This window comes from Hyla sarda, chromosome 9, assembly GCF_029499605.1.
Source record: "Hyla sarda isolate aHylSar1 chromosome 9, aHylSar1.hap1, whole genome shotgun sequence".
Lineage (NCBI taxonomy): Eukaryota > Metazoa > Chordata > Amphibia > Anura > Hylidae > Hyla > Hyla sarda.
The window spans coordinates 166,770,202-166,879,468 of record NC_079197.1 but is presented as its reverse complement, the minus strand read 5'-3'; the positions used below and the strand labels follow the sequence as shown (position 1 = coordinate 166,879,468).

Below are 109,267 nucleotides of genomic sequence, written 5' to 3'. Positions count from 1 at the left end.
GGTGCTAGCGATTGGCGACTGGAATGCCGAGAGAGTCACCTATTTAGCAACTACTAAAACACCTTTTAGCATTTTTATACATTTATATGTACATGTGTACAAGAGTTATTTACGTTTTTATTTTTGGTGTACACGTGCATCTAGTGGACATTTTCTGTGTACAACCTTTACTTATTTTTAATGTACACAGACACAAATCTATTTTTTCTGTGTACAGGAACCATATACATTTTTATTATACAAGCTTACACAAGCTTACTCCAACAAGGTTCAGGCACATACACCTGATAAGTGCACATTTTAGCAAGAGAGTCCTATAAATATAGGGTTATGTACATAAAACGGACGTGTAAGAATCTACAGTCCACCTACACTAGGAGTCTATATTTCACGGTTGCCCCAAATCAACCAGGCATAAAACTTACGAATCTCCTACTGGCTAGGAGTCTCTTGACCTGATGGTCAGGCACAAAGCTTGATGGTTACGTTGCTGAACTTGAAACTGGAAAAATCTTAGCACAGTCCTGCTAGGCACATGTCTTGAACTTTGTTACTGAAAAACAAAAGGGGTTAGCATAGGAAAGCAATAAACATTACTTTATAGTCCTTCAAAAGACATTTCTCCAGAATCTTTTTGTGCCTCTTGTAGATCCTCTATACCTCCCAATATCTGGAGCAGGTAAGGAGTTAATGTAACTTTCCCACACCACATTGGTGAGAGTCGAATGGGCAACAGCAGGATTCAAAGTGACCAGAGGCTTACTGGCCGGGATCAAAGTTGGTGCATAAGGTTTTAGCACCATCTCCATATCAGGAGTGGGGCAAAGCACTTTTTCGTTGGTACCTTTTAAACAGGCAAACTCTCCACGTCGGAAGAGGGCCTTGGTACATACGTTGGTACCAGTGCAAGGGGCAAACTCTCATTGCTCCGAGAGGGCCTAGGTACGGTCTCTGGTGCCCGCAATTTAGGATTACTTTGTTGATCTTGAGCAGGACTTGACACTTTACTGTACACAGAAGATGATTGATGCTGTATAGGCTCCTCCTCCTTGAGTACGTTGGTATCGGCCTCAGGTTGAAGGGATCCGATTCCCAATTTGTAGACGGAAAGTATTTGAAAGGAAGCTGTGTTGGGGCTGTTGGCCTGGTGACTGCTGCAGCCCATTCTCCATGCAGGCTCTGGACAGGGGTGTACTCCACAATTTCCCCCACCTCCAGGGAGTAGAACTTTTTGTGAAGATATGGCCTCTGTACTGCTCGCCGGTTTACGAGGATAGTTTGCCCTGTATGGTAATCTAGGAGTGTCCCATAACCTCTGACCTTGTCAAACTTGGCCACAGTTGCTCTTCGTCGTTCTAGAGGCTCTTCCCCTTCTCAGGAATGGTCCCATTTGCGGATAAATAATGCTTCCAGTTCTTTAGTATTCTCCTGGTAGCGAAATCTTTCCTCAGGAGGCAAATGCACATGCTTAGGGGCGTACAGTTCTCTGTGTCATGCCTTTAGTTTATCCATCAGCTCAGCCAGCTGGCTTCTTGACGGGCCCTTTCCCTTTGTGCGGCTGGAATTGGTGGGAGTGGCTTCCCAGGCATGGGTTGTAGAACCGCGTGAGGGGACTCGATGAGTCCCGGCTCGTCCCCAAAGATCCACTGGGGCGAATCTGGTGAGCACGGTCGTGCACTTGGCAAAGTAGATAGGGGTATTTTAGCTTCAGGGCTGGAGGAGGAAGAAAAGGCCGCCTCTGGCGGGGCACTCACTGCAGACTCCTCCGATGGGATTTCGTCCCACGAGCCCCAAGTTCTGTGGTGAGGGGACAATCTCACCTGTGATGCACCTCCAGGTGTCCCTGCGCTCTTCACTGGAGGTGTCTCTGGCCAATCGTCATCATCATCAGGCAGTGGGGGAAGATTGCAGGCCCCCTCTTCATCTAATGACAACTGCTGCAGACGGTCAGCAAGTTCTTGGAAAAGTCAGGCTGTGACTGCCACAACTTACCGCTGTTCCAGCGCCATTTTGTTATCTTCACCACGTGGAACGCTGTTCTCCGCCATGTCTGTACTCTCCGGCTCCCTGTGCAGACTGAAGAGGTCGCTGTGCGTGGTGTCTTTTATAGTGGGCTTCCCCAAAATGGCGACCAGCAGGAAGGACGTCATCGGTGCAGCCCTGACTTCCGGTCCTCCCAGAAACAACTCCTGTGTCTCCAAGTTCCCTTTCGGTTGCGACACGGCAACTTGGCAGTCACGCCCAGGGGCGGGACGTGGCGGAGCGCGGGCCTTTCTCGCGCGCTTTTCTGGTAGCAGGTTAACTCTTCCTGTGCCGACCAGACCAGAGGATCGTAGCATGAATTCGTTTCGCAGTTTACACATTCTTGCTGCGCATTAATTTTCGCCTCCCCCCTTACTTTTCGTGTGGCCCCCTTGCAACTTGCACCACACGCACCGCTCTTGTACACTGTAATGCGGTCTGCGACATATGAATAAAGTCTGTTACTTTCTGGGGGGAGTACACTTTCACTAGTGGCAACAGCAGTAGGCACACACCCGAATCCTGTTCGTGTAACGCCAAAAATGCTTGTGGTGGCGTGCCTTGTGGGGTGTAGGGTAGTTAGGTTGTTGCTGTTTGGGATGATAAAGGGGGCTGTTAACCCTTGTCACTCGTGACGCCAGGGTGAGGGTTAAATACTGTAATCTTGATTGGCCTATTGCCACCCTTCCCAAGAGCAATAGGTGATGCAGAAATAAAGGATTGTCCACAACCACTGTTAACTGAAAACTTTCAGGAACTTTTACTGAAGAATTTCTGTACATGCAGCAATAGTAACAGTCCAGATAACAGAGTCTCTATAGATATAGCTTGAGCAGCGATTAACAGTTGGTTGGGATCAGATAAGCTCAATTTAGCTTCTTAGGGATTGTATAGCAGAGATCATCTGGATTTAAGGGTGTGTTTAGGTCCAGTGGTCTTGCAGTGAATAGCGGGGAATTGATTAGTCTATTCGCTATGTTAGAGGCCGAGTAAGCAACCCAAGAGAGGGATCAAGATGGCGCAGGTCCCTTATATGGGCAGGGGCTGGACGTTTTGGATTGATCCATAACAACTGTCACTCGCCGTTACAGTGCATTGTGGGTGAACACGTCATGGGAACCTCCAAAGGTCCTGTTGCAAAACCTAATCACGTGACCCGCAGGTCCTGCTACGCTTGAATAGGTAGGATATTAAATATATACATATATCTATACTTATATTTATATGAACTTCTATACAGTTATGGACTAACTGAGGGGTGACAAGGGGATAACTATAGGAGAAGGACCCCAACGTTCCTAGGGACTCTGACTATGGGGACCTCTACAAAGGTAACGTATAAAATACGGTACCGGGACACCACATAGGTAACATCAAGAACCGATCAATGAGCATCGTGTGTAGCGTCTGACATCACTAATAAGGTGGACTTGTTATTAGGATTCTGTACTACAATAGGGTAATAAGAGCGGTATGGATGGATCCCATTGGCTGGAGGGGGAGAGACTGATCATTGGCCAGGGGGATAATGATCTAATTGGGACACAGGATATAAAAAGGACCTAGTTCCCATTGACACTCAATGCTGTCAGTAATCTCCTTTATAAAGCCACGTGAGTGGCGAAACATGTTGGGGTTTGACAGCCTGACATTTTAAACTGCTTTTCCTACACATCTGAGATGACTCTCACTATCATGCATCACTAAATAAATATCAGTGGGCGGAATAAGCCTAATAAGCACTAGACCTGCGGTGCACAGCAGGGATGGTGAAACACGTATAAATATTGTGATGCATAGATACAAAATAGGCAGCCCCTATACATTCTGTTATCTGAACAGTGATATTGGCCCGACTGGTCCACAGTTCACCCTACTTTGGTGCTGTCAGCCATAGTAGAGCACTGGATACTGAACTGCATCTCACCCATTAACCCCTTAAGGACGCAGGACGTACTCAAACGGCCCCTTTTCCGAGTCCTTAAGGACTCAGGACGTTTGAGTACGTCCTGTCAAATCCCGGCCCCCCGCCGCTAGCTTGAGGGGAGCCGGTGCCCGATGCCTGCTGAAATCGTTCAGCAGGAATCGGGGCATATCGCCCAGGGGGGTCATGATGACCCCCCATGTCGGCGATGGCCGCAGATCGCTGGACAATTCAGTCCAGCGATCTGCGGCAGATTCTGCGGCGATCTGACGACCCCGAACAGCCACAGCCAGCAGGGGTGAATTGGCACTGGTGCCACCTCACGATCACCCTGATTCATCGGCCGGTTTCCCGGCCGACCAATCAGGGCGCCTGCTGCGGGTGTCACTCCCGCAACCCACTCCGCCCCTCTTCCGGAGGACGTGAGCGGGTGCGGGACGTGCACCCCGGGAGCTGGGGACCCCGATCCCTGGCGTCAATGTTGGGATCGAGGCCCCAGGAGCGGCGGCCGCGGCGGCGACGACGAGGGACTGATGTGATGCGACGTGGATCATTGGAGGTGAGTGACAGCCTCCTGCTGTTGCTTAGCAACAGCTCCCAGCATGCAAAAAAGGCATGCTGTGAGCTGTAGTTATGCAACAGCAGGAGGCAGACCACCCTTATGGGCATGCTGGGACTTATAGTTTTGCAACAGCTGGGGGCACATTTTTTCTATGGAAAAGTGTACCTTCAGCTGTACCCCCAGCATCCCCAGCCAAAGTAGTATGCCTCCAGCTGTTGCATAACTACAAGACCCAGCATGCCCTTCCGCTGTCCGTACATGCTGGGGGTTGTAGCTTTTGCAACAGCTGAAGGCACACTAGTTGCAAAACACTGAGTTTGTTACCAAACTCGGTGTTTCACAACCAGTGTGCCTCCAGCTGTTGCAAAACTACAACTCACAGCATGCACTGATAGACCGTACATGCTGGGAGTTGTATTTTTGCAACAGCTGGATGTTCCCCCCCACCACCAATGTGAATGTACAGGGTACACTCACATGGGCGGAGGTTTACAGTAAGTATCCGGCTGCAAGTTTGAGCTGCGGCAAATTTTCTGCCGCAGCTCAAACTGCCAGCGAGAAACTACTGTGAACCCCCGCCCGAGCGACTGTACCCTAAAAACACTACACTAACAAAAAATAAAATAAAAAGTAAAAAACACTACATATACACATACCCCTACACAGCCCACCTCCCCTCCCCAATAAAAATGAAAAACATCTGGTACGCCACGGTTTCCAAGACGGAGCCTCCAGCTGTTGCAAAACAACAACTCCCAGTATTGCCAGATAGCCACTGACTGTCTAGGCATGCTGGGAGTTTTACAACAGCTGGAGGCCCCCTGTTTGGGAATCACTGGCGTAGAATACGCCCATGTCCACCCCCATGCAAGTCCCTAATTTAGGCCTCAAATGTGCATGGCGTATTTCAAGGCAACAGTTTAGGGTCACATATGGGGTATCGCCGTACTCGGGAGAAATTGTGTTACAAATTTTGGGGGGGTATTTTCTGCTTTTACCCTTTTTAAAAATGTAAAATTTTTGGGAAAAGAAGCATTTTAGGTAAAAAAAAAAATATTTTTTTTTTACATATGCAAAAGTCGTGAAACACCTGTGGGGTATTAAGGTTCACTTAACCCCTTGTTACGTTGCCCGAGGGGTCTAGTTTCCAAAATAGTATGCCATGTGTTTTTGTTTTGCTGTTCTGGCACCATAGGGGCTTCCTAAATGCGGCATGCCCCCAGAGCAAAATTTGCTTTCAAAAAGCCAAATGTGACTTCTTCTCTTCTGAGACCTGTAGTGCGCCAGCAGAGCACTTTTCACCCCCATATGGGGTGTTTTATGAATCGGGAGAAATTGGGCTTCAAATTTTGGGGGGTATTTTCTGCTATCACCCTTTTTAAAAATGTAAAACTTTTGGGAAACCAAGCATTTTAGGGGAAAATATTTTTTATTTTTTTTTACATATGCAAAAGTCGTGAATCATCTGTGGGGTATTAAGGTTCACTTTACCCCTTGTTATGTTCCCCGAGGGGTCTAGTTTCCAAAATGGTATGCCATGTGTTTTTTTTTGCTGTTCTGTTACCATAGGGGCTTCCTAAAGGTGACATGCCCCCCAAAAACCATTTGTCGCTCCTTCCCTTCTGAGATCTCTACTTCGCCCGCCGAACAATTAACATAGACATATGAGTTATGTGCTTACTCGAGAGAAATTGGGTTTCAAATACAAGTAAAAAATTTCTCCTTTTTAACCCTTGCAAAAATTCAAAAATTGGGTCTACAAAAACATGCGAGCGTAAAAAATGAAGATTGTGAATGTTCTTCTTCACTTTGCTGCTATTCCTGTGAAACACCTAAAGGGTTAAAACGCTGACTGAATGTCATTTTGAATACTTTGGGGGGTGCAGTTTTTATAATGCGGTCTTTTATGGGGTATTTCTAATATGAAGACCCTTCAAATCCACTTCAAACCTGAACTGGTCCCTGAAAAAAAGCGAGTTTCAAAATTTTGTGAAAAATTTGAAAATTGCTGCTGAACTTTGAAGCCCTCTGGTGTCTTCCAAAAGTAAAAACACCTCAATTTTATGATGCAAACATAAAGTAGACATATTGTATATGTGAATTAAAAAAAAATTATTTGGAATATCCATTTTCCTTACAAGCAGAGAGCTTCAAAGTTAGAAAAATGCAAAATTTTCAAATTTTTCATCAAATTTGGGGATTTTTCACCAAGAAAGGAAGCAAGTTACCAAATTTTTTTTACCACTATGTTAAAGTAGAATATGTCACGAAAAAACAATCTCGGAATCAGAATGATAACTAAAAGCATTCCAGAGTTATTAATGTTTAAAGTGACAGTGGTCAATTGCAAAAAATGGCCGAGTCCTTAAGGTGAAAAAAGGCTCAGTCCTTAAGGGGTTAAGAGTTACTGGTATATGCATTGTGACCTATAAAATAGGAATAAATCCTTTTGCTCCATATGATTATATGTGGACAGCATCTATTGATGTTCAATTAGACTCGTTATAACAACAGTCTATAGGGATCTGCAAGTATAGATTCACACATTCCATATAAACCTGATGTGATTGAGTTAGTGATTTTAAGTGTGTGTTTTTTTTTTACTCATCTCTTACCCTAAATTTAATAAAGGTAATTTATTTAAAACACATATTTATATAGAGGCTTTAGTTGACTCCTATATGGGGTCAAATTGTTGATACATGATTCATACCTCTGTATGTGTTTAGTGGCCCTTTTTTGATACTTATAGGATAGGTGCAGGTGTAGAAGATAATTATGGACGCACTGGCCCTTTAAATATTAGAGCTCCGGCGCACGCACCCTATGAGGCGGGGCACGCGCGCCGGTGCTGCGAGAGTACTGGAGGGACAACAGAGAGCGAAGGTGAGTGACGGGCTGGGATTCGCATGCGGGTGCGTCCCGCAATGCGAATCCCAGGCCGGCAGAGAAGGACAGAGGAGGGGAGCGCTCACGGCCTGCGAGCCTGGCTGGAGCCCTAAGTGTAACAGTACCCCCCCCCCCTAGGTTTCCCTCTCTGCTTGGGGTTCAAAAAGTTCCGGACTAATGCACAGTCCAGGATATACTCCTCCGGCTCCCAAGATCTCTCCTCTGGACCAAATCCCTTCCAGTCGACCAAAAAGAATCGCCTCCCTCTTATGGTTTTTGTGGCTAAAATCTCCTTGTCTTCGTAGACATCCGAAGAACCAGAGACAGGCATGGGAACAAAATTCTTTTGAGAGAAGCGGTTGATCACAAGTGGTTTGAGGAGAGACGCATGGAAGGAATTAGGGATAAGTAAAGAGGAAGGTAGACAAAGTTTATAGGAGACCGGATTCATTCTTCGCAACACATCAAACGGACCCAAGAAACGAGGTCCCAACTTGTAGCAGGGAATCTTGCAATGGATGTATCTGGAGGACAACCAACCTTATCACTGCGAGAGAAGGACGGAGGAGGTCTTCTTTTCTTATCTGCCTGGGCTTTCATATGTGAGGAGGCTTGAGACAGAGAATGATGAATCTGTTGCCAAATGAAGAAGTCTGAAACAAGCTCATCAACAGCTGGCACCCCAGAGGAGACTGGAATAGGAAGAAGGGAACGAGGATGATGACCAAAAACAACAAAGAATGGAGAAGTCCTCGTAGACTCTGAATCCTTAAGATTGTAGGAAAATTCTGCCCAAGATAGAGGGTGGACCCAATCGTCCTGTCGGGCTGAGACAAAATGACGGATATAACTCTCCAGGATTTGATTTAGCCTTTGGTAGACAGAGGAAATGTCCAGATTGATGTCAAGATGGTAACAGAGAGCACGCCAGAACTTGGAAACAAACTGCACTCCTCTATCTGAGACCATATGATTCATAAGGCCATGAAGAAGAAAAACATGTTGAAGAAAGAGCTTCGCCAGCTGGGGAGCAGATGGAAGACCTGGAAGTGGACTGAAATTAGCCATTTTGTAAAATCGATCTACCACCACCCAGATGACCGTGTTATTACAGGAAGGTGGCAGATCGGTAATAAAAATACATAGCAATGTGAGGCCAAGGAGTTTCCGGAATGGGCAAAGTGTGAAAGAGTCCCGCAGGTCTCTGCCTAGGAGTTTAGTCACGGGCACAGGTAACACAGGAACGGACAAAATCGGTGACATTGCGTTAAAGGTGCGGCCCCCAGTGATGCCGGGAGATTAGTTTAATAATCTTTCATATTCCAGGGTGACCAGCCAGCAAAGAAAAATGTCCCCAATTCAAGACTTTTTGTCTTAGTTCAACAGACACAAAGGTTTTCCCTGGGGGAACTTGCTGACGATCAGCAGGAGCTGCAGAGATCGCTCTGGAGCAATAATATGCCTAGGCGTGGAGTCCAATCCTACATCATCAGAGGACCTGGAAAGAGCATCGGCTCTGATGTTTTTGTTAGCAGGATGGAAATTAAAGAAGAAATTAAATCTGGAAAAGAAAAGAGATCATCTAGCCTGGCGAGGGTTCAGTCGCTGAGATATATAAGATTCTTGTGATCTGAATAGATACTGACTGAAAGAGAAGAACCTTCTAATAAATGTCACCACTCTTCCAAGGCTAGCTTAATAGCAAGGATTAGTTCCTCTCTGCAGGCGAGAAAGTCTTAGAAAAGAAACCACAGGTTACAGTCTTGCCCTTGGAGTTTTTCTGGAAAAGAACGGCACCAGCTTTTACAGATGAAGCATCTACCTCCAAAGCAAAGGGTTTCTCAGGTTCACGTCTTGAAAGCACGGGAGCAGAGGCAAATGCCTTCTTTAAGCAAGTGAAGGGCTCTTCGGCCTCCGGGAGGCCAAACCTTGGGATTAGAGTTCTTCTTAGTGAGAGCCACAATCGGAGCAACCAAGGAAGAAAAATGTGGGATGAACTGACAATAATAATTGGCAAATCCCAGAAAGCGTTGAATAGCCCAAAGACCCATAGGATGAGGCCAATCCAATACCACAGCCAGTATGTCAGGATCCATCTGAAGGCCTTGATGAGAAACAATGTAACCGAGAAACGGAAGACAAGACCTCTCGAATATGTATTTCTCAGACGGACATGTGAGCGATGCTCCTCCAAGTTGGGTGAGAAGATCAAGATGTCATCAAGATATATGACAACACAGGTGTAAAGAAGATCTCGGAATATATCATTGACAAATTCTTGAAAGACAGCTGGGGCATTACAGAGACCGAAAGGCATCACAAGATCAAAATATCCATCTTGGATATTAAAGGCCATCTTCCATTCATCTCCCTCGCGGATACGATTATATGCTCCCCGCAAATCCAACTTTGAGAAGACCTTGGCACCTCATAGAGGATCAAAAAGTTCAGAGATTAGAGGAAGAGGATAGCACTTTGTCTCTTAATCTTGTTAAGACCCCTGTAGTCAATACATGGACGGAGAGAACCATCCTTCTTCCCCACAAAAAAAGAACCCTGCTCCGGCAGGAGAGGAGGACTTTCAGATAAATCCCTTTTGGAGGTTCTCTTGAATGTATTTTGCCATGGCTTGTGTCTCAGGAACAGATAATGGATAGATTCTTCCTCGAGGAGGCGTGGTACCAGGCAGTAAGTCAATGGGACAATTGTAGGGACAATGTGGTGGAAGAGTCTCGGCCTGTCTTTCGCAGAATACGTCTGAATAGTCTTGATTAAGAAGAGGCAGACTAGGCATAGGAGGAGGTGAAGAGACAGTTTTAGATTGGACTGGCACAAGACAGTGATTTAGGCAAAACTGTCTCCAGCGTGAGATTTCACCAGATTTCCAGTCGAGTTGCAGAGAATGAAGTTGAAGCCAAGGAAGACCAAGAAGAAGCTCCGAAGTACAATGTGGAAGCACATAGAACTACATTTTTTCCTTAAGCAAGCACCTTATACAAGCACCTTACAGTCCATATTTTGTCCATTAACAGAGGAAATATACAAGGGCTTAGCAAGCCGAGTCACAGGAAGATGATGTGGACGAAGGAGGCATCAATGAAGTTGCCAGCAGAACCAGAGTTCAAAAATGCAGAATTGATGAAAGAAGTCTTGGCAAGAGTAAAGACTTGTACAGGAATGGTCAAACGAGGAGAGGTAATATTCACACCTAAGGATGCCTCTCCCACATGTCCTAGGTGCAAGCATTTCCCGTATGCATTGGGCGTATAGAACAGTTGAGGAAGTGCTCCGGACTGGCCCAATATAGGCACAAATTCTCACTGCGTCGTCGGGATCTTTCCAGCTGCGTTACGTGAGAACGGTCCACTTGAATAGCCTCTTTGACAGGAGGCAAAGAAGACTGTAGAGGTGGACGTTGGAACACGGGTGCCAAGCGAGGATATCGCCGTTTGGGCAGGTTCTCTTTCCAAACGAAGTTCTTCCTGCCTCTCGGCAAAACGCATATCAATACGAGTGGCTAAAAGAAGTTCACTCAAGGTAGACGGAGGATCTCATGCTACCTTTTTTAAAAGTAGCACACAAGGCCTCGTCGTTCCAAGCCAGTTCAGAGGCAAGAGTGCGGAACTGTTGCCAATGGAGGAGTTCCCTTGGCAGAGGTTCAGTAGAGCCATCTCAGCAGAGGAAGCTCATGCGGGTTCTTCAAATACACTGCGGAATACAGCTAAGAAGGCTGACAGATTGGAGGAGAGCGGGTCATTACGATCCCAGAAAGGAGTTGCCCAGGCCAAGGCTTTTCCAGACAATAAACTATCCACAACGCCACTTTAGCTCGCTCCGTTGGGAGCTGATCCACTATGAGCTCCAAATGCATAGAACACTGTGTCACGAAGCCTCTACACAACTTGGGATCACATTCATACTTTGTGGGTAGGGATAAACGAAGCTTGGATGCAGAAGGAGCTACAGGAGCAGGTTGCGGCTGCTGCTACTGTTGTCGCTGCTGTATGGCAAGAAGCTGTTGCATCAAGGAAGACAACTGATTCAGTTATTGAGCCGGACGGGCTAACTACTGCGACTGTTGAGCCACGACGGAGGAAAGATCCAAAACTTCTGGCAGAGGTACCTCAGCGGGATCCATGGCCGGCAGACTTGCGGCAGTAGGCTGTAGCACTCAGGGTAGTAGTGGATCTGCTGGACCTGTGTGGTAGATGACGTGGGCCGTGCAAAGGAGCAGAGTCTAAGGTGCCACTGGTTTTAACCAGAGCCTGCCTCAAAGCGGGGTGGCCTTGCTGCGGCAGGCGGCACCCAGGTCACTACCCCTGGCACGACTTGACCACACAGGCTACTGTAGAGGTACGAGGCACAGGAAGAATATGGTAAGTCATGGTCTGAAAAGCAGTAAGCAAGGTAAGGGCTGGCAGCACAGCTGCGTGGACTGGAACATGACAGGAGATCTAAGGCAGGTGGCACAGGAGCAAAGTCAGGTCACGGAATAAAGGGGTCTGGAACACGGCAAGGCAAGACACAGATACTTTTTCTCTCTGACACTAAGGCAAACAAAGATCCGGCAGGGGTTAGTGGGAGGTGCTGATACTAATAGGATAGGTGCAAGTGTAGAAGATAATTATGGGTGCACTAGCCCTTTAAATCTTAGAGCTCCGGCGGAGGAACAACAGAGAGCGGAGGTGAGTGACGGGCTGGGATTCGCATGCGGGCACGTCTTGCAATGCGAATCCCAGCCCCGCCGGCAGAGGAGTACAGAGGAGGGGAGCGCTCATGGCCAGCGAGTCTGGCCGGAGCACTAGGTGTAACACATAGCTTGTAAAAAGTCATTGCTTTTTCACTTTCCAAACATAAAACCTGTTGCTACTCTCAAAAGGGGATAGTTTTTGGACAATTTGGAAAAAGCTCTTACTTCTTCTGATACCTTAGTGTGTGGATGTAAACTCCAGCAGGCATCTGCCTCCAAAATGGGATCTTTTTTTTTCCACATTTATTTTAAAACGCATAAAAAAAAATTGGCTAGTGCAGTGTGTTTTTATTCATCCTGATAAATGCGATTGCAGGGTCCCAATAGTTGTTATGGCAACTGATGGCCTCCTGTCTGCTGAAGATGGAAGCCTGTGAGGTCCAGCCATAGGCTGCATATAAGCAGCATACATTTCAACCAGCTATTTCTATGCCCAAAACACCAGTATAACACCATTATACTGTCTCCAAGTGTAGTATTGTCTGAAGATGATTCCTTCTGGGACATGACTTGAGCACAGTATCGTACACGAGGCTGTTGTCGTCCACCCAATGTCAACAGCTTTTAACCCCCTCCCCCCTGTGTAAATATCTGTATTTAAAGTACATCATGAACAAACCTTCTGTTTAACCAGACTATGTTGAAATATTTACAGTGATAAAGTCTGCTACAACCATATAAGGGTGCTTTCACACTACGTTTGGTACTTACGGTTCCCGAATACGGTTGGGAGGAGGGGGGGCGGGGATTAACCGCGGTGCCCGCACTCAGCCGTATAGGGGAACCGTATTTAATGCATGTCTATGAGCCAAACGGAGTGAACCGCAGCCTCCGGTCGGCTGCGATCGTAGGCAAAAACGCGGTTGACCACGTTTTTGTCTGCGGTGGGGAAACCGCATACGGCCGAAGAAACGCAGCTGACCGGAGGCTGCGGTTCACTCCGGTCGGCTCATAGACATGCATTAAATACGGTTCCCGAATATGGCTGAGTGCGGGCGCCGTGATTAAGCCCCGCCCCTCCCCTCCTCCCAGCCGTATTTGGGAACCGTAAGTACAAAACGTGGTGTGAAAGCCAGAGGATATAGGATGACCTTAACACTACAGTATAGCTTAGTATGTCAAAAGTTTTGATCAGTTGGGGTCCCAGTGCTGAGACCCCCACCGATCACAAAAACAAGAGCTTAGCATGTTCCCTCCTGTTCTCTCCACGTGACCTGGATGAGCGTGTAAGTCTATAAGGCCATCCAGATATGAAAGACACAGGCCAATAGCACAGACAGGGACAAAGTCCAGGAAGTATTTGTGGGACTAGCACTCCTCTGTGCTCACTCCTGTCCTATCAGACTCCTGTCTGAAAACAGAAAGGAGGGGGTTACAGAGCAGCTTGCAGTGATTGGATGAAGAGACCCAGTACAGTATAGAAGACTCAGGGAGGAAGTGAATGCATAGTGAGTGAGGGCGGGCTCAGTGCTTGCCTCGGACATGCCCCTTCCTGAGCAGTGGATGTCAGAATAAGTGAGCAGCAGAACAGAGGGATTTGTAAGCCTAATATAGAAGTTGGACACTTAAAAAAGACAGGTAAAGTATCTCCATGACCTGGTGAGTAGTAAATAGAAGCATTATTGTTTTTTTCTGTGTTATGACAGGTACGCTTTAAGAAACCTTGAAACATGACATGATATAGGATATATCCTTCAAACCAGAGTCTCCTGCAAAAAGTAGAGAACCAATCTGTAGACAGCTTTCAGATAGGTCAAAGGGGATAATTAGAGATGAGGGAATAGAAGCTGACGAATCCCAATTCGTTACGAATTTTATGAAAAATTTGATTCGCAACTTATGCGAATATCGCCGCGATTCTAGCGCTTCATTAAACTCCATTTAGTGCGGTCCAGGCTCCAGGGCATCTAAAATGGTGGATCCACATATCAGGACATGGGGCAAGGAACTCTGGGAAGGTGGGAACAAGGGTAGGCGGGATGACCCCTGCCATAGACTTGCATTAAGGGGGCGGGCCGTGATGTTATGAGGGGCGGAGCCATGATATCACGCTGCTCCGTCCCCTGTATCACCCGTCATTACGGACAGAGCGAACTCGCTCTGTGCAGTAATGATTGCGCTGTGCCGCAGCGGAGATCCCGGGGATCCCCAGCAGCGGGACCCCGGCGATCTGACATCTTATCCCCTATCCTTTGCACCTGATGAATTTAGGCCTCTGCCACTTCTCTGTGCACGTCCTGGCACTTCTCTGCCTGACATAATTAGTGCGTACATGAGGGTAGGACAATACGCTTTACTACGCTACAGTAACAATAACTAGGCCCTTAAAACTTTATCAGGAATAAAATGGTACAACACTTAGATGTGCATATGTGGTATGCACTTATGAGGGCAGTAGAATGCGCTGCACTACGCTTAACAGTATTTGTCTAGAACAGCAGCAGGTGTGTACTTTTGGCTGTCCTTTCACAGTATGTAGGTCCTTGACAGATTAACATGTACAAAATAGTACACTACTTAGATGTAGGTATGTGGTATGCACTTATGAGGGCAGAAAAATGCACTACAGTACTGTGGTAGCTTGGGGGGTGTAGGGTTGAACAGGGGTGTTGCAATGTAGTGTTGCTGGGTATAGGTTTAACTCTTGATTGTCGTGATGCCAGGGTGAGGGCTTCCTCTAGCTATATTTGTCCTACCGCCACCTGTCCCAAGAGCGATAGGGAGGAATAAAGGATAACTTTACTGCAGATTTTATGCAGGATGCAATTAACAACAGTCTTTACAAGAGGACCAGGATTTAGGCTCCTCACAGGTTGACTGGGACTTTGTAGGAAATAAGCTTTCATTCCTTTTGTACGCAGTTCCACTGAATTTAGGGGTATGTTTAGGTTCAGTAGTCACGTAGGATTTTGTGGGATGGAGTTGGATTAACTCACGGTTTAGAATGCGGCTGAAGTGGAAGGCTTCAGGCCCAGATTGTCTTGTCACTGCGATGACAGATCTGCTCAGTCTTGTAGTCCAGAACTAAGAGAGCGATTATTGGATACAGCGCCCTTATATCCTGAAGGGGCAGGATCAAAGCTTATTGGTTCCCCAAACCTGTCAGTCCTAGTACAAAGCATTATGGTACATCACATGACCTATCACATGACCCAAAGGTCCTTAACCTTAGCATAACAGAATTAAGTATCACATGACCTAAGGTCCTGTACATTAATTACACTATAATAAAATATATGAAATATATAAATTTTTTATGACATTAGGAGGCGACTAGTGGTTAATCCACTAAGAGAGCCCTATCAGCACGGAGGAACTCTGACTATGGGAACCCACGAATAAGGTACGGGACCAGGTCCAGTACTGGGACACCACAGTACGCTTAAAAAAGTATTTGAGTAAAACACCAGCCGGTGATTACTTTTGCCTGGACTTTCACAGTATCTAGGCCATTGAGAGTTTACCAGGTACAAAATAGTGATCGCGGATGTCCGCCATTACCGGCGGGTCCCTGGCTGCTGATAGCGGGCGGCATACAGAAGCCGTATACAGTCCTCTATTGCTGAATAAATAATGTAAATTTTGTTTTTTAAAAGTAATTCAGCATAAACAGAGAGCCAATACAGATGACAACTGAAGGCATTAGAACAGGCGCACATGTGCCATATAATGAGCCCAAAAGAAAAAAGGATAAAACATATGGCAACAACTGACATTATCAACATGTGATGAAGGCAACATGCATATCATAGGACATACTTAGAACGAAATCAGTCAGCGACCTGTCATTTTTATTCCAGTGGCTCCAAACAGAAAAAGAAAAAGAAAAAAAAAAAAAAACATGGGGGAGAAGAAGAGACAGCAGAGAGAAAGAGAGGGAGATAGGGGAAGAGAGGGTCAAGAAGGTGGGGGGGGGGGGTAGTTGGGGGTAGGGAGGAAATATGTGTCATCAGGTATAGTGGGATAGGTACAGGTTTGTTACGGATTAGTCTCTCAGCGTGGCGCACAGGCAAGATCCCCCTCACGTGGCAGGCCAACATCGACCAACAATTAACACGTCCGAGTTGCTCATATAGTTTGTGAGTCAGAGGGCTGCAGGTGTAGGGTCCTATAGGCATCAGTGGATAGAAAGTCAGTCCATGGGCCCCAAATGAGGGGATGCTTATCTACCAGCCAACAACTCCTCCATCCTGTGGAGGTGGGAGAGTTCTTGGAACCAGGAAGAGAGCGTAGGTGGAGAGGAGGACTTCCATTTTCTGGGGATGACTGGACCATGAATCCGGCAAGACGGGCTTTCCACTTAGGTAGGAGGGGCGGGAACATGAAGAGTAATAGGGGACCAGGCAGTTTGGGTAGGAGGATGGATGTGAGTTTGTGGATAGTGTCAAGGACATGGGACCAGAAGGGATTTAGACTCGCACAGGTCAGCCAAATGTGTGCCATAGTGCCTCCAGGCTCACCACACCTCCAGCATGTATCGGGCATTCCTGGATAGAATTTGGCCAAAAGGGAGGGGACCCTATACCACCTTGTTAGTATTTTGTAATATGTTTCCTGGGCTTTACAGGAGATGGATGTTTTGTCGTAGTGCTTTCCCCCATTCGCCATCACAAAAGCATGTGTCTAATTCTCTCTCCCAGCCACGCCTATAAGGTAGTGGTTCGGTTCGAAGAGAGTTAAGAAGAAGTGCATATAAGGAGCTTATCGGGCGGAATGTCCGAGAAGGAGCAACACATAGCTTCTCGAACGGGACGAGGGGGCGATGTAAGTTCAGTTCGATTTTGGATGCTCTGTAAAAGTGGCTCAGCTGGGAATACTGAAATGCTTTTGTGAAGGCACTTCATGTTTTTATTCATATTTCCTTTCCTCTTATCACTTACGACTGTTCCAACCCCTCCCCCTGCTCCACCCCCGGTTTCATTACCCATCCTCAGTTCTTTATCTACACTGCCTTCACCCTCTATGTTGTAGATTCTCTCCCCCCTTTAGTTTAAACACTCCTGCACCTTTTTGGCCATCTTCTCCCTCAGCACAGCTGCATCCTCCCCATTGAGGTGCAGCTCGTCCCCACCATAGAGCCTGTATTTGACAGAGATGTAGGCCCAGTTCTTCATTAACCCAAACCCCTTCTTCTTACACCAGTTTCTAAGCCACTTGTTTAGCTCCCTAATCTCCCGCTGCCTCTCTGGTGTACCACGTGGTACAGGTAATATTTCAGAAAATATTACCGTGGAGGTTCTTGCCTTAAGCTTGCTGCCTAAGTCCCTGAAATAATTTCTAATGGCACTCCACTTACCCCTAACTTTGTCATTGGTGCCAAGGTTCACCATGACCGCTGGATCCACTCCAGCCCCTCCCAGTAATCCGTCAACCTAATCTGCGATATGCTAAAGAGAAAAAATTTACAAATCCGTATAACTTTCTGTCACCAGCTGATTTTTTTTCCACAGAGTACCCCTTTAAGGGTGAAATTCATCACACAAGCCACATTTGTGCAAAAGTTTGGATCTGTGCAGTGAGTTTGTGTCACATTCAATACTTTATGCTAAAATGGTCATGGTTCAACATGAGAAGACATGGTTTTCCATGGCCTGGCAAATTTACTGTACGTGCATCATGTGCTGGTGAAGGTTAACATACTCAAGATCCATGGTCTTAACCCCTTTTAAGTTTTCGTTTATTCCTCCTCGCCTTCAAAAAATCATAACTCTTTTATATTTTCATCCACAGACTAGTATGAGGGCTTGTTTTTTGCGTGACCAGTTGTCCGTTGTAATCCCAACACTCATTTTACCATAAAATGTATGGCGCAACCAAAAAAATACTGTTTGTGTGGGGAAATTAAAAAGAAAACCGCAATTTAGCAAATTTTGGAAGGTTTTGTTTTCACGCCGTACAATTTACGGTAAAAATGACGTGTTCTTTATTCTTTAGGTCAATACGATTAAAATGATACCCATGATAACACACTTTTCTATTACTGTTGCACTTAAAATAAATCGCAAACTTTGTAACTAAATTAGTACGTTTAAAATCCCCCTATTTTGAAGACCTATAACTTTTTCATTTTTCAGTATTAGTGGCGGTATGAGAGCTCACTTTTTGCAATGTGATCTGTACTTTTTAATGATACCATATATGCTTATATAAAACTTTGAATACATTTTTTAATAAAAAAAATTGAAATAAAATTTGGCCTCGCTTTTTGCTGTATTACCTGCTGACACTATTAACCCCTGTAAAACCTCGTACATTTGGTGCCTTCCTCACTCCTTCATCTACACCCGATTACTAATACTGTTCAGTGCTATGCATAGGACATAGTACTGATCAGTATTATCGGTCATCTTCTGCTCTGGTCTGCTTGATCGCAGAACAGAGCAGAAGACCCGAGGAAGGCAGCGGAGGCAGGTGAGGGGACCTCCATCTCCCGTTCTGGATGATCGGATCGCCGCGGCAGCGCTGCGGGCGATCTGATCATCCATTTTAGTGACCGTAATGCTGCGTGATCTGTATTGATCATGGCATCTGAGGGGTTAATGGCGGACATCCGCGCAATCGCGGATGTTCACCATTTCCAGCGGGTCCCTGGCTGCTATCAGCAGCCGGGACCTGCCGCGCATGACCGAGCATCGCTCCGATGCTCGTGGTTATGTACTGTATATATATTTCTCTAAATACTGTATATGTATCTCCCTATATCTCTTGCTGTCTCGCTCTCTTACTCTCACTTTGCAGGAATTATCTACTTTGACCAGCATTTATCTAAAACTTGTCACTGCTGACATCTTGTGGCCTTTCTTAGATCTTCAAGTTAAAGATCTTTTCCAACTCGGAATACAGTTCTCCTAGTATCATGTCTATACTCCAATGTCTCCTCTGTGGATATGTCCCATTCTGAGAGGCCATGTAATCCCACATCTCGTCAAGCCCCAACACTTAGTTTACTTTAGAGTCTTTGGGCTTAATCCACCCTCAGGTAACGTGTACCTGTCATTAGCAAAATATTTTTATATCATGTATATATTAACATTATATGTATATTTGTAATATGTATTGGTTAAAATATTTGTATATTTTTGGGTGACAAAATGCTGTTCCTGCAGATATTGCCCATGACTCTGAGGAGACCAAATACAGGTAGTGCGGGTGAACAAGCAGGGCTCTGTGCAGACTCCTGGCTTGTCAATCATCCTGCTGTGTGAGCCTGGAGCATGTCACAGAGCCTCATTGCACAGGGCCCTGATTGTCCTCAGTGTGAAGAGCCCTGCTTGTCCTCAGTGTACAGAGCCCTCCTTGTCCTCAGTGTACAGAGCCCTGCTTGTCCTCAGTGTAGAGAGCCCTGTTTGTCCTCAGTGTACAGAGCCCTCCTTGTCCTCAGTGTACAGAGCCCTGCTTGTCCTCAGTGTAGAGAGCCCTGTTTGTCCTCAGTGTACAGAGCCCTGCTTGTCCTCAGTGTACAGAGCGCTGCATGTCCTCAGTGTAGAGAGCCCTGTTTGTCCTCAGTGTACAGAGCCCTGCTTGTCGTCAGTGTACAGAGCGCTGCATGTCCTCAGTGTACAGAGCCCTGCTTGTCCTCAGTGTACAGATCCCTGCTTGTCATTAGTGTACAGAGCCCTGCTTGTCCTCTGTGTACAGAGCCCTACTTGTACTTAGTGTAGAGAGCCCTGCTTGTTCTCAGTGTACAGAGCCCTGCTTGTCCTCAGTGTACAGAGCCCTACTTGTAGTCAGTACACAGAGCCCTGCCTGTCTTCAGTGTACAGAGCCCTACTTGTCCTCAGGATACAGAGCCCTGCTTGTCCTCATTGCACAGGGCCCTGCTTGTCCTCAGTGTAAAAAGCCCGGCTTGTCATCAGTACACAGAGCCCTGCTTGTCCTCAGTGTACAGAGCCCTGCATGTCCTCAGTGTAGAGAGCCCTGCTTGTCCTCAGTGTAGAGAGCCCTGCTTGTCCTCAGTGTACAGAGCCCTACTTGTCCTCAGTGTACAGAGCCCTGTTTGTCGTCAGTGTACAGAGCCCTACTTGTCCTCAGTGTAGAGAGCCCTGCTGGTCCTCAGTGTACAGAGCCCTGCTTGTAGTCAGTACACAGAGCCCTGCTTGTCCTCAGTGTAGAGAGCCCTGCTTGTCCTCAGTACACAAAGCCCTGCCTGTCTTCAGTGTACAGAGCCTTACTTGTCCTCAGTATACAGAGCCCTGCTTGTCCTCATTGCACAGGGCCCTGCTTGTCCTCAGTATAAAGAGCCCTGCTTGTCATCAGTACACAGAACCCTGCTTGTTCTCAGTGTACATAGCCCTGCTTGTCCTCAGTGTACAGAGCCCCTGCTTGTCCTCAGTGTACAGAGCCCTGCTTGTCCTCAGTGTACAGAGCCCTGCTTGTCCTCGATGCACAGAGCCCTGCTTGTCCTCGGTGCACAGAGCCCTGCTTGTCCTCAGTGTACAGAGCCCTGCTTGTCCTCAGTGCACACAGCCCTGTTTGTCCTCAGTGTACAGAGCCCTGCTTATCCTCAGTGTACAGAGCCCTGCTTATCCTCAGTGTACAGAGCCCTGCTTGTCCTCAGTGTACAGAGCCCTACTTGTCCTCAGTGTACAGAGCCCTGTTTGTCGTCAGTGTACAGAGCCCTACTTGTCCTCAGTGTAGAGAGCCCTGCTGGTCCTCAGTGTACAGAGCCCTGCTTGTAGTCAGTACACAGAGCCCTGCTTGTCCTCAGTGTAGAGAGCCCTGCTTGTCCTCAGTACACAAAGCCCTGCCTGTCTTCAGTGTACAGAGCCTTACTTGTCCTCAGTATACAGAGCCCTGCTTGTCCTCATTGCACAGGGCCCTGCTTGTCCTCAGTATAAAGAGCCCTGCTTGTCATCAGTACACAGAACCCTGCTTGTTCTCAGTGTACATAGCCCTGCTTGTCCTCAGTGTACAGAGCCCCTGCTTGTCCTCAGTGTACAGAGCTCTGCTTGTCCTCAGTGTACAGAGCCCTGCTTGTCCTCGGTGCACAGAGCCCTGCTTGTCCTCAGTGTACAGAGCCCTGCTTGTCCTCAGTGCACACAGCCCTGTTTGTCCTCAGTGTACAGAGCCCTGCTTATCCTCAGTGTACAGAGCCCTGCTTATCCTCAGTGTACAGAGCCCTGCTTGTCCTCGGTGCACAGAGCCCTGCTTGTCCTCGGTGCACAGAGCCCTGCTTGTCCTCGGTGCACAGAGCCCTGTTTGTCCTCAGTGTATAGAGCCCTGATTATCCTCGGTGTACAGAGCCCTGCTTGTCCTCAGTGCACAGAGCCCTGCTTGTCCTCGGTGCACAGAGCCCTGCTTGTCCTCGGTGCACAGAGCCCTGCTTGTCCTCAGTGTACAGAGCCCTGTTTGTCGTCAGTGTACAGAGCCCTACTTGTCCTCAGTGTAGAGAGCCCTGCTGGTCCTCAGTGTACAGAGCCCTGCTTGTAGTCAGTACACAGAGCCCTGCTTGTCCTCAGTGTAGAGAGCCCTGCTTGTCCTCAGTACACAAAGCCCTGCCTGTCTTCAGTGTACAGAGCCCTACTTGTCCTCAGTATACAGAGCCCTGCTTGTCCTCATTGCACAGGGCCCTGCTTGTCCTCAGTATAAAGAGCCCTGCTTGTCATCAGTACACAGAACCCTGCTTGTTCTCAGTGTACATAGCCCTGCTTGTCCTCAGTGTACAGAGCCCCTGCTTGTCCTCAGTGTACAGAGCCCTGCTTGTCCTCAGTGTACAGAGCCCTGCTTGTCCTCGATGCACAGAGCCCTGCTTGTCCTCGGTGCACAGAGCCCTGCTTGTCCTCAGTGTACAGAGCCCTGCTTGTCCTCAGTGCACACAGCCCTGTTTGTCCTCAGTGTACAGAGCCCTGCTTATCCTCAGTGTACAGAGCCCTGCTTATCCTCAGTGTACAGAGCCCTGCTTGTCCTCGGTGCACAGAGCCCTGCTTGTCCTCGGTGCACAGAGCCCTGCTTGTCCTCGGTGCACAGAGCCCTGTTTGTCCTCAGTGTATAGAGCCCTGATTATCCTCGGTGTACAGAGCCCTGCTTGTCCTCAGTGCACAGAGCCCTGCTTGTCCTCGGTGCACAGAGCCCTGCTTGTCCTCAGTGCACACAGCCCTGTTTGTCCTCAGTGTACAGAGCCCTGCTTTTCCTCAGTGTACAGAGCCCTGCTTGTCCTCGGTGCACAGAGCCCTGCTTGTCCTCGGTGCACAGAGCCCTGCTTGTCCTCACTGCACAGAGCCCTGCTTTTCCACAGTGTACAGAGCACTGCTTGTCCTCAGTGTAGAGAGCCCTGCTTGTCCTCAGTGTACAGAGCCTTATTTGTCCTCAGTGTAGAGAGCCCTACTTGTCATCAGTACACAGAGCCCTGCTTGTCCTCAGTGTAGGGAGCCCTGCTTGTCGTCAGTACACAGAGCCCTGCTTGTCCTCACTGCACAGAGCCCTGCCTGTCCTCAGTGTACAGAGCCCTGCTTGTCCTCAATGAACAGAGCCCTGCTTGTCCTCAGTGTACAGAGCCCTGCTTGTCCTCAGTGCACAGAGCCCTGCTTGTCCTCAGTGTACAGAGCCCTGCTTGTCCTCAGTGTACAGAGCCCTGCTTGTCCAGGTGTACAGAGCCCTGCTTGTCCTCAGTGTAGAGCCCTGCTTGTCCTCAGTGTACAGAGCCCTGCTTGTCCTCAGTGTACAGAGCCTTGCTTGTCCTCAGTGTACAGAGCCCTGTTTGTCTTCAGTGTATAGAGCCCTGCTTATCCTCGGTGTACAGAGCCCTGCTTTTCCTCAGTGCACAGAGCCCTGCTTGTCCTCGGTGCACAGAGCCCTGCTTGTCCTCGGTGCACAGAGCCCTGCTTGTCCTCAGTGTACAGAGCCCTGCTTGTCCTCAGTGCACACAGCCCTGTTTGTCCTCAGTGTACAGAGCCCTGCTTATCCTCAGTGTACAGAGCCCTGCTTATCGTCAGTGTACAGAGCCCTGCTTGTCCTCGGTGCACAGAGCCCTGCTTGTCCTCGGTGCACAGAGCCCTGCTTGTCCTCACTGCACAGAGCCCTGCTTGTCCTCAGTGTACAGAGCACTGCTTGTCCTCACTGCACAGAACCCTGCTTGTCCTCAGTGTACAGAGCCCTGCTTTTCCAGGTGTAGAGAGCCCTGCTTGTACCCAGAGTACAGAGCCCTGCTTGTTTCCAAGGTACAGAGCCCTGCTTGTCCTCAGTGTAGAGCCCTGCTTTTCTTCAGTGTACAGAGCCCTGCTTGTCCTCAGTGTACAGAGCCCTGCTTGTCCTCAGTGTACACAGCCCTGTTTGTCCTCAGTGTACAGAGCCCTGCTTATCCTCAGTGTACAGAGCCCTGCTTGTCCTCGGTGCACAGAGCCCTGCTTGTCCTCAGTGCACAGAGCCCTGCTTGTCCTCGGTGCACAGAGCCCTGCTTGTCCTCAGTGTACAGAGCCCTCCTTGTCCTCAGTGTACAGAGCCCTGCTTGTCCTCAGTGTACAGAGCCCTGCATGTCCTCAGTGTACAGAGCCCTGCTTGTCCTCAGTGTACAGAGCCCTGCTTGTCCTCAGTGTACAGAGCCCTGCATGTCCTCAGTGTAAAGAGCCCTGCTTGTCCTCAGTGTAGAGAGACCTGCTTGTCCTCAGCGTACAGAGCCCTGCTTGTCGTCAGTGTACAGAGCCCTGCTTGTCGTCAGTGTACAGAGCCCTACTTGTCCTCAGTGTAGAGAGCCCTGCTTGTTCTCAGTGTACAGAGCCCTGCTGGTCCTCAGTGTACAGAGCCCTGCTTGTAGTCAGTACACAGAGCCCTGCTTGTCCTCAGTGTACAGAGCCCTGCTTGTAGTCAGTACACAGAGCCCTGCTTGTCCTCAGTGTACAGAGCCTTACTTGTCCTCAGTATACAGAGCCCTGCTTGTCCTCATTGCACAGGGCCCTGCTTGTCCTCAGTTTAAAGAGCCCTGCTTGTCATCAGTACACAGAGCCCTGCTTGTTCTCGGTGTACATAGCCCTGCTTGTCCTCAGTGTACAGAGCCCCTGCTTGTCCTCAGTGTAGAGAGCCATGCTTGTCCTCAGTGTACAGAGCCCTATTTGTCCTCAGTGTAGAGAGCCCTACTTGTCATCAGTACACAGAGCCCTGCTTTTCCTCGGTGCACAGAGCCCTGCCTGTCCTCAGTGTACAGAGCCCTGCTTGTCCTCAATGCATAGAGCCCTGCTTGTCCTCAGTGTACAGAGCCCTGCTTGTCCTCAGTGCACAGAGCCCTGCTTGTCCTCAGTGTACAGAGCCCTGCTTTTCCTCAGTGTACAGAGCCCTGCTTGTCCAGGTGTACAGAGCCCTGCTTGTCCCCAGAGTACAGAGCACTGCTTGTTTCCAAGGTACAGAGCCCTGCTTGTCCTCAGTGTAGAGCCCTGCTTGTCCTCAGTGTACAGAGCCCTGCTTGTCCTCAGTGTACAGAGCCCTGCTTGTCCTCAGTGTACACAGCCCTGTTTGTCCTCAGTGTATAGAGCCCTGCTTATCCTCAGTGTACAGAGCCCTGCTTGTCCTCGGTGCACAGAGCCCTGCTTGTCCTCGGTGCACAGAGCCCTGCTTGTCCTCGGTGCACAGAGCCCTGCTTGTCCTCAGTGTACAGAGCCCTGCTTGTCCTCAGTGTAAAGAGCCCTGCTTGTCCTCAGTGTACAGAGCCCTGCTTGTCCTCGGTGCACAGAGCCCTGTAGGCACCAGTGTAAACTAAGAGACCATAAAGCAGCTGTATCTTCCAGGATGCATTGCGGGCTGGCTCTTGTTACCATAACTCAGTTACCCCTGACTGACATAGAAAGTAATCCATCATACTTATGCTATGGGATTTTATTTATTATTTGTATTTCATATACGCTCCTATATGCTCTTCTATAAGCCAATACATGTAAACAGATTTATGGAAATTAATTAAGGAGATATATAATGTACAAATTACTACACAAGTTTCAATGCGCTGTGGGAAAGCCAGCAATGGAACTTGTGTGTACACAACTGGAAGCTACAGTTGGTGGACACAGAAGTCAGCAGAACAAGAAACAGCAGGGGGCAATGTAACATATATCATTACAGAAAAAGCTATTGTATTCATTTGTTGTAGGTAAAATTAGTACTTTTATACATACTGTGGATGATATATAGTAATAGCTTTATGTTCTCTAATGTATGGAATTATTTTTATTAATTTGTTCATGCTCCGCTACATAGGTAGTCTAGTGTGGATGCACAGAAATTGTCTTTATTTTACTATAATCACTAAGATCCTTGGAATCAATGCCGGAAGCCAGAAAACCTCTTCCAGCTTGAAGATGTTTTATCTAAAACCAAAAAGCAAGAAGGCACAAGTAAATCTTTTCTCACAGTTATTTCAGAATCTTCGGTGGTCTCGGGTAGTTAATAGTTGTATTTTGGTTGATCTTGTCTTCAGAAAGCCCCTAGAAAATGAAGACCTCTGAGAAACTAAAAAACATTCCACCATCCCATAATTTCTTTACCCCAAAAATTTAAGTTTTACAAAAATTTAAGATTATAGAACAAAGGGGTACAAATAAATCATAGGTATACTAGTTCCATCATTGTATGGTTTTCTACAGTCCTCTACAGCTTAAAGGGGTTATTAAAAGATAACTAGCTGATCATGGAGGTCTGACTACTGGGACCTTAACTGATCATGAGAATAGAGGTCACCTGTTCCCTGGTCAACTTAGGGAATGGAGTGTCAGCACATATGCTCGACCGCTGCTCACTTAATTCTCTATGGGACTTTTTAGCACAGCCAAGTTCAGTGCTCGGCAATATTTAGAAGTCCTATAGACAGTGAATGGAGCCGTGGCCAAGTTTCTGTGCTGCTACTTTATTCACACAGGGAAGAGGACCCTCCATTCTCATGATCAGTGGGGGTGCCAGATCCTCATTGATTAGCTTGTTATCCCATATCCTTTGGATGGGGAATAACTTTTAATATTAGGATAATCCATTTAAGGGGCACCAATTCCCACCCGGTCCTTACCTCTAATCCCTCAGAAATACCACATGGGTTGACAAACAGGCTGCAAAGTGTTTAAACCTTATGATCTCTACTGGTCTGGCATGGCCGGCATTAGCTGTAATAGATGTGACAGAAAAAAAAATCAATACAATACATTAAGTAAAGTGCTCAGGGTGGAGGTATAAAGGGTGCAGAGGTTCTAATTCTGGGCCTAGTGGATGAAGTAGATTAAAGAGAGTCTCTGAAGGTCCCGGGGTGTTATGATCTTCAGGATGATGCCCCAACAGTACCACCCATGTGACCCAATAATGTGTGAATAACATTCTGGTGCCATCTTTATGACCCTGTATCAGCTCTAGTATAACTAATAGCCCCCTAAAATTGGCAACCATGCTCTACTACACATTGAGTTTTACTTATTAATGGCCTTCTTCATTTTACCATTAAATATATGATAAAACAAAAAAAATAAACATTTGTAGAGAATGTAAAAAACTTTATGGGGGTTCTCTTTCTAGTAGCCCATTATTTGACCAGACATCATCCTTCCATATATTGTTTTATTATAGTGATGCCAAAACTCAGACACTTACAGAAGAGGACCAAGAATTTATTTTCTTCGTTTGCAAACCAGATCAGCAGGTGGTCTTCCAGAGGTTCGTAAAATCTCATCTCCATTACATGACCATCATCTGAGAAATACCCAATAATCCATGAGATGGAACAGTATATCCACTGTGCTCAGGTTACTATCTGTGATTTACTTCTTACCTGCGTCATATTGAAGGCGATTTTTTCCTATCCTCTTGGCTGCACCCGTCCTGCAGTGATATCACAATAAATGTTATTTATTACATTAAATTATCATTTAAATTTTCTTAGGTGGTGAGTGCATCTTAGACAAGTCCAGTATGTATTGGAATTATAAATCTTTCCAATATATACTAGATCTTCGATTTGGACAAGGTTTTGGTGGACTTGGGGCACATTTGGTTCTGTGAGAGATGTCCTTTAGTGGATTGTTTCAAAGACAGGACCAAAATGATATGAAAATAAAAATGTGTTCATCTACCTGGAACCGTCATGGGATCTGGCACCACCAGTAGGAACCATTTTGTCATTATCCTCTGAAGAATCTGAGGACACAACTTCTACAAGAAAATCTGAGGGCAAGGGCACAGTCAAATTAAAGTCTATTCGTTGACTACAGTCAATGGAGAATATAAAGGAGGGAAATACTTCTGAAAAGGCCAAGTTCACAGGAACACCTCGCTCAATAAGGAAACCTACTTTTGTAACCAAGTATGTGGAATCTGATGAAGAACCAAAACCTGAAGAAATTATAATTGCTGATGTGTCCAATGAACATTTGGATCCTGAAGTTTATCCTTGATAAAAGATAAGACCAGGGACTATTCATAGTATTAAGGATATTGGACAGACAAGATGGCCAAACGGTTCTTATCTGCCAACAGGGTTTAGGCCTTAATCTATCAAAATACCTAAACTAAGTTGAGACCTAAAGTTTGTGAAAGGCAGGATAAGCCTTGGGTCCACTACAGGTCCCAATTATTTGCTCACTTCTACAGCAGGTACATTATTGGTGTAAACTAAGGACATGTCTCTTACCAGGTACCATCTGTGATTGTCACCTCCCCATCCTTCACAATAAAATTGAATACACTTGGAAACTTCACATCACCGTCTTTAAGATTGGAGGAAACAGCAGCGAGCTTCCATCTACCGGCAATCTGATGGGAAATGAAATTCACCATGATGTAAATAATAGCACCAGGCATGAGTAAGTTCTATAATACTTATTTTATATATATATATATATATATATATATATATATATTTATTTTATTTTTATTTTTTTTACACCTGATCTATAGTGATAAGCAACCCCACGGAATCATTCAGATGTTCATTGGTAAAATTCAGAGGGGCCTGTACTTGTACTGCAGGATTTCAGTCCTTCATGGTGTTATGTGTTACCAATTGTTTTCTTGGGGACTATGGTCCCAGCTGCCCCGAGATCATTGACAAGATCCTCCCGTGTACTTCTGGGCTGATTCCATTCTCATGATGATTGAAACTCCATGAGGTGAGATCTTACATGGAGCCCCTGACTGAGGGAGATTGACAGATATTTTGTGTTTCTTCTATTTGCGAATATTTTCACCGACTGTTGTAAACTTCTCCCCAAGCTGCTTGGTGATGGTCTTGTAGCCCATTCCAGCCTTGTGTAGATCTACAATCTTGTCCCTGACATCCTTGGACAGCTCTTTAGTCTTGGCCATGGTGGAGAGTTTGGAATCTGATTGATTGATTCTGTGGACAGGTGTCTCATATACAGGAAACAAGCTGAAATTAGGAGTGTTTTCTTTAAGAGAATGATCCTAATCCCAACTCGTTACCTGTATAAAAGACAGAAATCAGAAATCTTGTTGCTTGATAGGGGATGATTAAAAAGCAAACCAATTGATAACTTATTTGATATGCATTTTTCTGGATTTTTTTTTGTCGTTATTCCGTCTCTCACAGTTCAAATAAACCGACCATTAAAATTACAGACCAATCATTTCTCTGTCACTGGACAAACGTACAAAATCAGCAGGGGTCAAATAATTATTATCTTCACTGTACTTCCCCACTCACAGATGACATCACTGTTTAAACTTGTCAGATATAAAAAAAAAATTCTAATAGGTGAGGGTGGAGGCTGTGACCTGTCTTACACATCCCCGATGTTGATCTTAAAGGGCGGTGAAGATGTCAGAAGTGGTGGGGGCTCTGGTGGCAGAAACATAATTTCATGGAAGCTAATGGCGGACAATAGGTGATGCCAGGCAGCTACTTCCTGTCCTAAAAATGAGGCTAAAAGTCTGGAACTGAATGACTATATGGAATGAAAATTCAGCCATGCCTTGGACAATGTTTCATTGTAATGACATTACCTTCTCCACATCTAGGGTAGGAACCTCAGTGGGCACCTCTGAGCACGACGATGCTGAAAAATAAAACAAGATCATGAGGTGTGATAATTCTTTATGTTTCAGCCAAAACTGGTGTTATGTACATAGATACATGTGATGGCGCAAATGATTTACATATTAGGCCTCATGTACTATGTTTCTCCAACTTTTATCCTTTTTATTGTAAATTTTTATTCATTTTTCCATTATATGCATAAATGAGGCTCCTCGGAGAGGTCAGAAACGTTGATAATTCTCCCCTAAATGGCTAAATTCTGGAGTCTGATACTCACATAAAGGCTGGTGGATCAAAATCTTGTTCAAGTTTTGGCAAGTCACGTACTTTACAAACTGAATAATATCACTGACAGGAGGAACATGGTTTTTGCGACCTGTGATGGAAACATATATAAAATATCTTAGTCCAATACAAAGAAAAGGTGTGGTGCGAGCACTAACTACCTGTAGCTATTCACATGCATAAGCTGGCCGGTGGTGCGATCCTGCATGCCGAAGTCACACCTGCTGACTGAGTGGTGCTAATCACGCTGTGGAATGCAGTTCGATCAAAGTCACAATGAAGAATAAATGCGGAGCTCTCCCCCAGTGTACATAGCAGGATTGTTCTTTATTAGAAAGACTTCTTCATATCAGGATACAGACAGGGGAGCGGGATGGTACGTGTGCTGGGTTATGTGCAGGTCAGCGGCGACGGACCGTATTCGCGCCGAGGCGCTTCGTCAGGCCGGCGCACCGGCCTGACGAAGCGCCGAGGCGCGAATACGGTCCGTCGCCGCTGACCTGCACATAACCCAGCACACGTACCATCCCGCTCCCCTGTCTGTATCCTGATATGAAGAAGTCTTTCTAATAAAGAACAATCCTGCTATGTACACTGGGTGAGTGCTCCGCATTTATTCTTCATTGTGACTATAAAATATCTTAAGTGCATCTGTTGCATAGATCATATCAAACCACCCCGGGATGCCCGTGAAAGGTTTGGCTGAACAAGGACTGTTGGGCGTATTTAGTGAGCACTTTGGGTGAAAAGCTTTTGTATCTATTTAAGAATATGAAACTGGTGTTCTGCTGATCGATATTTGTACTATGAAAATTGAATACTAAAGAAAAAGCATTAAGAAAATTCATGTGACTGTCAAGTGTGATTTATATCTATTGCTGGTCACCCCCATTACCTAGCTGTGTGTTGTGCCATGCCAAACATACCTTTTTTTATTTAGCCGTGTGTCTGTACTACATCACGTCACTTTGACACACAGCGCAGCCCTGTGTGTTTTGTCGGCATACATTCAGCTTGTAATACACACTGCGCATGCATCGTTATCCCTAGAGGCAGAGGGCTCACTCTCTGCTTCTAGTGACACTTTTGGGCATGCTGATGAGACAGTGCAGGAGAAGAAGATTTCTAAAGCCCTCACTAAATTTCTCTTATTGTTTTTTTTTAAACGATCACTTGAGGCAAGAAGTGTGATTTACATTGTTTTACATGTACCACTTGTCCTGCCGAAGAACGATCAGGAAGAAAAAATGTATCTTGCCTGAAATTTTCTATTTCCTGATGTCCGTAGGCAGCACAAGTATACATTCCCATTAATAGAATATTGCTGCATTCAATACATGTGTCAGTGGGTCTGTTTCAGGGATATTGACTGTAATACAGGTCTAAGTTGTTTTATTAATCGCTAGTCTCTTTGATTACATTGCGATATTTAACTCTTCTATTCCGAGCCAACGAGAATCCATTAACCAATGTGTCTGCTGACTATGGACTCTAGGAGTTAAAAATGCAGGGCAAGAAAAATGTTCTACTCTTGTGTAGCGGAAAGGTAACTAGTTACATACAAGTAAGAAGACATTTTTCTTGAGATGAGAAAATGTTGCAGCTGGGGCCCACTCTGTGAATGGATGTTTCACTCGGTCGTGAATCTATGGAGAGAGCAAATATGGCAAATAAGGTGAATGGTGTCACATATACTTGGTTCGCTGTGGATACCTGGCTGGACTGTACCACACAAAGGCTAATGTTAGAATTATTGGAGAAGAGTAAAAATATATCCTTAAAATAGTGGATATATACTGTATCTGCATATGCAACCACTCTGGGAGCCTTGGTAAAAGGGGTTCAGGAAGCAAAACATTTCTTACGCGCTTTCTCATCACTGTAGCCCGAACAGGTCTGGCTTAAGACATGGTGCTGCCTGGGTCCAAGAGTGAAATACTGCCCCTTCCTCCCCAAAAAAAGGACTATGCCATTGCACATCAGGAGGAAAAATAACATGTAAGTGATTAAATACTGGACCCTATAGAGGTAGATACCAGGTGTACACAGGATCTGTATATGATATAAGTGATTATATACAGGACTATATAGAGGTATATACCAGCTATACACAGGATATGTACATAAGTATCCATTTAGGTGATTACAGTTATATCTGAGGACTGACAATTACGTATTTTCTGATCGGCGTTGTCCTCTTTCCTTTTCTTTTCCATCAGCCATGTTGATCTCTTAACATCTGCAGGAAAAACTTGTTAGACTCTGCATTTTTCCTGTGCCCTCCTTACCTCTATACAATTTACCCATCTGTAGGCCCTGAAACTGTAATAATGCCCTCCTTGGTGTCCTCTGCTGTAAATGGGCAGTTAGGTAGGAAGCCAAATAGGCAGGTAGCCAGGTATGTAGTTAGATAGCCAGGTAGGTAGTTAGGCAGTTGGGTATATAGCTAGCCAGATGGGTAGTTAGGCAGCCAAGTGTATAGTTAGCAAAGTAGGTAGGCAGATAGGCAGCCATGTATATAGTTGGCCAGAGAGATAGGTAGGTAGTGAGGCAGCCAGGTATATAGTTACCCATATAGGTAGTGAGACAGCCAGGTATGTAGTTAGCCAGGGACGTGGATAGGTAGTTAGGCCTCCAGGTATATAGTTAGCCAAGTAGGTTGTCAGTGGGCCCCCCCTAGATTAAAAAAAAAAAAAAAAACCTTATGCTCACCTGATTATGTCCCACGCCGCACAGCCAATCTGCGTCTTCCTTCTTCTGAAGTGCAGGCGCCAATGAGTGACGTCACTGGCGCGTGCAATGTGGGGCACTTGCAGCTCACACTAAGAGGAAGTTTTCAGCTGAAAGCAGTGTTAGCCTGTCTGGAGATCCGGAGCAAGTAGCAGTGGTAGCGGTGGGCCCTTTATCTGGCTGGGCCACGTTGGAATGGACTGGCCGGTCTGTCCGCCCCTGCCTGCTTGTTAAACATCTTCTCGGGGCGGCAATTTGCCGCCTCTGTGAAGGTGCCCCCTGGGTCCAATGGACCCAGCAGGGCCCATTGTAGAGCCAGCCCTGAGCCTGCTACTTTGAGATCACACTGCTTACAGGTTTTTACAGCTTCCATGGAATGGAATACTATGGCTGGGTTCACACTGCAGAATCTCCGGAGAGAATGTCCACCGGAGATACCGAGGGTTCTCCCTAAAGATCCCCTCAGAAATGCATTGTCATCTGTGGTCTGCGCGGTCTTAGCTCCTTCCACGGGATCTCCAGCAGAAATTCTGTCCGGAGATTCCGCAGTGTGGCCTTAATATCCCACTCCATGGAAGTTGTAAAAACCTGTAGACATGTAGCAGGCTGCAGGTATACACTACTGTGATGAGAAATCATGAGGAAATTCATTGCTTCCTTAGCTCCTTCTACCAAGGCTCCCAGAGCGGTTGAATATGCAGACACAGTATATATTTACTATTTTAAGGATATCTCTTTATGATTCTCCAATAATTCTCACATTAGAGTATTGCAGGCTATCTGCTGCCCCTAGTGGTAGCTTGAAACCAAAGAACATTTATAGTTTAACAGCTAATACAAATCAGAGTGGGATAATGCATATTGTAGCCTCTACTCTATGGACTCTCATCTGTAATAATCTGTGCAGTGTTACCTGAATATTTAATAACGTCAGAAGTCTCATGTACTTCTATATCAATTCCCTGCATCCTCTCAGTATATCCCCTGTAAATAGAACACAAAATAAATGTACAGTTAGTTGAATCGCATATTGATTTCGGTGGAGTAGACACCATGTCCCTTTGCCAGACGGGTACACAGCAGGTGACTGTGGTAGACACACAAGGATTTATCAGTGTGTTATCTTATGAGTAAGAGCTGTGCCTCTGATGACCCATGGCAGACGGCTGTGTGTGAATGGGACTTTGTATTCAAGTGCAAACTGTGTCTTATATGGTTGCAGGTCTCGAGTTTTAACTGGCAAGGAAAAGCCCTCCAGTTGATAGTCAGGGCATGCTGTATGGTATAGTTAGTGGCTGGACGGCCTAGGTTTTTATTTTGATTGCTGTGTCATTTTTGTTTATCCTGCAACCTAACTTATAAAGCGGGCGAGGAGCCAGACCTGCATGAGGAAATAGTTTCTTGGTGAATGAAGTAAAAATGTGTCCTTTTGGCTGTGGCAAATTACAATTCCAGGGCTAACCCCAGAGTGAATATCTCACTATATATATATATATATATATATATACATATATATATACATATATATATATATATATACATATATATATATATATATATATATATATATATATATATATATATACAGTTCCAAATTATTATGCAAATTCTATTGAAGTGTCACAAAGATTAAATATATTGTTTTTCAGTTTAACTCATGGATGGCATTGTGCCTCAGGCTCCTTTGATCACTGAAAACAATCTCAGACACCAGTTATAATTAGATTGCCAGGTGAGCCCAATTTAAGGAAAAAATAATAAAGGTGCGTGTTCCACTGTTACGCCGAGCGCTCCGGGTCCCTGCTCCTCCCCGGAGGGCTCACGGCGTCTCTCTCTCTGCAGCGCCCCGGTAAGACCCGCTGACCGGGAGCGCTGCACTGACATTGCCGGCGGGGATGCGATTCGCATAGCGGGACGCGCCCGCTCGCGAATCGCATCCCAAGTCACTTACCCGTCCCGGTTCCCGGCTGTCATGTGCTGGCGCACGCGGCTCCGCTCTCTAGGGCGCGCGCGCCAGCTCTCTAAGATTTAAAGGGCCACTGCACCAATGATTGGTGCCTGGCCCAATCAGCCTAATTAGCTTCCACCTGCTCCCTGTTCATATTACCTCACTTCCCCTGCACTTCCTTGCCGGATCTTGTTGCCTTGTGCCAGTGAAAGCGTTTAGTGTTGTCCAAAGCCTGTGTTCCAGTTCTTCTGCTATCCACATTGACTACGAACCTTGCCGCCTGCCCCGACCTTCTGCTACGTCTGACCTTGCCTCTGCCTAGTCCTTCTGTCCCACGCCTTCTCAGCAGTCAGCGAGGTTGAGCCGTTGCCGGTGGATACGACCTGGTTGCTACCGCCGCAGCAAGACCATCCCGCTTTGCGGCGGGCTCTGGTGAATACCAGTAGCATCTTAGAACCGGTCCACCGACACGGTCCACGCCAATCCCTCGCTGACACAGAGGATCCACATCCAGCTAGCCGAATCGTGACATCCACATTATTAAGCAGACACCATTTTCAAGCAATACGAGGAAGAAAAAGAATCTCTCTGCTGCCGAAAAAAGTGAAATACTTCAATGCCTTGGACGAGGTATAAAAACATTAGATATTTCACGAAAACTTAAGCGTGATCATCGCAATATTAAGAAATTTGTGTCTGATTCAGAGCACAGACAGGTTTGTGCAGATATAGGCACATTGAGGAAGATTTCTGCCAGATCCATGCATTGGATTAAGAGCAGCTGCTAAAATACCATTACATAGAAGCAAACAGAAATTTGAAGCTGCTGGTGCCTCTGGAGTCCCACGGACATCAAGGTGTAGAGTCCTCCAGAGTCTTGCATTTGTGCATAAACCTTTTATTCAGCCACCACTAACTAATGCTCACAAGCAGAAATGGCTGCATTGGGCAGAAAAATACATGAAGACCAATTTTCAAACAGTCCTGTTCGCTTATGAGTGCCGTGCAACCCTGGATGGTCCAGATGGATGGAGTAGTGGATGGTTGGTCGACGGCCACCCTGTTCCAACAAGGCTGCAACGTCAGCAAGACAGTGGCGGGGTCAAACAGCAGCTCTGGGAGGCTATTCTGAAATCTTGCAAACAAATTCAAGCAGAAACCGTTAAAAAACTCACAAGTTCAATGGATGCAAGACTTGTGAAGCTGCTATCAAATAAGGCATCCTATGTTAAAATGTAACATGGCCTGTTAAAATGTTTAAAAAGTTAAAATGTTGTTCAATAAAATTTTAATTGTACTCTTAATAGTTGATAACATGAGAATTATGCTGACTGTTATTTATGTCGTAGCGGGGTGTGATGGGGGCAGATGTTGTTACCCTAGAAGCAGATGGAATTAGCCCCTTGTATTCGTGACGCCAGGGCGTGGTTTAGCCTAAAACCACCTGAAGGTATACCACTGGATCCTGGGCTAGGCATGGGGGCTATAAAGACTCTGATGCCAAGTTACAGACAATGGTAGCTTTACTGAGGGTAGACAGTTGGTAAAGTCTATACAGCTCAGAGAGGGCCCAAGGAGGTGACCAGTGATGCAGAGACCTTAAGGGCTTGCTGGAACTTGTAGTAGGACTAGACAACTGAATGCAGACCACGTTGACTTGACAGTTGGCAGGGACTAACTTGACTTGACTCATAAAGCTGTGACTTTAGCTTACTTGGATTGATGGTGGCTGCAGGACTTGACTTTGAGGCCTCCACCACTCTGGACCTCAGCAGGAAGCAAGAGCTCTTATCTCCAAGAAAGCAAAGCTAGCTCCACCCAGGGCTTGGGATCACCTGGTCACTCTTGGGATCACCTGGTCACTGGTAACTCCTGGGTAACAATCACATGACATAACTCTTAAAGATACAACACATGTTATAATACAATACACTTCAGAACATATGTACAGGGGGGAAAGAGGTGCAAGGGGCCCTGGGGACACTGAAGAAGGCTGCCTAACAGGGCAGCAAGGGTGCAGAGCAACATCTCCCATACTGGGCCACCACAAACTCCCCCTCTTAAATACAGTCATCCTCGACGCCCAGTTCTGGAGGGCGGAGGACTGAAGTGGCCACTGGGGCCCAGAGAAAGTTCCTGGGGCATTATGCAAAATGTCCTTTACAGGTCTGGTTATATAGCAAGCTAGAAACAAATCCATGTGGCACTGTAAATGTCCATATATGCTCTTTGGTTTGGTAAACATGTGGGATTAACGAGCTTTGTAACTGCTCTAGGAACATAATAATACCCAATAGACCATAATACACACAAGTTTGCAGATTGGGCTTCCGGAGCATCTACCCAATGCTTTGGCTGCTGGGGCCCCTTCGGTTCTTAACACTTCTTCCCAGAACTCAACAAGTAGTGTGATAATATATAACCATTTTACCTCTGCATAATGTACTCTGCCTCTACGCGTGTCTTACTTTTAGTTTCAGGGGGACCTTCTTGCCAGTAGAGTACCCTTTACACTAGGACAGCAAAATGTTAGACAGATATATATATATACATGGGACATTTGTGGACTGGGACTAAAAGTAATGTTACAGTCCTAACTTTAGTGTTTACATATGAGCTGACTATGTGTGGTACATAATCTTATACACTATATTGTTAGCTAATCCCAGCCTCGCCGGTCAGACTGCTTCCGAGGCTGGGACACGTAACGGGGTCCACGGGACTGTGCCCCTTCTAATGGACTCACTCAGGTGCTCCAGTTCATCCGAGAAACGTGGCCACTGGGGGAACAGCAGTTAGTGTCTGTTGGGCCGGCCATACCTCCTTTGCGGGAGTGGGCCGAGGCACTTCAGTTGGTGCCCGCTGGTTAGGCCAAACCTCCTCGACCACAGGAGTAGGCCTGGGCACATTCACAGACGACTGTGGTATATACATTGGGGCCATGACAGGCACTTTGGCATGTAGACCTCCTCCTCCTGGACGGTACCTCTGACTTTAGGCGGCAGCAACCCAAAGGGATTGGCATCCCAGTCGTCCGATGGGAAGTAGGCAAACAAAATCTTGGTTGGATTCTTCAGACGGGTCACCACTGCTGCCCACTCTCCTATCAAAGCTCTGTACAGGAGTATACTCAACAATCTCCCCGCTCTCTAGAGAATGCAATGATGGGGAAAGATAGTCTCTCTGCACTGCCCGATGATTAACTAAGATGACCCCTCCATAACGACAGTCCATGAGGGTGCCAAACCCCCACACTTTGTCAAATTTTATGACCATGGCTCTGTGACGTTCCAGGGGTGGCTCTCCCTCTCGGGGATGTTCTATCTTCCTAATGTATAGGGCCTCCAATGCTTTTGTGTCCTGCTGCTGCGCTTGTCACAACTCATATGGCAGACCTTTAGCCCATATCTTTCCATTCTTTGTGTCCTCAGTCCCTCTACAATCTCAGCCACGTGAGCTTCTCTTCTGGTCCTCTCGGACTGGGCCAGTGGGACTGGGGCATCGGACTTCCCTGGCAAGGGAAGAAGGTGCTCCCTCATATATTGTATTAGTCCAGGCTCATCACCAAACAACCACTTTGGTAAAGGTGGGGAACAGGGACGTGCTGCAGACTTCTGGGCCTGTTTTTTTCCCCCTCTGGGCTAGGGGTATAAGGAGGGGTAGAGAATGCGGCCTCAGCCGGGGTACTCACTTCTGACTCCTCGGTGGGAATTTCGTCCCAGGACCCCTAAGTCCAATGGTGAGGGGACAGCCTCACCAGTGATGATGCACAAGAAGATGCCAGCATTCCCTTCTCTGAGGTTGTTTGGCTAGTCTCCATCATCCTCGGGCAGCTGGACTTGGTAGCAGGCCTCTTCAGCCCTGAGGGAGATGCGCTGTAAACGATCTGCCAGCTCCTGGAACATTTGCGCCACGGCAACTTTCCAGGCCTCCGGTGCCATGTTGGGACTCTCTGCACGTGTGCTTGCCTGTTCCGCCATGTTGCTCCTCTGACTGACTTCCAGCAAACTGGGAGGATCTGGCAGCGCTGCTCCTTTTATGCAGGGCTTTGGGAAAATGGAAGCGCTGACTTCTGCTCCCCCGGCAACAAGGGGCGGATCTTCACAGTTCCACTTCGGCATGGATACAGCAACATGGTTTCCATGCCCAAAGGCCGGACGCTGACCAGCGCAGGACATTTTTGCGCGCGTCTCCTGCACATCTTTAACCCTTGCAGGTACAGACAATACTTGGCAACGTAACATAGCTTCAGACCTAATTTTGCACATGATTGACACAGTACTTTTCTTCACCTCCAACCCTAGCGCCACGAGTAAACCACTTTTCATTTGCAAAGTCCCATACACTTTTTGGCGCAGATTTAAATCGCATCGGCATGCGGTTTTTGCAGACAATGTTGGACACAGTTCAGACTAGAGGAGGACTTGTGGCATAAGGCGCACACCCATATCCTGTTCGTGATGGCAAAAGTTGTAGTAGCGGGGTGTGATGAGGGCAGATGTTGTTACCCTGGGGGCAGATGGCATTAACCCCTTGTATTTGTAATGCCAGGGCGTGGTTTTGCCTGAAACCACCCAAAGGTATACCGCTGGATCCTGGCCTAGGCACGGGGGCAATAAAGACTCCGATGCCAAGTTATGGACAATGGTAGCTTTACTGAGGGTAGACAGTAGGTAAAGTCTATACAGTTCAGCCAGGGCCCAAGGAGGTGACCAGTGAGGCAAAAACCTTAAGGGCTTGCTGGGACTTGTAGTATGACAGGACAATTGAATGCAGACCATGCTGACTTGACAGATGACAGGGACTGACTTGACTTGACTCATAAAACTGTGACTTTATCTTACTTGAATTGATGGTGACTGCAGGACTGGACACACACACTAGGCGACTGCACTGGACCTCAGCAGAAGAGCAGAACTCAAAGAGAGAGAAGCTCCACCCAGGGTTTATATGGGGGAGACTAGCAGGGAGCCCATAGGTCCCTTTTGTGGTCACCTGGTCACTGGTACCTCCTGGGTAACAATCACATGACATATGTCTTAAAGATACAACACATTTTATAATACAATACATTGCAGTACAGGGGGGAAACAGGTGCAAGGTGCCCTGGGGGACACTGACGGAGGCTGCCTGACAGGACAGCAAGGGTATGGAGCAACATTTCCCGTACTGGGCCACCATATTTACATCAATTATTTAGGTAAATGAGAAAAATATCATTTGCATAATAATTTGGAACAGGGTATATATATATATATATATATATATATATATATATATATATATATATATATATAAAATATATGCACCTAGATGTGAGACAATAAATTCACACCCGAAAGGGGACAAAACAATCTCAATAGGGGACAACCAGGCTTATGTGCTGGCCTTACCTTGTACACAGGGCCCCCGTTAGGTGGGTACAGCCAATACCGCAGTAAGGGGTTCAGGCTCCTAGAGGGCCCTGACCCCTGCTACACCCCCCTGCACGGCCCCAGCACAGAAGCAGAAGACTGCTGTTTAAACAGTGGTCTCCTGCTTCTGTACGTCCGCCGGCCACATCATTCACCCCCTGTGCCACTTTATTCCCCCTGTGCCAAATCATCTCCCCCTTTTTTACAACCTGTGCCACATAATTTTCCCTTGATCCCCCCGTGCTATTTTATTCCCCTTTATTACCCTTTGTGCAAATTCATCACCCCCTCTTTACCACCCCTGTGCCATTTCATCCCCCCAGTGCCATTTCATCCCCCTTTATCCCACCTGTGCCATTTCATCCCCTTTATCCCACCTGTGCCATTTCATCCCCCTTTTATCCCCCTTTGTCCCCATTTTTCCCCTGTGCAAAATAATCCCCTCCCCACCCCTTGTGCCACATCACTTTTCCCCCTTCCCTTCGTCCCATGCTGTTTTTCTAGCAGGCTCAGGTGCAACAGGTTTGATGTTCTCCTTATGTCCTCTGCGCTGCACTCACCGAAAGGCTGTGATCATCGGCGGCTGCGGACACTGACGAGTGAAGCTCCTGATGTCACTCGTCACTGCCCACAGCCACTGCTGCTGCTCTCATTAAATGCAGCACAGAGGTTAGGAGAACATCAAACCCGCTAAGAGCCCCTGCACCTGAGCCTGCTGGCCAGGTAAGAACAGGGGGAGGAAGGAAGAGGAAAAAAGGTGTGGCACAAGGGGTAAGGGAGGGGTTGAAATGGCACAGGGGGTGGTGGTGGTGATTAATTTGCACAGAGGGTAATGAAGGGATCAAGGGGAAATGATGTTGCACAGGGGGTAAGGGGGGATGATTTGTCACAAAGCACAGGGGAATAAGGTGGCATGGGGTATAAAGGGGGAAAGAAATAGTACAGGGGTTGAAAAGGGGGATTTAACTGCACTGGGAAATTCTACTGTAATTTTGCCTTTTATCATGTTTTATAAGTAATTACACTCTGGAGTTCATCATTTAAAAAGATTTTTGCCCTTTTTTCCCAATAGGGGACATCTCTCAATAGTGGATACTTTTTTATTTCCTGTTAGTGTCCTCTATTGGGAGATTCTACTGTTATATAAGAATATTTTTTCCCCGGAAAGCCTGTGAAGTTCTATTAGCCTTTTTTGAATCTCCATATACCAAGAGTGGTGCAGTACCCAACACTACCAATAGACAGTAGTGGCACTGCTACAACCCCATTGACCATATTTATTCCCTATTATTCCTCTGTAATGCTCTGCACATGATTCCATTTGAGGGAAGCCTATTACTGTATTGGGTAAAGTTTGGTTTTGAATAGCATCCAGATCACTGACTATCCATATGGTGGGGTATAGAGATGAGCGAACTTACAGTAAATTCGATTCATCACGAACTTCTCGGCTGGGCAGTTGATGACTTATCCTGCGTAAATTAGTTCAGCTTTCCGGTGCTCCGGTGGGCTGGAAAAGGTGGATAAAGTCCTAGGAATGAGTCTCCTAGGTCTGTATCCACCTTTTCCAGCCCACGGGAGCACCTGAAAGCTGAACTAATTTATGCAGGAAAAGTCATCAACTGCCGAGCCGAGAAGTTCGTGACGAATCGAATTTACTGTAAGTTTGCTCATCTCTAGTGGGGTACTTACCTATCCAAATCTGGTTGTGATTCATCAGGGTCAGTCTCACTGTCAGGAATATAGAAACAACAATAATTACATTTCCTCTGTTTTAGAGAAGACACTAAGTGTGGCCAATATTTAGTAGAATAATCCTACAAGAATCTCTACCTTCTAGACCAGTGGTCTCCAACCTGCGGACCTCCAGATGTTGCAAAACTACAACTCCCAGCATGCCCGGACAGCCAACGGCTGTCCGGGCATGCTGGGAGTTGTAGTTTTGCAACATCTGGAGGTCCGCAGGTTGAAGACCACTGTTCTAGACCAATGGTCTCCAGTCATTGGCTGTCCAGGCATGCTGGGAGATGTAGTTTTGCAACATCTGGAGGTCCGCAGGTTGAAGACCACTGTTCTAGACCAATGGTCTCCAGTCATTGGCTGTCCAGGCATGCTGGGAGATGTAGTTTTGCAACAGCTGGAGGTGCACAGTTTGGAGACCACTGTTCTATACACTCTGCTATACAATCTTAATTCAGTAAGGCTAGGTTCACACTATGGAATTTCTGACCGGAATTCCGCTGCACAGTGCACACTACTGAATCTCCGCCGCTGACATTCTGCCTCCAAAAGAATGGTCTTGTCCATTCTTCAGGTGGAATCCGCTCCGCAGACATTGCCATCTATGGGAAAGGCAATGTCCATGTGGTCCTTGCTGTCGGGCTATTTTGTACTGATAAAATCCGATTTTGTGATATGAGAGATTCAAAATGGTGTAAAGCGTCCATCTTTTTATGGATTCTCAGAAGGCCCAAATATGTTCATGAAAAAGGCCCCAGGTCTATGGGGGAGATTTATCAAAACCTGTCTAGAGGAAAAGTTGCTGAGTTGCCCATAGCAACCAATCAGATCGCTGCTTTCATTTTTGAAAAGGCCTATGAAAACTGAAAGAAGCGATCTGATTGGTTGCTATGGGCAACTCAGCAACTTTTCCTCTGGACAGATTTTGATCAATTTCCCCCTATGTCTCCACGAATATGTCTTATTTTGAGAGAATGGAATGTTAGAAGTAAATAGAAAGTGGATTAGACAAGACAAAGCCCATGATGTTTGACGAGTCGCAAATTAACCCCTTAAGGACATAGCGTTTTTCTGTTTTTGCACTTTCGTTTTTTCCTCCTTACCTTTTAAAAATCATGACCCTTTCCCTACATTTTGCACCTTTTACAACTGTTCTGATCTGTAGGGTTTTCCTATTTTCATTATTTCCTCATCACCTTCTAAAAATCATAACGCTTTCAATTTTGCACATAAAATTCCATACGATGGCTTATTTTTTGCGCCACTTATTCTACTTTCCAGTGACATTAGACATTTTACCAAAAAATCCACGGCGAAATGGAAAAGAAATTCATTGTGCGACAAAATTGAAGAAAAAATTTCATTTTGTTACTTTTGGGGGCTTCCGTTTCTACACAGTAAAGTCTTCGGTATAAATGACACCTTATCTTTATTCTGTAGGTCCATATGGTTAAAATGATCCCCTACTTATATAGGTTGGATATTGTATTACTTCGGAAAAAAATCATAACTACATGAAGGAAAATTTATACTGTTACGCCGAGCACTCCGGGTCCCTCCTCCTCCCCGGAGCGCTCGTGGCGTTCTTCAGCGTGCAGAGCCCCGGTCAGACCCGCTGACCGGGAGCGCTGCTCTGTTATCCCCGGCGGGGATGCGATCCGCGTAGCGGGACGCGCCCGCCCGCGGGTCGCATCCCAATCTTCTCACCTGCCCCGTCCTCCTGCTGTCCTGTCCCGGCACGCGCGACCCCACTCTCTAGGGCACGCGCGCTCCGGCTCTCTGAAATTTAAAGGGCCAGTGCACCATTAATTGGTGCCTGGCCCAATCAGTATCAATCACTTCCCACATTATAAAAACCCACTTCCCCTTCCTGTCCTTGCCGGATCTTGTTGCCTTATGCCAGTGAAAGCGTTCCCGTGTGTCCGTTGCCTGTGTATCCAGACCCTTGCCGTTGCCCTTGACTACGAACCGTTGCCGCCTGCCCTGACCTTTTGCTACGTCTGACCTTGCCTTTTGCCTAGTCCTTGTGTACCGCGCCTGACCTTGCGGCGGGCTCTGGTGAAAACCAGTAACCCTTTAGATTCCGTTCCCCTGGTACGGCCCACGCCATCACCTCACTGACATAGAGGATCCACTACCTGTGTCATCCTGCATACCACTCCGGACCCTGATATATACGTTTAAAATTGTTATCTTCTGACTTCTATAACTTTTTATTTTTACGCATATTGGCCGGTATGAGGGCTTATTTTTTGCGCCGTATTCTGAAGTTTTTATCGGTACCATTTTGCATTGATCGGACTTTTTGATCTCTTTTTATTCATTTTTTTATGATGTGAAAAGTGACCAAAAATATTTTTTGGGGACTTTGGAATTTTTTGGCGCATACGCCATTGACCATGCGGTTTAATTAACAATATATTTTTGTCGTTCGGACATTTACGCACGCGGCGATATCACATATGTTTATTTTTATTTACACTGGTTTTTTTTTATGGGAAAAGGGGAGTGATTCAAACTTTTATTAGGGAAGGGGTTAAATGCATGGATCAGCGAGATAGGGGCTCAAACCTGTCAGTCCTAGTACAAAGGATTCTGGTTACATCACATGACCTCATCACATGACCCAAAAGGTCCTTAACCTTAGCATAACAAGATTATTAAATATCACATGACCTAAGGTCCTGTACATTACTTATACCATTAGAAAATAAATAAATTATACACATTTTTAAAGACATTATGAGGCGACTAGGGGTTAACCCACCAAGAGAGCCCTATCAGCACGGAGGAACACTGACTATGGGGACCCACGACTAAGGTACGGGACCAGGTCCAGTACTGAGACACCACAATACGTCGGCGGGGCAGTGCGTGGATCCAGCAGAGTAATTGACAGCTGAGGGGTGCACACAATACAGCTACAGTAAATAATATCCACCAAACAAAAGAACGATAGCATGCACTCACCACATAAACCGTGTCTAGGCGTCTGGAGGTCCGAGATCATTGGGAAGCATCAGGGAAAATGCTGAAGTGCTCAGAGGCTACGCCGGTCGTTTCACGCGACAGTGCGCGCTTCTCCCCGGGGAAGCCGGAAGAAGCGCGCACTGTCGCGTGAACGACCGGCGTAGCCTCTGAGCGCTTCATCATTTTCCCTGATGCTTCCCAATGATCCCGGACCTCCAGACGCCTAGACACGGTTTATGTGGTGAGTGCATGCTATCGTTCTTTTGTTTGGTGGTAATTTTTATAATAACTTTGTTGCGATTTTATTATACAGCAAAAGTTACTTCTGCCACTACTTCCTAGAATTCATATCTGGGAAAACAGTAGGGCCCAGATATGGTGAATTGCATTGTTTGTATATTTTTGGCAATTCATAACGGTCATCATATTTTTTATATTGTTGTTGACCATAAATAATAATTCATAATTCATAATTGAGTTATTACTAAGACATAGCACCGACTGATTAAAGTTGGCAGTGGCTGCGCTCAGGGCTGGACTGGCCTAGCGGGAAAGTTCCTGGTAGGCCGGCTGCCCTGCGGGCTGGCAGTGGTTGAGGACAGTCTGACTGAGTCCCGGCATGTCACTGTGTCAGCCTGTCAGGAGTCTCAGGACCTCTGTACACTGCAGCTACAGCATCACACGGATCCTGAGACTCCTGACAGCCTGAAATAGTGAGTGGAGGTCCGGGGCTATAGAGTCTGTACTAATAGCTGTACAGACAGGACATTCACCTCTACTTTCTGCCTACTCACTACTCCTAGCCTCTCCTCCTGCCCGGTATATAGTCACTGGAGCTGCTTGGGGGAAGATCTGCTGCACTGGGTGAGAGGAAAGGGAACCTAATGCTATTACTGTGTGAGGGAGGGGGTGGGAGTCCTGTTGTGTGGGGGGTTGGGGAGTATTTAGGGTCCTGTTATGAGAGTGTGTGTGTGTGTGTGTGGGGGGGGTTCTAGGGAGTATGTAGAGTACTGTTATGTAAGGGGGGCTGGGGAGTATGTAGAGTACTGTTATGTAAGGGGGCTGGGGAGTATGTAGAGTACTGTTATGTAAGGGGGCTGGGGGTATGTAGAGTACTGTTATGTAAGGGGGGGCTGGGGAGTACGTAGAGTACTGTTATGTAAGGGGGGCTGGGGAGTAAGTAGAGTACTGTTATGTGAGGGGGGCTGGGGAGTATGTAGAGTACTGTTATGTAAGGGGGCTGGGAAGTATGTAGAGTACTGTTATGTGAGGGTGGACTGGGGAGTAAGTAGAGTACTGTTATGTGAGGGGGGTTGGGGAGTATGTAGAGTACTGTTATGTGAGGGGGGCTGGGGAGGATGTAGAGTACTGTTATGTAAGGGGGCTGGGGAGTATGTAGAGTACTGTTATGTGAGGGTGGACTGGGGAGTATGTAGAGTACTGTTATGTGAGGGGGGTTGGGGAGTATGTAGAGTACTGTTATGTAAGGGGGCTGGGAGTATGTAGAGTACTGTTATGTAAGGGGGCTGGGGAGTATGTAGAGTACTGTTATGTAAGGGGGCTGGGAGTATGTAGAGTACTGTTATGTGAGGGGGGCTGGGGAGTATGTAGAGTACTGTTATGTGAGGGGGGTTGGGGAGTATGTATAGTACTGTTATGTAAGGGGGCTGGGGAGTATGTAGAGTACTGTTATGTAAGGGGGCTGGGGAGTATGTAGAGTACTGTTATGTGAGGGGGGCTGGGGAGTATGTAGAGTACTGTTATGTAAGGGGGGCTGGGGAGTATGTAGGGTCCTGTTATGAGAGTGTGTGTGTGTGTGTGTGGGGGGGGGGGGGTTCTAGGGAGTAAGTAGAGTACTGTTATGTAAGGGGGGGCTGGGGAGTACGTAGAGTACTGTTATGTAAGGGGGCTGGGGAGTATGTTGAGTACTGTTATGTAAGGGGGCTGGGGGTATGTAGAGTACTGTTATGTAAGGGGGTGCTGGGGAGTATGTAGAGTACTGTTATGTAAGGGGGCTGGGGGTATGTAGAGTACTGTTATGTAAGGGGGGCTGGGGAGTAAGTAGAGTACTGTTATGTGAGGGGGGCTGGGGAGTATGTAGAGTACTGTTATGTGAGGGTGGACTGGGGAGTATGTAGAGTACTGTTATGTGAGGGGGGTTGGGGAGTATGTAGAGTGCTGTTATGTGAGGGTGGACTGGGGAGTATGTAGAGTACTGTTATGTAAGGGGGCTGGGGAGTATGTAGAGTACTGTTATGTGAGGGTGGACTGGGGAGTATGTAGAGTACTGTTGTGTGAGGGGGGTTGGGGAGTATGTAGAGCACTGTTATGTAAGGGGGCTGGGGAGTATGTAGAGTACTGTTATGTGAGGTGGGCTGGGGAGTATGTAGAGTACTGTTATGTAAGGGGGGCTGGGGAGTATGTAGGGTCCTGTTATGAGAGTGTGTGTGTGTGTGGGGGGGGGTTCTAGGCAGTACGTAGAGTACTGTTATGTAAGGGGGCTGGGGGTATGTAGAGTACTGTTATGTAAGGGGGCTGGGGAGTATGTAGAGTACTGTTATGTGAGGGGGGCTGGGGAGTATGCAGAGTACTGTTATGTAAGGGGGCTGCGGAGTAAGTAGAGTACTGTTATGTAAGGGGGCTGGGGAGTACGTAGAGTACTGTTATGTAAGGGGGCTGGGGAGTATGTAGAGTACTGTTATGTAAGGGGGCTGGGGAGTATGTAGAGTACTGTTATGTGAGGGGGGCTGGGGAGTATGTAGAGTACTGTTATGTGAGGGTGGACTGGGGAGTATGTAGAGTACTGTTATGTGAGGGTGGACTGGGGAGTATGTAGAGTACTGTTATGTAAGGGGGCTGGGGAGTATGTAGAGTACTGTTATGTGAGGTGGGCTGGGGAGTATGTAGAGTACTGTTATGTAAGGGGGGCTGGGGAGTATGTAGGGTCCTGTTATGAGAGTGTGTGTGTGTGTGTGGGGGGGGGGGGTTCTAGGCAGTACGTAGAGTACTGTTATGTAAGGGGGTTGGGGGTATGTAGAGTACTGTTATGTAAGGGGGGCTGGGGAGTATGTAGAGTACTGTTATGTGAGGGGGGCTGGGGAGTATGCAGAGTACTGTTATGTAAGGGGGCTGCGGAGTAAGTAGAGTACTGTTATGTAAGGGGGCTGGGGAGTACGTAGAGTACTGTTATGTAAGGGGGCTGGGGAGTATGTAGAGTACTGTTATGTAAGGGGGCTGGGGAGTATGTAGAGTACTGTTATGTGAGGGGGGCTGGGGAGTATGTAGAGTACTGTTATGTGAGGGTGGACTGGGGAGTATGTAGAGTACTGTTATGTCAGGGTGGACTGGGGAGTATGTAGAGTACTGTTATGTAAGGGGGCTGGGGAGTATGTAGAGTACTGTTATGTGAGGGGGCTGGGGAGTATGTAGAGTACTGTTATGTGAGGGGGGTTGGGGAGTATGTAGAGTACTTTTATGTAAGGGGGGTTGGGGAGTACGTAGAGTACTGTTATGTGAGGGGGGCTGGGGAGTATGTAGAGTACTGTTATGTGAGGGTGGACAGGGGACTATGTAGAGTACTCAGAGGCGACTCCAGACTTTGAGGCCTTAGGCGAAAATCATGAAGCCCCCACCCCCAGGCCTGCGAATTTCAGGCCTGAGAATGGGGGTGTATACAGTGTATGCATCAACACTAATCCAGGGAGCACGTAGGGATTTCTCAAAAGTAAGAGTTTAGAAACCTAAAATAATACCTCCACACCAGGAAGACATATTACTACTGCAGTGACTAATACTATCATACTGTAATTATATACAAAAAACATTATACAGAGACCAATAACACCGCTATACAAGGGACAAATAACTGTACCACACCATGACCACGACCATTACCACATTCACACAAAAAGTATTATACAGTGCAAGGTAGGAAATGGTAAGGAGGAGGGGGCCACAGACTTTGGCACTATAATCACTAATATGGTCTGTGGCAGTAATGAGAGTAGTTGTCAGGTCCCGAAAACATTATTGCTGTAGATGAGGCATTGACACATTTATAAGTTATCCCCTATCCACAGAAGAGAGGATATCTAGGTAATCGGTGGGGTCTGGGACCCCACAAAAATCACCAGAATGAAGTGAGAGGACCAGCACTCTATTCATTCTCTATGAAGAGGCACTGCCCCAAAAAATGGAATGTTGGCCGCACATGTGTGGTCTGTTATGTACAGCAGTGGGATATATTGACTAAGTGAAGAAGGAGGCTGGGTGTACCTGGGCGTGGCTGAGGGTGTGCTTGGGTGTGGCTGAGGGTGTGCTTGGGTGTGGCTGAGGGTGTGCTTGGGTGTGGCTGAGGGTGTGCTTGGGCGTGGCTGAGGGTGTGGTTAGGGATGTGTGCTTGAGGGTGTGGTTAGGGGTGTGTGCTTGAGGGTGTGGTTAGGGGTGTGTGCTTGAGGGTGCAGTTAGGGGTGTGTGATTGAGGGTGTGGTTAGGGGTGTATGCTTGAGGGTGTGGTTAGGGGTGTGTGATTCAGGGTGTGGTTAGGGGTGTATGCTTGAGGGTGTGGTTAGGAGTATGTGCTTGAGGGTGTGGTTATGGGTGTGTGCTTGAGAGTGTGGTTAGGGGTGTGTGCTTGAGGGTGTGGTTAGGGGTGTATGCTTGAGGGTGCGGTTAGGGGTGTGTGCTTGAGGGTGTGGTTAGGGGTGTGTGCTTGAGGGTGTGGTTAGGGGTGTGTGCTTGAGAGTGTGGTTAGGGGTGTGTGCTTGAGGGTGTGGTTAGGGGTGTGTGCTTGAGGGTGTGGTTAGGGTGTGTGTGCTTGAGGGTGTGGTTAGGGGTGTGTGCTTGAGGGTGTGGTTAGGGGCTGTGGTGCACCTTGTATGTCCCTCTTTGCTGCTTGGAAGAAAGTGAAGTATTGTGAGGGGGTGGCTGGTTGCTTTGGATCCTGATTGGGACTTTGGACCCAGTCCCTCACAAATTTTCCTTACGGTGCACCACTATTTATTAATATGTGGTAGGTCAGTATGGGAGTTGTTACCCGGTTCCCTTGCTGCCATGTCAGGCAGCCTCCATGCAGTGTCCCCTGGGCCCTCTTACACCCATCCCCCCATGTACATATGTTTTGCCATTTATTATGCTGTAAAGTGTGTAAAGAAGTGTTATAACTTGTTCCCATGTGATCTTCAGTTGTCATGTGAGTTGTCATGTGATTGTTACCCAGGAGGTATCAGTGGCCAGGTGACTTAAGGGTGACCAATGGGATCCCACCAGAGTCTCCCCCATAAAAGCCCTGGGAGGAGTCTCTTCTCTCTCTTAGTTCCTGAGTCTTTGCTGAGGTGCAGTTGAGCCTAAGAGTCTGGAATCATAGGAGCCTCAAGTCAAGTCTACAGCCACAAGCTACAAGTCTACAAGTAAGATAAAGTCACAGCTTAGTCTGTCTCCAGTCAAGTCAAGTAAGTCACTGTCATCTATTGTCAAGTCAATGTGGCCTGCAATAAATTGTCCACAACCACTGCAAGTCCCAGCAAGCCCTTAATGTCTCTGAAGTCACTGATAAACTCTGTGAGCCTGGCTACACTGTATAGACTCTTCCATCTGTCACTCAGTAAAGTTACCGTTGTCTGTAACTTTGCGTCAGAGTCATTATTGCCCCCCCCCCCCTGTGCCTAGCCCAGGATCCAGCGGTATACCTTCAGGTGGTATTGAGGATAAACCATGCCCTGGCGTCATGAATACAAGGGGTGAATGCCATCTGCCCTGCATCAGAACCCCATACCACAAATATTAAGTCTGTCGTCTGGCACACTTGTTGCTGTGCCCTTTGCAAAGTTTGGTTCACAGCAACACGATGGAAAGGAAGCCTGGCAATTCAAAGTCCAGGCTTCCCTCATAGTCTGAAGTATTTAGAGCCTGGGTGGCGCCGGGCCGACTAGGGCTAGGGGACACTGACTGTGGGCAGAAGTTCAGGCAGGATAGGGTAAGACAGGTCCCCCCCCTCCCTATTTGGTTGCTCCCAGGGCTGGTTAGCCAGTTAGAGTGGGGAGTAGGGTCACATTGGATAAAAGGGGCTGGGCATTATCAGCAAGGCATAAGGAACGTCCTTCCTCCCCTCAGGCCCCCTTTTGGTACCTGTGTCCAGCAGAGAAAGGTTCGTGCTCTGGCTGCTGTCATGTCTGAGGAGCTCTTGCAACTGCTCCGGGAGTGGGCGCAGGCCGATGGGGGCTTCCTGGCTCGCATTGCTGCCGAGCTGGGAGCTCCACTCCTGCACCCCTCGCCGGGTTCTGTGGCAGTGCCGCAGCCTGCTGCGTTCCGCCCGCCAGATCACTCGTCCTCCTGCTCGTCTTAGCCCCAGTCCTCCCCGGGGTTCCCAGCAGCGGGAACGCCATGTCAGCAATGAAGTTAGCAGGGGTGGGGGGAGGGGGGGCTCCGGCATTCGCGCGCGCGGGAGCGGTGTGGCTCCGCCCCCTTCTTCCTGCCCTCCTCGTGGACGGGGACCTCTTGCTCCCTTGTTGCCCTCTGCTAGTCAGGCTCTCCCCCCATCCACGGCTGCTCCGTCTGTCATGGGGAATAACGTGGGTGCCTCTGGTTCCTCTGCTGCAGGGGATTCGGAGCCTGCTGCTGCTGCTGCCCTCTCTCCACTGGAAGGGGTTCCACCTGTTAGTCAGACCTTGATTCACCATTTGTCTTATCCTAAGGGCTCATCGGTTAACGACGAGAGGCGTCTGTTTCCTATGTGTCTTTTGATAGGGCGGTGTTCTTGGTAAGAAATGCAGGTCGGGGAGCCCTTATGGCTAAGTCGGACATTCAATCTGCTTTCCGGCTGTTGCCAGTACATCCGGATTGTTATCACCTTCTGGGTTGCTGTGTGGACGGTTGGTACTATTATGACACTTGGAGGGTCCGGTCACCACGCTTTCTTTTCTGGGAATTGAAATCGATTCGATGAGGATGGTTTTTCGTTTGCCCGCTGATAAATTGAGTAAGTTATTGGAGTTGTTGGAAGGTTTCTGTTCGGTTTCTAAGGTTACCCTTCGGCAGCTCCAATCTCTCTTGGGTTTGTTAGTTTTTGCATGTAGGATCATGCCCATGGGGAGAGTTTTTTCTCGTCGGCTCTCTCTGGCCACACGAGGGGCCAGGAGACCCGATCACCACATCCGATTAACGTTTTCCATTAAGGCTGATTTGTTGGTGTGGCGCGAGTTTTTGCGCCGCTACAACGGTCGGACCTGTTTTCAGTCCCCCGAAGTTAGCAATATGGAGCTGTCCCTGTTTACTGATGCTGCTGGTTCTGTTGGATACGGGGCCATCCTTGGTACGGAATGGAGTGCGGAGTCCTGACCCCAACACTGGGTGGAGGAGGGTTTATGTCGGAATCTCACCCTCTTAGAGCTCTTCCCTATTGTGGTTGCCGTGGAGCTTTGGGGTCCTAGGCTCAGAGACAGCAAAGTGTGTTTCTGGACAGATAACATTAGTGTGGTTCACTGTATTAACGGTCTTTCTTCACCCTCCCTCCCTGTGTTGTCCCTGTTGCGGCATTTAGTTTTACGTTGTTTAGAGTACAACATTTGGTTTAGGTCTCGACATGTTCCTGGAATTGACAATGTGCATGCTGATCTGTTATCCCGTTTCCAGGAATTTCGCAATCTGTTTCCGGGGGCGGCCCAGGAGGGCCTGCCCTGCCCGCCGCTCCTGTGGACCCTAGTATCCTGAGTTTGTTGCCCTTGATTGCCTCCTCCGTGGCTCCGTCTACATGGTTTGGTCACGGTAAGGCTTGGGAAGGTTGGTTGTTGGTGGCGGGAGACAGGGATTTTGCTGGTAGCGACAATATGCGTTTTTCCATCACGGTGGATTACCTGCTGGGTTTGCAGAGTGCAGGTTGTTCGGCGGCTGTTGCCAGGCGCCGTTTAAGGGGGGTGGGTTTTCATTTGAAGCTGCGGGGCTGGTTAGATTGCACTAGGCATTTTGGTCTTCAGCAGGCATTGAAAGGGTGGGAAAGGAAGCAGGTTCGAAAAGATACCAGCCGCCCGGTGTCCTTCCAGTTGCTGGAGATGTTAGTGCGGGTGACTGGTGAGGTTTGTTCCTCTCCCTATGAGGGGCTTTTGTTTTCCACGGCTTTTTGTTTGGCTTTTTTCGGAGCATTGCGGTTAGGCGAGCTGGTCCCCTCTTCGGCGCGTGCCAATGGGGGTCTTTTGTGTGATGATGTGCTCTTGTCTAATGGAATAGTGCAGTTACGGATTAGGAGGTCCAAGACGGATCAGGTCGGGGTGGGGTGTTGGTTGAGTTTGGGTTCGGTGGGGGGGGGGGGGGCAGTGTGTCCTGTTCTAGCGGTTTCCGAGTTTTTGAAGGTCCGGCCTCCTGGGAATGGGTTTTTAGTTCATCAGTCAGGGGCACCTCTCACGCGGTATCAGTTTAGTTCTATTTTTAAGAAATGTTTGATGTTGGCGGGGGTTCCCCCGGCTGAGTTTGGGACGCATTCCTTCCACATAGGTGCGGCCACGGAAGCGGCCAGGGCAGGCCTACCTGCCAGTGAGATTCAACGGATTGGTAGGTGGAAGTCGGGATGTTATGCGGGATATGTTCGTCCCGAATTGCTCCTCTAAAACGTTTTTCTTTTCCAGGTTCTCGTTCTCCCGTGATTCACATTGTGGGGCATTCGTATATTCACCGGGCTGCTCAACGGGCTGTCTGCCGACCGGGTGGTAGGTCTTTGGGATTCCAGGTCGAGGTTCATTGGCGTGGGATCGGGGGGCTCCCCCGGTCTCGGATTCTTATGGAATCTATTCAGATAGCTGGTATGTCAAGGTCACCTGTCATTTTGGTTATTCATGCTGGGGGTAATGACATCCTGTCCCTGCAGGTTCCCGAGTTAATTGTCCTTATGAGAGTGGATCTGGAGAGGATAGTATCCCTGTTTTCTGAGGTTCTCATTGTGTGGTCTGAAATTGTTCCCCGGGTTACGTGACAGGGTTCTAGAGAGTGGTGGAGAGAGCGCGTAGAACTATTAACTCCCGTATGGCTCGCTTTGTGCGGGCCCGTTCTGGTGTAGTGGTAAGACATAGGCAGCTGGAAGGTGATAATCGTAGGCTTATGGGCCAGGATGGAGTGCACCTTAATGATATAGGCTTGGATATATTCCTGTCGGGTTTGCAGGACGGCATAGAGCAGGCCCTTTACGTTCTTGGTGGGGGTCGGAGCTCAGTTTAAGGAGGCTGAGCTCCTCCTGTGGCGGTAAAGGAGAGAAATACATGGAGAAGCGGAGGGGGAAGGCTCTTAGGCCCGGCAGCTGAGGCGGGCGGCTGGCTGTGGGGCTCCCCCTGGTTTGGCAATCTCACGGAGGTTGGATGGTTTGGTTACCATGTTAACAGTGTTATGACTAAATAAAAGCTGTGGCCGACCCCCAAGTCCACCAAAGTTGTAAGTTGTCGGAGTGTTTTTTTATATTTATAAGGTTTACATGGCAGGGGGGGGGGGGGGAGTTTTAAGAGGTAGAGGAAGTTGGTTATTGAACACAGTCTGGGTGGCGCCGGGCCGACTAGGGCTAGGGGACATTGACTGTGGGCAGAAGTTCAGGCAGGATAGGGTAAGACAGGTCCCCCACCTCCCTATTTGGTTGCTCCCAGGGCTGGTTAGCCAGTTAGAGTGGGGAGTAGGGTCACATGGGATAAAAGGGGCTGGGCATTATCAGCAAGGCATAAGGAACGTCCTTCCTCCCCTCAGGCCCCCTTTTGGCACCTGTGTCCAGCAGAGAAAGGTTCCCACCCTCCCTCCCTATTTTATTGTTGTGCAGGGTTTTTTCCACTTTTGATTTTTGTATTTCCCCTTTTATAAAAAAATAATAATAATAAAAAAAAATTATAAAAAAAAATGTATATATATATATATATATATATATATATATATATATACACAAATGTTTAAAAAAAATTCAGTATATAATTACATTGGTGGAAAAGTCTTACCTTATGTTGGTTTCATCTGGATGGAATGTTTGTCTTTTGACTTAGTTAAGTCACAGCTGGCGGTAAAGGAGAGAAACACATGGAGAAGCGGAGGGGGAAGGCTCTTAGGCCCGGCGGCTGAGGCCGGCGGCTGGCTGTGGGGCTCCCCCTGGTTTGGCGACCTCACAGAGGTTGGATGGTTTGGTTACCATGTTAACAGTGTTATGACTAAATAAAAGCTGTGACCGACCCCCACGTCCACCAAAGTTATAAGTTGTCGGAGTGTTTTTATATTTATAAGGTTTACATGGCAGGGGGGGGGGGGGGGGGGGAATTTTAAGAGGTAGAGGAAGTTGGTTATTGAACACAGTCTGTGTAGTGGAAGCCTAGTAATGTCTTATGTGTTGTGGCTGAGCACTTTTGGGGATTTGTCAAAACCTGTCCAGAGGAAAAGTTGCTCAGTTGCCCATAGCACCCAATCAGATCGCTTCTTTCATGTTTCACAAGGCCTCTGCAAAATGAAAGAAGCGATCTGATTGGTTGTTATGGACAACTCAGTAACTTTTCCACCGCACAGGTTTTGATGAATCTCCTCCTTTGACTTTAGGGCTCAGCCACAACATAGCCCGTGGGGCTGTTATGCAAATATTTCCAGTGCTATTTTATGTCCCCAGTCCGGCACTGGCTGCATTCAGACATTTTCCGGGTGGAGATTCTCAGTGTGGACCTAACTTAACTCCTCAGATACTACTACACCCAGCAGGTCATACTCACATTTTTAAAGTGATGGCCTGGTGCACTGTGCCATTTACAAGAGTATATTCTGTTTCCTTATATAATGGTTGTTCAATAAGAAACGTTCCCAAGTTTTTAAAGGCTGAGGCCATCAGGATCCATTTATCTAAAGACTAAAATAATGATAAAAAATGTACAAAAAAAAGTTATATTAAAATACTCAATTTCTCCAAATATGATGTGAAGTAAATCTCCTGCATCTATAGGAGTCACCTCATATGGTAAGGGGGGTCTTCTATGCCAGGCTGAAGATTCATACAGTAGTAGATATTAGTGGTAATATAACCCAGGCTTCTGTTGCCCACTACTTCTTGCCTGACCAAAAGGAGACCCTGGTATGGTGACCTAACATTTCTAACATTCTTTTAAAGGGGTACTCCGGCGCTAAGACATCTTATCCCCTATCCAAAGGATAAGGGATTAAGATGCCTGACAGCGGGGGTCCCGCCACTGGGGACCCCCGTGATCTTCCACATCGCACCTCGTTAGCATCAGCCCCAGGAGCGTGCTTGCTCCAGGTCTGATTACTAGCGATCACAGGGACGGAGCATAGTGACATCACGGCTCTGCCCCTTGTGACATCACGGCTCCGCCCCTCAATGCAAGCCTATGGAGGGGGCATGGCAGCCCCCTCCGTAGGCTTGCATTGAGGGGGCGGAGCATGACGTCACACGGGGCGGAGACGTGACGTCACTATGCTCCGTCCCTGTGATCTCTAGTAATCAGACCCGGGTGCGGCGTGGAAGATCACTGGGGTCCCCAGCGGCGGGACCTCCGCAGTCAGGCATCTTATCCCCTATCCTTTGGATAGGGGATAAGATGTCTTAGCGCAGGAGTACCCCTTTAAGTTACATTTTTCAACCCAACTTCCCTTACACCTAAATAAACTTATAAAATTTGATCTGCAATAAAGGTGATACCCTCTTCATTTAGGTTTTCCCAGAATAACAGTTCAAAGGTTCCTCCCGATTGAGGATAAAAACAAGTAAGACAAAGGGGGTGAATGTTCAGTTTATTGTGCAGATAATAAAAAAGTTACTGACTTACTTCTGGTAAAGTAGTGGGCACCCTGTCCTTCAGATGACGAGCACAAACTTCTTCTCCTAAAATACAGAAAATTAGGGTATTAAGAAGTAGGGGGACACACTTCCCTTAGCCAGGTTATTCCTACACACATAGCATTAACGTGGTACATACAGTGTCATAGTGGTAGAACACGTGGCTGCTTTTGGACCCATAGGCTAGGTTCAGACTACGGAATCCCTGGGAAGAAAATTTCTGCCCGGTGTGGCGTCCCCTGCGTCGTTGCTATGCGCTGCACGGCGCGGCGCAATGGCGAGTGACGTCATTCGTCATTGCGTCTCGCAGCGCATAGCAACGACGCAGGGGACGCAACACCGGAGTCCAGAAAGAGCGCGAACCCGACCCCGGCAACAGGTAATTATACAGCCGGGGATGGGGGAGGCAACGGGGCAGCGGCGCCGGCAATGGGTGCCGCTGCCCCTTCTCTCCCCTTGGCTATCGGCACCGCTTCCCCATTGCTGCTACCGATAGCCAGGGGGAGAGAAAGGGCTGTGGCGCCGATAGCCAGGGGGAGAGAAGCGGCGGCAGCAGGGCTTTAGACCCCAGGACAGGCAGGGGCAGAGAAACCGGCAGCGATGGCAGGTCTCTGCATCTGCAAAAGCCGCTGCAGTTCATTGATTTAAAGCGCCCGCTTTAAATCATTGAACTGCAGCGGCTTATCGGCGTATAACACGCAGATAGACTTTAGGCTAAAAATTTTAGCCTAAAAAATGCGTGTTATACGCCGATAAATTATACTGCACCTAATGTGGGGAACTATACTGCCAACCTAATGTGGGGGAACTGTACTGCACCTAATGTGGGGGGGGGGGGGGAACTATACTGCACCAAATGTGGGGGGAACTATACTGCACCTAATGTGGGGGGAACTATATGGCACCTAATGTGGGGGGAACTATACTGCACCTAATGTGGGGGGGACTATACTGCACCTAATGTGTTGGAACTATACTGCACCTAATGTGGGGAACTATACTGCACCTAATGTGGAGGAACTATACTGCACCTAATGTGGGGGGGGGGGGGGGACTATACTGCACCTAATGTGGGGGGGGGGACTATACAGCACCTAATGTGGGGGGGATCTATACTGCACCTAATGTGGGGGGGATCTATACTGCACCTAATGTGGAGGAACTATTCTGCACCTAATGTGGGGGATCTATACTGCACCTAATGTGGGGGGGGGGGGGGGGGGACTATACTTCACCTAATGTGGGGGGGATCTATAATGCACCTAATATGTGGGGAACTATACTGCACCTAATGTGGGGGGGACTATACTGCACCTAATGTGGGGGGGGATCTATACTGCACCTAATGTGGGGGAACTATACTGCACCTAATATGGGGTACTATACTGCACCTAATGTGGAGGAACTGTACTGCACCTAATGTGGGGGGGGGACTATACTGCACCTAATGTGGGGGGAACTATACTGCACCTAATGTGGGGGGATCTATACTGCACCTAATGTGTGGGAACTATACTGCACCTAATGTGGAGAAACTGTACTGCACCTAATGTGGGGGAACTGTACTGCACCTAATGTGGGGGGTGACTATACTGCACCTAATGTGGGGGGGACTATACTGCACCTAATGTGGGGGATCTATACTGCACCTAATGTGTGGGAACTATACTGCACCTAATGTGGGGAACTATACTGCACCTAATGTGGGGGGGACTATACTGCACCTAATGTGGGGGAACTGTACTGCCAATCTAATGTGGGGGAACTATACTAACTATGTGTGTGTGTGTGTATATATATATATATATATATATATATATATACACGCGTGCAGCGTGAGTTTGTGCTTTAGGGTGGACGCCTATGCTTACACCTCATGGACACCACATCTTCCTGTAAATGATGTTGATACAGATAGTACTGCCTGCCTGTCTCTTCCTGTAAATAATGTAAGTATATGCTTTTTCTGTATTTCATGGAGATAGCAATGATAATTTCCATCTCTCTCCCTGTATGATTAGCCATAAGAAAGTAAGTGGATTCAATAATAAATAAGAGCAATTGTACCGCCACATATCTGTTCTCTGTAGATTCTTACCATCATTTTCCTTGATGCTCCCTGGTATAATGTAATTATACTCGGTCTCAAAGCACATAGCCTGGGCCTGGAATTTGTCGATGATGGATTGTTTTATGGTTGGTGTTTTGGCTGCAAGACATAGAGTAGAAATATCAGCTATTGTAGCTATTCTAAATCTCATTCTATTTGGTATTACATAAAAGATGAGCGACCTGTGCAGAAGTCTAGCGAGGTATCTTTCCTTTTGGAAATATGAGATAATGTGGAATTAAAGTAAAAATAAAATAAAAATCTGGTATTTTTAAGTGAGTTAGAGGCCAGTTGTGTATTGGGATTCTGTTTCTACAGCTGGATTTGCTTCACCTATAGTAAATTCAGATGACTGGACATAATTAATTAATAGACGACGATGCATATGAGAGCAAAAAGCAAGCAATGAGTGGGAAAGAACTGCCTCCAGAGCTCAGAGACAGGATTATGTAGACACACAGATCTGGAGAAGGGGGCAGCAACATTTCTGCCACCCTGAAAGTTCCCAAGAGCATAGCGGCCTCCATAATTCTTATATGGAAGAAGTTTTATCCAAGACTCTTCCTAGACCTGAATGCCACACTAAACTAAGTAATCAGGTGAGAAGGGCCTTTGTAAGAGAGGTGACTAAAAACCCATTGATCACTCTGGCTGAGCTCCAAAGAACCAGTATGCAGATGGAAAAAACTTCCAGAAGGTCAACCATCACCGCAGCTTTCACCAATCTGGGTATCATGGCAGACTGGGCAGAAAGAAGCCTCTCTTCAGTTAAAGGGGTTATCAAGGAAAAAACTTTTTTTTTTATATATATATATATATCAACTTTTATATCAATATATCAACTTTTTGAAAACTCCCTGTGGCATTCATGTTTCTTTAACCCCTTAAGGACGCAGGACGTAAATGTACGTCCTGGTGCGGTGGTACTTAATGCACCAGGACGTACATTTACGTCCTAAGCATAACCGCTGGCATCGGAGCGATGCCCGTGTCATGCGCGGCTGATCCCGGCTGCTGATCGCAGCCAGGGACCTGCCGGCAATGGCCAACGCCCGCGATCTCGCGGGCGTCCGCCATTAACCCCTCAGGTGCCGGGATCAATACAGATCCCGGCATCTGTGGCAGTGCGCGATTTGAATGAATGATCGGATCGCCCGCAGCGCTGCTGCGGGGATCCGATCATTCATAACGCCGCACGGAGGTCCCCTCTCCTTCCTCCGTGCGGCTCCCGGCGTCTCCTGCTCTGGTCTGTGATCGAGCAGACCAGAGCAGAAGATAACCGATAACACTGATCTGTTCTATGTCCTATACATAGAACAGATCAGTATTAGCAATCATGGTATTGCTATGAATAGTCCCCTATGGGGACTATTCAAGTGTAAAAAAAAAGTAAAAAAATGTAAAAGTAAAAGTAAAAAAAAAGTGAAAAATCCCCTCCCCCAATAAAAAAGTAAAACGTCCGTTTTTTCCTATTTTACCCCCAAAAAGCGCAAAAAAAATTTTTTATACACATATTTGGTATCGCCGCGTGCGTAAATGTCCGAACTATTAAAATAAAATGTTAATGATCCGTACGGTTAACGGCGTGAACGAAAAAAAAAAAAAAGTCCAAAATTCCTACTTTTTTAATACATTTTATTAAAAAAAAATTATAAAAAATGTATTAAAAGTTTTTTATATGCAAATGTGGTATCAAAAAAAATTACAGATCATGGCGCAAAAAATGAGCCCCCATACCACCGCTTATACGGAAAAATAAAAAAGTTATAGGTCATCAAAATAAAGGGATTATAAACGTACTAATTTGGTTAAAAAGTTTGTGATTTTTTTTAAGCGCAACAATAATATAAAAGTATGTAATAATGGGTATCATTTTAATCGTATTGACCCTCAGAATAAAGAACACACGGCATTTTTACCATAAATTGTACGGCGTGAAAACGAAACCTTCCAAAATTAGCAAAATGGCGTTTTTCGTTTTAATTTCCCCACAAAAATAGTGTTTTTTGGTTGCGCCATACATTTTATGATATAATGAGTTATGTCATTACAAAGGACAACTGGTCGCGCAAAAAACAAGCCCTCATACTAGTCTGTGGATGAAAATATAAAAGAGTTATGATTTTTAGAAGGCGAGGAGGAAAAAATGAAAACGTAAAAATTAAATTGTCTGAGTCCTTAAGGCCAAAATGTGCTGAGTCCTTAAGGGGTTAAAGGGGTTATCCAGGAAAAAACTTTTTTTTTTTTTTACATATAAACTGGCTCCAGAAAGTTAAACAGATTTGTAAATTACTTCTATTAAAAAATCTTAATCCTTTCAGTACTTATGACCTTCTGAAGTTAAGGTTGTTCTTTTCTGTCTAAGTGCTCTCTGATGACACGTGTCTCGGGAACCGCCCAGTTTAGAAGAGGTTTGCTGTGGGGATTTGCTTCTAAACTGGGCGGTTCCCGAGACACGTGTCATCAGAGAGCGCTTAGACAGAAAAGAACAACCTTAACTTCAGAAGCTCATAAGTATTGGAAGGATTAAGATTTTTTAATAGAAGTAATTTACAAATCTGTTTAACTTTCTGGAGCCAGTTGATATACATATATAAAGTTTTTTCCTGGATAACCCCTTTAAAGACACATGGATGCCACCGGGAGTTTCCAAACAGGCACCAAAAGTACTCTCAGACTGTGAAAAACAAGATTCTTTGGTCAGCCAAATGAGGGCTTATTTTTTGCTGTGTGATCTGTAGTTTCTATCGGGACCATTGTTGTGTAGATAGGTCTTTTTGATCACTTTTTTTTCTGATATATGTGTCAAAAAAATCCTTAATCCTCATTTACAGGAGATTTGCTCAGCAGGTCTCTCCTATTTTAGAACAGGTCAGAAGGCCTATAATGTATTGTATCCAGATCATATCGGGTATGGTGTGATAGGAAATACAGTAGTCGAAGTATGACCGGCAAATTATCATCATATATACTCACATGCAAGATATAAGGTTCTTCTTGTTTTTGTTTGTACCCCCAACAGCAGAAAACCGTCCTCAGTCTTGAAGAGCAAAGCTGCATTGCCATCTAGCAAGAAATTTAAGAATAATTTTAATAATTGGAAACTTGCAGGGCAGCCGCCAAAAGCTAGACTACCGGGAATGATGTCAGTAAGTCTGGTCTGGATACACGAAGGACAGGCAAAGAAAACGGTTCCCCTGGATGAAGGAGCTACTCCCAGTAGGTAAAATACATAAACTTTATTGCAACGCGTTTCGATCCCAAACTGGTATCTTCATCAGGCATACATTACTACAAACAACAAAAGGTTATATACATATCGTAATGATTACTTCCGGGTGAAAGGTGTAACGCCATGTGCAAAATGGCAGGTAAACAAATAGGAAAAAAGTGCCACCTGCAAACAGATATATATATATATCTTGTACAAAATAAATATTCACAAAAAACATTCATAGGAGGCAAACAGTAAAAATACAAATGTCTAGTGCACTGGAAAACTAAAATATAAACCACAGAAAGAAAGTGCATACTCTCTACAGTGGTCCCTCAACATACGATGGTAATCCGTTCCAAATGGACCATCGTTTGTTGAAACCATCGTATGTTGAGGGATCCGTGCAATGTAAAGTATAGGAAAGTGGTCTACAACCTGCGGACCTCCAGATGTTGCAAAACTACAACACCCAGCATGCCTGGACAGCCAAAGGCTGTCCGGGCATGCTGGAAGTTGTAGTTTTGAAACATCTGGAGGTTCAAAGGTTGAAAACCACTGGTATTGGAGGTTATACTCACGTGTCCCTGCCGCTCTGGACGTCAACGCTCGTCACCGCTGCCCTGGATGTCGCTTTCCATTGTGGTCGCCGCGTCCCCGGGGTTTCACCGACACTCCGGCAAGGCCTCTGCTTCCCCGGCATCCTCGTTCTCCGTCGCCGCCATCACGTCACTACACACGCCGCTCCTATTGGATGACGGGACGGCGTGCGCGGCGACGTGATGATGACGATGAAGAGCGCTGACGATGCAGGGATCCCAAAGAGGACGCGCCGGAGCCCCGAGGACAGGTAAGTGATCGTCAGCGGAGCACACGGGGCACCGTAAACGGCTATCCGGTGGCAGCTGAAGCAGTCTGCGCTGCCGGATAGCCGTTTATGCGATGGCCAACGACATACAAAAGCATCATATGTTGATGCTGCCTTCAACATGCGATGGCCTCTGAGAGTGATCGTATGCTGAAATGATCGTATGTCGGGGCCATCGTAGGTCGGGGGGGTCAGTGTATAATAAAATCAGTGTGCAATTCAAGTAATCTCCAGTAGATGGCAGCAAGATACAAGTACCGTATTTTTCGCCCTATAGGACGCATCGGCGTATAAGACGCACCCTATTTTTAGGTGCAAAATCTAAAAAATTTACGATTTTGAACCCAATAATGGTCTTCAACCTGCAGACCTCCAGATGTTGCAAAACTACAACTACCAGCATGCCCGGACAGCCGTTGGCTGTCCGGGCATGCTGGGAGTTGTAGTTTTGCAACATCTGGAGGTCCGCAGATTGAAGACCACTGCATAGCAGGTAATACTCACGTTTCCCCGCCGCTCCGGACCCGTCACCGCTGCCCTGGATGTCGCTCCATCGCTGTCGCCGTGTCCCCGTCGCTCCGGGACGTCTCTGCTGCCGGCCGGGTATCCTCGCTCTCCGTCGCCGCCATCACGTTGTTACGCACGCCGACGCACGTACGCGACGACGTGATGACGAGGAAGGAGAGCGCCGGCCATACAGGGGATCCCTGAAAGGAGAAGACACTGAGGAGGCAGGTAAGGTCCCTCCCGGTGTCCTGTAAGCACTAACCCGGCTATTCAGTCGGGCTGTTCGGGACCGCCGCGGTGAAATCGCGGCAGTCCCGAACAGCCCGACTGAACAGCCGGGTTAGTGTCACTTTCCCTTCAGACGCGGTGGTCAGCTTTGATCGCCGCGTCTGAAGGGTTAATACAGGACATCACCGCGATCGGTGATGTCCTGTATTAGCCGCGGGTCCCCGCCGTTGATGGCCGCAGGGACTGCCGCGATAGGGGTGTATTCGCCGTATAAGACGCACCGACTTTTTCCCCCCAGTTTTGGGGAAGAAAAAGTGCGTCTTATACGGCGAAAAATACGGTATTACAGGTAAGAGAACAATCTATCCATGAAGAGCTAGGTGGCTGTGGTCGTAGTTAGAATGGGACGCTCGTAAAAACAATGTAAAGTATTAATACTGTTGGGTACAAGGGCACGCTCCCGACCTATGCACGCTCCGAGGTGCCATAAAGGAAAGGCACGCTCCCGGACTGTGTAACAAGCTATGTACGCTCCAAGGTACCAATGAGGACATAAAAGTACCAAGGAGGAACGAAGGTAACAGTCTGACAGTAAGGTAATGTACTGCACTTGCTATAAATTAAACTGTATTGCAATGTATATACTAAATTGATAGTATTAGTATAAGGTACAATGGGGGAGATTTATCAAAACCTGTGCAGAGGAAAACTTGCCCAGTTGCCCATAGCAACCAATCAGCTTGCTGCTTTCATTTTTGTGAAGGCCTGGGAAAAATGAAAGTAGCGATCTGATTGGTTGCTATGGGCAACTGGGCAAGTTTTCCTCTGCACAGGTTTTGATAAATCTCCCCCAATGTGTTCTGCGCAAGGGGAAAAGTATCATTTATTAGAAGAAACTGAAGGGAAAATATAAATGATGGGATGACAGGATATTTATTCTTTACCACTCGGATTTTGGATAGAGAAAAGAGGATGTCATTTATCTGACCTACAGAATCACTTCAGAAAGGTCATTCAAACCTTCTGGGAACATTGGGGGAGATTTATCAAAACCCGTCCAGAGGAAAAGTTGTCCAGTTGCCCATAGCAACCAATCAGATGGCTTCTTTCATTTTTAACAGGGCCGCTGTAAACTGAAAGAAGCGATCTGATTGGTTGCTATGGGCAACTGGGCAACTTTTCCTCTGGACAGGTTCTGATAAATCTCCCCCAATGTTCCCAGATGGTAAATCCAATATATTGATTTGCGCTTCAGCTGTTCAAATCAATTTGATGCTCCTTTTGGAATTCTCTCCGGGGGGGGGGGATTTAGATAGGGTGTTCAACTTCAGGATGGCAATTGACACAATGCAGGGAGACTCCATGTAGTTGGAACTTGTTCCTAATGCATATACACTGAAGGACATACATACACCACATAATCAGACTGGTGAGATGGGTTTTTATTCCAAAGATTTGGCCTGTTCTTTTAGATGTAACTGTAGATATGTCATTTCATTACAGCATAGACAATTCCTTTTATTGCATTTATAGCTCCCTGGTTTATTTGGAGCATCCATTTGTCCTTTATTATTCGGCCTCTGCGGAGCATCAAATAGATTTGAACAACTGAAGCGCAAAGAAATACTCTGCTCCAAAAAAATAAAGGGAACACTTAAACAACTCCAAGTCAATGACACTTCTGTGAAATCCCACTGTCCACTCAGGGAGAACACTGATTGACAATCAATTTCACAAACTGTTGTGCAAATGGAACAGACAACAAGTGGAAATTAGCAAGACACCCCCAATAAAGGAGTGGTTCTGCAAGTGGGGACCACAGACCACTTCTCAGTTCCTATGCTTCCTGGCTGTTGTTTTGGTCACTTTTGAATGCTGGCGGTGCTTTCACTCTAGTGGTAGCATGAGACGGAGTCTACAACCCACACAAGTGGCTCAGGTAGTGCAGCTCATCCAGGATGGCACATCAATGCAAGCTGTGGAAAGAAGGTTTGTTGTGTCTGTCAGCGTAGTGTCCAGAGCATGGAGCCGCTACCAGGAGACAGGCCAGTACATCAGGAGACGTGGAAGAGGCAGTAGGAGGGCAACAACCCAGCAGCAGGACCGCTACCTCCGCCTTTGTGCAAGGAGGAGCAGGAGAAGCACTGCCAGAGCCCTGCAAAATGACCTCCAAAAGGCCACAAATGTGCATGTGTCCACTCAAACTGTCAGAAACAGACTCCATGAGGGTGTTATGAGGGCCAGACGTCCACAGGTGGCGGTTGTGCTTACAGTCCAACACCGTGTAGGACGTTTGGCATTTGCCAGAGAACACAAAGATTGGCAAATTCGCCACTGGCACTCTGTGCTCTTCACAGATGAAAGCAGGTTCACACTGAGCACATGTAACAGACGTGACAGAGTCTGGAGACGCTGTGGAGAACATTCTGCTGCCGGCAACATGCTCCAACATGACCGATTTGGCGGTGGGTCAGAATTGGTGTGGGATGGCATTTCTTTGGGGGGCCGCACAGCCCTCCATGTGCTTGCCAGAGGTAGCCTGGCTGTCACTAGGTACGGAGATGAGACCATATGCTGGTGCGGTTGGCCCCGGGTTCCTCCTAATACAAGACAATGCTAGACCTCATGTGGCTGGAGTGTGTCAGCAGTTCCTGCAAGAGGAAGGCATTGATTTTATGGACTGGCCCGCCTGTTCCTCAGACCTGAATCCGATTGAGCACATCTGGGACATCAAGTCTCGCTCCATCCACCACAGACTGTCCAGGAGTTGGCGGATGCTTTAGTCCAGGTCTGGGAGGACATCCCTCAGGAGACCATCCGCCACCTCATCAGGAGCATGCCCAGATGTTGTAGGGAGGTCATACGGGCACGTGGAGGCCACACACACTACTGAGCCTCATTGTGACTTGTTTTAAGGACATTACATAAAGTTGGATCAGCCTGTAGTGTGGTTTTTCACTGTGATTTTGAGTGTGACTCCATATCCAAATGAAGAAAGGGTCCCGGCACTCAGATGCTTGTGAAATCTCAAAGATTTATTTATGCGACATGCATAGCATACCCTGTATGCTATGCATGTCGCATAAATAAATCTTTGAGATTTCACAAGCATCTGAGTGCCGGGACCCTTTCTTCATTTGGATTATCGTTATATTTTGTCCTCGGGCACCAACTACCTATTGCTGTGCCGACCTTCTTGGGACTTTGACTCCATATCCAGACATCCATGTGTTGATAAATTCGATTTCCATTGATAATTTTTGTGTGATTTTGTTGTCAGCACATTCAACTATGTAAAGACAAAAGTATTTCATACAATTAGTTCATTTGTTCAGATCTAGGATGTGTTATCTTTGTGTTCCCTCTACTTTTTTGAACAGTGTATATTGGATTTACCACCTGGGAACATTGTCCCCAGAAGGTTTGAATTAACTTTCTGAAGTGATTCTGTAGATCAGATAAATGACATCCTCTTTTTTCTATCCAAAATCCAAGTGGTGAAGAATAAATATCCTGACATCCCAGTTTGAGATTGAAACTCGCGGCAATAAAGTTTATGTATCTAACCTACTGGGACTAATGCCTTCATCCAGGGGAACCGTTTTCTTTGCCTGTCCTTCATGTTTCTTTTTTTGTTGTTGGCATTTTGATATGTTATGGCCTTGTACTAAGGTTAAAAAAAAAATAAAATTAACATTTTCCCCATAATGACAAAGTGAAAACATATTGATAGAAATATTTGCTAATTTATTAAAAAGGAGAAAACTAAATATTGCTGTTACGCCGAGCGCTCCGGGTCCCCGCTCCTCCCCGGAGCGCTCGCAGCGTTCTCTCATTCGCAGCGCCCCGGTCAGACCTGCTGACCGGGTGCGCTGCGATATTACTTCCAGCCGGGATGCGATTCGCGATGCGGGACGCGCCCGCTCGCGATGCGCATCTCGGCTCCTGTACCTGACCCGTTCCCCGTCTGTGTTGTCCCGGCGCGCGCGGCCCCGCTCCTTAGGGCGCGCGCGCGCCGGGTCTCTGCCATTTAAAGGGCCGCTGCGCCACTGATTGGCGCAGCAGGCCTAATCAGTATTCTCACCTGTGCACTCCCTACTTATACCTCACTTCCCCTGCACTCCCTCGCCGGATCTTGTTGCCATTGTGCCAGTGAAAGCGTTCCCTTGTGTGTTCCTAGCCTGTGTTCCAGACCTCCTGCCATTGCCCCTGACTACGATCCTTGCTGCCTGCCCTGACCTTCTGCTACGTCCGACCTTGCTCTTGTCTACTCCCTTGTACCGCGCCTATCTTCAGCAGTCAGAGAGGTTGAGCCGTTGCTGGTGGATACGACCTGGTTGCTAGCGCCGCTGCAAGACCATCCCGCTTTGCGGCGGGCTCTGGTGAATACCAGTAGCAACTTAGAACCGGTCCACCAGCACGGTCCACGCCAATCCCTCTCTGGCACAGAGGATCCACCTCCAGCCAGCCGAATCGTGACAATTGCTTTGATGTAAGTATTCAGACCCTTTACTCGGGACTTAGTTGACTCTGGCCTGGCCACTAAAGGACATTCACAGAGTTGTCCCTAAGCCACTCTTGTGTTGTCTTGGCTGTGTGCTTTGGGTCATTGTTTTGTTGGAAGATTATGCTGCCCCCACCATGATCACTGTAGGGATGGTATTGGGCAGGTGATGAGCAGTGCCTTGTTTCCTCCAGATATGATGCTGCCCCCTCCATGATCACTGTAGGGATGGTATTGGGCAGGTGAAGGGCAGTGTCTGGTTTCCTCCAGACATGATGCTGCCCCCACCATGGTCACTGTAGGGATGGTATTGGACAGGTGATGGGCAGTGCCTGGTTTCCCCCAGACATGATGCTTCCACCACCATGATCACTATAGGAATGATATTGGGCAGGTGATGGGCAGGGCCTGGTTTCCTCCAGACATGATGCTGCCCCCACCATGATCACTGTAGGGATGGTATTGGGCAGGTGATGGGAAGTGCCTGGTTTCCTCCAGACATGATGCTGCCCACCATGATCACTATAGGGATGGTATTGGGCAGGTGATGGGCAGTGCCTGGTTTCCTCCAGACATGATGCTGCCCCCACCATGATCACTGTAGGGATGGTATTGGGCAGGTGATGGGCAGTGCCTGGTTTGCCCCAGATATGATGCTGCCCCCACCATGATCACTGTAGGGATGGTATTGGGCAGGTGATGGGAAGTGCCTGGTCTCCTCCAGACATGATGCTGCCCCCACCATGATCACTGTAGGGATGGTATTGGGCGGGTGATGGGAAGTGCCTGGTTTTCTCCAGACATAATGCTGCTCCCACCATGATCACTGTAGGGATGGTATTGGGCAGGTGATGGGCAGTTCCTGGTTTCCTCCAGTGGTTTTCCACTGTGATTTTGAGTGTGACTCCATATCCAGACCTCCATGGGTTGATAAATTTGATTTCCACTGATAATTTTTGTGTGATTTTGTTGTCAGCACATATAACTATGTAAAGACGAAAGTATTTCATACAATTAGTTCATTTGTTCAGATCTAGGATGTGTTATCTTAGTGTTCCCTTTACTTTTTTTGAACACTGTATATTGGATTTACCATCTGGGAACATTGTCCCCAGAAGGTTTGAATTAACTTTCTGAAGTGATTCTGTAGATCAGATAAATTACATCCTCTTTTCTCTATCCAAAATCCAAGTGGTGAAGAATAAATATCCTGACATCCCAGTTTGAGATCGAAACTCGCGGCAATAAAGTTTATGTATCTAACCTACTGGGACTAATGCCTTCATCCAGGGGAACCGTTTTCTTTGCCTGTCCTTCATGTTTCTTTTTTTGTTGTTGACATTTTGATATGTTATGGCCTTGTACTAAGGTTAAAAAAAAAAAAAAATGAACATTTTCCCCATAATGACAAAGTGAAAACAGATTGATAGAAATATTTGCTAATTTATTAAAAAGGAGAAAACTAAATATTGCTTTGATGTAAGTATTCAGACCCTTTACTCGGGACTTAGTTGACTCTGGCCTGGCCACTCAAGGACATTCACAGAGTTGTCCCTAAGCCACTCTTGTGTTGTCTTGGCTGTGTGCTTTGGGTCATTGTTTTGTTGGAAGATTATGCTGCCCCCACCATGATTACTGTAAGGATGATATTGGGCAGGTGATGGGCAGTACCTGGTTTCATCCAGACATGATGCTGCCCCCACCATGATCACTATAGGGATGATATTGGGCAGGTGATGGGCAGGGCCTGGTTTCCTCCAGACATGATGCTGCCCCCACCATGATCACTGAAGGGATGGTATTGGGCAGGTGATGGGAAGTGCCTGGTTTCCTCCAGACATGATGCTGCCCCCACCATGATCACTGTAGGGATGGTATTGGGCAGGTGATGGGCAGTTCCTGGTTTCCTCCAGACATGATGCTGCCCCACCATGATCACTATAGGGATGGTATTGGGTAGGTGATGAGCAGTACCTGGTTTCCTCCAGACATGATGCTGCCCCCACCATGATCACTGTAGGGATGGTATTGGGCAGGTGATGGGCAGTGCCAGGTTTCCTCCGGACATGATGCTTAGAAGCCAAAAACTTCAATCTTGGCTTTATTAGTCTGAGAGCCCTTTCGATTTTTTTTTTTTGTTGTTGTTGCAAACTCAAATAGGCTTTTATGTGTCTTTTACTTGGAAGAAGTATATTTCTGGCCATTTTACGATAGATTCCTGATTGTGGAGGGTGCAGTGATGGTTGATCTTCTGGATGTTTCTCCCATCTGCACACAGGATCTTTGGAGCTCAGCCAAAGTGAACAATTGGTTTCTTGTCACCTCTCTTACAACCTTTACCCCATATCACTTAGTTTAGCAGGGTGGCAACTTTAGGAAGAGATCTGGTTGTCCCAAACTTCTTTTAATTAAGAATTATAAAGGCCTTTAGGAACTTTCAGTACAGCAGAATTTTTTCTGTTCCCTTCTCCAAATCTTTGTCTCCATGCATCCCTGTCTCTGAGCTCTACAGGCAGATCTTTCATCCTCAAGGCTTGGTTTTATGATATACATCACTAGCTGTGAGACAGGCCTGTGTCTTCCCAAATCCTGTCCAATCATCTGAATTTAATCAAGGTGGAGAAACAAAATTTTATGTAAAGGATCTGAATACTTTTGTCCATGCAAAGTTTTAGTTTTTCCTTTTTAATGAGTTTTACACATTCTCCCTATGGGGTATTGAGTGCAGAATGATTGAGAATTTTTTATTTTTTATTTTAGCACAAGGCTTCAACATAATAAAATGAGAAAAAATTTAAGTGTCTGAGGACTTAAGCTATGTTCCGACTATAAAATGTCCGCATACTTGTACACTGCGGGGCGCCAGCATCATTCGCCGGTGCAAGGACTGCACAGGAATGCTCTGCGCGTGTAGACATGGAACATTTAATTTCCATGTTGGAAACATCTGGCACGGAAATTCCACCTTATGCACAGCACAGCAGAATCCCATTTAATTCAACGGGACTCTGCTGCAGTGAAATCTCTATTTCCGTATGGAAATACACATGGAAATTCTGCATGTGTTTATAGCCAAATTTTCTTCAATGGGATTCCGCATTTCCATTTACACTGCAGAATTTTTATATTTTATATTTCTGCAGAATGCAGGTTCTTAAGCCCATTAAAGTGAAAATGCGAAATTGATGCAATTTTTTTGCGGAATTCATGCAAAAATTTGCACGGAAATTCTGAAGTGTTCCTGTACCTTTTCCAAATGTATTGTATATGCATGCATTTACACATCTCAACTTTTTTTTCTGTACCTTCACTTGGCTTTTCAAATTTCAGCTCTAAGATGACGTTATCAATTGGCCTAAGGAAGAACATAGGAAGACTATGTCATAAAAAAAAAGAGTTTCAGAGGCTTGGCTATTTTTACTTCTTTATTTATTTGTTCTTAGGCTTCTTTCACACTACAAAATTCTCCGTTTTTAAACATCCGTATGAAGTTCCGTCTGAAAACCAGCTGAACACGGCAGTAACAAAATCCTATACGTCCGTTAGAAAATCCCATTATATTCTAAGGGATATTCTAATAGCCGTTTGAACCCGTTGTAGTCCGATATTGATAACGGATGTTATTTTTTGACGGAAGATAGTTCGGAAGAAAATAGTTCATGAACTATTTTCTTCCGTACTATCTTCCATGACAAAATAACGTCCGTTATCAATAACGGACTATAACGGGTTCAAAACGGCTATTCGAAAATCCCATAGACTATAATGGGATTTTCTAACGGACGTATAGGATTTTGTTACTGCCGTTTTCAGCTGGTTATAGACGGAACTTCATACGGATGTTTAAAAATGGAGAATTTTGTAGTGTGAAAGAAGCCTTAACCTTTATTGCACCATTAACATTTCTTATTTGATATGTTAGTCTGGCATGTCTGTTTTATGTCATTGTGATTTTTCTAGCTATTTGTGACTTCAAGTAAAATGAACCCAAAAAGGAATTAGCTCACAGGATATATGTCGGCTATCCTGTAGGCATTCCTACTATAATATAGGTAAGAACAGAAGGGATTAGGGTGTGACTTCTCAACAGGGCTGGTGCAAAGATTTTTGTCACCCCAGGCAAAAGCTAATTTTGCTGCCCCCCTTGACTCCACTGATTGTCCCACCCTTTGACATGACCCACCTTAAAACTAGGGTGACACGCTGTATCAAAGGTGGTGCTGTTGGCTGAGCGAGTGGTTCGGATGCTGGCTGTCTAACTTTTTTGCTGTGGTCAGAGTGGCGCCCTTATGAAGAGGTACTCTAGGCAGCTGCCTATTTTGCCTATAGGCAGAGCTGTCTCTGCTTCTCAATCTTACATTCACTCAGTGTCACATATGGGCAGGGAAGAGTGAAGGCCTAAACTCACCCGCTCCCACTTGCCCTGCCTACTTGTGTACACGCCCTAGGGTCCACAACCACGGTGACAATCCTTGCTTTAGCTAAAGTGCAGGGAGACAAACGTCAGCAAAATAAACTATAATGCAGACAGAGGTCGGGACACTGTATGGAAACACACAAACTAACAGAAATAATAACTAAACACACACACAATAAGTCACAGTCCACAAACTGAGTCAATACCAAAAGATTACAGAAATGCCAAATCACAGAAACAAAAGAAGAGTCAGGAAGCAGAGGCAATGGGTCAAATATGGCAGAATATCAAGATACAATACAAACGCTAACTAGGAGTAGGAGCTCTTTCGCAAGCGATGAATTAGAGCAGACTGCCAGCTTAACCTCTTAAGGACCCAGCCAATTTTCACTGTAGGACACGGCCATTTTTTGCACATCTCACCACTGTCACTTTAAACATTAATAACTCTGGAAAGCTTTTACCTTTCATTCCGATTCTGAGATAGTTTTTTCGTGACATATTCTACTTTATGTTAGTGGTAAAATTTTGTCGATACTTGCATAATTTCTTGGTAAAAAATTCCCAAATTTGATGAAAAAATTGAAAATGTTGCTTTTTTTTAACTTTGAAGCTCTCTGCTTATAAGGAAAATGAATATTCCAAATAAATTATATATTGATTCACATAAAAAATATGTCTACTTTATGTTTCCATCATAGAGTTGACATGTTTTTACTTTTGGAAGACATCAGAGGGCTTCAAAGTATAGCATCAATTTTCCAATTTTTCACAAAATTTTCTAAATCAAAATTTTTCAGGGACCAGTTCTGTTTTGAAGTGGATTTGAAGGGCCTTCTTATTAGAAATACTCCACAAATGACCCCATTATAAAAACTGCACCCCCCAAAGTATCCAAAATGACATTCAAAAGGTTTGTTCACCCTTTAGGTGTTTCACAGGAATAGCAGCAAATTGAAGGAGAAAATTCTAAATCTTAATTTTTTACACTTACATGTTCTTGTAGACCCAGTTATTGAATTTTTACAAGGGGTAAAAGGGGAGAAATCTTCCTAAAATGTGTAACCCAATTTCTCTCGAGTAAGACAATACCTGATATGTGTATGTCAAGTGTTCGGCGAGCGCAGTAGAGGGCTCAGAAGGGAAGGAGCGACAATGGGATTTTGGAGAGTGAGTTTTTCTGAAATGGTTTTTGGGGGGCATGTCACATTTTGGAACCCCTAAGGTGCCAGAACAGCAAAAAAAAAACACATGGATTACTATTTTGGAAACTACACCCCTCAAAGCACGTAACAAGGGGTCCTTAACACCCCACAGGTGTTGGACGACTTTTCGTTAAAGTTGGATGTGAAAATGATTTATCTTTTTTTCACTAAAATGCTAGTTTTCCCTAAAATAATTTTTTTTTACAAGGGATAATATGACAAAATGACCCCCAAAATGTGAAACCCCATCTCTTCTGAGTATGGTCATACCCCATGTTAGGACGTAAAATGCTTTGCGGGCAAACTACAATGCTCAGAAGAGAAGGAGTCACATTTGGCTTTTGAAAAGCAAAGTTTGCTGAAATGGTTCTTGGGGGGCATGTCCCATTTAGGAAGCCACTATGGTTCCAGGACAGCAAAAAAAAAACCACATGGCATACTATTTTTGAAACTACACCCCTCAAGGCATGTAACAAGGGGTCCAGTGAGCCTTAACACCCCACAGGTGTTTGACGACTTTTCGTGAAAGTTGGATGTGTAAATTATTGTTATTTTTTTTTCCACTAAAATGCTAGTTTTCCCTCAAATTTAAAATTTTACAAGGGGTAATAGGACAAAATGTCCCCAAAATTTGAAACCCCATCTCTTCTGAGTATGGAAATACCCCATGTGTGGACGTCAAGTGCTCTGCTGGCGCACTACAATGCTTAGAGGAGAAGGAGCGCCATTAAGCTTTTGGGGAAAAAAATTGTTTGGAATGGAAGTCAGGGGCCATGTGTGTTTATAAAGCCCCCCGTGGTGCCAGAACAGTGAACCCCCCCCACATGTGACCCTATTTTGGAAACTAAACCCCTCACAGAATTTAATAAGGGGTGCAGTGAGTATTTACACCCCACTGGCGTTTGACAGATCTTTGGAACAGTGGGCTGTGCAAATGAAAAATTACATTTTTCATTTTCACGGACCACTGTTCCAAAAATCTGCCAGACACCTGTGGGGCGTAAATGCTCACTGTACCCCTTATTACAATACATGAGGGGTGTAGTTTCCAAAATGGGGTCACATGAGGGTATTTATTTTTTTGCGTTTATGTCAGAACCGCTGTAAAATCGGCCACCCCTGTGCAAATCACCAATTTAGGCCTCAAATGTACATGGTGCGCTCTCACTCCTGAGCCTTGTTGTGCGCCCGCCGAGCATTTTACGCCCACATATGGGGTATTTCTGTACTCAGGAGAAATTAGGGGAGTCTTTTTTTCCTTTTAACGCTTGTGAAAATAAAAAGTATGGGGCAACACCAGCATGTTAGTGTACATTTTGTATTTTCGTTATACTAACAAGCTGGTGTAGACCCCAACTTTTCCTTTTCATAAGGGGTAAAAGGAGAAAAAGCCCCCCAAAATTTGTAGTGCAATTTCTCCTGAGTACGGAGATACCCCATATGTGGCCCTAAACTGTTTCCTTGAAATACGACAGGGCTCCGAAGTGAGAGTGCCATGCGCATTTGAGGACTAAATTAGGGATTGCATAGGGGTGGATATAGGGGTATTCTACGCCAGTGATTCCCAAACAGGGTGCCTCCAGCTGTTGCTAAATTCCCAGCATGCCTGGACAGTCAGTGGCTGTCCAGAAATGCGTGGAGTTGTTGTTTTGCAACAGCTGGAGGCTCCGTTTTGGAAACACTGCCGTACAATAAGTTTTTCATTTTTATTGGGGGAGACAGTGTAAGGGGTGTATATGTAGTGTTTTACCCTTTATTATGTGTTCGTGTAGTGTAGTGTTTTTAGGGTACATTCGCACTGGCGGGTTACGGTGAGTTTCCCGCTAGGAGCTTGCGCTGCGGGGAAAAATTTGCTGCAGACCGTGCATGCTGGGAGTTGCACTTTTGCAACAGCTGGAGACACACTGGTTGGAAAACTTTCAGTTAGGTTCGGTTACCTAACTCAGTATTTTCCAACCAGTGTGCCTCCAGCTGTTGCAAAACTACAACTCCCAGCATGTACTGATCACCGAAGGGCATGCTGGGAGATGTAGTTATGCAATAGCTGGAGGTACACAACTACAACTCCCAGCATGCCGAGACAACTGTTTGCTGTTTGGACATGCTGGGATTTGCAGTTTTGCAACATCTGGAGGGCTACAGTTTTAGAGAACACTGCAAAGTGATCTCCAAACTGTGGTCCTCCAGCTTTTGCAAAACTACAAATTCCAGCATGCCCTGACAGCAAACAGTTGTTTGAGCATGCTAGGAGATGTAGTTTTGCAAGATCTGGAGGGCTACAGTTTAGGGACCACTATATAGTGGTCTCAAACTGTAGCTCTCCAGCTGTTGCAAAACTACATATTCCAGCATGCCCAAACAGCTTTCTGGGCATGCTGGGAGTTGTAGTTTTGCAACATCTGAAGTGCTACAGTTAGAGACCACTGTATAATGGTCTCAAACTGTACCCTCCAGATGTTGCTAGGCAACTCACCGGCTTCACCGGCTTCATCGCCGCCCGCCGATCTCCGTCTCCTTCCCGGATCGGTAAGTGGATCTTCGGTCCCCGTTGTTTCCCCGTCCTGCCCCGCCTATTGTGAGTGGGCAGGATGGGGAAAACTAAAGTTAACCCCCCCCGCCCCCGATCTGCTATAGGTGGTCGCGTCTAGACCACCAATAGCAGGGATGCCACCTCACTCCTATACCTTCAGGGGGATCGTGGGTGTCTTAGACAACCGCGATCCCCCTTATTTTCCGGGTCACCGGGTCACTATAGACCCGTAATGACCCTGAATTGCGCAAATCGCAAGTGTGAATTGCCGCGATCGCCGACATGGGGGGGTCAGGTTGTCATGACGTACGCGTACGTCAAGGGTTCTTAAGGGGTTAAATAGGCCCAGACCAGGTGCTCACAACAAGGTCAGCTGACCAGTCCAGACAGCTGAGCGCAGCCCAAAACAAAACAGAGAGAGCTGTCAGAACTGTTTAACCCCCACGGGTTCTGATACCCAGTTGCTACAAGTAGAAGGTGCATTGCTGAGAGTATGAAGTACAATGTATAATTCTGTATACAGGTTGGGTGACTAGGTGACCATAGGCAGTTTCTACATAGTCTAGAAAATGGCTGACTATGGTTGAAAAATGTATGATCATGGAGAAAGCTTAGAGAATAAGCCAACGGGGCACTAAGGAACCGGTAATGTTAGTGTAGAACTTACGCTGAGATGATCTCTTTTAAAGTTTGTTCTTTCCCACAGATCTCCAGCCGGGCGGTATAGAGGGATCTCACATTATAATGTTGGTCCATAGAAGCGGTTGACTTTGCCACAAGATGCCAAGAAGTAAATGTATCCTACAGAAGTGGTGAGAGTATGAGAGATATTGGAAAACCATGAATTAATAGAATGGAGATCCCATGGTCTAATACAAATTATATATTTATGGCCTAGAATCCATAGGACATAACATGTCTGAATGATGGGCGCTCACACTGGCTGGACATTCCCTATAATATTATTATTACAGTCTCCATTGAGGTCTATGTGGAGTCATGGAAAACCAAGCGAATATGGTTGTTTTTACTTCTTCCTATAGACTTCAGTGGAGACTGTCACTATTTTGTCCTGGGTTAAGACTAGGGGTGATCAGCACCAGTCAGGTAAGTCATCAATGTAACTTGTTAGAATCCTCTCCCTAAAACATATCTCCAATGACCTCCATGGAAAATTCATGAGAGTCCGATAAGCTGAGATACATGGAGCTGTATGTAGCGCTGCTTTATCTATCACTTTACCATTAATGGTGGAAGATTATGAGATTTGTATTGGAAATAAATGCTGGATTATCAGAATCCCTGGATTATCTGATGGAAGACTGAAGGGTCTCTAGACTATAGTCACTATTCTATATTTCTAAAACACATATGGGCACAAACCTCATTTTTCTCCAGATTCAGAGGCGTCTTTACGTCAAGAAGTCCATGACATGTCTTTGCTAAAGAAAAGAAAACATATTGCAGTTAGTAAATATTGTCAGCTACATGGAGGAAAGTATTAGGACACCCCTCATTACATCTGCATGAGCTCTTCAGACATTCCATCGTGCAGGGCCGGCTCTACCCATAGGTAGGTTAGGCCGCTGCCTAGAGCGCCCCCTTCATGAGGGCGCCATCTGTGACTATAGTTTTTTCTATATATATATTTTTTTGTGAAGCCGGCGGCACTGCAATGGCTCCTCTATCCAGCTGTCAGGAGAGAAGCACTGACACCTCACATACACAGTTATTATTGTCGTGATGTCTGTCAGTCAGATAGAGATGTGCAGCACCACCCCTGCACACTTCTTACCATGACTATCCTGGGCTCTGCCAGGGACCAACCCAGAATTATGCTAATCCCTCCCTGCACCTCATCCCTAAACTAACATAGTAGATGGTAAGGTCTCCATTCAGTGACCAGTTACATTTTGAAGGCAGAGCTTAACAGTGCCGGATAGGAGAAATGATGGTTGAAGGACCTTTGGTGATGCTGTGGAGAAGGCAGGGCTAAGCTGAAGTGCAGGTCACATATTTTTTGCACTGTCACTACTGCACTGTTCTGTCACCCTAATAGTAGGATTACTTGAGGAGGAGGATTGTTTCAGTGTGTCATCCCAGTTTTAAGCATATTCATGAGAAGGGGGTTTGTAACAGTGTGTCACCCCAGTAGTAAGGTAATTACATGAGGAGGGGGGTTTGTTACTGTGTGTCACCTCAGTACTAAGGAGATTACATGAGGAGGAGGTTTGCTACAATGCATAGCTCCAGTAGTAGGGTGGGTTGTGTCAAAGGGCGGAGCCAATGGGCGGGTCATGGTGGTGGCAAATTAGCTTTTGAATAGGGTGGCAAAAATCCTTGCACCAGCCCTGATCCCATATATAGGCATTACTCTCCAAACCTTGCCTTTATGGACCTAGCTTTGTGCATAAGGGCCAAACCCAAACTGTTCCCACAAAGTTGAAAGTGACAATTGTCCAAAATGTCTTCCGCTGAACCGAAGCATCAAGGTCCGACCCCTGAAGAACACCCCCATAGCATTATCCCTCCTCCACCAAACTGTACAGCTGGCACAATGCCGTCTGGGAAGAAACATCCTCCTGTCATTCATCAAACCCAGACTTGTCTACCAGATGTCGTCCAGTGGTAGCGGGTTTACACTACTGCATCCAACGCTTGGCATTGTGCTGGGTGATATAAGGCTGGCATACAGCGGCTCATTTATGAGCACCATCACAATTATTTTTCCAGCAGGGCACAGTTGTTTGGATTTTAGTGCCAGGTGAGGTTTGGTTTCAGTACTCAGCAATCCCGCTCTGTAACTTTATAGCTGAGTTTTTGTGGTTCCTAAACACTTTTACTGTATATAAAACAGATCAGATCTAATAGTGGAAGATGGAGGTATAAAAAATAATTTTATGATCTCATGTGTTGCATTGGTGGCTCCTATTTTAGTACAAAACTAGAATTTAGTGAGCTTTTTTAGGATGACCCATTCTTTCACAAATGCTTGTAAAGGCGACTGCAGTGGTAGGGATGGAATGTTATTTTGTGGTGTCCCGGTGCAGAACACACCTTTCTACATGACCTGTTAGGTGGATGTCACCTAGCGAGTCTGCTCCGGGTCCACTACTGAAGTTTAAATGTGTTATTCATTGCACTGTAATGTATTATAAATGCACTTTTATGTTTTAATGTGCCCTAAGGGGTTAACCTGTGTGTGAAGGAGGATGCTAAGGGGATCAAATGCTTGTTTCACCAATCAGGGCTGTGGCCCTACTTCCCCTAAGTCTGCAAGACAGGGAGGAGCTAGTTAGTTGTGTGAGCAGTTGTGAGGAGAGGATAGTAGAGGTCACCTCTAGACCCGTACCCCACCACATGAGGACAGGCCTAAGAAAATCCATTTGCAGGACTAATCTGATCAGAGCGACAACACCCTTTACAGGATCCCGCCGACAAGGTCGTCCAGCAAGTAAGAAGTAAGTCTGCATTGGAGAGAAAAGCCAAGAGAGCCCGCTTGTAAAGAAGATGATAACAGGAGATAAAAAAAAAACGTGGGCAACTCCGTTCCATAAATTTACAATCTGAACCCTGGCGGTAAACCATAATTCCGAATTCCTATGTTGAGAGTAGAGTCAGTGTTGGTCAGCTTCTATGTCTCTTACAAGCTATACAGTCAAATCCAGAGCATTCTAAACCTAATTCAGCAAACAAGAAGCTAGTTTGTCAGCAATGACTACAAGTCACATACTGCCCTGAAGCAACTGTTAGCCCTGAAGCATACTTCTGCAAACTTTGGCCTATTGTTGTTCTGTTCCTGTATATTTTTGCAAATTCCAGAGTATAATTTAGTAATTTCTGTAACCCTGCCGTTATTACCTCAGCGCTTGGCCCAGGAAGCTACTACCCTTGAAGCATGGGGGTTAACGCTACTCTGGCGCCACAAACGTTATACCAGACACATCACCCCTGTTAGCCACCAATATAACTGTGGTGATGGGACTGAATTAAACACCTGAATTCAAATATAAAGAACTGGAGCCCAATACTTTTTACCTACATAGTGTATATCATGACATATGTCAAAAAGATGGCGCTGCAGGGGAACGGAACGCCTGCTCTCTGCTTCCCTCACAGGTTATAGATACTCACTAAGGGTTTTAACAGTGAGACAAACTGTGAACCACTTATCATCAGGGACCCCACTAACAAAAAAACTATTTCTAACAGTAGATGGCCCCTCTGATTGAAATTTTTAATGGATAAGATATTTAAAGATATATGAAAATAAAGGGCCTGTACACTGGGTAATGATGCATTTTCCCAATAAAGACAATAATGGGTTACACACCCCTTTATGATGTCATAGGTGCTCTTGTGACATCATTAATGGTGTATAAGTATTCAGGTACCAGTGAACTGGTTAATGATGTGGTCGTTGCAAATACAGTGAAGGAGTTTAAACATGCATGGGATAGGCATAAGGCTATCCTTCATATAAGATATGGATAAGCATAAGGCTATCCTTCATATAAGATAGGCCCAGGGACTATTCATAGGATTCAGATTATTGGGCAGACTAGATGAGCCAAATGGTTCTTATCTGTCGACACATTCTATGTTTCTTCTTTAAAAGCAATAATAGCCTTCATGGCTGCCATCTTGGAATCATAATATTGTGATTAGGTCATTGGAGCTCTTGTGATTTCATAATTGTGTACTGGCCCTCAATACACTGGTTACCATGCACAATGATGCATTTTCTCATTGAAGACAGTGCACATTGCCAGAAATAAAATGTAACTGTCTCCTAATTTTTATAATTCCAGTTGAAGTGATGGATGATAATAATTTACTTACCATAGTCCACAGTGTTGTTAAACTCCTTGAAAATTGTCAATCCCTTACATTTGGTCCATTCCTTAAATTTTTCCAGCTGTGTATTTGGATTTGAAGCTGCTTCTACTACAAAAAGAAAGTAGTGAGATCATCATCTGGGATCTTTAGTACTAGAGACGATGAGTTGCAATATATATATATATATATATATATATATATATATATATATATATATATTACAAAAAAGAAAGTTGCAACAGCACACCAGCACACTTGGTCAAAAAATTGAGGCTCTTAGCGCACTTTCTGATCAAAATGTGTCCCCCCACATTATATATACAGTACAGACCAAAAGTTTGGACACACCTTCTCATTCAGACTTTTCTTTATTTTCATGACTATGATAATTGTAGATTCACACTGAAGGCATCAAAACTATGAATTAACACATGTGGAATTATATACATAACAAAAAAGTGTGAAAATCTGTCATATTCTAGGTTCTTCCTTTTGCTTTGATTACTGCTTTGCACACTCTTGGCATTCTCTTGATGAGCTTCAAGAGGTAGTCACCTGAAATGGTCTTCCAACAGTCTTGAAGGAGTTCCCATGATGCTTAGCACTTGTTGGCCCTTTTTGCCTTCACTCTGCGGTCCAGCTCACCCCAAACCATTGGGTTCAGGTCCAGTGACTGTGGAGGCCAGGTCATCTGGCGCAGCACCCCATCACTCTCCTTCTTGGTCAAATAGCCCTTAAACAGCCTGGAGGTGTTTGGGTCATTGTCCTGTTGAAAAATAAGTGATGGTGCAACTAAACGCAAACCGGATGGAATAGCAGCCGCTGCAAGATGCTGTGGTAGCCATGCTGGTTCAGTATGCCTTCAATTTTGAATAAATCCCCAACAGTGTCACCAGAAAAGCCCCCCCCCCACCATCACACCTCCTCCCCCACACCAGCACACTTCCTCCTCCACACCATCACACCTCCTCCCCCACACCAGCACACTTCCTCCTCCACACCATCACACCTCCTCCTCCACACCATCACACCTCCTCCCCCACACCATCACACCTCCTCCCCCACACCAGCACACCTGTGAAGTGAAAAACATTTCAGGTGACTACCTCTTGAATTTCAACAAGAGAATGCCAAGAGTGTGCAAAGCAGTAATCAAAGCAAAAGGTGGCTACTTTGAAGAACCTAGAATATGACATAATTTCAGTTGTTTCACACTTTTTTGTTATGTCTATAATTCCACATGTGATAATTCATAGTATTGATGCCTTCAATGTGAATCTACAATTTTTATAGTCATGAATATAAAGAAAACTCTGAATGAGAAGGTGTGTCCAAACTTTTGGTCTGTACTGTATATATATATATATATATATATATATATATATATATATATATATATGTATGTATATATATATATATATATATATATATATATGGTTTAATATACTATAATAGCTGTAACAATGTTGGTACTGCTCTCAGGGGCCTGTGTACAAAAAAGTCAATGGACAAAAAAATTTGATGCAGATTTTTCGTCCATTGACTTCAGTAGGTAGAAAATATCTAGCAAAATATGGCACGTGTGACCCTTCCCTTAAAAGGAATCTGTCAGCTGTATTTGCTGCTAAGAGCTGCAGACACTGTTTGATAGTTTTCTATCTATCTATCTATCTATATATATATATATATATATATATATATATATATATATATAAAAAACTCAATGGCCCTCATTTACTAATGCAAACCCGACATGTTTTGTCCGCGCCAGATTTTGCGCCAGAATTTAAAAAACCCTGACTAACTCTCCATTTTGCTAAGAAAACCCGAAAAAGGGGCGTGACTGCTGGAAAAAGGGGTGTGGTCTCCAAAAGGGGCGTGTTCCCGACATTTTCACACAAAATAACCAACATATTTACTAAGGTTTCCACATAAAACGTGGTGAATTTGAGCTGAGGAAAACCCAACAGATCAGAGTATGTGTAAAAAAAACAAAATGTTCAAAATGTTCAAAATGTAGGGAAACCTTGGTAAATACCGTGGAAAATAAATTGTAGGGAATTAAAACCCACAAAGAAACCTACACAACACTCTTAGTAAATAAGGGCCAAATGGGGGACATGTATCAAAGATTTTACCCCTGTTTTGTGTGTATTTTTTTGCGCAAAATTTTGTGCAAGCCCTTTTTTTGCGAATTTTTTTGCGCACTTTTTGGTAGAGCATGTCCTCCAGATGTGGCCGGATCGGGGTACCTTGGAGTGACATCTATAGTACGCATGGATCTGTTAACTGCGTCCTTTTTTTTTTTTTACACCCAAAATTTTGCCGCAAGTGCTGTTTTTTTTGTGCAAATGTAAGCCATCTTGGACTTAACGTAGCAAGATGCTCTAAATCATTGATTCTATTGAGGAGATTACTATATTTACCCGCAATTTATGAAGCTCATTGCGCTTGATTGATAAATTTAGCGCTTCTGCGCATAATTTAGAATTTGGGAAAAGGGGTAAACTGCTTCTACAATACACAAATAATGATACATGTCCCCCACTGTGTGTATGTGTGTGTGTGTGTTCCAGCATCACGTCCAAACGGCTAAAGATATTAAAGGGGTTATCCAGGAAAAAACTTATTTTTATATATGAACTGGCTCCAGAAAGTTAAACAAATTTGTAAATTACTTCTATTAAAAAATCTTAATCCTTTCAGTACTTTTTAGCTGCTGTAGATGAGTTGTTCTTTTCTGTCTAAGTGCTCTCTGATGACACGTGTCTCGGGAACTGTCCAAAGTAGAAGCAAATCCCTATAGCAAACCTCTTCTACTCTGTGCAGTTCCCGAGACAAGCAGAGATTTCAGCAGAGCACTGTTGCCAGACAGAAAAGAGCAACTGAACTTCAGCAGCTCATAATTATTGGAAGGATTAAGATTTTTTTTAATAGAAGTAGTTTACAAATCTGTTTAACTTTCTGGAGCCAGTTGATATATAAAAAGAAGTAATTTACAAATCTCAGACGTGCAGGAGAATTGTAGAAAATAAGCGGCACTCACCACGTCCAAGCTAGCGACAACTTCTTTATTTCTTAAGGTGCAGTTAGGACATACAGGTGCAGGGAGACAGGGACGCCAGAGAATCCGTCTGTCTGTTCACAGCCGTATCGTGCTTCCGCACTTCTTCAGACCAAGTGCGGAAGCACGATACGGCTGTGACCAGTCAGCCGGATTCTCCAGCGTCCCTGTCTCCCTGCACCTGTATGTCCTAACTGCACCTTAAGAAATAAAGAAGTTGTCGCTAGCTTGGACGTGGTGAGTGCCGCTTATTTTCTACAATTCTCCTGCACGTCTGATGTTTGCCTCTGTCCTGGCTGAGCACCCCACCAGCAGCGACATATGTACATACCAAGAGCGATTTCTAGGCTGTACGGCTGGCAGTGCCTAACGCTGTTCCTGTCTGCAAGCATTAATTTACAAATCTGTTTAACTTTCTGGAGCCAGTTGATATATAAAGTTTTTTCCTGGAATACCCCTTTAACATGAAACTTGGCACACATGTTACTTATATGTCAACAACAAACATAGGATAGGTGATTTAACCCTTACTCACCCTCACAAGGACACGCCCACTGTTTAAGTCCCACCCTTTTATTCTCTACCCTTTTTGTGCATCGGTCTGGCTTGCAAATTATGCCCAGTCCCACAAAGCCACGTCCCCTTCTATTTTCAGCTTACAATATCTTCATTACAATCAGTCCCACCTGAGGGATATGAGGATGGGACATAAGGACAAGATATGAGGACGGGATATCAGGATGGGACAAAAGGATTGTGTCAGGATCCGGGCTAGCGGCTGGAGATGACACTGGAGGTGGATCCCCTGTACCAGAGAGGCGATGACGCGGGCCGTACTGGGGAATCGGTTCTAAGCAGTTACTGGTGTTCACCAGAGCCCGCCGCAAAGCAGGATGGACTTGCTGCGGCAGTAACTACTAGTGTTGAGCGGCATAGGCCATATTCGAATTCGCGAATATTCGCGAATATATGGACGAATATTCGTCATTTATTCGCGAATATTCGCATATTCGTCATATTCTCGTTTTATTTTCGCATATGCGTAAATTCGCGTATGCGAAAATTAACATATACAAAATTAGCATATGCGAAAATTCGCGTATGCGGAAATTCGCATATGCTAATTTTCGTATATGCAAATTTTCGCATGCCAATCTCAAACAGTAGTATTAGAGCCTCCTTAACATCACACAAGCTGGAAGCAGAGAAGGATGATCACTGTGATGTGTACTGTGAAAAAAAAAACAAAAAAAACCCGAATATTCGTAATTACGAATATATAGCGCTATATTCGCGAAATTCGCAAATTCGCGAATATGCGATATTCGCGAGTAATATTCGAATTGCGAATATTCGCGAGCAACACTAGAAACTACCAGGTCGTGTTCCCCAGTAGCGACTCGACCTCTCTGGCAGCTGAGACTGGCACGGTACACAAGGACTAGACAGAGGCGAGGTCAGACGTAGCAGAAGGTCAGGGCAGGCAGCGAGGTTCGTAGTCAGGGGCAACAGCAGAAGGTCTAGGTACACAGGCTTGGGACACAGTATAACGCTTTCTCAGGGCACAAGGCAACAAGATCCGGCAAGGGAGTGCAGGGGAAGTGAGGTATTATAGCCAGGGAGCAGGTGGAAGCTAATTAGGCTGATTGGGGCCTAGAGAGCGGTGCCGCGCGCGCCAGCACATGACAGCCGGGGACCGGGACGGGTAAGTGACTTGGGATGCAATTCACGTGAATGTGAATCGCATCCCCGCCGGCAATGTCAGTGCAGCGCTCCCGGTCAGCGGGTCTGACCGGGGCGCTGCAGAGAGAGAGACGCCGTGAGCGCTCTGGGGAGGAGCAGGGACCCGGAGCGCTCGGCGTAACAGTACCCCCCCGCTTAGGTCTCCCCCTCTTTTTGTCTCCTTGTCCCTTCAGAAGGGACGACAACATAGGGGACGCCTCTTGAGTCTCCTTCTGTAAAAGAAATTCTGGGTAGCTATACCAGCGGCAGGTAGTTCAGAAGAAGTGGGAATGGGGAGGGGGGGCAGAGGGTGAAGCTTGTCACGGGGCAGAGTGTCCCCAGGACGGAGGCTATGAGGAGGCACGGCACAGTCCAGATAGGCCTTGGGGAGGCTAGGCACAGGAGGAGACACTGAGGCCCGACAGACGGGACTGGGAGCCGATGTGAGGCATCTCTTACGGCAAGCAGGACCCCAATTCTTGATCTCCCCGGTGGTCCAGTCAAGGGTGGGAGAATGATGCTGGAGCCATGGAAGACCGAGGAGGACTTCAGAGGTACAATTGGGAAGGACGAACAATTCAATCTTTTCGTGATGGGGTCCAATGCATCACATTAAGAGGGGTTCTGTGCGGTAGCGCGCGGTGCAGTCCAATTTAACTCCGTTGACCGAGGAAATGTAGAGCGGCTTGACGAGACGGGTCACAGGGATGCAGAACTTATTCACCAAAGAGTCCAGAATAAAATTTCCAGAAGCACCAGAGTCCAAGCAGGCCACGGCTGAGAGGGAGGAGTTGGCAGAAGGAGAAATCCGCACGGGCACCGTGAGACGTGGAGAAGCAGATTTCGTACCAAGGGATGCCACACCCACGTGAGCTGGGTGCGTGCGTGCGTTTCCCAGACGTGGAGGACGAATAGGGCAATCCACCAAGAAGTGTTCGGTACTGGCGCAGTACAGACATAAATTGTTATCCCTACGGCGAGTCCTCTCTTCGTGGGTCAGGCGAGACCGATCCACTTGCATAGCCTCCTTGGCGGGAGGCACAGGGGTAGACTGCAGAGGATACTGTGAGAGAGGTGCCCAGAGATCACGGTCTTTTTCCTGGCGGAGCTCCTGGTGTCTCTCAGAAAAACGCATGTCAATGCGGGTGGCCAAATGAATAAGTTCTTGCAGGTTGGCAGGAATCTCTCGTGCGGCCAGCACATCCTTGATGTTACTGGATAGGCCTTTTTTAAAGGTCGCGCAGAGAGCCTCGTTATTCCAAGATAATTCGGAAGCGAAAGTACGAAATCGGATGGCGTACTCGCCTACTGAAGAATTACCCTGGACCAGGTTCAGCAGGGCAGTCTCGGCAGAAGAAGCTCGGGCTGGTTCCTCGAAGACACTACGGACTTCAGCGAAGAAGGACTGGACTGTGGCTGTGGCAGGATCATTGCGGTCCCAGAGCGGTGTGGCCCAAGACAAGGCCTTTCCAGAAAGAAGGCTCACTACGAACGCCACCTTAGACCGTTCTGTAGGAAATTGGTCCGACAACATCTCCATATGTAGGGAACATTGAGATAAGAATCCACAGCAGAGTCTAGAGTCCCCATCAAATTTGTCCGGCAGGGACAAGCGGAGGCTAGGAGCAGCCACTCGCTGCGGAGGAGGTGCAGGAGCTGGCGGAGGAGATGGTTGCTGCTGTAGCAGTGGCAGAAGTTGCTGTAACGTGGCGGTCAGCTGCGACAGCTGCTGTCCTTGTTGGGCGATTTGCTGCGATTGCTGAGCGACCACCGTGGATAGGTCAGCGAGACTTGGCAGCGGCACCTCAGCAGGATCCATGGCCGGATCTACTGTCAGGATCCGGGCTAGCGGCTGGAGATGACACTGGAGGTGGATCCCCTGTACCAGAGAGGCGATGACGCGGGCCGTACTGGGGAATCGGTTCTAAGCAGTTACTGGTGTTCACCAGAGCCCGCCGCAAAGCAGGATGGACTTGCTACGGCAGTAACTACCAGGTCATGTTCCCCAGTAGCGACTCGACCTCTCTGGCAGCTGAGACTGGCGCGGTACACAAGGACTAGACAGAGGCGAGGTCAGACGTAGCAGAAGGTCAGGGCAGGCAGCGAGGTTCGTAGTCAGGGGCAACAGCAGAAGGTCTAGGTACACAGGCTTGGGACACAGTATAACGCTTTCTCAGGGCACAAGGCAACAAGATCCGGCAAGGGAGTGCAGGGGAAGTGAGGTATTATAGCCAGCGAGCAGGTGGAAGCTAATTAGGCTGATTGGGCCAGGCACCAATCATTGGTGCACTGGCCCTTTAAATCTTAGAGAGCTGGCGCGTGCGCGCCCTAGAGAGCCCAGCACATGACAGCCGGGGACCGGGACGGGTAAGTGACTTGGGATGCGATTCGCGAGCGGGCGCGTCCCGCTATGCGAATCGCATCCCAGCCGGCAATGTCAGTGCAGCTCTCCCGGTCAGCGGGTCTGACCGGGGCGCTGCAGAGAGAGAGAGACGCCGTGAGCGCTCCGGGGAGGAGCAGGGACCCGGAGCGCTCGGCGTAACAGATTGGATATGAGGACGGGATATGAGGATGAGATATAAGGACAGGATAAGAGGTCAGGATATAAGGATGAGAGATGAGGATGGGATATGAGGTCGGGATATGAGGACGGGATATGAGGACAGGATATGAAATTGGAATATGAGGTTGGGATAGGAGGTTGGGTATGAGGTTGGGATATGAGGTCGGGATATGAGGTTGGTATATGAGGACGGGATATGAAGTTGGGATATGAGGTTGGAATATGAGGTCGGGATATGAGGACGGGATATGAAGTTGGGATATGAGGTTGGGATAGGAGGTTGGGTATGAGGTTGGGATATGAGGTTAGTATATGAGGTCGGGATATGAGGACAGCATATGAGGTTGGGATATGAGGATATGAGGTTGAGCCGGAGGAGGTAACTGAGAATATAGGTAGGGTAGGGAGGGGAAAAATTTCTATTTTGCTTGGGGCCCCCAAATTCCTTCAAACAACCCTGGTGGTAATGGTAGTGGTCATGGTGTGGAGGAATTATATGTCCCTTGTATTGTGGTATTATTAGTGATACTGGTCTGCGTCTAGTGGTTTTTATTTCCTTACAGTATGGTGGTATTATTTAGTCACTGCAGAATAAATATAAAGTGGCAATATTATTTATATTTCTAAGCCCGATACTAAGATAAAATCCAGCGTGTGTCACAGTGAGGAGAAGGAAGGGCGGGGGGGGGGCAGACTACAAGCTGTGTAAGGGGCCCCAAAATTTTTGATGGCAGCCCTGGTTCAAGTTCAGTTTAATAGCTGCTGAGCACAAGTGTGGTAAAGGGGTGAGGTGTTTGGAGACGCTCCAAGGGAAGGCTCATAACAAATCCATCTTATCCGGTCATTCTGCAAAGATCACCTGCACGGTGGAAGTTCATGTCCTAGTGGAGGAAGCTACAGGACCTCTACAGAAACCTAGCTACCAGGATCAATCTTCCAATCTCTCAAGTCAGTATCAATTTATTAGGTGAAAGCACCATAAGTACAGCAAAGCAACAGGGCTCCCAAGGGTTTACACTGCATCCTCTCTCTCTGCACCAGATTGTCTGTGTGTAATACCATCTGCACCCAGCACAGTAAAGACAGTTATCTGTAACCTGACGTCGGTGTGTTCCTTTACTTCCTGTGTCTGGCCCAGGAGAAGCTGTCTCCCTTCTTGGACCATGTATAGGATGCCCTGGCGTCACAATGTGATGAACTATTTCCCTAGCACCCCCTTGGCTACCACATCATTTTTTTAAGGAAGCCCTGTCTCTTATGGTGTCAAAGATCACATGAAGTAGAAACACATCTGGTTACTCAAAGAGAGGGAATCTGTCATCATTCGGGATGGGCCCTATGGCTCCCCCCCCCCCCCCCGCCCTCCCCTTTTCCAGCCTTGAATGATAGATCCCTCTGTATATCCAAAGAGGGAGAGATGTATCAGTTAAGGTAGGAGAGGGGGGGGGGGGGGGGGAGAAGCTGTCAGGTACGGCCTAATGACTCATGGTTCAGGCAGCATGGAAGTGATGACAGGTTGCCTATTACACATTTACATATTTATAGGGGAGAATAAGAAAAAAACATGCAAAGGACTCACCGTATAGGGCGGACGTTTGAACATTCTCATTTGATTCACGGTTGACGATTAACACAGCAGGATGATCTAAAAGAAATGTAAACAACCCAGGAGCTGGAGGGAAGAGAAAAGAACACATGATATTTGGGCATCTCCAATCCATTTAGTAGTGGAACTCAAAGTTCCTGGGCCCACATCTGCCATGTGCCATTTACAATACTTATATCTTGTGGGGCCTTAGGGCTCTCCTTACACCAGAGCCTGGAAGCAACTTCTATCTCTGCATCTCCTTCACAACCTTTGTGGCAGATATAATTCTGGCCATGTTGGTTGTCTTACAGCTTTCCCTGAAAAAAATACTATTACTCAGGTTCAACTTTCAAATAGGGATGGGGCTGGTTAGGCATGTGCCCTAACTTTTGGGAGCAGAGAGTAAGGGCACCAACGAGCCATTTTGCTATGGCTATTGAGAACTGAACCTGGTGTAGGGAAGCCTAACTATGACAAGGACCCTGTTGTAGAGAGAGGCAAGAATAAATAAGAATGAATTCTCTTAATGAATTCTCTGATATTAAGCCAGATCATTCTGTCATCAATAGGCTTAGTCTGACAGTGGATCCAGCTTCGTTTTGGAGAATATCAGAGATGGCTTTCTGTCATGTGTTGCTTCTTTTCAAAAACAGCCCAACCTCTATCATTAATGTGAATGGAGCTGCAAAACCAAAAATACCCTGTAAATAGATGTCAGATGTGGTGCTGTTATTGGAAAAAGCAACCATGTTCTTCTTATTCAGGATAATCACTCCAAGTTGGCTTTTTCTGAATTATAATTTGGTCCTGATACTTGAGAAGTCCTCCCACCCAGGAGATAACATATGAGTATGCCACTTACCTTCCTTATCAACTTTTCTGTAAGTCAGGGTCTCGTTCTCATCTTCTACCCTCTCTAAAATAAAGGGGTCAACGCTGATCCCCTCTATGCTGTAATTGTCAAGTGAAAGATATTAGGAAATTATACAGGATCACTAGCTCTTTATACAAATGTGTCCAACTTGTACATTTTCTTTACTTTAGTTAAGGATTTTGTTAAGTATTAATTTCTCGTGAAACCCATTCACAGTATTCTGATTCCCAATCAACCTGCTTCTGAGGAATATAGGTTGTTGTGTGGTGGTATAATCCTCTAGAAGCCTCCTCTATCCAGTGGGAGGAGTTCCTTAGTCCAAAAATTTCTCCCCAGAAGGTTGGAACAAACCAGTAAGTCCTGACTAGACCAGGGAAGCCAACCACAAAAACTCCCCAAGGGAGTCAGGGACCACCTTTTAACTAAATGTATCCAAAAACCCCGGGCACAAAGGCGCAAGATCCCTATATGGGAAAGTAAACTCCCTTAACATTTAACTTTTATTGATTATTAATATAAAATATTAGATCAGTGACATACAATTGTTAAAAACTTTAGCATCAAAAAAGCTCCAGATGTATCAATTTATTGGGAAAACCCCATAGTGTAAAATTTAGGGACCTGCAGGTTCCCTTTATAACTGGAATGGCTTGATGCTGTTTAAAAACAATAGAATTTGCCTCCCTCCACTAGTTTCGGTGCTTTAGCACTGTCCTCAGGAGGGACAATAGGCAGACACCTCTCCTCGTGGTCTGCCAGTCCTTTTATGTCCAACCTTCCTGTTGTCATCACTCCATGCCACAGTATAACACCTATTCCAGATGTTTTTCCTTCTTGTCCAATCCTTGTTGTTTACATATCCATTACCTTTGTTTTCATCCTATAAGATTTATCCCTGTCATGTCATCACTTACTTTCCGCATCACCACTGCATCAAACTGCGCCCTGGTTCCGGTATTTCTCCGGTCACATGATCGCATTCGCGATATCACTCATAATGCGCATGCGCATGGACTTTGTTTCTCTTGTGCGTGAAGTTCCGCTACTGCGGTTGCGCATGGACTTAGTAGGCTTTTAGTCCTATTAGTAGGCTGTTAGTCCTATTAACACACATTTTTTTAATTTAATGGCACTTTCTATCATCAAACACAGGGCACTGCTATGGGGTCTTCTTGTGCACCGATCTATGCTAACTTATTTTTAGGGTGGTGGGAAGACACTATTGTTTTTTCTGAGGTTTTTAATCTATTCACCAATCACATTATTTTTTGGTGGCGTTATATCGATGATGCCATGATACTTACATGATACTTCACTTTTCACGGACTTTGTACATCAACTGAACTCTAATGACATTGGTATGATTTTACCAGCGAGATAGGGGTATCCCCTATCAATTTTTTGGATCTACATATTTATATTGATGAGGGACTCAAGATCCAAACCAAAGTATATCACAAACCGACATCTGCGAACTCTCTCCTACATTGGAGAAGTTGGCACCCCGACCGTCTTAAATCCAGTATACCTGTAGGACCATACCTACGAGTGCGTCGCAATTGTTCTGAGGAATCATCATTCCAAGATGAGAGTAACATACTATATCAGAGATTCAGGCAAAGGGGGTTCCCTAAAAAAACATAAAAAAAAAAAATTTCAGAGAGCACGGACTGTGGATCGAGGAACCATGTTGTCCCAATCAACCTCATCTGATAAAACAGAACGGATACGATGCATTGGAACCTATGACGGTTATACACATCAAATCATGGGTATCCTAAGAAAGGACTGGTATCTATTGGCAAAAGATAGGGACTTAGGACCAGTAATTGGGGATAATCCCAGTATCACATATAGGAGGGGACCCAGCTTACATGATCAACTGGTCCATAGTCATCTAGACACTGTAGAGAGAAAAAGTACATGGCTCCAAAGTAACACAGTTGGCTCTTTTCCATGTGGGCATTGTACCTTCTGTCCACATATTATTGAAACCAAAACCTTTGCGAACCCCATAGATTCTCGGACTTATGACATCAGACAGTTTATTAACTGCAGTAGTAAATACATTACTGAGAATCTATGTGGGAAAAACTACACAGGAGCTGAGGAGACGTATCTCACAGCACCTCAGTGGTATTCGCACGAAGAAAGATACACCTGTACCTCGACACATGCAAGCATACCATAACAGTAACACACAAGAAATCTAATTTGCAGGTTTATGCCAATTACGTTTAGGGCCCAGACGGGGCGATGTGGACAGAAGTCTCTTGAGAGAAGAAGCAAGGTAGATTCACCGACTCAAGAGTATGACACCCAGAGGATTAAATGAAGATTTTTCCTTTCTTGCTGCCTTTCTTGAATAGATATTATAATAAAAATATTTTAAGTGAGTGACAGAGTATAACCTCTCCAATAATGTGTCTGTCGTAAGTACTTATAGCACTTAAATAGTACACTAGTTAATCCGTATGGAATGAGCACCTTTACCCTGAGAGAGCATCCTACATCCTGTATTTGTCCCAGTCAGTAACATATTTCAGGTGAAGAAAAGGATGCCGAAGTATGAATAGGCATCTGGCTTTGAGATTGTCCCTTGTATACTGCATCCATTATACTGCACCCTTCCCCTTCCATTCTCCCCCCTCCCCTCCCCCCCCTGCAGTGGCGTCGCTAGGGGGGGGCCAGAGGGGGCCATGGCCCCCCCTAGATCAGTCCGTGCCCCCCCTTGTGCCCCCCCAATTTAAAATAGTCGGGTCGGCAACCACTCATGGCATGCGGGGCTCTGGGCGGAGAGGTGCTCACTCCGCTAATGGGGATCCAGGATACTTGTCCCGGATCCCCAGGCGAGCCAGCGCCGCTTTCAGCTGTGTACACACACAGCTAAGCCTCCTCTCAGTGTGAGCCGCAGGACCTGCCGCTTCACTGAGAGGAGACCTGTGAACTCTGCCCCCACGCAGTGCAGGCGCCGATGACGTCACTCATCGGCGCCTGCACTATAGCGGGAGAAGAACGCAGCCCCCTGTGCTGCTGAGGAGAGCCTGCGTATAGGTGAGTAAAAGGTTTATTTTTAATTTTTTAATCATAATGGGGGGGGGGTGGGGGGGGGTTGATGATGTGGAGGAGGTGAGGGGGGGTTGATGATGTGGAGGAGGTGAGGGGGGGGTTGATGATGTGGAGGAGGGGGGGTGGGGGGGGGGGTTGATGATGTGGAGGAGGGGGGGGTGGGGGGTTGATAATGTGGAGGAGGTGAGGGGGGGTTGATGATGTGGAGGAGGTGAGGAGGGGGGTTGATGATGTGGAGGAGGTGAGGGGGGGGTCGATGATGTGGAGGAGGTGAGGGGGGGGTCGATGATGTGGAGGAGGAGAGGGGGTGATGATGTGGAGGAGGTGAGGGGGGGTGATGATGTGGAGGAGGAGAGGGGAGTGATGGTGAGGGGGGTGATGATGTGGAGGAGGAGAGGGGGGTGATGATGTGGAGGAGGTGAGGGGGGTGATGATGTGGAGGAGGTAAGGGGGGTGATGATGTGGAGGAGGTGAGGGGGGTGATGATGTGGAGGAGGTGAGGGGGGGTGATGATGTGGAGGAGGTGAGGGGGGTGATGATGTGGAGGAGGTGAGGGGGGTGATGATGTGGAGGAGGTGAGGGGGGTGATGATGTGGAGGAGGAGAGGGGGCTGATGATGTGCAGGTGGGAGGGGGGTGATGATGTGCAGGTGAGAGGGGGGTGATGATGTGGAGGAGGAGAGGGGGGTGATGATGTGGAGGAGGAGAGGGGGGTGATGATGTGGAGGAGGAGAGGGGGGTGATGATGTGGAGGAGGTGAGGGGGGTGTAGGTGAGAGGGGGTGATGATGTGGAGGAGGAGAGGGGGGTGATGATGTGGAGGAGGAGAGGGGGGTGATGATGTGGAGGAGGAGAGGGGGGGTGATGATGTGGAGGAGGAGAGGGGGGGTGATGATGTGGAGGAGGAGAGGGGGGTTATGATGTGGAGGAGGTGAGGGGGGTGTAGGTGAGAGGGGGGTGATGATGTGGAGGAGGAGAGGGGGGTGATGATGTGGAGGAGGAGAGGGGGGGTGATGATGTGGAGGAGGTGAGGGGGGTGTAGGTGAGAGGGGGGTGATGATGTGAAGGAGCACTAGCTACTTCCCTACCTGGCTACCTACCCAATTACCTGCTTGGCTATTTCCCTACCTGGCAACCTACCTAGTTACTTGCCTGGCTATTTCCCTACCTTGAAACCTACCTAATTACCTGCCTGGCTACTTCCCTATCTGGCTTCCAACCTTATTACTGGCTACCTACCCACCTACTTAGCCTCCTGGTTACTTACCTACATAGCTACTTACCTACATAGCAACCTAATTACCTAGCTAGCTACCCAGCTACCTACCTACATACATAGCTACCCACTTACCTACCTGGCTACCTACTTAGCTACCTTGCTACCTACCTATGAACCTCCATATCTACATCGCTACCTATCTACCTAATTGGCTTCCTACCAACCTAGCTAGCCACCTATATCCAAGGACAATCTCAGCACACCAAAGTATAAAGTGCAGTTCAGTGGAGTTTATTCCATTCTAAACAGAGTTACAGAGCAGGTTACGATTCGTCGCTTCTAGTGCTTGGCAAAGGTGAAGACAGGTCGCTGAAACGTTGCTTGCTCTGTAACACTGTTTGGAATGGAATAAACTCCACTGAATTCTGCACTTCTGGAGAGGGCACTGGAAAAAATGCAGAGACTGAGATGTTTGTGTTGCAGATGCTGCAATGATGGGTTTTGGCTGGAAGAAGTCGTCATGACGGTCTGAGCCAGATGGAGAACAGAAGGAAAGAGGATGACGCCGACCATAAAAGATGTGAATTGTGAGTCAGTTAATGTAACTGTATGTATATTATTGCGCAACACGACTGGGGTCTGTATTATGCCGGGGGATGGGGTCTATTATGCAGGGATCTGATTCTGGGGTCTGTATTATAGTGGGGTCTGATTATGGGGTCTGTTTTATGGTAAGTGGTGATGATTCAGGGGTCTGTATTGTGGTAAGGTAAGGTAAATTAAACATGTTCTGCATGGTGTGTGTGTGTGTGTGTGTATATGTGTGTGTATGTATATATATATATATATATATATATATATATATATATACACATACACGTTTTAAAATTGCCCCCCCACTTTTGTCACTGGCCCCCCATGTGCCCCCCCTAAATATGAATGCTGGAGACGCCACTGCCCCCCTGTTATACTGTGGCATGGAGTGATGACAACAGGAAGGTAGGACATAAAAGGACCGGCAGACCACGAGGAGAGGTGTTTGCCTATTGTTCCTCCTGAGGACGGTGCTAAAGCACCAAAACTAGTAGAGGGAGGCAAATTCTATTGTTTTTAAACAGCATCAAGGCATTCCAGTTATAAAGGGAACATGCAGGTCCCTAAATTATACACTATGGGGTTGTCCCAATAAATTGATACATCTGGAGTTTTCTTGATGCTAAAGTTTTTAACAATTGTATGTCACTGATCTAATATTTTATATTAATAATCAATGAAAGTTAAATGTTAAGGGAGTTTACTTTCCCATATAGGGATCTTGTGCCCTGGGCCTTTGTGCCCCTGTTTTTTGGGTAAATTTAGACCAGGGAAGGAAACAGGGCCGGAATGGTCTACTGGGATACTTGTAAAGTCCATGGTAAGCCACCAGCCCTGTTTGCCTTTTTGGATTTATCATTTTTAGGTCCTTACGCTGCCAATCGCAACCCAACACCCACAGACATGGGGCCCGCAGCCACAGGGTGGTCACAATTACATCCTCATGCTACTATCACAGGCTGGTTTATACCTGTAGCGTGTGAGACAGTGGAAACACGGGCTGATGACGTCAGCATACAGACAGCTTGATGTAATCAGTTCATCTCACCCTCTGTGTCGGACCTCTGATGTCATCAGCTCGTACTCCCACAGTCTCATAGGCTGCAAGTATTAACCAGCCTGTGGTTTGTATAAAGACAGCAGAGAAGAAAGAAGAGAACATTGGAGGAAGGTGTCCTGGGAACGTTGCTAGGTGAGTATTAGTGAAAGTATCAACAGAATGGAAAGAAGTAAAACGACGTGACCTTCATGCCACAAACTTACCGCCCTATGCCCTTGAATCTTACCGCAACCAAACTTGAGTAGCAAAAAATTTTCCTAGTAGTCTTATTCATTATGAAGAGCCAACCTGGGAAGATCTTTACAGTAGAGCAAATCTTTTCCTGGCCGGTATCTTCAGAGTAACACCCAAAGTGCTTCAGTGAACCTCGTCTTAATCTGCCCCAGATACTCTCCGAACTGGTATTCTACTAAAGCTTCCAAGGGGATTGTTACCTTGTCTGATATTCTAACATTAAAAACTGTGTAAAGTGCCACTATCCTGTGCATTGTCTTCTGCCTTAAAGAAGTCGTTATTAAAAACTCCTTTATATTTTATAGTACTACTGATAAGATTACTTAAATATTCATTTATTTAAAAATGTTTTAATTTTACTAAAAAATGTAAAATGAAAATGGCCACCACTAGGGGTCATCTGTCTTTTTGCAGACAGACTACTCTGTATTTTGCAGCATACTGAATACTGGCCATAAAGTGTGTTGGTATCCAGTATAGAAGATCACCATTGCACCACCATAGCCTCCAGCCCCATGATGGGAGTTGTAGTTTTGCAACAGCTGGGGGGGGGGGGTACAATCTTTGTAAAACTTTGTTTTAGAGCTTTGTATTCTCCAGCTGTGTACCTCCAGCTCCTGCAAAACTACAGATATAGGATGTGTTGGCATGCTGAGAGTTGTAGTTTTGTAGTGCTTTACAAACACTGCAGCTTTAGCTGTTACAATGCAAAGCTACAACTCCCAGCATGCTTGAACAGCCAAAGTTTTCTCTGACTCCTGAATGACAAAGAAGCTGATCAGACATTCAGGAGTCTGTGAAAGCTGAATGACACACATAGTGATAGCTATGTTGATTAGCATCCAGCTTTACTAGGAACAGATAGATAAAGTATGCATAAAAACTACTGTGCATTGATTTGCAGATTGCCAGGCTGCTCCCAGACTCAGAGCAGATGAGTCATCCACAGTGAGGGAGAGGGACTGACACGCCCCCTCCACAACGTAAGAATACAAAGCAAGTGAGCAACATATAAATGCTATGTGTTAGGGATATATAAATCCTAGACAGATAAAAATGATATGTACATGATCAGGATTAGGCACTGAGTAACATATCATTTTATTTATTTTTTTTGCACTATGGCACTTAAACTTTAACCCCTTAAGGACCAAGGGCGTACAGGTACGCCCTTGGTCCTGCTCTCCTGATATAACGCGGGGTTACACAGTAACCCCGCGTCATATCATGGCGGGCCCGGCGTCATAGTGAAGCCGGGACCCGCCTCTAATAGCGCGCAGCGCCGATCGCGGCGCCGCGCGCTATTAACCCTTTAGCCGCGCGCTCAAAGCTGAGCCGCGCGGCTAAAAGTGAAAGTGAAAGTTCCCGGCTAGCTCAGTCGGGCTGTTCGGGATAGCCGCGGCTAATCGCGGCATCCCGAACAGCTGACAGGACAGCGGGAGGGCCCCTACCTGCCTCCTCGCTGTCCGATCGCCGAATGACTGCTCAGTGCCTGAGATCCAGGCATGAGCAGTCATCCGGCAGAATCGTTGATCACTGGTTTCTTATGAGAAACCAGTGATCAACATAGAAGATCAGTGTGTGCAGTGTTATAGGTCCCTATGGGACCTATAACACTGCAAAAAAAAAGTGAAAAAAAAAAGTGAATAAAGATCATTTAACTCCTCCCCTATTAAAAGTTTGAATCACCCCCCTTTTCCAATAAAAAAAAAAACACAGTGTAAATAAAAATAAAAATAAACATATGTGGTATCACCGCGTGCGGAAATGTCCGAATTATAAAAATATATCATTAATTAAACCGCTCGGTCAATGGCGTGCGCGCAAAAAAATTCCAAAGTCCAAAATAGTGCATTTTTGGTCACTTTTTATATCATTTAAAAATGAATAAAAAGTGATCAATAAGTCCTATCAATGCTAAAATGGTACCGTTAAAAACTTCAGATCACGGCGCAAAAAATGAGCCCTCATACCGCCCCATATACGGAAAAATAAAAAAGTTATAGGGGTCAGAAGATGACAATTTTAAACGTATTAATTTTCCTGCATGTAGTTATGATTTTTTCCAGAAGTCCGACAAAATCAAACCTATATAAGTAGGGTATCATTTTAATCGTATGGACCTACAGAATACAAATCAGGTCTCATTTTTACCGAAAAATGTACTACGTAGAAACGGAAGCCCCCAAAAGTTACAAAACAGCGTTTTTTTTTCAATTTTGTTGCACAATGATTTTTTTTCCCGCTTCACCATAGATTTTTGGGCAAAATGACTGACGTCATTACAAAGTAGAATTGGTGGCGCAAAAAATAAGCCATCATATGGATTTTTAGGTGTAAATTTGAAAGAGTTATGATTTTTTAAAGGCAAGGAGCAAAAAACGAAAATGCAAAAACGGAAAAACCTCCGGTCCTTAAGGGGTTAAATTCCAGGAAAAAATTTTTTTTTTATATATCAACTGGCTCCAGAAAGTTAAACAGATTTGTAAATTACTTCTATTAAAAAATCTTAATCCTTTCAGTACTTATGAGCTTCTGAAGTTAAGGTTGTTCTTTTCTGTCTCAGTGCTCTCTGACACGTGTCTCGGGAAACGCCCAGTTTAGAAGCAAATCCCCATAGCAAACCTCTTCTAAACTGGGCGTTTCCCGAGACACGTGTCATCAGAGAGTACATAGACAGAAAAGAACAACCTTAACTTCAGAAGCTCATAAATACTGAAAGGATTAAGATTTTTTAATAGAAGTAATTTACAAATCTGTTTAACTTTCTGGAGCCAGTTGATATATATAAAAAGTTTTTCCTGGAATATACCTTTAAGAGTCTACAACTTGTATTGGCTTGCATAGAGAAAACTACTTCAATAAATGTATTGTTTATGGTTAATGTTTGCACTTTAGAGTGCCTTTAGGACATGAACTATTTTCATTTATGCAGACCCCCATTGAGTGTTGAGGCCACTAGGAAGGTGTCCAGGGTTCAGCTGTGGCTCTCAAGCTATTGTGAGACCCAGACTTTATCTAAAGTACTGCAAATTCCAGCTGGCCCTACACCCTTTCTGTTCTTTCAGAGCACTCATACAGCTTCATATACATAGCAATCACTGTATATCTCAGTCAGTGTTTTATGAAAAACAGAAATCTCACATCTCAGAATATGTGCAGTTTAGAGATAAGCTGAGAAAGGTCTCATCTGTATGAGTATAGTCTCTACCTCAGAGATTGTACAGATATATAACATAATCACGGTCTGGACTCCAACCAAAAACCAATAGTAGCTACCACCCATAGAAGGAATTTCCAAAGAGAGGGACGCCTTTCGACTTCAACTTACGGATTGAAGAATTCTGCTATTCTTCCCTTCTTCTTTGTAAGAATTATTTTGGCATAGGAATAATGCACTTTATCCAGAAGAGCCAGAGCAGTCACTGAGGGACGGGACGCTATTGCCTTCAGGTTCCACAGGGCATTCTGTAGGGAAAATATACAGAAAATACTAAGATTGGCCTCTCAGATTCTACCATTAAAGGGGTACTCAGCTGCTCAATGTTTGGAACAAACTTTTCTGAATGCTGGAGCCGGCGCCGGGAGCTTGTGATGTCATAGCCCGCCCCCTCATGATGTCATGCCCCACCCCCTCAATGCAAGTCTATGGGAGGAGGCGTGCCACCCTCTCCCATAGACTTGCATTGAGGGGGCAGGGCGTGACATCATGAGGGGGCGGGGCTATGACGTCATGAGCTCCCGGCACCGGCTCCGGCATTCGGAACAGTTTGTTCCAAACGCTGAGCAGCGGAGTACCCCTTTAAGGTTACATCACAGGATTTTTTGGGGCGCTATGAGTCATATTTTTTGGGGTGCTATGAGAATATTCACCACAACCCCATTTATTTCATTGTTGGGTATGAAGAAAGTCCTTAATCACTACAGCATTCCTACAAACCAGGTCATGAAGCAAGGACTCGATCAGTCTCCACGTCCATTCCCTAGGCACCAACCCTGGTTATTTCATTGATGGAGATCCCTATTGAAGGTGGGACTCCACCTTCAATGTCCAATCCAATGTCCAATGTCCATCACCTTCTGAGAGTGGAAAATCCCTTTCACCCCTGGCAATCACAGCCAGAATTTGTCTTTATGATGGGGCTTTTTTTTTCAATCCCAACTTTCCAATAGCCATAACTTTTGAAATGGGTTTTATTTTTTTCTGTGGCACCATTTTTGGGGTATATACTGTTCAACATATTGAATAACTTTCATTTACTCTTTCTAGGGGGAATTGAAAAAACTGTAATTTTGCCATTAAAAAATAAATAAATACTGTAAATAAAAGTTTTCTATGAATAACAAATTACCTTTATTCTGTGAGCCACTAAGGGTATGTTCACACTACGAATTGTGAACGGACTCTCCGCTAGCAGAATTCTGCGAGCGGAGATTCAATTCTGGCAGCCACCGCCGAAATACTTAGTAGTGGCACTGTGCCATCACCACTGACAGTGATGCAGTGCTCGCGGACTTCCGCTTAAAGAATGTTCTTTCTTTGTGCGGAACAATTTCAGTGGCGGAATTATCCACCACTGAAATTGCTCAATGTGAACATACCCTAAAACACTGGCAATACCAGATTCATATAGTTTTCTTTTTTTGCACATTAAATAATTTTTAAATCTTTATTTATTTATTTTGCATCATCATATTCTGAGGTCTATAATTTTGCATTGATGGAGCTGTGTGGTGTTTTTTTTGCCGGACAAGCTCAAGTTTTCATTTATACAATTTTGGGGTGAATTTGGGGGTGACTTTTGATCACTTTTATTACATTTTTGAAAAAACAAACAAAAGCAAAAAAATGTGTTATTGTTTTTCCTTTTCTTTGTTACAATGTTCATTGTGTGTAATATAATTTAAGTTAATTTATAGTCAGGGCCGTCTTTAATTTTGACTTCCGACAGATACACATACAGACACACTCACCTTGTCGTCCGTGGTTTCTACTTTCCTGCAGCGGCTGGGACTGACGTGTGATGTCCTCCTGCGTGGGTCTGCGGAGGAACGCCACTTGCGCAATGTTCCCCATCAGTCCCGGCCGCCGGCTCACTGTTTAGGCCGCGGCACCACGGAGTGAGCTGCAGTGCAGTGGCAGGGCCAGCCCTGCATGGACCGGTTTCGGCGGCTAGCTGCTTTAGTGGGGGGGCTAAAGGACCAGCTGCTTTGGGCCCCCAGGAATGATAGGACCAAGGGCAGCTGCCCCATTTGCCCCTCGTTAAAGACAGCTCTGTTTATAGTATGGGTCATTATGGACATAGAGTTTGTTGTTTTGAAAAATAAAGCTTTTTGGTTAGTAAAAAGGTCAATGTTTGGAGTTTTTCACTTTATCAAATTTTATTTTTTTAACTATTTATTAGAACCATGAGGGCATTTAAAGATGTGATCCTATGTAGTGCACTATGCCGATAGAGGAAGATCCTTCCCTATGTCAAACCATGTTAATGCTGCAGTTGCTATGATGGACGTATAAAAGGGTTTAGTTGGTTAATTGGCCCACACTGGAATGAGCTCCGATCCTGACTATTGCCATGTGATCTTGGCTGTATAGTACAGTCTGTCCCCTCTGTAAATAGCACGTAAATCATTTCTAAGCCTGCATGATTTGGACATACCTGCATGTTAAATTGGGATACATAACCTGCAATCCAGATAGTACAGTTACAATGGATTTAAAAATGATCGAATAGGAAGTTCCTGAACATCTAAAGTTTTTGCTTAGGTGAGTCCACCCTTCACCCTTTTGTAATCTTTTTTTACGTGACAACACGGAAGTTAATGTTGCGTCCCCTCAAAGTAAATTAATACACAGGAATTAATATCTAAACCTTGGCAACAAAAGTGAGTACAAAATTAGCACAGCCAGCTAGCAGCCCCTTCAGTTTGCGGCATCACCTGGGGTAAGTGCACCGTAGATTGAGAAATACCTAACAGTCAGAGTATAGTGAATATTTTTATATTGTTAGGGGTCAGAACCCAAAATTATTCCATGCAACCGTTGTCGCAACTCCACCCCTTTCACTAGTATTACTATGGAGAGGGGTGGAGGGGTAGTGTATGGTTTTTACCATTGATAGACTAAAAAGTACAAAAGGCCAAAGTAAGAACCATATAAAGCAATGAGGATCCTACTGTATAGGACCTGAGGGCCGTCTACTGGAGTATAACCAGCTTGACACTGGTAAGAACTCTTCAGTCATGTAGTGACACCAATAATTGGGAAGATTGACACAATATTCATTTTAATTTTTATTCTTTTTTAAGGAGTAAAAATCATATCATTGTAATAACAAGACAAAAATAAAGCCTTACGAAAAATTTTGAAGAGAAGAACATGACAACTACATTTCTGCTATTCTACTTACCTTTTTGAATTTAAGTGATGCGTTTTCTATAGTGCAGGAATCTGCAGCGCTCCCCCAGGTTATATGAAGTAGACAACCAATGATCAGGTGGAGCATGATGGTCGTCCTCATGGTTTTGGTAAAAAACTGAATTTGGTTTACCGAAGCAGACATTGATATAACCTTATATACACAGTGCCAAAAAAATAGGCCCAGCGGTCAACTGCCTCATCCCACGGGGACAAGGAAACAAAGTGCATTTGATAACAACTAAATATTAACACAGATCTTGCAATCAGACAAATAGAATAATTAACCCCTCACATTACATAGTTTTCACCCATCATACTATACAAAAGGTTCTCCTTTGGATGTGTCACATACATAAAGGAGAGGCATTGTCGTGCAAAAAATCAAAAAGAAGGCCCCCATTTTGATGATGGTACACACCTTTGCACTGCAGTCAATGGCTTTATTTGTGTAGATGCCCAGAGGAGAGTGTAAGTTTGTGGAACTATCTGGGGAATATTGCATTTACAGTAGGCTGGGTCTTTTGGCGCCCCACAGCTTTGTCATCGTAAGACTTGGCAGTTTCATAGGAATTCCCATTATCTCATTGGCTGGCGTAGAGGTGAGGTGAAGAAGTTCCCCTGGAGCACATCATGGTATGGTACTATGGCTGGTAGCGGTTGTGGTGCCATTGATGTTGTGAGTCTGTAATTCAGGCCTAGACACCAGGAGTCGAGAAGTTCAATGCCAACAGGTCTTTACTGAAAAATGTAACTTCGTCCATAACACAGAGGTAAAAACTCTTTGAAACAGTTCTTACCACTTTAAGACAGTGGAAAATAGTTACAAGCAGTGAAGGCAGTTGACGGGTTAACCGTTGTCTTGGAGTCTATTGCTGATCCCTTTGTTCTCTCTTTCTTCCCTGAAGAACAATGTTCACACTGGTTGGCTTCAAGTAAGTGTCTTGAGTAGTTCTTCCCAAGGTTAAGCTGCTGTTTCCTATCTAAGGATGCAGATCTTGACAGACATGATGAGACAGCCATAAAGCCGTAGCCCTGGCCTGAGGCCCTAGCAGGTACCAGGAAAAATATGAGGTTTTTGTGCAACTTAAATGGGCACTGTCATCAACTTTCACGCCCCTCCCATAGACTTGCATTGAGGGGGCGGGGTGTGACATGATGAGGGGTGGGGATATGACGTCACGAGTTTGTTCCAAACGCTGAGCAGCGGAGTACCCCTTTAACATTTATGTTCAGAACATTGGCTGTGCTAGGCTTCCCGCGACCATAGTAGTCACTTCTTTCTCCAATAATGTCTATGGGAGGGGGCTTGATGGCTGTGGTCACTCATAATCCGGCACAGAGCGGAGTTTTCTTTGTGCAGCTGATTACTGGGGTGCTGGGGCAAAGATCTTTGGATAGGGGGTTAAGAACATCTCATAAATCCATAGATCAAGTCCTAGGTGACCCAACACTGTTATGCAGGGCATTTTGGGCTCTTAGATGGTGTTATAAAGGTGTTTTTAGACTACTGGTGAAGTAAAAGTTGTCAGAAACATTTATGCCAAAGTTCTATGAAGCAGCAGAAGCGAACATTTGAAAATTCTGTACTAAGAATCTGGTTGTATCCTTGCCCTGAAGGATACATAATTCTTGTTCTGTTCCACCTCAAGTAAGACATACAATAAGAGGCTGCTGCTTTGTCAGAGTATGTTCAAGGTACCTCGACAAAGCATCACATGATGTGACACATACGTTGCTGTTTGACGTGTCCTCCCATGTATTTCACTGCTATGGAGCAATAAAGATTTTTGGAGCAGTGTCGTGGACATTCTGGTGTACGTCTGTCTGGATTACTTTCTGTATGTACTGAGCACCTTGACTGACTGGATGTTTTATTCCCTCTCGTTGGATTTATTGGTGTGGTGTGGATCAAGTAACTCAAGCAGCTTACATTTCAACCAGCTATTTCTGATACCATCCGTGCCTCATCATATACAGTGAAATCTCTCCAAAAGACTATCTCTATGAGATGAACAACCCCTCATTCTGGTCAGATTTTATGCGATGGAATGTCCATCCACCATACATTATGCATTGTGACGATATTTACTTTCTGTGGTCTTCTCAAAGAGTCTATACTGTATACTTTACATTATATTTCATTGTATAGGTTGACAATGATTCTCTGATGGAGGTTGTAAAAGCTCTTCCCCCTTTAGTAGCCTTGCACTAACACCAGTATACTGTCTTCAAGTGTAGTATTTATGTCTGAAGATGATTCCTTCTTGGACATGGCTTGAGCACAGTATCATACACGAGGCTGTTCTTGTTCACCCAAAGTCAACATCTTCTAACTCACACAGTGTAAATATTTGTATATGCAGTATGTCATGTACAAGCCTTCTGTTTAACCAGACTGTGTTGAAATATTTACAGTGATAAAGTCTGCTACTGTGGTGTCTACGGGGTGGATAACGTGAAATTAACCTTTTCGTGACGCCAAGGCACCGTTAACCTAAACATGGTCGGAGGTTTGAGACAGCTTCTCCTGGGCCAGGCATGGGGCAATAAATAATCGGATACAAGGTTACGGATAACTGTCTTTACTGAAACAGGATAGATTGTAATTCCTTTACAGCATAGATTGGTGCAAAGGGAGGTGCAACGTAAACCTTGGCAGCCTATTGCCTTGCAGGGACTTGTAGTTGCAGGGACCATGCTGACTTTGGTGCTGCAGACTGACTGACTGAAGACTATTGACTTTTTTCTGCCCCCTGTGGTAACCACTAGTAACTGTCACCCAACCAGAGTAAGTTCCATTGATCCCCAGCCTCTTCTTCCTATCACAAAGCCAGTTATAATCCATTTACATATGTACTCCCCTAGTCCCAGCATCCTAATTTTATGTACTAACCTTCTGTGTGGCACAATATTAAATGCCAGATATATAACATCCACAGCTTCACCCCGATCCAATCTATAACTGACCTCCTCATAGAAGCCGATCAGATTAGTCCAACAGGACCGATCCTGCATAAACCCATGTTGGTGCACTGTTAGGACTCCAGAAAAGCATCTCTGAGAAAACCCTGAAAATTCTTACCCACAACAGATGTTAAACTTGCAGGCCTATACTTCCCAGGATTCCTTTTTTGACCCCTTTTTATATATTGGCACCATATTTGCCAAACACCGGTCCTGTGGACACTCCCTGTCATTATAGAATCTTTAAAGGACAAGTGTCATTAAGAAAAATGTTGAGAGAGCAGGGAGAGAAAAAAGCAGAGATGGCGCTCCAATGGTGAAGTATATCGGGATTTGGGTGATTTAAGGAGAAATCAAAGTATGCTCACCTTTTTCTGTTGTGTGCGCACTTTGAATGAGTGTATCGGGAGGCAGCCGGCCATATGTCCCACTTAGCAAGTGGTCTGGATGCGATGTACAGATGGGGAGTCTGGGTTTCCTGGCAGGGCTATCCAGATGTCCGGTGGAAATCTGACTTGGTGGTTAGGTTGGCGCACGCCCAAGGTACCACAGAAGCAGTGTGAAGTTTAAAGTTTTTATTTCAGGTGCAGAACAACACGTTTCGAGGGGGCACCCCCTCTTCGTCCCTCTTCGTCAGGTTAACTCCGAAGGAGTTAAGTTTTAGATCGCAGGGGGGTACGAGCGTTGGGGCCTCTGTGATCTTCTGTTTGCAGCCCCAGTTCTCCAGCACAGGAGAGTATCACGACCTCCACCCGAATCAGAGGCTGCCACGCCCCCTCCATAAAGCTCTATGGGAGAGGCAAAGATTGCTGAATGGTTCTCCCATAGAGCTTAATGGAGGGGGCGTGGAGGCCTCCATTTCAGGCGGGGGTCATGACGTGCCCCTGTGCTTGCTGGAGAACCGGAGCTCCAAACAGGAGATCGCGGGGGGCCCCAGCACTCGGACCCCCCGCAATCTAAAACTTATCCCCTATCCATCAGGTAGGAGATACATTTTTCTTTAAGATAATTTTCCATTAAATATAAGGAGCAATATAAGGAATAAGGGTCTGTCTAGCATTTAGCTTTATTCCTGCAAAACCCTGGGAGGGATGTTATCTGGGCCCGGTGATTTGTGTGTTTTAATGTTACTAAGGCAGCATTGCACTTCTTGTTGGGTTAAACAGACTAGATTTGCTATTTTCTGTTATCTGGCGTTTGATTTTCCTGTGTAAATACAGGTAGAAGAAGACATTTAGTAGATTGGCCTTTTCCTTATCCTCCTCCACCATTACACTCAGACTATTTCTTAGGGGGCCAACATTTTCAGTTTTAAGTTTCTTATTATATACGTAGGTGAAGAATATTTTTGGGTTCATTTTATGGCAATTGTTCTCTCTATGTTCTTGTTTTAGTAATCTGTATGCATTTCTCATTATCATTTATCGCATCCCTAACTGTTTTGGTTAACCAAATTGGTTTTCTCCTATTTCTCCTGTAAGGTATATGTCGCCCACAGGATCTATTGATGGCGCAGTTCCAATTTATGTCACTGAGGTCCACTCTCAAAAATTGGCCTTCCAAAAGTTTAATGTTTCTGTAGCCCCACTAGTAGACATCATCTTATAGGATAAAGGAAAGCTTATTATACTGTGGTCCCTATTACCAAGATGACCCTCTACCTCGGACACTATGTCCTGCACTAGTTGGGAAAGGTAATTGTCTTTATTATTGCCAAAAAACTGTTTTCTTTGCTGGACCTACAGGTTCTAGCTTCCCAGTCTATATTAGTGTAGTTAAAATAATGACTTACCCCTTTTTTGCTTCCCAATCTTTTTGTCTTATTAGTAGGTTTTCTGCTACTTCCATTATACTTGGTTACTTAAAAAGAACCCCTATCATCAATTTATTGTTCTTCCCCTCCCCTTATTTTCACCCACAGAGACTCCACATGATTATTTTCCTCACCTATGTCCTCGCACATAATTGAACTAAGACAAGTTTTTACGTATGAGCAAACCCCTCTCCCTTTCTTACTTGTACGATCCGTTCTGATCAGACTGTAATCCTTTATATTAGCCGCCCAGTCACAGCTCACATTCAACCATGTCTCACTTATCCCCACTACATCATAGTCTTCTTCCAACATTAATAGTTCCCGTTCCTCCATCTTATTATTGAGGCTTCTGGCCTTCACATACATTCACTTCATGTTTTCTTTCCTATTTCCTTTCCTCTGATCATTTATGACTGTTCTAACCCCTCCCGCTGCTCCACCCACAGTTTTATTACCTATCCTCAGCTCTCTATCTACACTGACTTCCTGCTCTATGTTGTAGATAGTGTTGATCGCGAATATTCGCAATTCGAATTTTATTCGCGAATATCGCATATTCGCGAATTCGCGAATATTCGCGAATATGGCGCTATATATTCGTAATTACGAATATTCGTTTTTTTTGTTTTTTTTTTCACAGTACACATCACAGTGATCTCCCCTATCTGCTTCCAGCTTATGTGGTGTAAGAAGGCTCTAATACAACTGTGTGAGACTGGTGTGCGAATTTTCGCATATACGAAAATTTGCATATACAAATTTTCGCACATGTGAATATTCGCATATGCGAAAATAAAACGAGAATATTACGAATATGCGAATATTCGCGAATATGACGAATATTCGTCCATATATTCGCGAATATTCGCGAATTCGAATATGGCCTATGCCGCTCAACACTAGTTGTAGAATCCCTCCCTCGCAGTCCCTAGTTTAAACACTCTTTTTTCCACAGAGTAGCCCTTTAAGGGTGAAATTCATCACACAAGCCACATTTGTGGAAAAGTTTGGATCTGTGCAGTGAGTTTGCGTCACATTCAATACTTTATGTTAAAATGGTCATGGTTTAACATGAGAAGAGATGGTTTTCCATGGCCTGGCAAATTTACTGTAATTTACGCCATAAATTGGTGTACATTATACCTGAAATCTATGCCAGATCATAGTTGGCGTGGATGGAGTCTAAAGGTGCAAGGACAGCCAAAGATGGGCCAAATGTATTTGCAGGTGTGCGCCAATTATAACATCTGACACATCTTACTCCAGCATAGGATTGGTGGGTGAAAAACCAATCATAATTCATTCCACCCTAAGTACGTGCCTCATGTGCTGGTGAAGGTTAACATACTCAAGATCCAAGACCTTCATGTATTCGATGTTATTTTTCTCATCGGTCTCTAGAGGTTGGATCGGACCCTGGTCTGTGTTACTGCTGGGTAATGGGTTTGCTTGAGTGTTACATATCTGTGTCTCTCTGCCCTTGTATATAGAGTATAACTGTGTATAATTGTCCCTCAACATAGCTGCCTCTCTCCATGTGGCTCCATGTGGCTGTCTCTCTATCTGATGAAGCTGGTTATCCAGCAAAACGCGTTGCATGCCGGGTAAATAAACCATTTTACCTTTGAAGTCTTGTGCGCCAGCTCCATCCTGGGCTGTTCCTTGGAGGGATCCGTCTGAGTG

The 109,267-nt window shown here is 45.9% G+C and overlaps 1 protein-coding gene across 1 annotated transcript; it reads right to left on the bottom strand.

Moving 5' to 3' along the window:
• Positions 1 to 24,946: 24,946 nt before the first annotated feature.
• LOC130292014 (uncharacterized) lies at positions 24,947 to 107,917 on the bottom strand. Its single transcript, XM_056541445.1, has 24 exons — positions 107,785 to 107,917; positions 103,629 to 103,784; positions 102,044 to 102,069; positions 99,715 to 99,851; positions 90,198 to 90,286; positions 89,327 to 89,419; positions 80,402 to 80,506; positions 76,943 to 77,001; positions 76,227 to 76,360; positions 70,713 to 70,762; positions 61,063 to 61,152; positions 58,075 to 58,185; positions 55,966 to 56,021; positions 54,898 to 55,031; positions 41,171 to 41,209; positions 33,030 to 33,100; positions 30,949 to 31,032; positions 29,379 to 29,477; positions 29,068 to 29,120; positions 27,737 to 27,858; positions 26,879 to 26,928; positions 26,701 to 26,799; positions 26,129 to 26,222; positions 24,947 to 25,553 (listed from the first exon to the last, which is right to left on the bottom strand). Exons 1-23 carry the CDS (start codon positions 107,915 to 107,917, stop codon positions 26,131 to 26,133), a joined length of 2,082 nt encoding a protein of 693 aa, XP_056397420.1. The 3' UTR covers positions 24,947 to 25,553; positions 26,129 to 26,130.
• Between the last annotated feature and the right edge of the window lie 1,350 nt (positions 107,918 to 109,267).

Bases quoted from the DNA above. Each gene is read 5' to 3' on its own strand.
- LOC130292014 (XM_056541445.1), bottom strand. From the start codon at position 107,917: ATGGAGGAACGGGAACTATTAATGTTGGAAGAAGACTATGATGTAGTG. The intron at 90,287-99,714 runs GTAAGTTGAAGT...TGACAATTACAG, and splicing joins ATAGCAGAATTCTTCAATCC to CATAGAGGGGATCAGCGTTG. The intron at 80,507-89,326 runs GTGAGTCCTTTG...TTCTTTTTGTAG, and splicing joins TCAAACGTCCGCCCTATACG to TAGAAGCAGCTTCAAATCCA.